The 144,179-nt window shown below is 36.4% G+C and overlaps 2 protein-coding genes across 2 annotated transcripts; one reads left to right on the plus strand and one right to left on the minus strand.

Moving 5' to 3' along the window:
• Positions 1-2,712: 2,712 nt before the first annotated feature.
• Positions 2,713-3,597, minus strand: LOC150086906 (exosome complex component RRP43-like). The gene has a single exon (XM_090372317.1). The coding sequence runs from the start codon at positions 3,550-3,552 to the stop codon at positions 2,713-2,715; it is 840 nt and encodes a 279-aa protein (XP_090228443.1). The 5' UTR covers positions 3,553-3,597.
• A 6,911-nt stretch (positions 3,598-10,508) lies between these two features.
• On the plus strand, positions 10,509-103,583 carry LOC150086907 (isocitrate dehydrogenase [NAD] subunit gamma, mitochondrial-like). Its single transcript, XM_090371675.1, has 12 exons — positions 10,509-10,799; positions 20,708-20,773; positions 27,730-27,833; positions 30,476-30,591; positions 33,686-33,743; positions 47,218-47,350; positions 58,196-58,329; positions 69,643-69,745; positions 71,094-71,240; positions 87,675-87,769; positions 91,863-91,923; positions 102,877-103,583. The coding sequence occupies exons 1-12, from the start codon at positions 10,722-10,724 to the stop codon at positions 102,964-102,966; spliced, it is 1,185 nt and encodes a 394-aa protein (XP_090227801.1). The 5' UTR covers positions 10,509-10,721; the 3' UTR covers positions 102,967-103,583.
• The last annotated feature ends 40,596 nt before the right edge of the window (positions 103,584-144,179 follow it).

Raw genomic sequence — 144,179 nt, forward strand, 5'->3', positions numbered from 1 at the left:
GCAAACTTAGGGGTGTGCTGTCGATTTGTTAATCAGGGATTTACTTAAGAAGAATTTCAGGTAAGGGCAATCACTGGATAAAATAGTTTCAAATTTTATCAAACAATTTTTTTTTTAACAAGGGGGTCAAGATAACCCCCAAAAATTTAACAAAGGGCTCATGTGAACTCCTTCTAGCATAACATTGGGTGTGACCCAAGATTAAAATTTCTATTCCAGAACTAATTGTTTGAAAAAAAGCTACAATGGTTAGATGAATAAAAAATCATTGTGTACATTATGTATCTATAAACACATATACTACTTTCAATTACTGAATATATATTTATATGGTCTTATTTGGTTATACTCCTGTCTGCTTGATGATTAAATTATCATCTAAAGAAGAATAATTTAATCAAGAATAATTTTTGTTCTGATTTTCAATTATTTAAAAATGAGAACAAAAAGGTAAGGTCACATCTCATTGCTTATCACTTCACAAGTTCTATGCAGGAAAGCAGTGCTATTTAGGAGGTATCAGGGCACTGACTTCCAATAAAACCCAAATTCACAATGACCAAAATTAAGTGGTTCAAATGTCTCAGCTTTAATTTTACTTCAGATATGGGAAAAAGTATACCACAAGTTCAACATATTTATAAAGATGAATATAAAAATTGGTCTACTGGAACCTATGTTTATCAAAAATACAAGGGTCAGTCCATGAGTAATTCCTCTTTGGCCATAAAAGTATAAAGACAACAGATACAAAGTAGAAATTTATATCATTTATTAAACAAATATTGGGAAGCATGCTCTGTATATCCACCTTGTTTATCAATGCATTTTTGCCATTATTCTTTCCAAATCACATATGCACAAAGCTATCTCTTGATATGTCCAAACACAAAAAAATCAGATGGAACCAAGTCTGGACTACATGGAGGATGAGGCAAACTCTCCTCCATATCACTCGGATGAAATTTTCATCCGATTGATATGGGCAGTGCCTGGCTTAGCATTATCATGGTGTAATGTGATTTGACTTTTTTCCTTCCCTGGAGACGATGAATGTGTATTCCACAGATTGGAGTTTAGAATATGGGTCAAAATGAAAGATCCAGGTCTCATCATCTGTTATCATGCCTTGAAAAAAAACTTGAGTTATTTATTGCACTCCTGCAACAGGTCTTGACAGACCTTTAGCTGGAGAATCTCATTTCGCTTGTTAACAGTTTGGGTACCCATTTGCAGCATATTTTCTTATAATCTAATGCATCTAAAATGGTTAATAAACACTTCTCTTTGAACACCTAATGCTTGCATCACTGCATATGTAATTATTATCCTGTCTTTTTTTTTTTTTTTTTTTGAATAATTTCATCCAAGACCTTAGTATTTTCTGCAATGCACAGAGACTTTTGTCTTCTGTTCCTTGGCTGGTCACAAATGTCAGTGACTCCTCCTCCTTTAAAACATGCAAGCTATCTATGAACATTACTTATGTCTCTTGTTGGTACACTTTTTTTTGCAATTTTTTTGGAAATCTGGATGGTCCAAGTTTCTCTTGACTTGAAAAGGAACTCCATCACTGACTGCTGGCAGAAATGGATGAGTTTGACTATTCATAACTTCAGTTATGAATAGTCAAACTAATAGTAATAGCTACTTTTATTTTAGCATGTTTGTCTTAATATTTATACTAGCAATATATTAAACTTCATTAAGCTAACTCAATTACAAAAAAATTTTGTTGCCTAAAGCAGTGGTTCTCGACCTTTTTTTACTCGTGGCCCACTTCTGAGTTTCATTCACCTCTGTGGCCCCCGTCATACTGTTTAATTATAATAAATATAATATTTATAATAAATATGTACTTATCAACTGCACTTTTTTTATAACATATTATTTGTTTATAATATAAAGAATATTAATAATAAAAATGGGGTTTATTAACTACTCTTTATTTATAATAAAATTTTTACTCATATATTTTGTTTATTCACAATATACAATTATGTTCCTAACAAAAAAATATTACAAATAATTTTATTGTCCCTTAGTTTAGTGTCTCACTAATTTCTTTTTTATATCAGTAATAATTTTATTTTAGAAGTGAGCTTTTCATGGCCCACTTAATAGTTTCCATGGCCCCCAATTTTACGACTTTTACCTATGGCCCCTCAGAAATACGGCATAGCCCACTAGGGCCCATATGTCCCCCGTTGAGAACCACCGGCCTAAAGGCTTGACAATTCAATTTAAATACAAACAGTTCATTTTAAATTATACAAATATTGCATAAATAAGTGGTAGTAAAAAATAACATATAATCCTAGATAGGAAAGGCTCTAATCCCCTTTATTTACCTAAAATAAGAGATAATGCTTATTTTAGAAACAATGAAAACAAAAAGTTGTAAAAGGAACTGCCATGTTAACACCACCACATACACAAGGCTGAGGATGTCACAAGAAATGGAAAATGAGCAATACAATCCTATGAAAATAAAGATAGGCAAATGTTTTTGATTATGTTTAGGCCAAGTTATTATACCATACCATGTATGTCATATTTTTTTGTTTTCTTTCTTTCCTCCAGCATCAGCCATTTCATTTTACACAGAAGTGTGAATACTTGTGTATGTCAATAAACAAGCTAAACAAAACTAATGGGGATGGTGGGAGGAGAAATAAAATTAAGAGTTATAGAACAATATAAAGAAAAACTTTATTTAACACTGCAACATTGCTTATCTAGAGAATTAAATGTTTGTATCAAAAAGCGCGCCACATCTTTATAACGCTGTTTGGTATGCATTATGCACCACTGTAAATCATCATCACTTAATGGACTTCCGCCAGGTTTCCAAATGTTTAATACAGTCTCTTCCTCTTGTGTTACTACAGTTATTGTACCAGTTGCGAGATCTTCCTCCTCCACGGTCGGGTCTGCCAATAGAATACGATCGTCGAATATTGCAAAGGTAGAAGAAAGAGGCTGACAATGAACTTTCAAAGGGTTTCTGCTCGTTTGTACTTTGATTGAGTCGTCTTCACCTATTAGAATATTTGGAAGTGACGTATTTTTCAATGCAGACACTAAAGAAAGTATACAAGCATCTAAAATATTTCCATCGTAATTCAAGCATGTAATGTCAATATACAAACTCCAACATAGCTTTCCTTTAATTAAGCACAATTCTTCCGAACGAACGCACCTGGAAGATTCAATTATTTCTAAAATAAACTGGGAATATACTTGCGCCTTTTCGCTTGGAGGACCAGGTTTAAATCTTGAAGAGCACAAAGGAAGTAGTTCAACATTTGGTACTATATATCCCTTCTCTGGTTCTTCAGGAATTGGATTTGCAATTTCAGCTTTAACGCCACACAAAACTGAGGTATTACCGAGTTTTACAAGAGCAGATCCGTCAGCAGTTGAAATTGAACCAATATTTATTGACGTTGGTCGAAATTTCTGCATATCTCTACCATCCGGCCTGATCCCATGGTCAATAAAATGTTTATAATATTCTAAAGGTTGAATTGTCTTAAACTCATTAGCCATATTTAACAAAACAATTAACACTCAAAGCTGCACTGAAACAGAAACACTCTCTACCTTAACAACTGAGTAAAATATTTTAATTCACATTTACGACCGCAAAGTGGCGCTATTTCCTTTACCCTAATTCAGTATCCATTCACTTTAATAATTAAATCAATTCAAAATCAATTATATTGGAAAATTTAGTAATAGAGGAGGCACATGATGCAAGAAAGCAAGATTATGTAGCATCAGCCAAAAAAGAAAAAAAAGAAAAAAAAAACATTTCACACGTCTATTTCCTCTAAAACTTTGTCCAGTTCCTCGAATTTATTTAAGCCATCAACTTCCAAAACAACAGATGGGAAGTTTGTTCCAATAATCAAATTTGCGCTTCTATTCTATAACTGTCTTTCCGCAATATGAATTTATGCCCCCTCAGGTTCGTAATTATTATTATTATTAGCCGTATACGGTACAAGAAAGCTTGAGGCTTATGCTGCATCAGCCGAAAAAAAAAAAAAAAAAATTCCCGAGTTGCCTTGAGAGAGAGAGAGAGAGAGAGAGAGAGAGAGAGCAAAGGCTGCAAGGAAGCCTGATACTGCAGGGTTGTCTCGATGATCATGCAATGCATCTTTGACCAAAGTGTCCATTATTTTCCCCTAAACAGAAGTTAAACTAACTGGCCTGTAATTACTCGTGTCACCTTTAGATACCACTATGTGAATTATGGATAAATTTGCACATCTCCGGTCCGTGGGGACTTCCCCTGAGTCCAAGGATGCTCTCATAATTATGGCTAAAGGTTCACTTACTTCCTTTGCCATTCCTTTAATATAACTGGATAGAACCCATCCACCCCGGGTACCTTTCTTATGTTTAACTTCAACAAGAACTGAGAAAGGAAAAATGAAGGTAGGTGTGTGTTATAGGCCTAATGAATCTGATGAGTATAATGAGCAATTGTGCAGAGAAATAGAGTTGGCCAGTAAATTAGAGTGTCTTATAATGGGGGATTTTAATTTCCCAGATATTATTTGTGGGTTGGTCACTCACACACTAGCAAGGCTTTTGGGGTTTTATTGGATGATTGTTTTCTACAGCAGCATGTTCGGAAGGCAACTAGAGGGAGTAATTCTTTTGATTTGATTTTCAGTAGTGATTCTTCATGCATCAAGAATCAGCAGATAAAGGAACCACTATGTGGCAGTAATCACAGTGTGCTGAAGTGGGATTTACTCAAAGATGTAACTACGATCAAGGGTAAAGGGAAGGGTTTTTGCTTTTGTAAAGGTGACCACGGTGGTCTGAGAGAGTATTTAAATTCTATACCGTGTGACCAACTGATGATTTTACCAACAGCAAATTCAAAATGGGAAACATTCCAAGAATTAATCTGGGAAGCCACTAGGCTTTTCATGCCAACAAAGAAATATTGTTCAAGATTTAGGCCTAAATGGATGTCAGATAACCTAATTAGACATGTGACACAGAAGAAAAATGCATGGGATACATATAAATGAACATGTGACAGAGAAGCCTATGAGAGATATAAGATGGTCTGTAGCCAAGTTACAAAGGAGGTTAGGCAGGCGAAGGCAATTTATGAGAAATCATTGGCAAAGGATGCAAAGAAAAACAGCAAAGAGTTCTTTACTTATGTAAACTCAAGAAGGAAAGGGAGGAATCAGATTGGTCCACTTGATATCGATGGTTCAACTGTTGATGATCCTGCTCAGGAAGCTAACAAACTGAATGAATATTTTACACCGACATTCACACATGAGGAGTTATTCAGGGAGGGGAATGGCACAGGTGTATTCAACTCTGACAGTAAGTTAGATATTCTTGTAATAACTGAGAGTAAACTGGAGGAGAAATGGTTGAAGATAAATACAAGAAAGGCACCTGGAGCGGATGGGATCTATCTAGTTATATTAAAGGAGGCGGCAAAGGAAGTAAGCAAACACTTAGCCATTATTATGAGAGCTTTCCTGGACTCAGGAGAGGTACCCAGGGACTAGAGACGTGCAAATGTGACCGCAATCCACAAAGAAGAATCAAAGGAAGACAAGGGTAGTAGTAGTAGTAGTAGTGGCATGTGATGCAAGAAAGCAAATTTGATACTAGAGAGCTATTACGTGCTCGATAATTCCTATATTCTATTATATTATGAATCAACAGGGCTTACCTTTATTTTTTGATATAGGAAGCTTCTTTTCCCACTCTCCTTGTCCAACTCGCTAATAATTCATGGGGAAGGCGATGTCAATTTTGCAAAACATTGTCATAAAGTTTGCTTTTGGAGGTCTAAACGGGCTAATAATTAAGGATCGATTTTTTTTTTTTTTGGTCCTGTGGCTGGAATTTTAAGTTAAATTTAGGGGTCTAATAATTGGATATGGGGGCGGGGATGGGGGGTAGGGGTTGGGGGTTATTCTCTACATTCCTTAAGTCGGACTAGAACTTTTCGGGGCATCATGTTCACAGGAAGAGAGTTACCCATAATTAATCCGAACGACATACATTCGGCTTTACTGAAACAAAAATTATAAATATTCAACACAACTACTACAAACTACTCATTGCAGAAACCTTAGAGATGAAACTACATGAAACTGCAATCAATATCCGTAGGCCATTCCTATTGTCCGACGATTGGTCACTTATACGCATGCGTGAAGAACAAATACTACCACATAAGGAAAGAAAAAAAGTTTCGGATTAATTATGGGTAACTCTCTTCCTGTGAACATGATGCCCCGAAAAGTTCTAGTCCGACTTAAGGAATGTAGAGAATAACCCCCAACCCCTACCCCTCATCCCCGCCCCATATCCAATTATTAAACCCCTAAATTTAACTTAAAATTCCAGCCACAGGACAAAAAAAAAAAAAATCGATCCTTAATTATTAGCCCGTTTAGACCTCCAAAATCAAATTTTATGACAATGTTTTGCAAAATTGACATCGCCTTCCCCATGAATTATTAGCGAGTTGGACAAGGAGAGTTGGAAAAGAAGCTTCCTATATCAAAAAATAAAGGTAAGCCCTGTTGATTCATAATAAGAAAGCAAATGTATGAGCTTATGCAGCATCAGCCAAAAAAAAAAAAAAAAAATCACACCATTCCCTCCAAATGCCTGTCCAGTTCCTCCTTAAATTTATTCAAGCTATCAGCTTCCACAACGACAGATGGAAGTTTGTTCCAGCAATTAACCACCCGCTGGCTAAAGGCAAATTTCCGCACATCTATTCTACATCTGTCTTTTCTTAATTTGAATTTATGTCCCCTTAGGTTCGTAATCTGAACAAGTGGAAGGATCCCATCAGAATTCAGCGTGCTCAATGCATTCAAGGCCTTATATATCTCAATCAGATCACCGCGCAGGTGCCTAGTCTCCAGCCACTGCAATTTGCAGAACTTAAGCCTCTCTTGGTAAGAGGATCCCTTCATTCCCCTCACCAATCTTGTTGCCCTTCTCTGTATCCGCTCAAGTAAATCTACATCCTTCCTAAAATGAGGTCTCCAGACCTGTACGCAGTACTCAAGGCGTGGCCTGACCATTGCCTTATACAGAGGGATAATCACCTCCTTTTCCCTGCTAGCAAAATTCCTATATATCATTGACAAAACCCCATGACCTGCCCTGGCAGCCTGTCTGCATTGCTCAGAGAACTTCATATCTGACTGCACAATTACTCCCAGGTCTTTTTCAATTTCTACCACCTTAAGTGTAGTACCACACAGTTGGTACGTTTCTCTGGGGTTATTTCTACCCATATGCAGTACTTTGCATTTGTCAAGGTTAAACTTCAGTTGCCACTTCTTAGCCCATCTGCCCAAATTATCTAGATCCTGTTGCAGTAGCAGACTGCCATTACTGTCATTAACAACCCTGCCAAACTTTGTATCATCTGCAAACTTCGACATTAAGCTTGATATACCTTCATCAATATCATTGATAAATATACAAAACAACAGTGGACCTAACACCGAACCCTGTGGGACTCCACTAATAACATTAATCCAAGAAGAGCAGCACCCATTGATTACCACCCTCTGTCTTCTCGCACTTAACCATCCTTTTATCCATTGTAGCAACTTACCCTTAATACCATTCTGCTCTAATTTGTACAATAGTATTCCATGCGCAACAGTGTCAAAAGCTTTCCTGAAATCCAAATATATGATATCAAAATTGTTTTTTGCATCCAGTTCCTTTGTAACCACATCATAATATCCTATCAAATTTGTCAGACAAGACTTTTCCTTAACAAACCCGGGCTGTGTCTGAATTATTGCTGCAGTCTTGTCTAGATGATCCTGCAATGCATCTTTAACCAGCGACTCCATTATTTTACCCGGAACAGAAGTTAAACTAACTGGTCTGTAATTACTCGTGTCACCCTTCGATCCCCCTTTGTGAATTGGGGCTGCATTTACACATCTTCAGTTTGTGGGAACCTACCCTGAGTCCAAGGATGCTCTCATAATTATGGCTAAGGGTTGGCTTAGTTGCCTTGTCGCCTCCTTTAATATAACTGGATAGATCCCATCCACCCCAGGTGCTTTTCTTACGTTTAACTTCAACAATTTCTCTTCCACTTTGCTCTCAGTTATTACAAGATCATTAAGCACCCTGCTACAATTTGATAACCTTGTGGCATTTTCAAACCTTAATAACTCCTCATGTGTGAATGTAGATGCAAAATACTCATTCAGTTTGTTTGCTATCTGAGCAGGATCATCAACAGTCGAACCATCGATGTCAAGTGGACCAATGAGATTAATCCCCTTCCTTTTAGAGTTTATATAAGTAAAGAAATCCTTGCTGTTTTTCTTAGCATCTTTTGCCAAGGATTTCTCGTAATCTGCCTTCGCCTGCCGAACCTCCTTTGTGACCTGATTACAGATTAACTTACCCTTTGTATCATCTGCAAACTTCCACATTAAGCCTGATATACCTTCATCAATATCATTGATAAATATACAAAACAACAGTGGACCTAACACCGAACCCTGTGGGACTCCACTAATAACGTTAGTCGAAGAAGAGCAGCACCCATTGATTACCAGCCTCTGTCTTCTCCCACTTAACCATCCTTTTATCCATTGTAGCAACTTACCCTTAATACCATTCTGCTCCAATTTGTACAATAGTCTTCCATGCGCAACAGTGTCAAAAGCTTTCCTGAAATCCAAATATATGATATCAAAATTATTTTTTGCATCCAGTTCCTTTGTAACCACATCATAATATCCTATCAAATTCGTCAGACAAGACTTTCCCTTAACAAACCCATGCTGTGTCTGAATTATTGCTGCAGTCTTGTCTAGATGATCCTGCAATGCATCTTTAACCAGTGACTCCATTATTTTACCCGGAACAGAAGTTAAACTAACATTGGCCCACTTTGTATTGATGGTTAAACTGTTGATGATTTTTTAGCACAGGTTGCCGAAAAACTGAATAAGTATTATACATCTACATTCACACATAAGTGATTCTTTAGGAAAGTGCATATCAGAAGTTTATCAGACCATAGCAGAGATCTAAATGATTTTGCAATAATTTGCAATTTCTGCAAGAAGAGAAACTGCTAAAGTTAAACATAATAAAGGCACCTCGGGTGGATGAGATCTATCCAGTTACATTAAGAAAGGCACCTAAGGAGGTAAGCAAAGCACAAAGGTAACCATAATTGTGAGCATCTTTGGATTCAGGGGAAGTTCCCACTGACTGGCGATGTTCAAATATATCCCTAATCCCCATTTTTATTGGATACTATGATGCAGTGACAAAGGAACTGGATGAAAAAAAAAATTGATATAATTTACTTGGATTTTAGTAAAGTTATTTTTGATACAGTTACACATGAAAGACTGCTGTACAAATTGGGACAGTGTGGCATTATTAATGGAATCACCGCGAGTTTGTGATCGGCCCATTGTTGTTTTCAGGATTTATTGATGATACTGATTGAGGCATATCACGCTTATTGTTCAAGCTTGCAGAGGATACAGAGGTTGACAGGACGGTTAACACAACAGTAATGACGGCATGCTACTGCAATAGGTTCTTGAAAATTTAGACAGATGGGCTGAGAAATGGCAATTGAAGTTTAACCTTGACAAAGATTTGAGGTTCTTTGAACAGTGCAAACAGGCTGCCGAGACAGTTCATGGGGTTTGCCAATAACATACAGAAATTCTGTATGTTATTCTGTAGAGTTCTGGAAGCCTAATTTTTGAAGGATGCAGAGCTGCTGGAATGGGTACGGAGAAAGGCAACGAGATTGGTGAAGGAACAAAAGGGTGCTGCTGTCAAGAAAGGCTTCAGTTCTGCAAATGGCAGCGTCTGCAGACTACGTGCGAGGTTATCTCTTTGAGGTGTTTTGGACCCTGAATGGATTGAGCATGCCCAATGTGGTTAACTTGCATATACTAAGTATGTTAACTTGCTTATACTAAGCACCTTAATTCCTTTGGAGACGTCCGAGTTCAAATATGTTGGAGACTGGAGGAATTCTTACTACTTATATGAAGTTCTTGTCAGCCACCTTTCCGATTACAGATTATTCTAGAAAATGGGGCATTCCAGTGCCAGATAATTTCTGGGGACAGGTAGTCAATTCCAATTCTGCGAATGTTTGGTATAATAGTCCTGTTTATCTTATATTTTGGTAAAATTGCATAAATCATTTTTCTTAATGCTACTTACAGTTTCTGTTAAAGAAACGAGGGCCTGATTGTGTTTGGCATCTGGGAGTTAATATAACAAAGTTGCTGGAAGGCCTTCATCCTGCAGTGATTGAAAATCGCTGATGACGATTTCAAAAATAAATTTTACGGATGAAAAACTGAATTTTCATGCAACCATTGTAAAAGACAGACAGTCGTCCTAACCTAGTGAGAAAACGCTCCACGAGAAAAAAAATTAAGTACTATATTGTTTACATAAGAAAAATGCCGTTATATCGCGGTCAACAACATGTTTGTGTTGACAGCGATACTAGTTCACGCGAGTGCAGTATACGGTTCAATACTTGTAAAATAACAGATGTAAATTCTTTGATCTGTGCCATCGTGTCAGAGGTTATACAGAACATATATTTGTTCGATATTGAATAACCAAAAAGTACCAGCGAGTTCTGTAAGGAGGAGCAATTATATTTCTATCAGTGAGAGATGGCAGTTTGCAAATGTTCTTCAGGAATATTTTCTCTAAAACGATGTATCAGTAATTTCTGTGACATGCACACGATGGTAAATATCAATTAAGAGCTTTTACTGTAATTGTGGTTACTTTCCATTGTTTATGGTTTCGTGCAAACAAGTGTTAAAAATACTTTTTTTTTTTTTTTTTACTCTTAGACGGCTTACATCCCGTAATGACCGCTCGAATGTGTGTTTAGTTTATTATTTTTTTTTTCTTTTCTTTTTTCGATTTTCTTTTTTTTTTTTTAATTTGCGTCTCCATATTAAAATCGAAAATGACTGTTTTTCGTATTGGATAAAACACCAGCTCACCAACAAGCATAAAAAAGTGCCAACTTTTCTATTTATTGATATTCAGGTCAAATTTTCTCAAGTTACACTTTATTTAAACATGAATACATCATTCGTGTAAATAAACGTCTTTCCTCTCAAATTTGATTGCTTATACCGAATAAGTGAGTTTACTGTACGATAATATATTATACAGGATACACGAAATACAGTAATATTAGCTGGGCAGAAGTAAAACAAGGATTTTCTGATAAACTCAAGGAGCTTGCTTGCAGGAATATTGAAATATTACAAAATGTAAACAAAACAACAAGTCTGTTATGTATTCCACCATTGTTTTGTTATTTTTTTTTTTGTTATCGGATTTTCGACCGATTTAGACTTTGTAGAGACACCACTTGATCTGAAACCTGTATATATTCTGCCTTCAGATGATCCAGAGTATATTACTTTTTTTTTTTTTTTTTTAATTTAGCATTTATTTATTTTATATTTTTCGCTTTTTAACCTGGATCAATGGTCGGCAACCTGCGATTTTCTTCTTTTCCTTGGTTGGATTACTGTTTCAAAATTTTGATGTTAACATTTGCTCAGATTGTGTCAGTGAAATTATTCTTGTAGGAATGTAATACTTTATTCCACGCTCCACCTTAAAATTTCATCCTTTATCTAAACCTTGGCTGTAGTGTCCAGTAAATATATGACAGATTCTTATTTTTTTGATGGTCCTGCCAACGAATGTTTGTACCTATCCATATTTAGGGATTGCATCAGTATTAGTAGAGGCACATGATGTAAGAAAGCAAGATATATAGCATCAGCCAAAAAAAAAAAAACCCACCTTTCCATTTACTCCAAATGTTTGTGTAGTTCTGTCTTGAATTAATTTAAGCCGTCAACTTTCACAATGATAGATAGAAGTTTGTTCCAGCAATCAACCACCTTTTGACTAAAGGCAAATTTCTGCAAATCTATTCTACTTTCTCTTTCCTCAATTTGAATTTATATCTCCTCAGGCAAGTAATATGGGCAAGAGGAAGAATCCTATCAGCATTGAGCTTGCTCAAACCATTCAAGGCCTTATACACCTCAATCATATCACCTTGCAGGTGCCTAGTCTCCAGACACTGCAATTTGCAGAACTTTAGCCATTTTTTTGTAAGAGCAACCCTTTGTTCCAATCTAGTTGCCCTTCTATGTACTCGTTCCATCAGCTCTACATCCTTCTTAAAATTAGGCCACCAGACCTGTATGCAGTTCTCAAGTTGTGGCCTGACCATTGCCTTGTACAAGGAGATAATCACCTCCTTATCCCTGCTAGCAAAATTAGTGTTTATCATTGACAAGGCACCATGAGCTACTCTTGCAGCCTGTCTGCAATGTTCAGATAACTTCATATCTGACTGCACAATTACTCCCAGATCTTTTTCATTCTCTAATACTCTGACTGTAGTACTGCATAGTTGGTACATTACTCTGGGATTACTCCTACCCATATGCAGTACTTTACATTTGTGAATGTTAAACTTCAGTTGCTATCTCTCAGCTCAACTTTCTAGATCCTGTTGCAGTAGTGTACTGTTATTACTGTCATTAACAATCCTGCCAACCTTTATATCATTGCAAACTTGGACATTAAGCCTGATATACCTTCATCAATATCATTTTAAAAATACAGAAAACAGCATTGGGCCCATACCGAACCCTGGGGGACTCCACGGAGCAGTGTCAATTGGCACTCTCTGTCTTCTTTCACTCAACCATCCCTTCATCCATAGTAGCAATTTGCCATACTTCTGCAATTTGTACAGCAGTCTTTTATGTGCAACAGTATTGAAATCTTTCCTAAAATATAAGTACAGTATATAATATCAAAATTATTTTTTGCATCCAGTTGCTTTGTGACCATGTCATATTATCCAATCAGATTGGGTTTGACAAGACTTCCCCTTAACAAACCCGTTCTGTGTTTGAACTATAACTGCAATCTTGTCTGATGATTCTGCAGTGCTTCTTTAACCAGTGCCGCTATTATTTTCCCCTGAACAGAAGTTAATCTAACAGGTCTGTAATTACTCATGTCCCCTTTGATCCCCCTTTTTGAATTGGGGACACATTTGCACATCTCCAGTCCATGGGAACATCTCCCTGAGTCAAAGGAAGCTCTCATAAGTCCAAGGAAGCTCTCATTGATTTGTTTCTGAGCCCCTTCAAAGGCTGTCTTTTAGATATTTGCAGGTTCTAACAGGATGGTACTCCTACCCACTATGCCATAAGGGTAAGGTGACTCTTATGCAATGTTTTTCAGTATAGGTGAATAGGAAAGGATCAGCACACTTGGAAGCACCAGTTGATTGGGCTCCCAGAAGCCCTGATCTCCCTTCCTGCAATAACACTCTGTGGGATTATCCAAGAAAAGATCCCAGAAAATGGAAAATTTTGAGGCTGTGATGCTCTTACATTTACAAAAATTAACAAGGCTGTGTAGTGCATAATGTTTTTGTAAGATATGTCACCAGATAATTTTTTGTCGCAAAAATAGAGTATCATTCTTGATCCTTAAACAGGTCTCATCCCTTCCTGACACATGTGTAATACATACATACATGTATGTATGGTGGAACCTTAATTTTCCACTCTAATGATAGGGAGAAGGATACTGGATAATCAAAAAAAAAAAGTTATTCCTAGGAAATTTACAATTGGCATATGGTACAGGTGTATATATAATAAAAAAAAATATATTAAAAAAAAATTAAATTAACCAGTTTGTTCACAGGAAATTCATGGCTTGTATGTATTCTTATCAGTTTTAGTGGAGTGTACTTCAATAACCTTGACAGTGATCATTATTTTCTCTTAGTCTTGGTTAGTATAAAACATTTTTCACATACAACACAACTATTATTAACTAATGCACGACTAATTACAGTTACGACATCGGTAACTATTTGCAAAGACTTCACCAAAGTCTCATTACTTTTCTCATATAATGTGATAGTATCTGGTAAGTTTGAAAAGAGAGCAACAATGAATGAAATTATTGTGAATTGGCTTCTTCTGATTCAGTTGTTTTGTGATGTGTATTGAAGATGCATCCTCTCAGTGGTATCTTATAATGAGCTTGGACTCTGGCATGATATAATTAGGTAACTTATTTTTTATGTTTCTTCTCTCCCTCATTTTCCTCTCTTCTTTTGGAGTCCTCCTGAGCTGAGGCCCCAGTGTAGTTGCACCATAGGATAATGATAAACCACTGGATCCTGTTCATCCAGACTGTTCACATTGTATTTCATCTTGTCAAAATGTTTTTTTATATATATATATAGAGAGAGAGAGAGAGAGAGAATGCACATGATCATCTTTATTGTATCTATGGGGACTACAATATCTGTATGCAAAGTGAACTTGTTAATCTCCTGCCTTATCTGTATGTAAAGTGAACTTGTTAATCTCCTGCCTTGTTGCCTTCATGGCCACAAGGCCAGGGGTTAGCATATTTTGTGGACAGCCTATAAAATGAAGGTAAACAAAGAAAAATTTATTTAGGAATAAAATTTTAAGATTAAACAATTAATTTAAAATGTAAGATATGACTATAATAACTTTTTTTTTTTTTTTTTTTTAGTTGTTGGTGCATTGGCTTCTGTGGCCATAATGCACCTCCCAAGGTTTTTGCATTATACTGTGATCCTTTGGGTTGACAGGCAGGCACTTTACCCACCTGGCTAGCCCGGTCTGCATAATTTTTAAAAAGTGTAATATTGAAGAGGAAAATGACATAAAAAATTAGATGCAATATAAAAAAAAACTGGTTATACAGAACAAATTAGGAGAGATATGCTAGTAAATTATAGCTTCTAAGAACACTGGACAAAAAGTAGTCATTGTGCTATTTAGGACATATAACAGAGCAAACATGCACATGTGTATCTTTTATGTTTGTTTGCTTACAGCATTGAAATTAGAATGCAAGGTTAATCTGTTTTCTCTATTTAGAGGTATACCAGCTGTGATTGCAGAAATGGGGGTTTCCGCCATGGAAGATGGGGCACAAAAATCGATGTTGGTGAGTGGCAAAAATGAGTGATAACATTTGGCAGGTCTGAAGGACATCCTGAAAGACATAGCTGAATTTGCTGGTGTTTCAGAAAGGACAGTAATAAGAATTTTTAAAGAATGATGCGAGTCGAAATCAACTATAAATCGGTAGCAGAATTATGGTTTGAAAGTCTGTGCCAAATGATTGCGATTGGAAACAAATATTGCATCAGTAAAAGAAAAATTAATTATTTCAAACAAGACAAGAATTTCTGTAAACAGTTAACCAAGGGCCTCATCAGCTGATTTCTGAGAGGACACTGCAAAGAGAATTGCATAACATGGATATCTGAAGTAGGATTTCCCAAAAAAGACCATGTTAACAGTTGCACATAAAAAAAAACAAAGCTCAGCCAATATGTGCTAAAAGCATAAAGACATTTCTTTTTGTGACTACTCACTGTGGGTGATGGTAGATGGCTCTCCATAAATTCCCCACTAATGCTGGTGTTCCCCAAGGTTCAGTTCTTTCTCCCAACCTTCCATTGACTGGAAATCCTATCTACGATATGGATTCCGTGGGTGTTGATCCACTGGTATTAGCATTAGTAGAGGCATATGATGCAAGAAAGCAAGCTTATGCAGCAATAGCCAAAAAAAAAAAAAAAAACACTCCCATTTCACCCCTCCGTTCATTCGAAATACCTGTCCAGCTGAGCCTTAAATTTATTTAGACTATCAACTTCCACAACAAGGGATGGAAGTCTGTTCCACCAACCAACTACCTGCTGCCTAAAGGCAAATTTCCACACATCTATCCTACATCTGTCTTTCCTCAATTTGAATTTATGCCCTCTCAGGTGATTATTCTGAGCAAGACGAAGAATCCTATCGGCATTGAGCATGCTCAAACTATTCAAGGCTTTATACACTTCTATCAGATCACCTCACCGGTGCCTAGTCTCCAGAAACTGTAATTTGCAGAACTTAAGCCTTTCTTCGTAAGAGCAACCCTTTGTTCCATTCACTAATCTTGTTGTCCTTCTCTGTACTCGGTCCAGCAGCTCTACATCCTTCTTGAAATGAGGCCTCCAGACCTGTATACAGTACTCATGGTGTGGCCTGACCATTGCCTTATACAAGGGAATAATCACCTCCTTATCCCTGCTAGAAAAATTCCTGTATATCATTGACAAGACACCATGAGCTACTCTTGCAGCTCGTCTGCACTGCTCAGAGAACTTCATATCTGCCTGCACAATTACCCCCAGATCCTTTTCATTCTCTACCACTGTCAGTGTAGTACCACAGAGTTGATACATTGCTCTGGGGTTACTGTTTCCCATATTTAGTACTTTACATTTGTCAATGTTAAACTTCATTTGCCACCTCTCAGCTCATCTGCTCAACCTTTTCAGATCCTGTTGCAGCAGCATAGCGTCAGTAGTGTCCTTAACAACCCTGCCAACCTTTGTATCGTCTGCAAACTTGGACATTAAGCTTGATATACCATCATCAATATCATTTATAAATACATAAAACAATAATGGACCTAACACTGAACCCTGAGGGACTCCACTGATAACATTAGTCCACGATGAGCAGTGTCCATTGATTACCACTCTCTGTCTTCTCCCCCTCAACCATCCCTTTATCCATAGCAGCAATTTGCCTCCAATGCCACACTGCTCCAATTTGTGCAGCAGTCTTCCATGTGCAACAGTATCAAAAGCCTTTCTAAGATCCAAATATATAATATCAAAGTTATTCCCTGTATCCAGTTCTTTTGTGTACTGCATCATAGTATCCAATCAAATTGGTCAAGCAAGACTTTCCCTAAACAAAACCATGCTGTTTCTGAGCTGTAACTGAAGTCTTGTCTAGATGATCCTGCAGTGCTTCTTTAACCAGTGCCTCCATTAATTTTCCTGGAACAGAAGTTAAACTCACAGGTCTATAATTACTTGTGTCAGCCTTTGATCCTCCTTTGTGAATTGGGTGCACATTTGCACATCTCATTTGCACATTTGGTGATGTATGCTGGCTTATGTTATCTATCTGTGGACAAATTCAGTGGAAAAGTTTGAAACTTAAACAGTTGCCCTTGACATTTCAAATGCTTTTGATCATGTTTGCCTTAAAGGTCTTATAAATAAGCTGCCAACTTATGGATTGCTAAATGTTTTTTTTTTTGTAATTGGTTATCCAGTTTTCTATCTGACTGCTCACTGTGGGTAATAGTAGATGGCTCTCTTGTCTTCTAACTTCTCCACTAATGCAGGTGTTTCCCAAGATTCAGTCCATTCTCCCACTCTTTTTCTCTTGTATATTAATGACCGTCTTCCATTGACTGGAAATCTTATCCATAGTTTTGTTTACGATAGCACATTGCATTCCACCTTCCAGTTTGAGAAACCTTTCCGTGCACAAACCTTAAACTTCTTGGATATTCACTACCAGTTCCTTAAATGCTGATCTCCAGGTAATTCTTCGACCGGGCAAAGATAACTTAGTTAATTTTAATCCTTCTAAAAACTTATACTGGCTTATGTAGTCCTGTCTTATATCTTGCAAAAGGGTTCTTTTGTTCCTAGAAATCTTAGTGTCAACAAAGATGGCACTCAGATTTCTAGATAGCATCACATATTTCTATTAGAGATTACCCTGACTTCTGATCTCTCTCTTAGCATAAACACAAATATTGCTTCCTCTGCATCTAAAAATCTGGGTTTTTTTCTTTCGCTCTTGGCATTATTTTTCTTATAAACAGCTACTCACTCTGTACAAATCTCAAATCCACCCAACCAAAGGACATTATTGCCACATTTGGGACAGTGCCCAGATAACCTTTTCAGACTTCATCTCCATTCAAAAGAGGGTAGTTGGGTTAATTAATGACCCATCTTGTGCAGTACTATAGTCTTTGTCTCATAGACATTCTGTTTTTGCTGTCTGTCACATATGTAAATACTTCTATGGGCACTGTTCTTCTGATTTGGCTTCTATGATTACCGTCCCCCTTTCCAAACCAGTCCAAACACATGCTGCAACTGGTCATTGTCCATTTACTGTCCTACTTCAAACTCACCAGAACCAACTTTTCTTCTTTCTCATTTATCCCTTCAATTCCTGTTTTCTGGAACAACCACTGTTCACATGTATTTCTTGAAAATGACAATCTACAGAAATTCAAGCCTAATGTCAACAGATATCATCTTCACCTTCTGAACATTCAACTCGTGCATGGTATTAAATACTGTTGGTTCTAATACCTGTCACGTTTGGGATTTTCATTAAAAAATAATAAAAATAAATAAATAAAAATGGCACTGTTGTTAATGGGAAAGCTGTGATCCAAATTTTGACCATACTGCAGTGGGGATAGGTGCTGAGTTTATAGGAGAAGCAATGAGCATTGCATCCAGATTGTGTTCAAGGTACTATACAAGCTGGTAGTGGGTCAGTGATGTTTTGTGGGTGTTCTATTATGGAGTGTGGTTTCCTACTTGAAATGCCAGCCAGGATGAATCAGGCTGTCTATACAAATATTCTGAATGATCAGGTTTTGCCTTCTGGACATTTGAGGGACTAATTATTTCAGAACAGGTTAAGGAAGCAAGATGAATCTAGCTTCCTTGTAGATGTAGTTTCCTTGAACATTTTAAGATGTGATAAAACTTTCACACAAATCTTCTTACCATTAGACAACCAGTAGGCTGGCATCAGGAAATAAAGTGCATACTTCCTCTGCATCTCTGTGGAGTGCATGTGCTAAACAAATTCCTTTTGTGTCCCTCCCATCGTGAGCCCAGGGTCCTGTTGAACAACTGTACTTCACGTGTAAGTAGCATACAGAATTCTGTTAACCCAAAACAAGTTGTATATTATAAATTACAATTTATGTACACATGTAAGTACATATTTCAGATATATAAATCAAGGGATGCCAGGGGATCGCATCTGGTGAGTATGGTCTTGAGCTGAATATCATTATTCTTATCTTTCTTGGTGATTCCCTTCTTGTTTTCTCTCTTTCAGGGTAACTCAGAAATTTTTTTTTTTTTTTTTGGCTAATGCAGCAAAAGCCTCAGGCTTCCTTGCACCATAATAATAATAAACAAGAAACCCGGAATGTCAGAAATATAGGCCAATCACTTGCCTCCCAACAATGTACAAGATCCTAACCAGCTGCATAACCAGGAAGATATCAGACCACTTGGAGAGCCAGAACATAATGGCCAAACAGCAGAAAGGATGTAAGGAGCAATTAACCATAGATGCCGCGGTTATGGAGCAAGCCTACAAGAAGTGCTGCAACATGAACACAGCCTACATCGATTACCGCAAGGCCTTTGACTCTGTGCCTCATAGCTGGCTAATAGAGACGCTGAACATCTACAAAGTCAATCTGATAGTGACAAACTTCCTAGGAGAAACGATGGCGAAATGGAGTACCCATTAAGGTCAAAAACATCACAACCAGGCCAATCCCCATCAAGAGTGGAATCTTTCAGCGAGATGCCCTGAGCCCATTGTGGTTCTGTCTAGCACTTAACCCGCTATCCATCATGCTCAACAGTAGCAAGTACAGATATAACCTCAAAGAAGGAAGGAAGAACCTGTACACCCTCACCCACCTGATATACATGGATGACATCAAGTTCTACGGGGGAACCGAGAAGCATCTCCAGCAACTACTCCAGATCGCTGAAGAATTCAGCAATGATATTAGGATGGAATTTGGCCTAGTCAAATGCAAGACCCACAGATTGCACCAGGGAAAATTAGTTAACTGAAACTACCAGCTGCAGACTGGTAAAGAGATTGAAGCCATGGCAGAGGGAGAGGCCTACAAATATTTGGGGATGATGCAGGCTCAGCAGTTACTGCACAAGGAAATTAAGGCCTGCCTGACCGAAAAATACCATCAGAAACTTGGAAGTCTGCTGAAAGCAAAGCTGAATGGAGGAAACACAGTTAAAGCCATAAACACTTATGACTTTAATTGTGTTTCCTCCATTCCACAAGCTGTACTGGGACCGTGCCATAATAACGGATAGGACAATCCTGCACAACAGATCGGACATAACCTTTGTGGATAAGAAGGAAAAGGCTACCTATCTGATTGACATAGCGGTACCCAACACTGGCAACCTGCAGAAAACCCATTGGGGAAATAATCAGGAAGTACACGAACCTAAGACAGGAAATCCAAGAGATGTGGCATATGCAACAAGTAACGACCATCCCAATCATCGTGTCAACCACAGGTATGGTGCTAAAGATCTTACAGAACAGCCTAGCAGCAGTAGGTCTCCCAGCGAACGCCTACAAGGAACTCCAGAAAGTTTCAATCCTAAACACCTATAGGATAGTCAGAGATTCCTCGACCAACAGTAACACCAGACATAACAACAACCACCCTGTGTACTTGGTAGCAATACCCGTCACGAGGTGGAACCCCCAATCAGGGAGAAATAATGAGCAGCACTAATAATAATAATTATAATTCAATTGATTATTACTGTTGGTTTATTATTGTTGATTATATTTATAAACAAAATATATATAAATTTATCAATTAATCATTATTAATTATCTTTTCTTTTTTGTTATATTTACAGAGGCCTTTAGCAGCACTCTCTCGTCTGCGTGTATTAGATAATAAAAAGAATATTTCAACATATCCAGTAAGTAGAGCTGTATATTTCAGTTTATCCAGTAAATAGCACTTTGTATTTCAGCATATGTAAGTCATGGAGGAAACCACACAACAAGTAATTAGGCAAAGCTGATGAGTGGTGGTTAAGCAGAATGAGAGTTGAGATTCAGTTTTAAAAAAATAAGTAGAGCTTAATCCTTACTTAGTGAGGTGTTTTGTTTTAAGTAAATAGTGATGATTTATGGATTTATAGTGATGATTTATTACACAATTTTTCTGTAAAATCTAATGTACAGAATTAAAAATTTATATACAATTTTTTTCTTATTGCACTGTTCTTAAAATAGCATAGGAACAAGACATTTTATAATTTGTTTGTATTTTTTGTTGTAAGGACATTTTGAAATTTATATAGACACATACAAAACCAAATTTTTTTTCCTTCTGAAATATAAATATTTAGGTACATTGATTACTATTTATTGGACAATAAATAGTAAGAAAGCATTATGAGTGATTAAATTTTATGCATATTTGGTTTAAAATTGGCTTCCCCCTGTGTCAGAATCCTGTTTGGACATTTGTGATTTTTTTTTTTTTTTTTTTGGGAACTAGTCTGCATCTTTATCTGTGTTATGAAAATTACTGTATTCACGTTCAGCACTGTCAGATATTTGCATAAACATTATAAAAATTCGAAACACTTATTTACAAAATGGAAAACCTGTGATAATATGAAAAGTAGGTATATTTGAGTATATTAGCAAGTTAGGTAGTGTGCATTGCATTATATTTTAGGCACATGTAAATAATTTTTTTCCTAAATTAATAATTGTTCATAATTACAGCTCTCATAGGACTTTAGACATTACAGGTTAAAAAAAAATGACTGAAATTTTTTTCTGCCAAGCGTAAACATTATAAAAATTCGAAACTATCGGCTGCAGACTGGTAAAGAGATTGAAGCCATGGGCAGAGGGAGAGGCCTACAAATATTTGGGGATGATGTAGGCTCAGCAGTTACAGCACAAGGAAATTAAGGCCTGCCTGACTGAAAAATGCCATCAGAGACTCGGAAGTCTGCTGAAAGCAAAGCTGAATGGACTACTAATGACTAATAAAATTGTATTGCATTTAACAGTATAGTACAATCAGGTCCATTCTGTCTTGATTTTTTTGTAGTTACATTAGTACTTTTGATTATGATTAGTACAGGAACTCCCGGACTTGCATAATACTCCACTTACACAAATTCAACTTTATGTAAGTTTGCTGGCCGGTGCAAACTGAAAAAAATATGGAAGTGTATTTTGCATATGTAGGGATAAATGGAGGTATTGTTATTTGGTTTTTAGGAGCATTAGCAACTAAGACCATATTGCTCCGGGACATACGGTGGTCATTCCCTGACCTTTCCGCATCCTCCGTATTTGGTGGTGACGGGCTCGAATCCCGGTCTAATCAAGAAGCGTGTGCTACGCACTGCTTCTCCTTTCCACCTGGCTACGGAGGTGCCTTTGGAGGTATTGTGAAAATATCGTAATGTGAACCCAATAACATATTGTTTTTTTTTTTTGTAATTCGTTCCAAGTCCTTGGAAGTTTATTGAAAAATTCGCTATATTACTAAGCTATTTATCTCTCTAAAAGGTCATATTTATAATGGAAATTGCACTACACTTTTACGCTTTCATCATTATCATATGTTCCGTTATAAGAATCAATTTTGAACCTTTGTGATATTTTTCTAAAGCACGTTTCTGGAGGTCATGACCAAAAAACAGTAAAAACAATTTGCACTTTCCAGTTTATTGGGCTTTGCTTTTCTGTTAGTGCAATCTATTATAAATGGGTAGTAAACTTGATCTTATTGCATTTGCGATAATCCCGATAACTGGAATTCTGTGGGTTTTCACGTTACGGTATTATGGTGAAATGAGTTCCCCTTCACTGAAATCTTCAATCATATAAAAAACAAATTTTCAGAAACTTCTCTTCATTCCTATTTACGTATTACAATGATGAAGGGAAAGGGACCGACGGAAAGTGCAAGTACTGGCAGTACTAGGAAATGAAACAAAATTGATGTAGAAATGAAGATGAAAATGATTAAGAAGTACGAAGCAGGACTAAGTTTGTCGTCTATTGCAAGGGAATTAGGAGCCGACCGGTCTAGCTGGGTGGGTAAAGTGCCTGCCTGGCAACCCAAAGGTCACGGGTTCGAATCCCGCCTCGAGCTTGGATCAAAGTACTGCAAAAACCTTGGAGGTGCATTATAGCCACAAAAGCCGATGCGCCAACAACTACCAAATCAAAAAAAAAAAAAAAAGGGAATTAGGTCTCGCTGCTTCAACAGTAAATACTATTTTAAAGGACAGTGCACGTATAAAAGAACATGTCAAAGGATCAATGCACTTAAGATCAACAGTGATCACAGAACAGCGTTCAGGTGCTATATCGAAGATGGAACAGCTGTTAATAATATGGATGGAAAATCAGATTTAGAAGTAAGTGCTTCTGAGTCCAATGACCATTCAAGTAAAAGCAAGATATTAAGGATAAGTACGGCGAACCCCAAGCCAAGTTCGTGGCAAGCAACAGGTGGTTTAATAGATTGAAGCATCATGCTGGTTTCCAAAACATTAAAGTATGCGGTGAAGTCGCCAGTGCTGATTCTGCAGCCGCAGAAAAATTTTGTGGTATGTTGGAAAAAATTATTGATGAAGGTGGCTATTCAACGCAGCAAATTTTTAACGTTGACGAGACTGCTCTGCATTGGAAAAAATTGCCAGATCGAATATACATTGCCAAAGAGGAAAAGACAATGCCATATTTCAAGGCTTCAAAAGATAGGGCCACGCTCTTGCTTGGGGCTAATGCAGCGGGATATTACAGATTAATACCACTGCTTGTGTACTAGTCTGGAAATCCTCGTGCATTTAAGGGCATCATTAGAGCCACCCTACCCGTGCATTTCTGATTGAAAAGAGAGCATGGATAACAGTATCTCTCTCTTTGAGGATTGGTTTTAATGCGGCTTCATTCCCGAGATTGAAAAATATTGTAAAAACAACGACGTTTCTTTCAAGATTTTGCTTCTATTAGATAACTCCTGGACATCCTACGCATCTCGATGATTTTAATTCAAATACGAGTCATATTTATACTGCCAAACATGACTTCACTCATCCAACCTATGGGTCAGGGTGTTATTTCGAATTTAAAAGCATACTATTTACGTACAACATTTGCTCAGGCATTGTCTGCAGTAGACGGTGAGAAAAATTTTATGTTAAGGGACTTTTGGAAATCTTACAATATTTACCACAGCATCTTAAACATTAATAAGGCCTGGGTGGAAATTACTAAAAGTTGTTTAAATGGTGTATGGAAGAAAATATGCCCGCTGCATGTAAAAGGCTTTGAAGGGTTTGAAAAAGACAAATTATGTGAAGAGGTTACAGATAAGATTTTAAAGGTTGCAGAGCTACTTCAGTTGGAGGTTGTTGCCAGATGCTGAGGAGTTAATAGAGAAAGAAGAGAAAGAATTATCTAACGAAGAACTTATTGGCTTGCAGGCAGCGATAGTGAAAGAAGAAAATCTGACGAAGCTTAAGATGAACAAAATGAGGAGCTGAGGTGCTTCATCACCAGAGAGGTGGCAATGGCGAGGTTTGAGAAGATGGATCCTGACAGTGAACGATTCTTAAAAATGAATAGAGGGGGTGAATGATATGCTTTCTTGCCACAAAGAAATCTACAATGAAAAGAAAAAAGCCACCGTCCAGTCATCCATTAATATGTTCTTTCTTAAGATTGAGCGGCTGATCTCTTCTAAATCTCCACAGCTCTCAAGCTCCGCAGTGGCGTACTTATCAGCTGAAGACATCAGTTCTGGCAACGCTGGTCAAGAGGTAAAACTTACTGACGTTATGCCTGTCTCCTCTCTTTTTTTGTAATTTTATAATTTTTAAAGTGTTTAAATTGCATGCTTTTGTAATTTTTCCTGCGCATGAGATAAAAAATTGAATAAATACAATAAATAATTCTATTCACATGTTCGTTGAACATTTCTTTTTTGATTCAATCAATTCAATGAGCACAGTTGCGAGTGCTGCACAAGCATGGGGGAAATTCCAACTTACACAGAGTTCCGCTGAACACAATCCTTACGTTAATCGGGGAGTGGCTGTAATTTATATTTATGTTAATCACTACAGTGCTGCATTTTATGTTTGTATTTCAGCTTTTACAAACATTCAAAAGCAGTATTGCAAAACTTGTGTGTGAAAATACTAGTGTTCTGCAGATTGTACTGAATTCTAATCTCTTAGATTTTGGCCATTTTTATTATTATCATTAGCGTATTCATAACATTTGTTTGTAAAGGTGCTGTCATTAAAACTCTGTCATAGGAACTTTAAAAGTAAGCAGTTTCGTTTTTCTTTTTTTTTTTTTTTTTTTATTTACTTAGGGTGAGGCTTAGAATGAACATGATGGCAATACTTTGCACAATACTTTGTTGTGCATGTATTTCACAATTAGTGTTTCTCACTTATAATTTTTGACCCACAACAGAAAGGAGATGCCCAACATCTAAGAATAAAAATTTCACATACAGAAGAAATATAAATGTCTTTAATTTTTTGCTGAAATCCTTTAATAATCCTGCATTTAGAGGACGTTTCTAAAGGCTGTTGGTCAAATTTTGGAAATGAGATACAGTAATACCCCGAAGTTACGCGATAGGTGGGTCCGACGAAAATCGCGTAAGTCGGGGTACAACTTTGCATATAAATACATATAAATTTTGTTTAATTGGAACCAACGGCTAACAAAAACACTAGTTTAGAAGAAAAATATTAATAAAATTGCAGTTCTTTATACATATTAATACAAAATATGTATTAAAAAATAAATGACTTACGTAAAAAAGTTATTTCGATGTCGATGGCTTCATAAAATCTAACAAATTCGTCTGACGACACAGAGACTTCTTTTTTTCATGCAGAATTTCTTCGTAGCAAGCTAATAATTTTTTTTATTCCTTGCTTTGTAGCTATAACGCGTTCTTTGTTGTAGTCTGTTTTCTAAAATTTTTAAGCCCTTTTCAATTGAGCTGAGACCTGTAAAGTTTGCAATTGTCATGTGCTTTTCGCCGTTGCCTCATTTAGGCCTGTAGCACGTGCAATATCACATGGTCTTTCATTTCGCTCAAAGCGTTTCACAATTTCATATTTTTTCTCTATCGACAGAGGCTGACTGGCCATAAGCCTTACCGGGGAAACCCCGGTGGGCCTGTGTGATTTTGGCCATAAACCATAGTATGAGGCCACTATAAATTTTTGACCCAGTCTGCCTCTGTTTATCGATAATTGCTTTTCTTTTTCTCTCTGAATCTGCAGTGTCTTCACCAGTATGCTTCCTTTGCACATCTTTTAAGTATTTTACTCATTTTTAGGGAATAAAGCACAATTACAAAATGAGGAGGCACGCTTGATACGCATAAACAAAGCTGCGCGCATGTAGAAACTGAATAAACAACACCATAAAGGCAGAGATACACTATTAACACCTCACATTTCTAGGGGTTACTACCATAAAACAATAAAAATCCAGTTGCGTTTCTGCTAGTGGAATCTGTTATAAACTGGTAGTAAACTCGATCTAATTGCATACCGAGAGCTGGAATTGTGTTGGTTTTTACGTTATTATGGTGAAATGTGTTTCCCCTAAAACAAATACATTTTCAGATCTTCTCTTCATTCCTATCGTGTTGCGTTCGGTTGGGGTGATTTTGCGTTCGACTGCCATTTCTTGTAAACACAAAGGCGAATCGTGCATAAGCCAATTCGGTTCGTGTTATATTATAAGATATCATTACCGTATTTATAAATAGTGTATGATCGAATTCGTGTAGTGTAAACACGTGTTATACGAGGACTGACTGTATACGGCTCGACCGATGCGATCCATTTCTCTCGTGAAAACAATGTAATTTCCGACAAACGTTGAGCACGAATTCGAATGCACACATAAATATGACAGTTGGAATACAAATTCTTGTATATGTGTGCAGCTCACGCGCAGTAAAGTTGAATTTTGTTCATCTTTCGCTCTCACTCTCCGCCGTCGCACCATATATCAATAACATATGAAAAACGACCTTGAAGATGGTGGGCGGCAGTATTGCCAAACGAAAAAATCAAGAACCGCGTAACTCCGAGTTCGCGTAAGTCGGGGTATTACTGTACCTGAAACAGTCAAGTTGCTGAAAATTAAACCTTCAGTAGAGAAACCTGAGAATGACCTATTGTGACCAATAGCCAAAAAAGATACTGCATATTGGGTACAAAAACAATGATAAAGGTGCCATGTTTTGTTAGTTTATTCCTTTGGTTGTATATGGGACAGTATAAATCAGTTACACATTCAAGATCCTCCATTAGTATTAGAATTACAATGGCCACACAGTGAGAGGAAGCAAACACATTCTGCATCAACCAGAATCAAAAATAAAAAATTTACCAATGACATAATAAAATTTTAATAAAATAAAATTTAATAAAATTTAAATAATAATATAATTTAGGACATAATAAAATTTTGTGCTTGATATGTTATTTTAAAAATTATTGCAGTATTATTTTACCAAACCTAAATCATGGTATGCTTTCTTAATGAGCATGACTATTTGTAATTTAAAGGAAAAATTAAATTCTGACAGGATCCATAAAACTTCAAGTACATCATTGACTTTTACATCAACTTTTAAAATTTCCATTTACATCACTTACATTTACATTACAACATTTACATCAACATCAAAAATAAAGAGACATATTTAAAAATTGATATTTTATTTAGAAGAATATTTAGTCCATGATAAAAATGTCCTGGAATGCCATAAAATCTTACTTTGTATAACCAAGAAATTTTTTTTTAATGATACATTATAAAATTTGTATTTTTTTAATATTTCTAGGTGAATAGAATGAAAGCAAAGTATGGTGGGCGCTCAATGGTTACATTACTTCCAGGTGATGGTATTGGGCCTGAACTTGTGGGCCACATTCAGGATATATTTAGGTGAGGAAATATGTTGGTAGTCTTTCCCTGTTTTTTTATATATGTATATTGTATTATGCAGGGTGTATCATAACATGTGGGACCCACTCCAGGGATGGATTTAGAACCTAAATACAATATAAAAAAAAAAGTAGGTCTGATTTTGCCTTGTTTTCGAGTTACAGCCATTTTTGTGTTCCAGCAATTTTTTCCATTAACTGAGTTAGCGTAGTTGGCTCCATTCAACTGTTTACAAATAATGCTTGATATCTCATAGAGGGGCCTTTGCTGATTAGTAATGTAAACATGATTCCGTAGTATTCTTTGAGTGATTTCAGTTAGTTCTCCTTACAAGGACACTACATTGGAGCTCAGCGCCTCCGTATCCAGGTGGGAAGGAGCAGCAGTGCGTAGCACACGCTTCTTGATTAGACCGGGGTTCGAGCCCGTCACCACCAAATACGGAGGATGCGGAAAGATCAGGGAATGCCCACCGCATATCCTGGAGCAACATGGCCTTAGTTGCTAATGCTCCTAAAAACCAAAAAAAAAAAAAAAAAACATTGGAGCTTGTTATTAACATTTTGATAGTGTATTTGCTATGATAATGGAAGCTTATTCAAATGGAGAGACTACAGACATGCATCTTATGTGTGGACTGATAGAATACAGCCGAGGCAAGATGTCTGTATGCAGAAAACTTCCCTAATTGTCACGTGCCAAATAAGACCTTTCAGAGAATACATGAACGCCTTGCAGAAACTAATTCATCTGGAAAATGAGTTTCAGATATTGGTAGACCCATTAGCACCATAACAGCAAATTCAACAGATACCTGGAACTTTTTAGCTGGTGAGGTGGTTTATGATGAGGTGTTTACAGGCTTGTATTCAGGCTCACAGGTAATTTTGAGAATTTCCTGTAAATGTAAGCAGATAATTGCTGGAACACAAAAATGGCTGTAATTCGGAAACAAGGTAAAATCAGACCCATGTTTACATAAACTTTTGTATTGTTTTTAGGTCCTAAATCCATTTCTGAATTGGGTCCCACATGTTATGGTACGCCCTCTATATAACCCACACACATACACTTAGTGATCACTGAATTATGACCGCCTACCTAATACCATGTTAGGCCACTGTTTGCACAAATAACAGCTGCTATATGCCTATGCATTGACTCCACAAGGCGTCCAAAGATGTCCATAGAGATCTGCAACCATGCTGCCTACAAGGCTTTCCACGGTGCTGGACTAGATGATGGTTGTGTGTCCGTACACTGCACTTCCCAATCCCAAAACATCCTACAGGTGTTCAGTTGGATTGAGGTCAGGCAAATTTGGAAGCCAGTCAAGATGGTTGATATTTTCACTGTGTTCTTCAAGCCACTTGTGCACAGTGCAGGCCCAATGACATGGCATTTATTGTCTTGGAAGATCCCATTTCTGTCTGGGGAAAAATGCAACATGGCAGGGTGCACTTGGTCTCCTAAGAGCTGCCAGTTGACCTCACCAGTGAAATGTTGATCTATATGGACCAGAGCTCCTAGTTCTAGCCAGCAAAACTTGCCCCAAGGAAGCAACCACCATTTTGTACATGGATGGTGGGGCACCATGCATGATGAGTCCCTGGACTTGTTGCATGCACCACACATGAAGGCGACCATTGGCACGTTAAGTTTAGGTTTAGTTTTAAAATTAGATTATTTTTATTTTTAAATTTATTGTGTGACCATATCAGAACAGACATAACACAGGCATCAGAAAAGACAGTTGTTGAAATAACACAGTTAGCTGTAATTCCATTATGTTTTAGCCAACTGCAGTAATCGACCATCTCAATTAATAACCCTTTAAACGTTTCATCTGCAAGAAGTGGACCAAACAGACAGACAGAGGTATGAAAACATAATTTGACACTAGCATTAGCAATAGTAGAGGCATATGATGCAAGCATCGGCCAAAAAAAATAAATAAAATAAACCCTTCCTATTTCACCCATCCATTTGCTCCAAACATTTGTCCAGTTCTTCCTTAAATTTATTTAAGATATCAACTTTCACAACGACAGATAGTAGCTTGTTCCAACAATCAACAAACAACCTGCTGACTAAAGGCAAATTTCCACACATCTGTTCTACAACTGTCTTTTCTCCATTTGAATTTATGCCACCCCCAGGTCCGTAATCTGAGCAAGAGGAGGAATCTCATTAGCATTGAGCTTGCTGAGTTAGTTGGATTCGGATGAGGATCTCAACGTTTTTTTTTTTTTTATTCAAGAAACTGGGTTTTTTGCCCTCTAAAATAGGCAAAGTGATTAGAACACACGCAGTTTATGGAGATAATACACCTGAGTGAATGAGGTTGTTCACAGATATTCCTAATATGTTTTTTTTAATTTTGTTTTCCACATATATGCAATCAAATATTTTTCTCCAAAACATGGTGTGCCATATCATCTGGAAAATATGTTATTTGCAATTTTCGTATTATTCTTCTTTGTTTATCATTTAGTTTATTTGATGAGAAAGATGGTAGAGGCAAAACAAAGTATGAATACTGTATGTAGTTGAATATAGTGTGATATTCTCTTATTTGCTTTGAGATATTTTTGTTTGTTCATATTTTGTGTGATATATATACATACATATATTTATCATAGATGTGGAGGTATTCCAGTGGATTTTGAGGAGATTCTCATATCCTCAAGTGATGAAGATATTGATAATGTACAGGAAGCTATTACTTCCATAAAGAGGAATGGGGTTGCCCTTAAAGGTATGGTATTCTTAATTATTGTTACTGGATACATTATATGCAAACAAAGTGATGCTCTTTTTAAAATATTTTGTTATAATCTTTTGTTCTAAAGAAAGTAGTGATTATGTATTATTTCTTTTTTTGACTAAAGATTATAATTTTTGAAATTTTCTTAAAAAAAACAAGATGAAAACAAATGCTTGTTAAATTAATATTTTTCATGTTGCATAGTGTTTTTTTTTTTGTAGCAAATCGAGTTATTGATACCTCAGTGTATTTTGTTTGTAAACTATGTGTGGTCAATTTGTCTGCTTTACTAAAAATGATAATACTAAATGATAAAAATGATGATTCCAGTTATTTGGGACACATCAGGACTAGTGCATTTTGGCCCAATTAAGCAGCTACCCCAATTATCCGAAGTTTCACGTAAATAGTTAAAAATACAATGGACCCCCGCTTTACAATTGGTTCACTGTACAATCAAATCACATTACGATGGACTCACCATAGTAAAGTACTGTTCACTATACAATATGTAGTAAGCGCTGGTCATTGTGATCACGTTTGTGAATTGAATTTTAATTCTATTAAACAGTGATTCTAATTAGCAAAAATAGGAGGAATATTATCCACAGGCTATAAAAGTAAAGATATATTAAGCACAAATTTACCCTTTATTACCTTACTAATTAAAAAAATTAAATGATACGTGAAATAATTGACATTTCTGTTCACTGACATTTGTGGGTGGTGGTTAAAATTTAAAACAGTAAAAAGATAAGCAATCAATAACAAAGAACACGGCACACACAAATTGCAAGTAACACGATATGTGCAAGTGAGAACAGACAGTGGTTGTGCCTCTGACATGTGTAGGCAGTTCATTTACATTTAAATTGGATTACGAGTAACAAGTTATGAAGCTTAAAAAATAGGAATGAAGAGCAGATTCTGAAAATTAATTTTTTTATATGATTAAAGATTTCATGGAAGTGTAAACACATTTCACCATAATAACCCACAGAATTCCAGCTGTCGGTATTATCGCAAATTCAATAAGATCGAGTTTACTATCCATTTATGATAGATTGCACTAACAAAAAAGCCCAATAAACAGGTGACTGCTAATTGTTTATTGGTTGTGATCTCCAGAAATCTGACCAAACCACGTGGTACGGTCGGAGACAATCATAGGGTAATCTCTAGTGCTGCTGTCTCCTGCCCTGATTAAATGGCATGTTGTCCCAATTAAGTGAAGTAAACCCTGGCTATTTTCTCAATTGCGTTCTGTTTTTTCAGATTTGCCCCACATAAATGGCTGCCCCGATTAACCGGTGGCCCAAATAACCGGAACCCACTGTATAACTTAAACATGAACTGGATTAAACATTGCTTTGCAGACGTAGTTGAATTTCTTTTGGAAGTTGTGTGTCGAACAGTTGTCTACCCAGTTGATTTTGGTTGACATTGCTGCTTCACGAATAATAATCCTCTTAGAAAAAAGAAGAAAAAATGCTATTTCATTATCATATAGAATACAGCCTGTTTTAAAAATTAAAATTATATTCAAAATCATGAAGAAAATTTGTTGTTTCTTTCTTTTAATTGGAACAAGGCATTTTGTATATTTCTGCTTATTATCATATGTATCTCTGATAAAGGGAAATTAATTCTTCAAGCAGTATCTCCTTAAATTCACAATTTACAGACATCTCTGAATATAGAATTGAAGCTTCTGAACAGTATAGTGTAACTGCCACTTGGCACTGATTTGGAGATCTGGTTTCAAATCCTGTCTGACTGGAAGAATTCAAGGCCTCTTCAGTCTCATGCAGAGGGAGCAGGATTTTTTCCCCATGAGTGATTCCTGGTGTTTCAGTCTGTTCAACGTATAGATCTTGCGAACACATTCTTATGCTGACATAATACAGATTAAAGGCATGTGAACCAGAGTGTTTTTTTTTTTTTTTTTTTAGTTATTTGGTGTTATTTAGTGGTACTGTGAAGATATTACTACAGTGGTAGCAGTGGAAAATCCTTGATATCCCCCATTCTTCTGACAAGTTCTTGTGACTGATTTGTTCCACAAGATGAAGTTACTCAGAAGTCAGTTCTTTCAGACAACATAAGATGTAATACAAGTAGTAGATAGCTCCCTTGCCACTCTTCATCAAAACCAGACTGCTGATTGTATTAGACATCTCCCACATGTTTGGAAATAAGTTCTACAAGAGGCTGCTGATTACTTTGAGAGAACATAACTCAATTAAATACTGGTAAATAAAGCCTTATTTTGTTTTCAGCAATAACTGTGTTGCCACTATTATTTGAACAACTCTCGTATCTCTGGCTAATTTATTTGCAATTTGTTGGTCGTATTTTCAACTGCTATTGCTTTTACTATGTGTCAAGAATGTCGGAGGGATTAGTTGTTGACTAATATTCATGGAGAGTGAGGATGGATTATCCCCATTTTTTATTTTTACATTATTTATATTCCTAATATGTAGTTTGATGTAGTTTGAAATATGACTCAAAGTTGATGTTTTGCATTAGATTTAATAGATTAATTTTTTTTTATTATGTAAGAAAATTGAATTGTGATGAGATAGATGGAGGAAATTTAAAATTTTTTTTGTCAAAAATGCAAAGTAAGGGTTGTATTAAGAATATTGATAGTTTTACATTTAATATATCATGTTCATTTTTTCTTTATATACATATGTAATCCTGTTATCCAGATATTGTTTGTAGTAATTTATAAATTCGTGATATATCTGTTGTATTACAAATGTGGGTTATTTGTAATAAATTATAAATTATGTGTATCAAGTTCCTACCTGAGAGCTGATAATCCTGAATTGATATTACATAAATAGAAATTATATATTAAATATAATTGAAGTCTCTAGAGATAAACTATAGTTGAGAAGCAAATCCACTTGGTCTTAATAAAACTAATTCAACCGTAAGCAAAATCTTCTGTAACCTGACCACGGTTGTGCCCCTGACATGTGTAGGCAGTTCATTTACATTTAAATTAGATTACGAATAGGTAGATTCTAAGCCAAATAAAAATTCTAATTGATTTTTGTTCTGTTTATTTCAGGTAATATTGAAACTCGTTACAATAATCCAAACTTTCAGTCACGGAATGTTGCCCTAAGGTGACCTTTTATTTTTATGTGTATTGTTTTTAATTGTATGCTCTTGAAATATATTATAATTCATAACTTTTATTATTATTAAAAGAAATGGTGAAACAGAAGCCATATAGAAAGTTTGTGAAATAATTTTGAAATAATTGTATAGTTGGGCACCCCATATCCAGGATCTTGTGATTTAGCAACTCCCATAATTTGGTCCTCTTTTGTTCCTTCCAACCTTGTATATGTATAAACCTGCTCTTTTTTTTTTATTAAGATTACAATTATAAGAATTAAAATGTTTGTGTTCATCTACATTTAAATAAATTTATATATATTCTTATTTAAAAATAACTAAATGTACAAGGCATAATATGTTAAGAGTAAGAATTTAATATCTATATAATATTGGTGTAGATACACCATAGATAACTCTTAAGAAACTGTGATGGTAGTGTGGGAGGCATCATTTGCTCTGTATCTCATATTGTGATCTTCCTTCACAACGAGTTGCCATGGTATTGCACTACCTTGAATAAGTAATGCTTCACTAATAGAGAAGACTTTGTTACTTATTCTCAGTGAGGCCAGTAGCTTTGAAACGGTGCTGTCTGGGTGGTGGTACTCACTGAGAATAAGTAACAGTAGTCTTCTCTATTAGTGAAGTATTACTTATTCGAGGTAGTGCAATACCATGGCAACTCGTTGTGAAGGAAGAGCACAATATGAGATACAGAGCAAATACCATCGTACTTTCTTAAGAGTTATCTATGGTGTATCTACACCAATATTATATAGATATATTCTTTTGTATGAGTTCCCATAACTTGGAAAATCCCATAGGTCAGCATCAGTCCAGCCTCAAGGTTGTCAGATTTGGGGTGTCCAACTGAAATAACATTCATAATTGCAATAGATTAGATTTACATCTTAGCTTTAAATTCCAGGAATGTGGCAGTTCTATAAAATTAGCGTAGCTTATTTTGAAGAATGGCATTTACTTTCGTAACTGCTTGTCTAAAGCATGAAGGTGAGAATTACATGGAAAAATTCTATTAAACTAAAATTCAGAATTGTCCGGGGAACAAAAAGTGTACTTTCTCCCAATAGTTCATTGTTTTGAACTTAAAATCATAATTAAATCGCTAAGAGGTTTTTTGGGCAAGTTTTTGTAATATCATAATCAGTCTGTTTGTTTTTGCTTGGAGAGAAAGCTGCGTTAAAAGAGTTAAAAGAGTTTCCATGATGCATATCATGTGTGAATAAGTAACAGTAGTGTGCAGTTTTGACAGTTTAATGTGATTGAGTTGCCATATTTGTGAAAAATATGGCAACTCAATCGCAAACTGCAAAATTTTCATAAATATTGACTATTAAAAAACACAAATATGAAATAATTGTTTAATGGTTTAAATATTAAACCATTAAACTGAGCACATGATATGCATCATGGCTCATATGTGCTGAGATAACTCTTTTAACACAGCTTTCTCTCCATGCAAACTTGAACTGATCGATGATCTCTTCGTTCTCTGAAAAAACGTGTTAGCGATTTTATTATGATATTAGGTTCTTAACAACTAACAATTGCAGGAAATTGCACTTTTTTCCCCAAGGAATTCTGAGTTTTAGAATTTTTATTCTGAGTTTTATTTAGAATTATTCCATGTAATTCTCGGCTTCATACTTTAACCAAGTGGTTAGGAAATAAGTTCGAATTCTTCAAAATAAACTACACTAATCATAGAATCAACAGAATTGCATATATAACTTGTACTTTATATGTTGTTATTATTTTCATTGCCTTTATGCTCGGGTTCTATAATTAATTCTTGGGAGTGTGGTGAATGGTTTGTTCATTGGTAATTTAATTATACAATTCATCATTTAGGTGTAATCTGTTTGAACAGTGCAGAGAAGAGCATTGGGATTAGTCAAGGGCACAAAGTGGTGCTCTTATCAAGAAAAGCTTCAGGTCTGCAAATTACATTGTCTGGAAACTAGACATCTGCATGGAGACCTGATTGAAGTGTTTAAGACTTTAAATGGATGGAGTAAACTAAATGCTGATAGCTTGCTTTTTCTCAGACAGTACACATAAGGGTATACAAATTTAAATTGAAAAAGCGCTGGTTACAGGATAGATGACCAAAAATTTGTTTTCAACAGAGAGTAATTGATTGTAGGAATAAACTTCCATTTGGTGCTTTTTTTTTTTTTTTTTTTTTAATTTATTGTTGTGTGTAGTCCCAACCCAAAACCAAACTATGGCAACTTTGTGTTGAGTGACTGGCCACTTAGCCTAGCCCACTGCAGCAATCTGCCACAAGCTTGTTTCAATCCCTGGCATGTGGAGTCAATGTTCTGATGATAAAAATGCTATAGTAGTGTGAAGTGAAGTATAGCAAGGACACAGAAGATGAAAGAGAAAACAAGATCAGAGAGAAGAAGGAAAAGAAGAATACAAAGTTATTCCGCACAGGTAGTCAGTATATCCAGTCATCCTAACAGAAACATTAAAAAGTCTGTCTGTTTGATCTCTTACCAACTGCCACGCCTTTTGAAACAACAGGTGTGACTTACTATGCACAGAATGTGATGAGGGATGGTTTGTAGCTGAACGGTTTGTGCAGGTAGGCGTCTTCATTTTACGTGCACACTCCTGATATGAATGTCTGCTCATGGCACAAACATGGCATGGGAACAAATAATTTCCATTAAGTAACAATACCTAGTTGTATGTCCATAACGAAGACATCTGTAGCACATTGTGGTCAAATAAAATCTCCGAAATTTATGGCTCGTGTAACCAAAGTACATATGATTGAAACGCTCAAGGATGTCCCAAATTTTTAAAACTTACTGTAAATGTCCAGTTTTTGCTATTATCATTCCTATTAGTTCTGGAAAAACAGACATTACAGTCTTCAGAGAATTCCTCTGTTCCATTTCCATATTCCAGTAAATTACATTAATATAATTCTCTCATAAAATCATGCTTCTCAAGATCTTGATCAACACTCAAAACAATTATTCGTGGTGGAGTCAAGTAGGCCTACTCGCTGATAGCTGTTATTCTTTCAAACATTCTTTGAATTAAATTGAGCATGGATTAGACAAATGGTGACAGGAAATATCCAGATGAGTTGGGTTTTTTGGTTGATGCTTTATAAGCTTCCTTCCTTGCATCGTTTTCTACTAATAATACTAAAATACGAGTTTACATTTTTTATAATTGAGACGGCTTTGTATTAGGAGGAAATTGGTGTCTGGAGAAAAGCCTTACTCCTGGGAAAAATTTCTTCAGAGATTGAAGAAATTTCTGCTGTCGCCTATGCAGTAAATAGACTTGCAATACTGGAAGGTCAGTTTTTTTTTCCAAGTCATAAAATGTTAAAAAATAACTTTGGTTCATTGTAGAAGATTACTTAGACATATTAAAGGAACTAGGATGTATTTCATTAATCTATTGTCATTGCAACTCATTGTGAATCAGGATTGCATATTGTCAGAAGCTGTGTGGAGGGAAATACATGTTATGGCTGCAATTTCTAATCATTTCATAAGGATAGTGCAAACTACAGTTTAAAACTATTTTCCTTTTTTCACTTTTACAATCAACACAGATGTGCAGTCATTATGCCAATGATAATTTCCTTATCTTCTCTTTTATTTTTCTCCGAATTTTTACTTTTCTGAGTAATAATTTTTATTAATATTTTTGGCAGAATGACAGAAGCAAAACAAAACAGAATGTTAATGCTATTCCCATAGGGTAATCATCCATTTCTGTTTTGAACTTAGCCAGACACTCACATTTATTATTATAGTATTCAATGAACCTTTGCCCATAGCTGAACTACATGAGATTCAGTCTTCTGTTATTCCCTGAGATTTTATGTGTTACTTGTTTTTGCCTTACAGGGAGAATAGACCTTTTCAATTCATTTTGTTTGGCACCTTATGTACCTTAATCAGATCTCCCCTTGATATCTATCTTGTCAAAATTTGCAGTTTCCACCTTCTAAGCTGTTCTTCATGTGTGTACCAATTTGTACTGATTGCTAATTTGGTCATCCTTCTTTGAATTCTTTCCAGAAGGTCTGTCTTTTTTTTAAGTGTGGTCTCCAGATTTGAATGCACTATTCTTAATGTGGTCTGACCACTGCCTTGCTAAGAGGGATAATCATGCCCTTCTCCCTACTACAAAAGGTCCTGTAAATCATGGACAGGATACCATGTGCAGGACACCCATCTGTTTACACTGTATGAAAAATTTCACATCAGGTTGAATCGTAACATTCAAGTGTTTTTAATATTGAACCACTTTTAGCTCCTCTCCCCCTACCTTATAAGTGACTCCAGAATTTTGTCCTTCAAATGCATAACCTTACATTTAAATAATTAAAATTTAATGCTGTTTTTTGGACCATATATGCAAATTGATCCAAGTCTTTTGGATTGTTAACCACTCCTGCCACTTTCAAATCATCAGCTTACCTACTCTTGTCTGTATCATTTATTTTAGTAAAGTCTAGATATATAGGCAGTTCCTACTTTAAGAGTTTTCGCTTTATGAGCTCCCGGGTTTAAGAGTTCATTTTTTCAAGTATCAAGTATCAACAAAATCAAAAATATGAACATTAATTTCAATAAATAAATGCTAAACATTCATAAGTACGGCATTTCAAGCCACACGCGTAGCTATACAATACTACAGTATTTTTGTATAGCTACACGTACTACTGTGCATTCATTTGTTTGTTCAGGCAGATGAGAGCGTCTCACTGACTCACATGAAGCAGTTACCACACTGACATTACAAAGAGTGGTTGTGTTCAGGGCTGTGCCGAGCCATTTTAGTACATGAGATAAGAATGAAAAATTGCACCCTCCTCTAAAATATTAAAAAAATGACTTATTTAAAGTACATTTCTGGTACATGGTTTTAATAAAAAAATTAAAATTAAAGTTATAAAAATGGCAACTAGTGGGGTGACAACCATGGTGGCTCTCCAGATAGTGCTGGCATGCAAAGCTCAGTATCTGTACAGTGGCATGACAAAGATTTTCATCTTGCAAAAGCAAGGTGATAAATGGATTGGAATAATCAAAATATAAAATCAAAAATGTTGGCAAGTTTTTAATCTTTCTTTTGGCGCCCCTTTCAGCTTTTAACCTGAGGCAAGAGCCTCATTTGCCTCACCCTTGGCACGGCTCTGGTTGTGTTGCTCTTCATTTTCGTTGTCTTGTCTTATTTCAAATTTATCCCACATATTAATCCTGTATGGTATGCCAAAACGAAGTAATACTATGGCACGTGATATTAATAAAAAGAAACAGCGAAGAGGAATAACATTGGAAACAAAATATGAGATCATAAGCAAACTTGATCTCATTATTTTCATCATCAGTCGATGATGATGAAGAATAAACATTCTTTAACGTTTGTATGACAAATAATTTCTCTATTATTGTAATTTGCTTGATTTTAAAGGCTATGTTTTCATTTTTTTAGATGAATATATCATTGCTTAAGCATAAACTATTGTTTTGTTGACCTTTATTTAACATTACTATGGTCAGATTTCATTGTTGAGAATGTAACCCCTGTTTTTTACGTTACATCTATGGGAAATGAATTCCTGCTTCACGAGTTTTTGCTTTACAAGTACATGCTAGGAACAAATTAACTCGTAAAATCGAGAACTACTGTATAATATTAAAATTAATACCTGCATCCAATTTAATGATTACGTCATAGTAATTTTCTAGATTGGTCATTCCTGATAAATTTGGTAAATTACTATGTTGAACAAACTCCTGCTGGGATCTATTCAAGATACCATTCTTGTCAAGATGGTTCTGAATTGCTTCTTTAACCATAGACTCCATGATCTACCTTACCATAGAATTCAAACTCACTAACCTATAGTTAGCCATCTCCCATTTAGCTCCGCCTTTGTGGTTAGCGGAGACATTAGCACTTTTCCAATCCAAGGGATTCTTCCTGGAGTCTAATGACTCTGTTATTAACATTCCCAATGCTTTAATATACTCATATGCAGCTTTTTAATTATAACTGAATATATACTGCCCTCTCTTGGTAGCATTTTCTAACAAATGCTTCTATGAGATCATTATATTACTTATTTTAAAATAATTACTCCTTAACATTCCTCAGAGATTTAAGCTTGCTTTTGACTTTAAATACAGGTAGCCCTCGTTTTGCGTTGGTCAGATTTGCGCTGATTTGCAATAGCACCGATCACTAACCACAACGGCATTTTTATTTATTTATTTTTGCAATTTTTTTCTAAATGGAAAGTTTAAGATCGTCAGACAAAATTTATTGGCATCATACTGTGCTATGTATCATGCACGTGATTTAGGACAATCTGAGCCAATCAGCAATTAGCGCATTCTTATTAGAGACTAGAAAGATTCCCACCCTCAAAGTAACTACTCGTGGATACGGGTAGTAAAGGACCATGTGGTGAAGCATTCAGTTGGTCGCTGTTTACGCTATTTACACGTATTGGAAATTTATTATGCTAAAAATTTTTTATTAATTATGCTATTAATAAATTAAATAATAATAATAGTGATAACCATGTGCAGTTTTTTCCAATCGTGCTATAAAATTTTTAATTTAATAGAATAAAGACACGCCATGTCTGGTAAAAGTAGTTAATTGAATCCTAGTGCAATATTTGGAGGATAGAATCTGATGAAAGCCGCCCTGATGTGTGTAGGGCTATGAATATGCCTCCATCGACTATTACTACAACTATGAAGAATGCTAATAAAATAAAACAATCGATGCAAAGTGGTAGGTAAAATTTTTGGTGCCCGGAATCTAACCCTGTGATTTCCGATTGACTCTATTATATAAAGGGTTCCATTTGCACCTGTCTCCCCAGGAACCTAACCCCAATGTAAAACGAGGGCTGCCTGTATTGTTGAGAAGTATCTGCTGAACTCTTATGCTATTTCTGTTCAACTTTCTGTGGACCCTCCACTGCAGTTAAGGGACCTGCCCTCATAAAAGCAGCTGTGGAAGCCTGGTTTGATGCCCAACTTGAAGATTTTATTTTTAGTTATTTATTTATTTTTTTGCAGGACTAAACTCTTTGCTTTGAACAAACTGGATGATGTAGCAATCGTCCAGTTTGTTCATAAACTGTTACTGTATGGCGCAGGGGTGGAGAACCTTTTTAGTACCAGGGGTGAATTGCAAGTGCATAAGAACCTGTGGGGGTGCATCTTTGCTGAGAAAAAAAAAATAATCTTAAATGTTTTAAATACCGAATAATATTATATGCTTTAAATACCGAATAATAATGAATCTTATATGCTTTAAATACCGAAACACTAAAGACACCATAGTTATGTTTTAATTTTAATGAAACTTTACACCTTGCACCTTAATGAGAAGGTTGGCCCTGCTTTGCTTTGGAAAGCTCAGAGAGAGATGTTAAATGCCACTGATGATGATGCAGCAATTCTTAGTTGGCTTGCAAGATTGTCATCCGTAAGTCTAGCATGCAAATGGTTCTTGGCTAAATTTATTGTTGAGAAAAGCTGTTCAAATCTTTAAGTGGTAAAAAACAGTGATGCAATTTTCAATGCATGATTCCTCAAAATTGGATATTTTTCAGTATCTATGTAGCATTTATAAGATTCCAAAAACACTTAAATTTGGATTTCAAAGTATTATCTGATTGTAAAAGAATTAATTCTAGTTGCAAGAAATCAGGAGCTTCATCTGGCACCTCATCAAAAGGAGTTTTGCACATTCTTAGTTTGAGTTCATCATTTCTTAAATCTTGAAACCTCTTTTGAAATTGATTCGAAAGATTGGAACACTCTGCAGCATACTCCACTATCGATTCTGGTTTCAGTTCTTTCAGTGTTGGAAAATGTACCATGCAGTGTTTTTTCAGTTGAGTTACGAACAATCGCAATATTGATTCAAAGCTCCTGATATTGGCAAGATGAGCAAGTAATAAGCTGATTTGGCCCTTGTAATTTAAAATTTTGATCATTTAAGTATCTAGTAATATTGACCAAAAACGCCAAATCCACATGACCACTTTTGGTCCTCTAAATGGGAGAGCCTTTAATATCCATGAAGAGTTTCACTTCACCTTTCAGCTCATAGAAGCTCTTCAGCATGCAACCTTTACTTAGCCAGTGAACCTCACAATGGTACAATAAATCGCCATATTCCGCTTCAAGGTCCTTAAACATTTATTTAAATTCTCTGTTGTTCAATCCCTTATATGTTTTGTTACCACTTTCGTCACATTGATCATTCTTAGAGAATGTGCACATTAATTTTGTTGTTGAATAAGACAGTGACACTATTAACACATAGATTCTAGTTGACAGCTCTCCAATTCTTTCTTAATTAAAGCAACAAATCCTTTTTGAGATCCCTACCATTGAAGCACGCTGTCCATAACTACACTGCTCAGTTTTTGGTAGGGTAAGTCGAAATCACTTATTGCTGATTTGACTTCAGAAACGAGATCTTCACCTGTGGTAGTCTTGTGCATCGATTTTAAAATAAATAAATCTTCTTGTATTGTAGAAGTTTTCAGTTATCCCATGTACAAATATAACCAAATGTACCATTTTTGCTATATCTGTTGTCTCATCTACAGCTGTGGAATAAAACACAAATTCTGATGTTGCTTGTTTCAAGGATACTTGGTTATTGTTAGCCATATCTTTTATAGTCAGAAACTGTCCTCCATGATAAACTAATATTCTCAAACAATCTCACTTTTTCTGGAGTTAAAATTCGTGCAAAGTCAAAGTCTTTGTTATTAGGAGCATTAGCAACTAAGGCCATATTGCTCCGGGAATATGCGGTGGTCATTCCCTGACCGTTCCGCATCGTCCGTATTTGGTGGTGACGGGCTTGAACCCTGGTCTAATCAAGAAGCGTGTGCTACATACTGCTGCTCCTTCCCACCTGCCTACGGAGGCGCCATAAAAATTTCGTGCAGCAGCAACTATACACTCTTTAACAAACTCTCCTTCGATGTGTGATTTTAGTTTCTTTGCAATTAGCTCACACACTTCATAATGTGCTTGCATTGCGGATGTATTTTCATGAATAATATGTCTTTTGAAAATAGATTGCTTGCATAAAGATTCTTTTAAAAATGTTAGTTTGTCTAAATGCAGAGTCTCTTTAAATTTTTTATATTCATTATGTTTGGTCAAATAGAGGGGTTCAAGATTTTACTCTTTGTAAACTGCAACTGATTCTTTACAAATGACACACACACACACACACACACACACACACACACACACACACACTCTTTCCATTTACTTCCATGAAAAAATAATTATTTGTCCATTTTTCATCAAATAAAGAACTTTTGCCTACAGCTCTTCTTTTATTATTACTAGTCATTGCAGAAAGAGGTTACTTTTATGCGCTTTACAATATTGACTTAAATAGAACTAAGCAAATGAACCATAAATGTTGCCAGCATTCAAAATTATTGTACTTAATTTGCAATGATGTGTAATGAATCAACCGGCAACTAACCAAGACAAAAAAATCAACGCTCACTATAAGATAGAGCCAATGTTTGCAAGCGTGGTTTTGGGGGAGAAACAAATGCTAAATGCAAATTGGCTGTAATAATGGCGTGACTATTATGTCATCAATTTGTACTTATTCCGACTCATGATTAATATCACAAAACAAGCATTAAGGCTAACAGAAATTTGTTTATGGAGTGCTTAAAACCACTTATATTAAATGGCTGTTTTGCCCTTAAAGCGTATGCTGTGTTTTCATATGGCATTTTAGAGGATTTTGTCAGTGGGTGATTTCAAATTTGACTTGGGGCAAGAAGTTCCTCACCCCTGGTATAGTAGTTACAGGAGACATTTCCAGTTCACACATTCCCGTCTATAAGAGGCAAGTTGAAGTCACCCAAAATGAGAATTATACTTACCAGCCCATTCACTCTCTCGAAAGCGCCTCCGTAGCCAGGTGGGAAGGAGCAGCAGTGCATAGCACACGCTTCTTGATTAGACCGGGGTTCGAGCCCGTCACCACCAAATACGGAGGATGCGGAAAGGTCAGGGAATGACCATCGCATATCCCGGAGCAATATGGCCTTAGTTGCTAATGCTCCTAAAAACCAAACAACAAACAAACAACTCTCTCGAAAGAGATTTTTGTGACACTCATCAGAGTCCTTTGGTCTATAATACACCTCCACTAGCATCTTACCTTTACTGCAAGTCGTTTGTCACTGCACTGACTCGCCATCCACATTAATTTTGATCCGACTCGGGGTTTTTTTTTTTGGTTTTGGTTTTTTTTTTTTTTAGGAGCATTAGCAACTAAGGCCATATTGCTCCGGTGCGGTGGTCATTCCCTGACCTTTCCGCATGCTTCGTATTTGGTGGTGACGGGCTCGAACCCCGGTCTAATCAAGAAGCATGTACTACGCACTGCTGCTCCTTCCCACCTGGCTACGGAGGCGCCCGCCCCCCCCTCCAACTCGGGGAACATTCTTGAAACCTTCAAGAAGTTTTTGATCAGAAGCATAATTTCCCCACTCTCCATCCCTCCTTATCTTTCTTGAACACATAATATTCATCAAAATGAAATTCTTTATATCGTATCTCTGAGTGGCACCATGTCTCAGTAAGTCCAATAGGGCTGAACTGGCAGGTTTTGATCCCAACAGCTCCCAAAAGTTTTGGGCCTATTGGAATCACTTATCACATCATGACTGGTAAGTGATGTACCCAAAAATGTTGTTAGTCCTGACAGCAACTGCTTTCCAGCCATCTGCACAGTCTATCCCTGAGCCCAAGTGCATCAGTATTAGTCGACTCGATCAAAAGCTCAAATTCATTTAGTTTGTTTATAATACTCCTGGCATTACTATATAGGCAAATTAAGTTTTGTACTTTATTGCTTTTAATAACCCTGATAAGCCCTTATAGTTAAGTGTTTTCCCTCTAGTTTTAGATTAATGGTGGATTTTGCTTCTATTACAGTTTCTCTTTAAGTGTTTAAGGTAATTAACGGTTGCACACAAGTGCTCTTGGAGTAGGTGCAAGCGTAATTTTGTCCTGTGCCACTGACTTGAGTCAGCTGTGCCAACCCACCCACCCACCATACTAATAAAAACGTTGCACCTCCTCTGTTTAAGTGAATACTATCCTTACAAAATAAGTTCAAACTATGCCAAGAAAAATTTCCTTCCCATAAGCCTTGTGGGGTGCCTCAAGCCTTAGAGTTAATCCACAAAGCTTTCATGTCTGGGCAGAATTGCAGATGCAAGAACATTTTGTCTTATCTTGTGATGTTTTTTCAACATATTTCATGACTAATTCATCACTTCATTTAAGCTTTAAATTATTAATCCAGACATGTATTATCATGCACTTGCTGGTACCATTAAGAACTGATAAATTGCTTATTACATCATCAGTGTTTGCAGTGAAAGACATACTCTGCATTCTGTGCTATCTGTCTTTCTTATGGATATGTTCCTAAGGGAGACTACATAAGACTACCTCCAGTGAAACCAAAGCATTCTACACCAGTTGATCCATTTCTCGAGTCAGATTCAGAGTTATGATGCCTGACATAGTATCAAATACATGTCTAACGAGCCTCAAACTGAATTTTCTCCAGAGCATCAGCCTGCTTCCTTAGAGATTCAAGTTTTGAATTCAGTTTGTCATACTTCCATCATCTTGCACAATGAAATGGCTCTTCATCAGCTAGCAAAAGCTCAGCAATTGACAAGTGTAAGAAAAAGGCTATAACTCACAGGAGAATCGCCTCTGGCAATTCTGCCATCAGTCACAATCATTTGGCATGTTATGACTAACTCTACTAGGCGAATCCATATTCTCATCTTAAATAAAATTTAAAATGACAATATTCAACTATAAATTCAGAAGACACCGGTTAGTTACTGTGTGTGTACATGCACAAAGGAAATTATACTGTTTAGTACAGATAACGGAGTAGAGTTCTAGAAGAGGATTCTTATGTCCTGTCAAAATTACTGATAACAAAGACCCATGAATATTAAGTTGTAGGTTTTTATACATTTAGCTGATTTGACCATTGATATGAATATGTTTGTGGTTTGAGGATAAATCAAGTTGTATCCAATTGTAAGTTTTCATTCAGGAGTTCATGCTTTGTCATATTGTAGTTTAATTCTGTAGATTTCTGAAGAAAATTCAATGTTCAAAAATAAATATTTTGAGTGCTGCTTTGATCTTGGCTTCATTGCTATCAGTTAAAAAATGTGTAGTTAACAAATGTTTTTGATGCGAAAACATCTTTTGGGGCACCTACTAAATTTTGGACTGAAGTAAAGCCAATTGGTCACGAAAATGCGATGCAGAAATGATGCAAATTACGTCACTTCCTAAATGATGCTAGTGCAGTCACTAATGTTGATTATTGATGAAAAACATCTTTGGTGGCACCTACTAAATTTTGGTCCGACAGTCAGTGTTCAGCTTGTTGGCGAAAATGTGAAACAGAAATGATGCAAATTATGTCACTTCCTAAATGATGCTAATGCAGTCACTAATGTTGATTTGGTAAAGTAAGTAGCGGGCGTGAGCATAAAACATTATATTGTTATTTCGGACTGAAGTAAAACTGATGAATGATGTAAGCTGGACAAATATTTATGTCACGTCATTTAGGAAGTAGTGGGCCACTACTTCCTAAATGACTAACTCAGTCACTGATGTTGATTTGGTAGAGTAAGTAGCAGGTATGAGCATAAAACATTACATTGTTCATAACTTCAGTCCGATTCTGATTTTCGTTAAAGATGTTTTCACATAAAACATCTTTCGTGTGTACAGGGTACACACGCAATTTTTTTTTATGAACATAAATTTTAATTATAAATAAATTGCTGTTGCTTTAAAACCCCTATGTGGTTGAAGATTAGGTGTTTCTGGATACAGTACCTGCTAGATAACAAGTTCTTGTCTCTTTAGGGAGATTTTTTATCCAATTTTTTTATTGGATAAAAAATCTCCCTAAAGATCCAATAAGAAATATTATTTTTAAAAAATATTTTTTAGTAATTTGAGATACTTTTATAGTACACTCAGAGCACATTGCAAAATTCTGCTAAGCATATACATAGCAGTGTCATAAGTCGCAGTTTCAAACTTGCTGCTTTAAGAGAATTTCCTTTGTATTTGAATTACTTACATTTTTTGTAGTTTTCCATTCCCATAATTCAGTACATTTTTGAAGAGATGAGGAATCAGAATTTTTGGTTTCAGTATTATATTAATTTTGTTCTGAATATATGAAGTGTAGTTTACTGTATATCCCATAAGTTAGTTTTTAAAGTGTATTTTAAAAGAAACACTGGCAGTTGTATATATTTTTTTCCTTATAAACCATTGTGTATTTTTTTTTTATTAAATTTTTTTTTTTAATATACTCCTGCAGGTTACAGTTAGATTTATTTGTGAATATCTTACATTGCAAAAGCCAACCTGGAATAAACACCCGTCATAATGATATCGATATTGTATTAATTCGCCAGAATACAGAAGGAGAATACAGTTGTCTTGAGCATGAGGTATGATGTATATTTTAATTTAAAAATACTAACAAACAAATGAATTTTTTACATTCATTTCCTCTCTATTAGTTGTAATTATATACACAGTGATATAAATTAGCATTAGCATTAGTAGAGGCATTTGATGCAAGAAAGCAAGCTTATGCAGCATCAGCCAAAAAAAAGAAAAAAAAAAAAAACCCACTTCCACTTCACCCCTCTGTTCGTTCAAAATACCTGTCCAGCTGAGCCTTAAACTTATTTAGGCTATCAACCTCCACCACAAGGGATGGAAGTCTGTTCCACCAACCAACCACCCGCTGGCTAAAGGCAAATTTCCGCATGTCTATCCTGCATCTGTCTTTCCTCAATTTGAATTTATGCCCTCTCAGGTGATTTTTCTGAGCTAGAGGAAGAATCCCATCAGCATTGAGCATGCTTAAACCATTCAAGGCTTTATACATCTCTATCAGATCACCTCGCTGGTGCCTAGTCTCCAGACACTGTAATTTGCAAAACTTAAGCCTTTCTTCGTAAGAGCACCCCTTTGTTCCATTCACTAATCTTGTTGCCCTTCTCTGTACTCGTTCCAGCAGCTCTACATCCTTCTTGAAATGAGGCCTCCAGACCTGTATACAGTACTCTAGGTGTGGCCTGACCATTGCCTTATACAATGGAATAATCACCTCCTTATCCCTGCTGGAAAATTCCTGTATATCATTGACAATACTCCATGAGCTACTCTTGCAGCCCGTCTGCACTGCTCAGAGAACTTCATATCTGCCTGCACAACCACCCCCAAGTCCCTTTCATTCTCTACCACTGTCAGTGTAGTACCACAGAGTTGATACGTTGCTCTGGGGTTGCTGTTTCCCATGTGTAGTACTTTACATTTGTCAATGTTAAACTTCATTTGCCACCTCTCAGCCCATCTGCTCAACCTTTCCAGATCCTGTTGCAGCAGCATAGTGTCAGTAGTGTCCTTAACAACCCTGCCAACCTTTGTATCATCTGCAAACTTGGACATTAAGCTTGATATACCATCATCAATATCATTTATAAATACAGAAAACAATAATGGACCCAACACTGAGCCCTGAGGGACTCCACTAATAACATTAGTCCACGATGAGCAGTGTCCATTGATTACCACTCTCTGTCTTCTCCCCCTCAACCACCCCTTTATCCATAGCAGCAATTTGCCTCCAATGTCACACTGCTCCAATTTGTGTAGCAGTCTTCCATGTGCAACAGTATCAAAAGCCTTTCTAAGATCCAAGTATATAATATCAAAGTTATTCCCTGCATCCAGTTCTTTTGTGACTGCATCATAGTATCCAATCAAGTTGGTCAGGCAAGACTTCCCCTTAACAAAACCATGCTGTGTCTGAGCTATAACTGAAGTCTTGTCAAAATGATCCTGCAGTGCTTCTTTAACCAGTGCCTCCATTAATTTTCCTGGAACAGAAGTTAAGCTCACAGGTCTATAATTACTTGTGTCAGCCTTTGATCCTCCTTTGTGAATTGGGGTCACATTTGACGCCTGAATAAAGATTCAGCCGTCATATCTTTACTACTACTACTACTAATAGCCAAAGTATAATGCTTGGCTCAAATTCTGGAATAATATTATTCCAGAGGATATATGTTTGATAGTTGGGCCTCCGTTATTATTATTAGGTATCTAGTTGTTATTAAGTATATGATACTAAAACAGAATATCCTTGCCTCCTAGCATTTTGATATTGTATTGTGCTGATTTGTAACCTTGAATAAATTAAATATTTATCAAACATCAACTGAAAAATGTACAAAGAAATTTGTTAAGAAATTAAAATTCTTTATCAACAAGTTTAAAAGTTACATAATCTATTATATATTATCAAAATTGATCTTGAGAATATGTTCACAACATTGGCTTCAAGTTTTGCATCTACAAAATATATCACGTATCATTTGAAAAGTTTCTACCACAAATCAAGTTTATAATATTAAACAGAATTTAATGAGTTAATTTTTAAATATGAAATGAAGTAATTGATATATTGTCCAAATGACTGACTGACATTGTAAATCAGTATATTATATGAATATCAATAATGTTGGAACCAGACCAGTAGTGTATTGGATATATGTTAGATAGTATACATTAAAAATAGACAAAATGTGCAATAAAATATACACTAAAACATTATTATATATAATAATATTTTTATGTTTACTAACAGTTTTTCAAAATTAATTGAATTACAATTTTGTTATTTAGTATTTAAAAGTGACAAAACTGTTAATGAAATTTTTAGAGTAGGGATCAATATACAACTCACGTATGGAATAACCCTTGTTACTGTAAGCATCACATTTTTATGTTATTTACTGTAAATGTTATAAATCTGTGGTGTTTATTGTCCAAATGTCCAAAATCATTAGCAGAGAATGATCTTTCCTTTGTGTTAACACAGTGGTTATAATCACTATCCTCCTACATCAGGTGAAAAAGGTCTGTCTTCGAATCCTGTCAGTGAAGCAAGGAATTTTATGGTGTTTTTTTTTCTCTCTCTCTCTCTCTCTCTCTCTCTCTCTTATTTGGTCAAGCAGTTGGTGTCAGGCAAGGGTTACATGGTTTATTTGCTTAGAAACGTGGGATTTCTGTCCATCAAATAGTAAGCCAATCAAAGAATACACACAGTTACAGACACAATAATATATTGTGTCTCATATCCTTAATTTAAAAATTAAGGCTTCATTGCTTCTAGTTGAAATTAAAGTTCCTGCTCATTACTGTTAACAGTCAGCTATTTTCCTTAAAATAGAAAATACAAAATTCTTCATTAAAGCCATTAAATTTATTTCATATTTTCTCTCATATGTCTCCAGGGATGGTTGAAATTTCTACTAAACATTTTTGTACATCATCAGCTGCACTGTTCAAAGAATGTCCACATGTTTCAAGTTCATTTAAAGCATTAGGTAACCAAGCAAAGTGCATGTTAATGAACAGTAAACATTTTCTAATCAAAGAATCAAAAAAAGAATTTGCTTAGCAGTGCCAATAGCTGCAGTATCTGTAGTATTCAAAGAAACAATAACTTTTTTATAGTCAAAGTTTTTGGCATAAAGCAGTGCATGATATGATGACATTCCTGTGGCCATCCAGTGTGACATTTTCCAAGAATATTGCTTAATAAAGTTTCATCATTTTATTTAGGGATCAGTGATACCTATCCATTGATGACTTTGGCCTACCTTGCTATTTACACACACACCTCATTCTTTATGTTTTTATCAACTATGGTTGATTTTATGAGGATCAAATGTCACTGTGTGTGGCCATCACATGCAGTGACATGCTGCATGTGATGTACACATATCACTCTCACACATTCACTAAAAAATTGAAGAGAGTGTCTGAATTCTTTTAGGGTAAAGTACATTCAGGTAGTTCTCGACTTTACGAGTTAATTCATACCTAGCGCGCGTTCGTAAAGCGGGAATTTATTTCCCATAGACATAAGGTTAAAATAGGAGTTACAGTCTCAACAATGAAATTAGTTAGCTAATTAGTTTGTTTAACAATAATTGATTTATCGAAAGAAATGAAAACATAGTCTGTAAAATCAAGCAAATTATAATAATAGAGAAATTATTTATGACTTATAAACTTATAAAAATGTTAAAGAATGTTTATTCTTCATCATCATCGGCTAAATGCACAATCGTTGATCACTCATTATTGGCTCTGCACTTGTTGGTTTGTTGCACAAGGAGTTGTCTTCTTCAGAAATGTTTCAAGAGGCGTTTGTTTCTAAGATAATCTTCTCTTTTAATTTCTATATAATATCGGTGTAGATACACCATAGATAACTCTTAAACTACGATGGTAGTGTGGGAGGCATCATTTGCTCTGCATCTCATATTGTACTCTTCCTTCACAATGAGTTGCCACGAATTTTGCACTGCCTCGAATAAATAACGCTTCACTAATAGAGAAGACTATTGTTACTTATTCTCAGTGAGTACCACCACCTAGACGGAACCGTTTCAAGGCTATTGACCTATCATCGGTGGGTGGGCAGGTTCCCTGGTATTGCCAACATCACAACCCAGTTGTGAAGATAATCACGCAGTATGAGAGATGCCAAAAGGTTTATATGATAATATTTAAAATAACTAAATGCAACAAGGCATAATATGTTAATTTGTGCAATTTGGCATCTCTCATTTTGGAATGCAGTATTTATGAATGTTTAACATTCATTTTTGGCAATTAATGTTCATATTTTTGATTTTGTTGGAGGAAAAAAAAAAAAAAAAAAAAAAAAACCGTCCCCTTTTTTTTTTTTTGTTTGGAAAAAAACTCAAACCCAGGAACTTGTAAAGTGAGAACTGCTTGTATATATCATATCATTTAACTTTATATTTTATGTCATAATATCTAGTCATAATTAATATAAACTTTGCTTCCTTCCACTATCTTGCTAATACCAATTATAATTCATTACACAGTTATTTATTGAAACTTAAAAGAATTTATAATAAAATCCTCTAAAATAAAGTTTTAGACAAGGCATTATCAAAAAGTTTTAAAATTCTTACATTATAAGAGAGAATTTCTAAGACTTATTTTCTAAAAAAAAAATTAGGGTATATACATTTTTAAAAATGATTCCCTATGATCAGAAAAAAAAAAGAAAAGTTTCTTATTATATTAGAATTACACCTGACTATATTTGCAAAAATATAATCTAAACAAGATATGACTTGTCTGCTACCAAGCTTCTGCTGTCTATTCACTCCATATATCATATGTTGAAACTAATAACTGTTTATAATTGGTACTATATAAGCTTTGTTTCCTTGCATCATCTTGCCAGTACTATAGTAATTCATTGCACAGTCATCTGTAGGGATGCTGAAAAGGTTTATATTAAGTCTTAGAACCTTTTGATCAGATTTCATCATTATCCCTAAGTAAAAAAATTTCTTCCAATTCATTTTAAAAAAGAAAATAACTGAAATTAGATAGAGATCTATAAATGACACAGCTAACACCTAAATATTTTGTCATCATTGCTTAAGTTGGATGCAACAATTTTCACAAAATTGAGTACAAAAGTTCTCTTTGGTTATTATATAATTCTAGCTAAAAAAAAATAATAAGACCACTTACCCTTCTTCAGTCCCTCAACTTCAGTACTTTCTTGAAGATTATAGTGATTTATCTCTTCACTACTTAAGTAATTTCTCTTAAAACAATACAAGAAATACATTTTTTAATTGAACAGATATGCTGAACAGAATCAAACCAATTTTTCCTTATGGATCTGATATTTAATGAGAGTATTACAAAAGATCTTCCTAAGACATTCACAATGCTAATTTTATCAATCAAATAAACAGGTGAGTTATAAATGTGAGTATTAACAAAATCCATAATTATAATTAAATTCATTAATCTTCTCAATGTCCTCAACTCAGAGTTTTCCCATTTCTAATTTATAATTTAATCCATGTGCTCTTAAAGCCCCCCCCCCCGAGGTTTAGTTTCAAAATATGGAATAAGATGTTCTTTAAATAAAAGTGGGTCTGAACAACTATTTTGAAATATGCCATGCTTCATTAATTTCATTTCCTGTGCCTTAATTTGCCATTTACTCTTCATTCTATTTGGGAGAATTTAATTATGAGTGCAGATTTGGCCATACAAGGGGTGTCCCATTAGTTGTAAGCTTAACAAAGAAGGGACATACATGAAAGATCAGTCCTGAGTTACTGGTGCCACCGTGGGCAGGAGCAGCAGTGCACAGCACACGCTTCTTGATTAGACTGGGGTTCGAGCCCGTGACCACCAAATACGGATGTGGAAAGTTCAGGAATGACCACTGCATATCCCCGGAGCAACTTGGCCTTAGTTGCTAATGCTTCTAAAAACCAAATAACAGTCTTGAGTTACTGCTCATCATAATCTCTTTGTAACTCTACACACTGGGCCGAGCACCCTTGGAATGCTTCCATTTTAGTAAAGAAGTGGAGTATGATTTCAATATACATATTTGCTCATTTAGATTTGATACTTGTATTCACTGCTTGATACATGCTGCTAATTGAGGCTACCTGTTTTCTGATGATAGAACTAGTTTTGGTTCCAAAACTGGTTGCAGTAGTGCCTTCAAGTTTTTATTGAACAACAGATTCACCTCCTTGGCAATGTTATTCTACTAGAAAAAAAGAAATTACTAACTTTAGGTCTACTCGTGGGCATAAAGTTAGTAGTTGTTTTCTAAAGCGCGTAAGCCCAAACTCTGTCACTATGGCTGGAGGGACAATAGTATTCCCAGGCAGCATAAAAATAAACATAACACAAAGTAGCATTGTTTCCTCAAACTATTGATGTGTTTTTATCCCAGCTGTGCAGAATGTTTTGTTGAGGTCATTCAAATGTTTATCCACAACAACCATAATCTCATAGTGACAAAAATGAGCATTTTTTTTTTTTTTTTTTTTTTTTTTAGGTTAGTAAACTGACGTAAGCTAGAGAATCAAATCAAGTGAATAAGGGGAAGGGGATGGATGCTGAAATAACTGGAACCCACGCTTGTAGGTTGCAGTCTTGGCAGTGGCGAAGGTATGAAATTAGCAAAAGGAGTGAAAAAGCACCCCCTTTTGCCAATTTCGCATGACACTTTTTTATTTCATCTTACATTTAAATCAGGAGGTTAGAGTAATATGTTCCAGTAATGAGTTGTGAATCACTCATCTCTCTCTCTGCTCTAATTTCTCCATTTGTCAGTTTTCATTTTAGTTGGTCACCTTTCAGGCCTCTTGTAAAGATAAAAAATGAATTAATCTGAACAAAATTTGCAATGTAAACATGAAAAGGATTAATTATTATACGATATTAATTTCATGACTATATAAATATTCCTTTCTAGTTATACCCCTTGTATTTCTTATACTAGGAATTGGAAAATAATGTTTGGTCCTTTTAGAGAAAATCAAATAGCAACACTTTCAGAATTCCAAAAGACTGATGCCATAACTTTCCCAGCTGAACAAACATGGGAGGTGTGGCACTCCACTGTTTAAGTTGCCGCTGTTTAGTCTCAGGTTTGAAGTGGTGGGCCCATGTTTCATCATCTGTTACAAACAACAAGAATTCTCTGACTCTGCCATGAATAGGTGCAGATTTTCACTTGATTTCTCTGATAAGCTCAAAAGTTTTGGGCACATGGTGGCACAGATAAACTTTTTCATCCCCATGTGCTCTTCTACAGTTTGATCAGCTATTGTTTTTGGTAAGTACACAGTCTCAGTAGTCCGCTGAATCATCAGTTTTGAATCACTCATCTCTCTCACCTCTAATTTCTCCATTTGTCAGTTTTCATTTTAGTTGGTCGCCTTTCAGGCCTCTTGTAAAGATAAAAAATGAATTAATCTGAACAAAATTTGCAAGGTAAACATGAAAAGAATTAATTATTATACGATGTTAATTTCATGACTATATAAATATTCCTTTCTAGTTATACCCCTTGTATTTCTTATACTAGGAATTGGAAAATAATGCCAATTTTTTTTTTTTTTTTTAGGGGAATATGTAAGTTTGCACTTATTTGCTGTATTATTAAATCAGAATCAATTGTACTTATCAAATCCAATCAAATCTTAATATTATTCATTAGAAAGTGTTCATTGATTTTCAAGCTTTAATCAATGTGTAATATTCTATTATATCTCTTCATAGCTGAATTAGTATTCTGCAGCTCGAAAATACTATTAGACCTGTTTGAAAAGAAGTTTAAAGATTTTCTAATGTGAAATTCATTCATTAATTGTATCAGGTTTTTAAGAACTTTTATTACAAGAATAAATTAATGTAGTTAATCTATTAAGTGAAATTTATTTAGCAAAATGCTGATTATATTATTCTTATTTAAAAAAAAAAAAAAAAATTTGTTTAGGGGGAATATGGAAATGAGTGGCACCCTTTTTGTTGCTGTGTTCAAAAGGGTCTTAGCTATCTAAATTTTAATTTTCCTTATTCCCAATTTCTCTTTCATCCTTCCTATGTTTAGGATGCCTTCATTGTAGTTTTTTAAATTTTAACATTGCCTTGTACGAGTAATTTTTTCTCTGACACTCTTGTTTTTCTCGCAAGTTCCTTCATTGAGGGAGCATCTACAATGATACTCTCCCTATACAGCCATGACAAAAAACTTAAAATATTTAGGGAAAAATTGCAATTTTTATGATGTCTTATCCATAATATAATCAAGTATGTGGTTCAAGTTTCTTAATGTTTTTAAACCATAAAAAGTAAAATTTTTGTCAAAGATAACTTAAACAACTTACATAAATTACAGGATTATTAACAGTAGAGCTAATGAGACATATTACAAATGTGTAGGTGGCAAGATTATTATTATTATTATTATTATTATTATTATTATTATCTCTTTTTGTAATGGGTTTTTTCTCATCCTGTATTGGGTATTGGTATCAAATGTTATGTCAGGTTATTATTAGCATTAGCATTAGTAGAGGCATATGATGCAAGAAAGCGAGCTTATGCAGCATCAGCCAAAAAAAAAAAAAAAAAGCCACTTCCATTTCACCCCTCCGTTCATTCGAAATACCTGTCCAGCTGAGCCTTAAATTTATTCCACAACAAGGGATGGAAGTCTGTTCCACCAACCAACTACCCACTGGCTAAAGGCAAGTTTCCGCACATCTGTCCTGCATCTGTCTTTCCTCAGTCTGAGTTTATGCCCTCTCGGGTGATTATTCTGAGCAGGAGGAAGAATCCCATCGGCGTTGGGCATGCTCGAACCATTCAAGGCTTTGTGCACCTCTGTCAGATCGCCTCGCTGGTGCCTGTCTCAAGACGCTGTGATTTGCAGAACTTAAGCCTTTCTTCCTAAGAGCAACCCTTTGTTCCATTCACTAATCTTGTTGCCCTTCTCCGTGCTCGTTCCAGCGGCTCTGCATCCTTCTTGAAGTGAGGCCTCCAGACCTGTATACATTGCTCAAGGTGTGGCCTGACCATTGCCTTATACAAGGGAGTAATCACCTCCTTATCCCTGCTAGAGAGGTTCCTGTATATCATTGGCAAGACACCATGAGCTACTCTTACAGCCCGTCTGCACTGCTCAGAGAACTTCATATCTGCCTGCACAATTACCCCCATGTCCTCTTCATTCTCTACCACTGTCAGTGTAGTACCACAGAGTTGATACGTTGCTCTGGGGTTGCTGTTTCCTTTACATTTGTCAATGTTGAACTTCATTTGCCACCTCTCAGCCCATCTGCTCAACCTTTCCAGATCCTGTTGCAGCGGCATAGCGTCAGTGGTGTCCTTAACGGCCCTGCCAACCTTTGTGTCGTCTGCAGGCTTGGACATTGGGCTTGATATACCATCATCAATATCGTTTATAGATACGGAAAGCAATAGTGGACCCAGCACTGAACCCTGAGGGACTCCACTGATAACATTGGTCCATGATGAGCGGTGTTCATTGGTTGCCACTCTCTGTCTTCTCCCACTCAACCATCCCTTTGTCCATGGCAGCAATTTGCCACCAGTGCCACACTGCTCCAATTTGTGCAGCAGTCTTCCATGTGCAGTGGTGTCAAAAGCCTTTCTGGGATCTAAGTATGTAATATCAAAGTTGTTCCCTGCATCCAGTTCTTTTTTGACTGCATCATGGTATCCAATCAAATTGGTCAGGCAAGACTTTCCCTTAACAAGACCAAGAATATGTCCGAACTGTAACTGAGGTCTTGTCTAGATGATCCTGCAGTGCTTCTTTGGCCGGTGCCTCCATTAATTTTCCTGGAACAGAGGTTGAACTCACGGGTCTGTGATTGCTTGTGTCAGCCTTTGATCCTCCTTTGTGAATTGGGGTCGCATTTGCGCATCTCCAGTCTTGACCCCTACACGATCGCAGGGGTCACATATGAATTGAAGTTAAGGTTAAGAGGATATGGATTGAAGTTTAGCATAACTGCAGCCAGTGTTTCTTCAGAAAAGAAGCACTGCTAAACAACTGTGATTTCACAGCAGCTACAGTGAAATTAAAATTTCATTCCTTCACAGCAGCTACAGTGAAATTAAAATTTCATTCCTTCACAGCAGCCGTGATGTAATTTTGAAATTTTTCAATAGTATGTGGATTATTCCTCTAATTGTCTTTCAGAATATCAGCAGAAATATATTTATTTGGTTGCAATTATATTTATTGACTATTCAATGCTTTTAGCTTTAAGTTTTGAATATATATATTTTTTGTCATAACAAAAATATAATAACATAAAATCTTAACAAAATGCTTTGAATGAGCCAGCATCACTTTAGTCACTTGGAAAAGCTTGTGAATCCAAATATATAATATTTGATAATCTTATAACAGTCTGACTTATCAGAATTTGACCTAAATTGCTATTGTGTCTTTAAATTTGTCTCAGCATATGCAGAATTTATATAAAATTATTATCTAGCCTAGCAACACAATCTCATTTTGCCTCCTGTGGAAAATAACAGTATCTTTAGTTGGTCTCACTAATATGGGTTTTATATATAGCTCTGAAGCCTATTATGGTTCTGTATAACTCTGAAAATGATTTCCATTATGAGATCACAATTTAGAAGACCTTAGTTTTTTTTTTTTTAATATATCATTTGCTCTGTTAATATAATTATTCAATTAAACTTGTATTGTCTGAATACATGGTATAACATTATAAGATAAGATCTGTATAAATTGGCTCTTCTGCACTCTTTTGTTGAAATAAGTATTAATGACTTGTTTTCTTTTTGCATCTACTTCAGTTGTATATTTGCTAATGATTTTAAATTTTATATTTCAGAGTATTCACGGAGTTGTAGAAAGTTTAAAAATCGTTACAAAACAGAGGTCTCAGCAAATTGCTCGATATGCTTTTGAATATGCTCGCAAACACAACAGGAAATTAGTAACTGCAGTTCACAAAGCTAACATCATGTAATCACAAAAATTAATTTTTTTTTAAGTTTGATAAAATTCATTTTATTTAAAATTAATATGTACAGGTGTCTATAAAGTCTTTGTGCACTTTAAAACTGCAATAACTTAGGTTCTATATGAGATAAATTCACTATGTAATGTGCATTGGAAATGTAATTTATTATACTTTTTATGTACAAAAATAATTACTTAATTTACTCTAATTTTGGTTTTTATTGTTTTCAGATAATATATCCTAAAAAAGATTTCTTCAGTAGAAGAGAAAGTGAACTGTCCTCTGACTTTCAGAGCTTAAGTCCATATTAATTAGAAGAAAATTTATAACACATTGTGCAAAAGAAGCACTGTGCAGAAATTCAATTTCAAATTGGATGAAGAATTTAGAGACTAATGATATACCACAAACTTGAAGACTCGGATTAAATGATGAGTGTGGTATCTGCTGAGGAAGGTTTTTGGCAAATTCACTAAAATCGCAAGACAGGCATTTCTGGAACTTGATGTTCCTTAAGCAACAGTGCACAAAATTCTTAAGAGTGAAACTGCACAAGCAACATTACAAGATTCAAGTGCATCAGATGTTGATGGAAGTGGATTATCATGCGAGATTAGCTTTTTCCCCAACTTTAATGAAAATTTTGCAGATGATGGTATCTTATATTTTGTTTCGCATTAGTGGTAAGGTTAGTTGCCATATTTATTGGGGGGGGGGACCGTAAGGAGTTCGGGAACATGAAAGGGCTTTCCCTAAAGTCAGTCAGGTGTGCCTTGGGAAAAACGCACAATTTATCTTTTCTATTTTGAAGAGAGTGAATGATTAATGATGATAGTTATCATGTAATGTTTCAGGATTTTTTTTATTCTTGAACAAAGACAATTATGAATTGAATCCAGTATGGTTTTTCTCAAGATGGGGCACCCTGCCACTTCACTCAGAACATTTAAACAAAGTCTTCCCAAACATTGGCAAAGGTGGGCCATTTGCTTAGCCAGCTTGCTTACCCAGTTTGTCTCCATTGGACTTTTTTCTATGGGGACATGTTAAAATAGTGGTTTAATCCTCATAACGTAACTCTTTAAACAATTTTTTTCCTCCCCAAGTTCACAAATGTAACTGAAACACAACTGGAGAACAGTTGGGTTTGAAAAATCGACTATTCTTTGAATATTTGAAAAAAATACGGATTTTTTCAAATATCCATATATTGCTTATGGTATGATTATATACCCTAAAAACTAGATTAAATTACCTTTCCTGTTGCATTTTACAGATGGCTTTATCTCGTATGAAACCCAGGTTATTGCAGTTTTAAATGCACAAGAACTTCAAGGACGTCCTGTATAAGACATGTATAAAACTAATATGTGAAATTGATAAGTTCATGACATTACTTTTGCTAATCTGTGATAGTTTATAATTGTTTAATTTCATAGAAGGATACAGCTATAAAGTAGATATAGGGAAATGCTTGAAATAAAGCTGTCTTAATGTTTAGTTAAGTTTAATATATAAAAAAATAATAATAATAATATCTATTAGGTTCATTTGTACAGGCTCTCACACATGAAAATATCCTGATCTTCATGTGATATCTGGTGTTTTGTGTGGTACCAAGCCATGCAGTAACTACATCTACATTGAATCCATCTAGCTCCAGTTTATTTTTTTTACATCTTCAAAACGTTTTTTGTACACTCATAATTTGTCTTGTTCTGAAGATTTTTGGGAAGCAAATCTTTGTTTTTATTTTATAACTGAATTTCCTAGAAAATTCCAAGCTTTCTATTTAATACAAAAATATTTTCCTCTTTCTGACCAAGAAGGTCAGGACAAGTTTATGGCAGAAATGAAAATGATTTCAAATTTAAGACCGATATCATTAACAGTGCTTTGCCGAGGACAGGTCCAGGCATATACTTAACCACTTTTCCTTATCCCCCTATTCTCAGTCCTCCTCTTCCTTGCCCTTTATCCACCATCCCCTCACAATTCATATATCTAGTTTTTTTCAGTCTTCCTTGGGTCTTCCCCTCCCCCATCTTTTCCCTCCATTGCCTCACAACACATGTACAATCCAGTTTCTCTTTTACTTATGATTATTTCAGTCAAACATCTCTTTCACCTACCATTAAAACTCCTCATTTAACACTTTATTGACCTATTATCTTTTCATCCTCCTCCAAAGCCACATCTCAAAACTTTCCAATCCATTAATATCTTCCATTCTGAGTGTCCATTGTCTTTGCTTCATAAAGTACTACACTCCATACCAGACATCATACCAGTCTTTTCCTTAAACTAATTCTAATCACTTTTTAGCTTCTCAAAAGATTTTTTTATCCATTGCTATTCTTATTTTTCTGTTGCTATTTGCTTCTTCCACCATTAGGCTTCCTAAATATCTATATTCACTCATCTGCTCTATTTTCTCTTCTCCAATTTCAATATTTAACTCTCTTTTCTCTTCCTACTCATAACCTTGATTTTCTTTGATATTTATTTTCATTGCAAATTTATCACAACTTTCCTTTAGCATATAAAACAATTTCTGTAACCTTCCTCTCCATCTCATCTTCATCCCATAAATTCTTCCTCATCCATATTTCCTCTACCAAATGTCTCCTTAACCATTTTTTCTATATATATATTAAATAAAGTTATGATAGACAACATCCTCATCTCACACCTCTTCCCATCTCTACACTTCCAGTCACCTTGTTCTGACTTACTTTTTTGTTACTAATATCTGCTAATTGTTCTTTTGTCCTTCCAGTCTACTTCTATTCTTTTCAATAGTTTAGCCCAATCTACCCAATCAAAGCCTTCTCCAATTCTATACACACACACACACACACACACACACACACACACACACACACACACACACACACACACACACACACACACACACACACACACACACACGTTTGTCTTTGTTCACTTCTTCCAGATGTTTTTCTGTCAACATTCTTATCACACCTATTTCATCCATTGTTTCAATACCTAACTTATAGTTTTGAAAACATTTACATTTTCTGCATGGCTTTTCTTTTCCATTAGTAACATCTCTGTAGTCTTAAAATATTCTGGCCATTCTCCTTGCTAATACATTAACTTAAATAATTCTGTTAATTCCCTTAAGCTCACTTCCCCTAGTAACCTTATAAACTTCACTGGATTTCTATCAATACATACTGCCTTATTTCCCTTCATTTTCTTTAGGGCTGTGATTTACTTCTTGCTCTTTTATGACTGGCCCCAAGTTGCCCTGATACATAATTTTTACATTGTCAAAATCATCCTCTTTCTGTTGCTTGTTTGATCCATATAACTTCTTTATATGTTCCACCCATCTCCTTTTCTTTTTCTTCATACCTTCCCACTGTGACATCCTGATTCTTCCCTTTTTCTCCATGCTTATATTCCTTACTCTCTCTCATACATTAAATCATATTTTTCTTACCCTTCTAATACTTCTAATTCCCCACCAAAACCCATCCTGCCTTTATCTGTTACCCAACTAAGCTTATTAATTTCTCTATACACCCTCCTGCCATCTTCAGTATTAGCATTTTTCCATTCTAGCGATAGCCTTTCTATAATATTCTTGCTGTTTTTATTCTTTCCATGTTCCATCTTTTATTTTTTCTTTCCCCTATAATCCTTTTCAACTTTCATTCCACATCTATTATAATATTATAAACAGAATATATGCATATGAGTTCTTTGCACTGTTTCTGTACCTGTTCCTACCAAAATATAGTTTATTTGATATCTGTTTACATCCCCAGGCATTTTTCATGTATATGCTTTTATGCTGTTTGAACCAATTTGTTATCATTAGATTACTCTGGTCAAAACTTTACATGCATTTTGCAACTTTTCACTATTTACTGTATATCCAGATGATAATCTATGCTGTGGACCATAAAACTTATTAACCTTTTAGAAGCCAATTTTTTTTTGGTGGTGGGGGGGGGAATATTTTATTGCATATGTTATAAACACAAATTTACAAGCGCTTACTAAATGAAATGTCAGAATGAAGCACTTTATTTTCTGTAGAATGCCAAATCGTCATTATTGTTACTGTCACACTCATCAACACATTCTGATGTTATGGCCCAAACCTTCTTTCTTTGAAGAGTGAGCAATCTTCAGTGTTATCAAAGGCATTGCTGATTCCAGATTTCTTAAAGGATTTGGCAGCTGTCTCTCGTCTTTCACTAATTCTGACAAATTATTCACCTATTTACACATCTTTGAAATTGCTGCCTGCATCTACTATCTGTGATTTGGTGTCTCCATTGTTTGGAACACTCGTGCATGAATTAAAGGGCTTAATTGTTTGAAAGAAGAATGATAAGTGATTTGTCATTATTAGATGTTAAATGGGAAAAACAGTGAAACTGACCATTTTGTCAGTTCCAGTGCTAGCGGCCCAAAACTGTTTAGAGGCCTGAAGACAGGGTTCAGCACAACTTTGGAATGTAGCCAACCTGTGTTAAGCATAGATTTATGTGATAGCACTTTGGTAAACATCTTAAAACAAATTTGCACATGATATTATTGTCTTTTATTTCTTTTAACTTTTTAAAGGGTTTGTTAATTGAGATGTCTAGTGGCTGCAGTTGGCTAAGGATTCCTGGAACAGCAAACTCTCTTTAATTCAGCAGCATCCTTTTTTTTTTTTTTTTTTTTATGTGCAACACAGTGGCTACACATTGAAAGAATTTTTTTCTGAAATCTCTTTTAGTGTGTGTGTGTGTGTGTGTGTGTGTGTGTGTGTGTGTGTGTGTGTGTGTGTGTGTGTGTGTGTGTGTGTGTAGCCTTTTCTAAAAGATTTTTTCAGGCCATCTGGAAGTTTTAATCATACTTTCTCTAGGTGTTGGTAGAAATAAAAACATCACTGAGTATACTTTAGAATCATGATATGTGGGGCTTTTACCTTCTAAATTTTAAGATCCTGGAAATAAATGTGGTATTTATTCATTGTTAAATTATAATATTTATTTATAGGGGTACAGGGGGTGTAAAAGTTTTGTTTTTCCTTGGGTACAGAAATACCCACTTATGGTTCTGTAGGGAGGGCATATTTTATTCACAACATTACAAACCACTCTAAAAAGAAAAGTACACCAGGTAAAGAGAAGTGATTTATTTTATTTGAAAGAACAACTAAAAAATGTCTTTGTACAGACATTAATAGGTTTCCATGTAGGCTCCACTTGTGGTCCAATGTCAAAACAATATTTGATTTTGTGCTCATTATTGTCCAGCATCTGTGGCATCACAGAATCAACTATATTGCTGATATGCATGTAGAGTACTCTCACACTTTGAACTTCAGTATAGTACATTTGTTATTTAATGTATTCCTATACATTAATGGAATGGACCCATTCCATTAATGGAATTAATGGATGGGTCCTCCTCATTCAGTAAATTGGCTTCAAAATGTGTTATCCATAAATTCTCTAATCCCCATCCTGCAGAGAAATAACATTTGATTGCGGATCTTTCTGCATTTCAGCAAATACACTGAGTTGTACGCACTGTTAGTTATTTGGTTTTTAGGAGCATTAGCAACTAAGGCCATATTGCTCCGGGATATGCGGTGGTCATTCCCTGACCTTTCCGCATCCTCCGTATTTGGTGGTGACGGGCTCGAACCCCGGTCTAATCAAGAAGCATGTGCTACGCACTGCTGCTCCTTCCCACCTGGCTACGGAGGTGGGTGCACACTGAGTTGTCTTTGCATTAGCAACACCTACCTAATACCTTGTGGGGCCGCCTTTTTGCCGAATAATACATCTCGTATATGTCTTGGCATTGACTCCATGAGGTTTGCAGGGTGTTATGTGGTAGTGCTACCCATGTATTGCACAATTTGTCCATTAATTGTCCACACATTGGCAGGTGGATGGCAGCATTGATTGTCCTTTTCCAGTATATCCTAAACATTCCCTGTTGGATTGAGAATGAGTGAGTTGGGTGACCATGCAAGGACAGAGAATTCATTGTCATGTTCCTGAAATCAGTCAATAGCCTGTTGGCCCTTGTGGCATGGTGCATTGTATTGTTGACAAACACCAGAGTTAACAGGATACACTCTCATGATAATGATGAAGGGGTGTACTTGGTCAGCAACAATAGAAAGGTAGATGTCCCCATTGAGCCATTAATTAACAGTGATCAGAGGACCCAGAGCATGCCACAAAATCAATCCTCAAATCATATCACCTTCACCTTCAGCCTGCTGAACACCAATGGTACATCCAGGTGCCATGGCCTTATGTTGCATTTCTTCAAATGCAGATATGCCCATCAGCATGACAGAGTTGGAAATGGGATTCATCAGACCAGGCGACAGATTTCCTAACGTTGATGGTCTAATATTGGAGCTGATATGCCCATGCAAGGTGCAGTTTCTTGAGTCTCGCAGCAAGCAGTGGTATCTGTGATGGCTATTGACTGCCATGACTTATATAAGCTAAAGTCTGGCACACAGTCCACGTGGATATTGACCTTGCTATTCCTCTGTTGTACTGGGTGGTTTGCTGAGCCACTGTGCTGCTGCTTCACTTTTGAGTTACAAGAAAATACACACGATGTTGGCAGTGTGGCAGTTACATGTGGCTATCCCATGTGTGATCTATGTCTCTTTGTTTGACTGCTGTTGAACAAGTCATGAAAGACTTGTGACACTACAGAACAGGAGCACTTAGCTATGTTGGCTGTTGTAAAGATACTGACACTTACACATCTTTTCCCCACAATAATTTCACATTCGAAGTCGGAAAGATCTTGATGCTAACCTTTGGTTAGCATCAAGACACTCAAAAACTGATTGCTGTGCATGCAAGCTACAATCTTATATTGGTCACTCCCAACTCTGAGCCTTCATGAGCATCACAATCCAGTCTCGTCCATTCCTACATTGGGGGTGTTTCTAATGTAATGCCAACTCAGTATAGAGGTGTCCCCTGCTTAGCATTCTTGATTGGGGCCATAAAAGCAGAGTGCTAAGTGAATCCATATTAAGTGGGGTTGGTTTATTTATAGACTATAAAATAAATAATTTTAACTGGTTTAATTTTAAATCAGTCCATGTTTATGGTTGATTTTAAGGCACCATTTCTGTATATAACAATATTAAATGTAGCAGAAATATTTAAACTCTAAATATAAATTTGAAATACAGTAAACCCCTGCTATTCGCGGGGGTTACGTTCCTGAGAAATGCCGTGAATACCGAAAATGCGAATACTGAGTTATGGCTCCCATAGTAATAAAGGGGTTCCGTTCCAAAGTATGAAATATATAAGAAAAACTAGTCTAAAATTTTGTCTATGTATGTATTATATGTACCTTCATAATATGACTATGTACATAGACAGTACATAGTGAAATGCAAGCATATGGCATGGAAATGAAAATAAGAAACAATTTAATATTAAATGTAATATAATTTATTAGAAATTTTCAAACAAATCTTTCAAACCAGCGCCTTTGCTAGCTATTATCCCGCCAGTGCTATCACCAGTTTCGCTAAAGTGTTGATAAAGGAGTTTTGCCTTTTCATGAATGATGAGTGAACTTAACGGAATTTTATTTTGAGTTCGGTCTTCTATCCACAGATTTAAAGTTTTTTCCATTTTTTTCTAATATAACATCACTAGTTACAGAGCAAATTTTTGAAGCAATTAGCGTGTTTTCACGGACACTACGGCGGATTTTTTCTTCCGATTTCTTGATTGATCGTACCATTGACTCATTGATTTTATAATGTTTTGCCACTGAGGAGACTTTCACCATTAGAAATTTTGTCTAATAACTCAATTTTATTCGCTAATGTCATCACCTTCTTTGATCTTTTCACAATTCCCTTGTTATTCGTAGCCAATTTTTGTACGGGTTAGAAAGAACTTGTCCACAATAAAGTCACTTTCTTCCGTTAAAACACTCGAAAAAGTCTATTTTACACTGTAAAACGGTAGATTTATCACTTTTGTAAGCATATCAATTTACAAAAAGATTAATTTTATTCAATTTATAAGCATATAAATTAAAAGCAAACGACGAAACCTTCCATGACAAGCGCATAACACATACTGAATAAGGATTAGCGAGAAACATCCACGCTTGCGATTTTGTCACCCCCCCACCCACCCACTGAGCGCTGTTTTGACCGGGAAAGATAATTTTAGCCACGCCCATGTTTTTTTATGGCAGAAAATGTTCACGGCGCTTTAAAATTCACATTTTTTTTTAGGTTTCATTTTATATTAAATCAGCGACCGCGAATACGCGAAACCGCAAATAGCGGGGGTTTACTGTACTTAAATTATGTGATAAAACGTAAAGACAGAATATGTTCAGTAAAATGCAGGGAAGCTTACTTTACAATTATGCAACTTTATATGTACACTATTTACATTTTTTACAGTAACAGCTTGTGATACTCTTGATTTTCACATCACTCAAAACCACTAAATGTAGTGTTAATCTAGCACTATCCTCAATCCATTCTTTTTTAGAATATCCAGTTTCCGCTTCCAACAAAAAATTTTTTGATAGCTTTTCACCTTCTTCACATTACTAGCACCGGCTAATTCACTTGATCCCTTTGAGGCCATTTTAAAATAGAAAGAGAAATTGAAACTACCTGCCCAGTAAGCTAAAATCAATCACTCAGACACGTAGTTGCACCTAAACAATATGTAAATCAAACTGAAAACAGCATTGCCAAGCTGTGCTACTGAGCTCTGTGCAGCTCAAAACAACTCCTTCCCAGGAAATGTTAGCTCTGAAGAGAAGTTTTATAAATAACACTTCAGTAAACTTCAACTACTTGGAACCTCTCTGAGTGGACACTCCCTTTTCAATAACACCACTGGGCTGGATGACATATAAAGCATATATTTTTTACTATGCAAGAAATGGTGAGTGACTACTTCATATTTTCCACCTATATCACTCAATGGCCATTGTGTTTTTTAGCCATGGACTCAGGAAACTTGTAGCAATGCGAACAACTACAGAAGGCTAACAGAGATATAAATTACCCATGGATACAAAGAATTACTTTTGGGGCAATAAACAGCTTTCAAAATTTCTCCTTGCCCTAAACTGGAATCACATTACAGCATTTCTAGTTTGGTCAACAATTCAACCGTTTTCTCATTCATTACAGTATTGGTTAAAAGTTAATTTAAATCAAAGGATATGTCTTAAGGCAAGTACTGTGAATTGCAGTTGATTGGAAAATAGAATTGAAGAGATTACTGCAAAATTTATTTTTCAAAAGGAGCTCTCCAGCACCCGAACATCTCTTAATGGATAACTCCTCCCAAGGCACTGGGAATAAATAGCACTATTTCTGGGCAGAGCAGGTTTTACATATAAGTTAAACAAGCTACAGCGGGCCTTACATTACAAGCAGCCTTGCTCCATCTTAAACAATCCTTTTTTAATATTGTCACAGATGAATAGTAAGAGAGAAGGGCCTCATAGATGTTATAGCTTAGGGCCACAAGTTTAACTCCGGCCCTTTTCCTTGGAACAGAATGCAATTCTGGGGTAGGGCATCAAAATAAACAGTGCTATAACAAACAACTGCAGGACAACTGTATATTGCTGAAGCACATCCAAATTGTAGTACTGTTCATTGTCTTCTTGTGAAAGAAGACAAGACTCATGAAAGGAAATTGTGCAAACATTCAGCTTACAGCTATTTCAAATTCTTAAACAACACGTGAGGTTTCAGTTTCCAAAATTCTGTAGCTGTGCCTGTTTGCTCTACACATGTGAAAAGTTGACTTGTCACTAAAAAATTACAGTCCAAGCTGCCCGATCATGTTCACAGCAGTAGACTTCGGTTGATTATGACTATGGTTGATTATCCAATTTCAATTCTTGCACAGTCTAAATTTAATTTTCATACAGCTTCAGATGAGTAGAGAAGCTTCCATGTGGTTGATCTGGCCAATTGAAATTTTCTGCTGGCATTATGAGTGGATTTGCTTGGGCTATACTGAAAGGCTTCACAAAACCTGTCAACTCTTCCAACCTCAACAGAAGGCCTCCAGGTGCTTTTTCTTCGTGTCTTATATTGACACATTTAAACTCCCAATACCACAGCACACTGTTTCTGTTGCAGCATTGCCAATTTGAGACTGAGCTTTTCAGCTCTATCACTTAGTAGTTACATTTTTTTTTTAACAATTTTGCTGCTGCTTATATTTGCAAGGGTCCTTTATTTGTGCCTTGGGGTGCTTGAATAAGTAGGCAGTGCTTTTTAGTAAATGGATTTCACATCTGTGAAGAATCATCACTCCAAGTAATGCTGGCATCTGTTGTTTGTAGCATACTAACAGATGTTAGTATTGTTCAAATTCATCAACAGATGAATTTGAACAAGATTCAGAATCCACATCACTTGAATAGAATTCTATTTCAGTATCAGATGACATATTATAACGAGCTGATTCAGTGTCATCAACTTTATCATACTGTCCATCCGTGTTCTTTTTCAGTCATGTCCCAGGCTGTGGATCCATTATAACAATCCTTTAGGGTAAAATTTTATAGGAAATTGCTTTTTCCACAAAATGATTTCAGTAGACACATACACTAAGGATGATGTTTTGTTTTTCACAAACTAAAGAATTAAATTTCAGCAGTATAATCTTCAAAAAAATTTTACCTTTTCTTCTTGTGGAAAATACTAAACTAGATAAAATAACTTCAACACAAGCAAATAAAAAATATGAAACTAGATAAAATAACTTCAACACAAGCAAAGAACATATGGATCTGTGAACCTGCTATACAGCTTTTATAGCACTCTCTGTAGATACTGCAGTTGATGCCAAGCAAAATCCCAGCTGTAATGCAATAGTCCAAGGTTCAATCAGTGTGCCAATATAACTCAGTTGTTCTTTTCATGTGCCCTTCCTTTTACAGTGCTTATTTATTGATTACAATTCAGTAGACACATATTTGAGTTGATGCACAAAAATTGCAGTTCATTTGATGCAAGTTTGCATTCTTGCAGTGAACGTGTTAATGAAGTTCCATGAAATATTTTTAGTTGTTTTTTCAAATAAAATAAATCATTTATCTTTATCGTGTACTTTTTTTAAATGATCGATTGTATGTGTTAGAGTATGCTCACCCTGTATTGAGTATATTTTATGGTAAAAGTTCTAAGACTTAATTTGAAATTAAGTGCTGAAATTATTTTATCAAATGTATTGTATATATCAACAAAATCAAATTTATTTTTCAATTGCATATAATTACAGGAAACTGGCTGATGGACTGTTCTTGAAATGTGCTACAGAAGTTGCTAAAGATTATCCAGATATCAAATTCAATAACATGATCATTGACAACTGTAGTATGCAAGTAATGAATTTTCAATATGTTTCAAATGATTTAATGCTTGTTTTTTTCTGGCTGGAATATTAGATCACTTTCCCCTTTCCACATTGAATTTCTTCCATACACCCCATTTCAAAACCATGTATTTCTAGTTGATGTGGTCTGCTAATGCATTTTTAGTGCAGTCAGTCTTAAATACTTCAGTATAGCTCACTGTTACCTTCCATTTGACATGGGACACCATGAGAGACATTACTAATTCCAGAAGGCACTTTTGTTAGTTTCATAGGCTGCATCTTTCATAATCAAAACTGTAGAAATCACTGGACTGTTCAAGATTATTACCTAAAGAAGCTACCAAGAATGATTATATGCTGTGGAAGCTGGTTTCACTGAAGGAGTGGTAGATATCCATTGCTGCAATCATTATAGGAACATTATAGGAACTGCTATTCACTCTGATAGATAACAAGAGCTGCATTATCCACTCTGATAGACAAAAAGAGCTGCATTATCCACTGTAGTAGACATCTGTTGCTCTACATCCAAGAATCTAGAGAGCTGTTAGAAGTAGTGAAAACTGAAGTGATATTAAGCTGTATAGAACCCGTGTATCACATGGCTTCTATACAGCTTCATAATGCTAACGTGCTATGTGATAAGTCCATCTTTATGCTAGCCGCACTTAGGAAACTTCAAAATGTGATGCCATCATAATGCCAAATAGATAGTAGCTATTTGGTAATTTGTGATCACATTAATTCAGATTTACATTGCTTTGTACAGGTGATAGAACCAAAGCGTGGCACCAGTCCCACAAAGTGGATTCCATGTTGTTACCTCGGTGTGCAAACTGCTAATGGTAGAATATTTACATTTGATAAGATTGGTCTTGCACATGTATGAAGGGACAACAAATATTCCTGCAGTATTTGAGTAATGTATCAAACTATCTTTACCCTGAAATTCGTTTGATCTGATTGAGATGCCTACTTTCATGATGATAATGCTACCCAAACTGCTAGCAAACACATTATGGGAACTTCACCCACCTTCCACAGCCACCTATCTCCATATCTTGAACGTTGAACAGTTATGGGATGTTTGTATGTAGAAACATGTCTAATGGCATTATCGTCATGAAGATATTGTTGCTGCAAGAATGGAATGAGATCATGATAGATATCTTTCAGGCACTTATCAAATCTATGTAATAAAACAGATTTAGACTGCTATCAAAAGTGCAATGCTCCTACTCAATGTTGATATCGAGTAGGAGTTTCTAATATTTTAGCCAGGTAATTTGTGTGTATTGTGTGAATAGACAAAATCAGTTTGTTAAAGCATGAGATTTCTGTTTTCATTTTTCCAGCTGGTATCTAATCCACATCAATTTGATGTACTCTTGCTACCCAACTTATATGGAAATATATTGAACAACATTGCCTGTGGTTTGGTAGGAGGTCCTGGCATTACATCAGGCAGAAATTATGGAAAGTCATATGCAGTATTTGAAACTGTAAGGTTTAAGTCATTTTACTATTGTATTTCATATTTATGAGGGCTCAGTTTTATATCAAATTTGTATTGAAATTGTTTTTATTGATTCTTTAGATAACATCTACAATTTGTTAAATCATGATTAAAAAAAAAGTATGGCGAAGTCTCATTTAGCACAAAAGATGCATTCCAGAGAATTTGTACTAACTAAACAGCTTATAACATGCACTCAGTAAACAGCTTATAACATGCACTCAGTAAACAGCTTATAACATGCACTCAGTAGGGTTGTGCCATATCAGTTGCCTCTCCTAGCTCCTCTAGGATTTTCTTCAATGTTTACTTTCACAAAGTCGTGCGACATTGAGCAGACACATCACACTGAACTGTATAAAACGTATTTCCTCCAACCTACAGTTACAGTCTGTGATGCAGACTGTACCTGATCTCATCTCCACAATTAAAGAACCACATTTGAGTCATTGTTAATGTTAATATGTGTGTGTATGCATTTAAAAACCTATTTATATAAAAATATATCTGTATTCATCTCTGAAGAAGTGGAACAGTCATGGAATCCATGAAACTTCAGATTTATTATATTGGTAGAAAACTGATTCTGATACAGTGAAAGCTATATACACATGCAGGCACCTAATGCTGGCAAATAAACTGAAAGTATCAAAAGTTACCTTGAAACTAATCTGACCCACACACAGCGAGAGCACCTCTTTTTTTCACTTGTTACTACCCCTGCATGATAATGTCATTCAAATTACATGGATTGCCATATTCAATAATTGCTTTCATCATTCCATCAGGAAACTTTAAAACTAGCTTGCTAATTCACCAATTATACAAAAGCCATGAATATTCTTTGCAGCATACACCTATGAGCCAAAACATTACGACCACCTATCTAATATGATGTTGGTCCTCCATGTGCAGCCAAAACAGCTCGTACCAACACGTAACCAGCAGATCCTTTAACTCCTGTAAGGTCTGTGGTTGAGATGCTGCAGATCGGAGTTGCTGTTCCAACACAAACCACAGATGCTCGATGGGATTGATGTCTGGGGAATTTTGAGGTCAGGGCAATACCTGGAAGTCTTCCTCATGTTCCACGAACCCCTCTCAAACAATCCGGGTGGTGTGGCATGTCTCATTATCCTGCTGAAAGACAGCACCGCCAGAGAGGGAGTCCGTTACCATGAAAGGGTGTACCTGGTCAACAGTGATGATTGTGTAGCTGGTAGACATCAGAGTGCCTGGCACATGGATGACTGGACCCAGGGTAACCCAGCAGAACATTGCCCAAAGCATGACACTGCCGCCACTGGCTTGTTTTTGTCCCACGGTGCATCCAGGTGCCACCACTTCCCCAGGTAAACAACACAAATGTACCTGGCCGTCCACATGGTGCAACAGGAAATGTGATTCATCGGACCAGATGACATTCTTCCTTTCACTCAAGGTTCAGTTTCGATGCTCGCTTACCTATTGTAGGCACTGTCGCTGGTGAACTATGGTTAGCATGGGCACTCGGAGTGGCCTGCAGCTACACAGCCCCATTTTCAGTAGGGTTCGATGTACTGTGTGTTGTGACACATTACTCCTCACCAGCATTCCAATTACTGGTGAGTTGTCCCACAGTTTCCCTTCTGTTGCCACATACCATCTGGGAAAGAGCCTTCACTCACCTCAAGCATTGGTGAGGTGTGGTCGTCCAACACCTTGCCGGCAGTTTGTGGTTTCCCCTCCTCGGACCACTTTCGGTAGGTACTAACCACAGCTGACCGTGAGCATCCCACCAGCCATGCCATTTCGGATATGTTCTGACCCAGTTGTTTGACCATTACAATTTGGCCTTTGTCAGACTTGCTTAAGTCCGCTACCTTTCCCATCTGAAGAACAAGAGTAACACTGATTAACGAAGCTCAGTATCAGGTGTTTTTAAAGTGTGTGTCCCGACCCGCGCACGCGCCGTAATTCACCTGCAGTTGCTTCAATTGGCATAACGACTCGCTGGTTATAATGTTTTGGCTTATTGGTGTATATATTGCTTAAATTCAAATAAAGAAAGGTACTGAATGACTGCTTGCTAAGAAGCATAAACACATCAGAATGTTTAGAATCAATACACGTAATTAGCAGTTTCTCCATTGTTTTCTGAAAAAATGCTCAAATAATGTGAACTTCGTATTGATTAAGCTGCAGTGGCTAATTTAGCCATAAGTACTTAAGTCTGACTTGATTTTTAAATCTAATATTATAGAGAAATGCTGTTAGTAAAGTGGAAAATTGTGTACTTTGAGGCCTAAGCAAAACTTTACTGGCCTTCCCAACGCAGCATGTTTGCCAGCGTCAATCAAACTGTACATTGTGTAGTGTTTAAATGAAGCATTTCCTTCACCCCACCTACTGACATTAACATAGACTGCATAGATGTGTTTCAGTGTCTGAAAACTGAAGTCACCTGTGAGGGGATCTGCTTGCAGTGTTTAAGGCGTTGAATGGATTGAATAAGTTAAATGTTGATAATTCCTTATTCTTGCTCAGACAACACATATAAGGAGGCATAAATGTAAATCAAGGAAGGATGGTTGCTGGATAGACGTAGAGAAATTTGCTTTCTTTCTTCCTTGCATATAATGCTAATGCCTGAACAGCAAATTGCAACTGACATTAAATTGTATTGTCAATGATATTCAAAGTGGATAATTTTTTTTTCGCCTTAGAAACTGTACACATATTACTTTGTTTTATGTCCTTTAATTTAATTTAATATAAACATTTGTTTTATTTTAATTTAATATAAGTATTTTTTTTTTTTTATATTGACCTGTTAAATGCTGATTACACTGGTCAACACATAAAATGTTACAAAAACAAAAATACCCAATCTGGACTAATTTCATGCTGCTGAACATGAAACTCACATTAAAATTTGTCGATTAACTGTTGTTTTCAAATTACAGTTGGGGTCTCATATTAGTGAGTTGCTGTACATTATCAACTTAGGCTTTCGGCAAAATGCATGGCAACACTGCAGTTTCAGTACCACGACACTCTTATTGCATGAACAGCAACTATTGCCTCGCTCTTATCACGTGAATGGCAACTGTTGCCTTGCTCTTATTGCGTGAGGACAAGAACTGGGCTCCACACGTATGCTGCACTGCCTGGTCATCAAAACTCAATGCATGGTGAATTGAATGGGATGTTTTATGCCTTTTGCAATGCCCATGATATGGAAGGATTCAACAAATCATGTCACAGACTGTTACTTCTGTATGGTGCCTCCTATTAGAAAAGGGATGATAATGAAGAATATGTGGACAGTGCTGTACCCAAATATACCATCTGCAATTCATTCCATGCCTCTCGTTGAAGTATTACCTATTCTTAACAACCACCTGACTGTTTTTCTGTATGCTGACAAAGATGAAGACACTGATGAACATCAACTTGATATATACAAAGAAGTACAGTAGCTGTTACATCAAGGAATCCACCATTTTGTCCAAACCTTTATCCTTCGGAACCACATAAGATCACAGAAAGTGAGCTTAATGATCGTGAACTGCCGAAGAATAAAGAAGAGCTTTTGGCCTCAAGTCTACAACAGTGGCATCTTGTAGATTATTTTGTGAAAGTGACAACATTTCATACTCGAAATAAAGACTATGATAAATTCTATCAAACAGAAGGTGATCTCACTGTTTGTAAGGATATTGATGGTCTAATGGCAGCAATGAACATGAGGCACGTTCCCAAAGAATGGCAACTATTTATAGACTCTTCTAAGGCTAGCCTTAAGGCTGTGTTATTACACAATGGAAATATGCTGCCTTCAGTACCTCTTTGATATGCTGTCCACAAAAAAAAAAAAGAAACATTCGCCAACATGGAAAATATCCTCTTAGGTGTACACTATCAGAAGTATGATTGGCAGATATGTTGTGATTTTAAGGTAATTGGCATTTTATTAGGACTACAAAAGGGTTACACTAAATATTGTTGCTTTCTCTGTGAGTGGGATAGTCGTGCCAAGGGTATGCACTACGAGAAGAGGAGTTGGCTTCAATGAAAGTCATTAACACCTGGAATGAAGAACGTAACATTTGAACCTCTGGTAAATCCAAATGAAGCTCCTCTGGGACTCATGAAAAATTTTGTGAAGGCTTTGGAAGCGAACGGTCCTGCATTCACATACTTGCAAGAGAAATTCCCAAGACAGTACAGAGAGGATTAGGGCAGGCATTTTCATTGGTCCACAAATAAGGCAACTTTTCAAAGATGAATAGTTTGAACGTGTCCTTAGTGTGATAGCAAGAAATCAGCATGGAAAGCCTTTTGAAATGTTTCGACTGGTTTTCTAGGAAATGTTAAAGCCAGCAACTACAGGCAGCTTTGGAAGATATCATTACTTTTTACAAAAAAGTGGGGTGTAGTATGTCATTGAAGATGCATTTCTTGCACTCATACCTGGATTTCTTCCTACCAAACTGTGGTACTGTCAGCAACAAACATGGTGGGTGCTTCCATCAAGACATCGCAGCAATGGAACAAAGATGCAAATGGAGTGCCGCCACGTTAGCTGATTATTATTGGTTGGTGAAAAGGTCCTGTTTGATACAGGTATGCTTGTAGTCAGGGTAGTGCAAATGGGGTGCATTGGATATGCCACACCAGGGCACCCAATCTAGGGGAGCCGTCAAAGTCTCAACATAAATAAACGAGGCTCCTTAACCCCTTTTGCATCTGGGCCCCAGCTCTGTTCATAGCTACATCTTACTGCCATATAAATAAACAATACCTTGTATAAATATTTTTTTGAAAACAAGAGCCAATTTGACATTTTATTCACTATTTGTGTGTTTACCACCCGAAAATGTATAAAGTAAACTTACTTTCGTGCCTGTAACATATGACTCAAAATTTGTTGTTCAATGTTATTATAATATTGTTTATTATTAATTTGATTGGATTGTACTGTACTTATTAATTCATTTATTGAAATTAATTATCATTTTAAAACTAAAATTAAATTAGTAGATTGTAGTTGTCAATTTCCATAGATGGTGTCAAGGTAACTATACCATTCAGTTTGAAACATGCTTGTCATTTGAATAATGGTCACTAATTGATACTTATGTACATATTCTTCCTATGGCTACATTTTATTTTTTACTAACTACTGGGCCCATTGCTTTATACCAGTAAATGATTAAATTAATTACTGCTCCTTATGTTTAATTCTGTATAATTCTTCACATATTTACTAGTAAATTATGATATTTATGTTTTCGTTACATATGTAATTAAGAATATTATTATGCTTGTGTTATGATGGAATATAACATCTGAAATAATTACTTCTGTTTGCATACTGATGGATGTTGACCCTAGATGATGTATCTGCAAATATGCAAAGCAAGTAATTGGATCTCTTTGTATCACATTTGCTATTCTTATATTCAGTGGCACTCTGATGTTTGGGGGTGCTGCTTCTTAAAGTTACATTAAATTGCCTTGGTTATAAGATATATAGACATAGATGGTAATAATAAGCAAGGTAAAATACTATAAAACATTAACTGGACACTTACCATTAACAGATTCGGGTAATTTTGAAATTTTATTTAAAAATAAAATCCATTCTTTGGTTTTTATTTGTTGAAAATAAATGAACTTTTTCATTCAAATTTGGTGCACTGTTCAAATCAGCACTGCTCGCTATGCAGTTCCTTTGACTTGTTTTATCAGCACTAAAAAATGCGTATTGGCAACCTGCCAACTGGGCATTGACTCAACCGCTGGGTCCAAAATGTGTAACTGTGTTCCACCAATGGTTAAACTTCTAAGTTGAAAACGATTTTGTTTTTATATGTGTTTATAAAAATGATTTTTGGAAATAGAAGATGAGTATACTATATGCCGGGACCTATTAATAAAAATATTCATTGTGTTGCATTGTTCTTCACAAAATTTCATATGACTCCATTGACTGTATATTTAGATTTAAAAAGTTGGTGGTGCTGCAGTTCCGCAGTGCCTGCCAACGAGCTGCCCCTGCTTATATTTATTTTTATATTTATTATGCCCCATTAATTAATTTTTCCCTTTCGCCTGAAGATTTCTTTTTCAGCTGTTATTATATTGTAATGTATGCTTTTGCTTGATGTATATTGTTGAATCATATCATACTATTGAAACATCAGCAATTTCCTTTTGCCTAAAAGTACACAGATTGTGAAAGGGTGTGCAATGTTTTGATGGAGCAGTGAAACAAGGTTGCTTCTACAATATGCTATAATTATTAAATTATAGTTTATTATAGTAAAATTCCTGAACAATGATTAAAAATATGTAAAATTTAAATAAAGAAAGCAAAATTCTATTTCACAGTAGTGGTCCAGGTTCCTGGACCTGTATGGCCACTATAGAATGCCTATATTGGCTTATCAATAGCAGTCATAAGTTTTATTAGTTTTCCAATAGCAGTCATGTGTTTGCCGATAGCTGTCATTAGTGTTTACCAACAGTGGTAGTAAAACTCACTTAGCAGTATATATATACACAGCAGCCATAGATGTCCCATATGTATTTGCTATGTATATCCAACATAAGGATCCAGGATACTGCTTTATTTACTATAAGAAAAAACTGCTGTAGTGGCAGTTGTGAATTATATTACAAGCATGGAAAACTTCCAAAAGCAGCATGTTTTTCCATATCAATAAACTTTCACTGTGATATGGTTGTGAGTAGTCCATTGAAAATCAGACTCATGATGTATATTTCCGATTGGTTGGTCCTAATCATTGCTCAACAGTAAACAAAACTTTAAAGCAATCAAGATATGGCTTAGAATAGCCTATAGCCACTGCAGGCAAGCAGGCAGGTAGGCAAAGGATGATTTCCAAAGGTAAGTGATACGCTCTCACTCAAGAAATGTATGCACAATGAAGTTAGCATTTATTGTGCATACATTGAATCACTTTCAATAGATTATCGACAGGTTCGTTGATAATCACTCCAATCCTGTCAGCATTCTTAAACACTTTTTTCCAAACAACTAATTTTCTACCGAGTAATATAAACTTTGTACCATTTTACATGAACATACAACTAAACATAATATACAACCAATGTTTGACTGCTGCTTTAGGTCCATCCACTTTATTTTATTTCATTTTACTTTATTTTATTTTATTATGTATAGTTGTTTCTGCATGTGTAATTTATGATTATATATGGAAAAGTCAAATAGCAATGATTACATACTGCTTCGGTGGGTAATTTGATAAATAATGAACATGGTCTGGTAGCATCTAATGCTTTTAGTCTTCCTTCTGTGCGTAGAACCACTATGGACTCTGAGGATATATTAAATGAAACAGAATTTATCTAGTACATTAATGACTTCAGTTATCATGTTAATTGTCAGAGTAGCATTAAGTTTAATGCATGTAAGAAGAAAATCCATAAAACCTGTCCATCTGTACATCCTGAAGAACCGAGAGAGCAAAAATTTTTTTGTCAAGTTAGTGATGCTATATGTACAATTGCATGTATGGTTTGCCAAGCAGAATATGTAGGGCAAATGTTTAATGAACCACACATTAGAATGAACTTATGTAGATCTCAAATTAAATTGTATAAAGGTAAAGCTGAAAGTGAAAATTATAAATTTAACAATGAATTAGAACTACAGCATTTCCAGGTTCATAATTTCATGAAAACATGGATTTCTATTCTGGCCATAGTAAATAACATTAGCAAAAGGGATATACAGTAGAGCGGGGATAATCCGAACTAATTGGGACTGGGGGTAGTTTGGATTTTCAAACTCATTAAAAATACTGTTCCGGAGACTAAAAAAAAAGGTTTAGTAAGTTTATAAATGAAAACTCTAAGTTGTACTTACGTATTTTTACAAAATAAATACGTAAGTATTTATTTTGTAAAAAAAATAGGTAACAAAAAAAAATAGGTAACAAAATAAATGGAACTTTCAGCCACAATAACACATTTATATGCCTTTAACGAAAATAATTACAGGTAGCCCTCATTTTGCACTAGTACGATTTGCACTGATTTGCAATAGTGCTGATCACTAACCACAAGGCCATTTTTATTTATTTTTGCAATTTTTTAATTTTTATTTTTTTGCAAATTTTTTTATAAATTGTAAGTTTAAAATTTTCAGACAAAATTTATTGGCTTTGTACCGTACTGTATCATGTACTGTTCACGTGATTTAGGACAATCTGAGCCAATCAGCAATTAGTGCATCTGTATCATAGCCAGAGGCAAGAAAGATTGTTGTTGTTGTTGTTTGGTTTTTAGGAGCATTAGCAACTAAGGCCATATTGCTCCGGAATATGCGGTGGTCATTCCCTGACCTTTCCGCATCCTCCATATTTGGTGGTGACGGGCTCGAACCCTGGTCTAATCAAGAAGCGTGTGGTACGCACTGCTGCTCCTTCCCACCTGGCTACGGAGACGCCGCAAGAAAGATTCCCGCCCTCAAAGTAGTCACTGGTGGATGTGGGTGGTAAAGGTTCATGTGGTGAAGCATTGAGTTGATCGTTGTTTACACCATTTACACGTGTTGGAAATTTATTATGCTAACAATTTTTTATTAATTGTGCTATTAATAAATTAAATAATAATTAATAATAGTGATAGCAGTGTGCAGTTTTTGCCAATCGTGTTATAAAGTTTTTGATTTAATAGAATAAAGAGACTCCATGTCTGGTAAAAGAAGTTCATTGAATCCTAGTGCAAATGAAAGCATTAAAAAGGCACGTCGATCACATTGGAAAATAAGATGGAGGTTATTCGGAGGATGGAAGCTGGTGAAAGCCGCCCTAATGTGTGTAGAGCTATGAATATGCCTGCATTAACTACTACTACAATGAAGAATGCTAATAAAATAAAACAGTCGATGTAAAGTGATAGGTAAAATTTTTGGTGCCTGAACCTAACCCTATGATTTCCGATGGACTCCATTATATAAAGGGTTCCATTTGTGCCTGTCCCCCCCCAGGAACCTAATCCAGGCATAAATTGAGGGCTACCTGTACTTATTTTTTGCTGCACCATTTTCAAACTTTGTTTCTTTGATGCCAGACTCTCACCCTTTTCAGCAAGAGTAGTTGAATTGGACAGCATTCAGTTTGTTGCTTGTACCAAGCCATCACAGTCTCTAGTGTGCCGAATGCCTCAGCATGCATAGGCCCAGTGTTCATGTTATTTTCTTCATCCATATCATTTTCAGGAGCTCCAGTTTCTTTTACATTCACAATTTCGTCTTCATCTAAAACAGGAAACCCTGTAGCATCATTGCAAGCAAACCCTTGCATCATCGCAATCTTCAGACACAGGGATTGACTGAAACAAGTTGATCATCTCATTCAGTATTTATCCCTCATCTCCTTCAGTTCAATTCTGCTCATCTCTTATGGTTTCTTCTGCAATAGATGAAGTTTTTTCCTAGCATTTTTTTAAATTCTGAGCAGTGAGTGATTCCCACGCGTCAGCTAACGTGTAGCAGCTGTCCTTGAGACTGAGCTTTTTCAAAAAAGCTGCAATGCTTTTTTTGTTGTTTTCTGCTAAAAGTAAATGACACAAGACTTTTTTTTTGGAGATTCTCTTCAACGTTTTTCGATCATTTGGTCCATCGGTTGGAGGAGTGAAGTAATGTTTGGTGGAAGAAACATGACTTCGAATCCCCCGTCTATTTTGTTTAATGTTTCCACTGAAGGATTTGATGCCGCATTGTCTAGGATAAGCAAGACCTTGCCCATTTTGCCTTCTCATTCACAATACTTTTTGACATTTGGAATAAAACCGTTGGTAAACCAATCGGTAAATACTTCATCCATGCATTTTTTTGAGCTTTATAACTCACAGGGAGGCAAGTAACATTTTTAAAACAATGGGGTTTCTTTGATTTTCCTATCAACATCAATGGCAAAGCATGAATCCCATTGGCATTAATGCAAACCATAGCTGTAACTCGCTCTTTACTCACTTTAAACCCGGGAGCAGCTGTTTCAAGGCGAGATGCAAGAGATTTTTGAGACAGTGACCTCCAGTTTATTCCAGTCTCATTAGTGCTGTATATGTCATCTTTGGAATATCCTCCACTTTCCATAAGATTGATAAACTTTATTTAAATGATTCCGCTGCTGAAGAATCACAAGATAAAATTTCCCCTTCATTGTGAAGTTTGCTAATGCCATGCAGTGATTTAAAGTTCTTTATCCAGCCTGTACTTGCTTTAAAATATGAGGGACCACCTAGTTATTAAAATCCAGAGCCTTTTCACACAACAGAGGTCCACATATGGGTTCTCCTAAACTTCATCTCTATGTGTGAACCAAATAAGCATCATCTTCAAGGGATGAGTCATTAGCTGTTCTCATAGTTTTTCTGTTTTTTGTCTCATAATCTGAATCAAGTTTCTATGCGAACTTCAAAATTTTTTCCTTGTTTTTAATATCTGTTATGGTTGACTTTCCAAATTTTTCTAATGAAGACCTGCTCTCTCCCTTTGAAAGTCTGTTTAAAATTTCAATCTTCGATTCAATTGTTAATAATTTTTGCTTGCTTTTAAAAGATGAGGAAGAAGATGCCATGACTACAGTAGCAAAATAAAACTCTGTAAATAATTGTTCAGAATCTTCTCTTCATTCCTATATCTAAACTTCGTAAACTTTTTACTCTGTATCTCACGCACATATCATCTTAGTTGCAATTTCTGCATGCCGTATTCTTTGTTATTCATTGACGCTTATCTTTTTTTACTATTTTGGATTTTACAACCCAAAAAAAAAAAAAAAAAGTCAGTGAACAGAAATATCACTTACAAAGTGTGTTGAATAACAGATTACAAAGTTTTGTTTTTTTACAAAGTATAGCTTAATATACTGTTTGTATATTAATTAAGCTATGTGTGCAATGTAGATTTATTTTTATTTTGCTAAACTGTGGATAATATTCTTCCAATTTTCACGTACCATTTTATTTTGTTAATTGGTCGATAAAAGGGTAAATTTATGCTTTATATCTTCATTTTTATAGTCTGTGAATAATATTCCTCCGATTTTTGCTTATTAGAATTGCTGTTTAATAAAACCAAAATTCAGTTCACAAACATGATAACAATAACCCTTGCTTACTGTAATTATTTTATGGCATCAGCATAAAAAAATGAATAAATAAAAATAAATGCTGGCTTGTTCGGATTATTGACGTTCAGATTTTCGATGCTCTACTGTAATAAAAGTCCTATTTATCTTGGCCAAAAAATCACTGTATCCATATGGATTAAAGAATAGGTTCAATGGTAAATGTTACACCTATAGCATGCACGAGCAATGTATATATGCAGTATTTCATATGGCCAAAAAATTTAACTTATAATAAAACCAAAAATTTCACTTATAACTGTGCAGGACATAACAACAGTAAAGTTAGTAGTGGTATAATAACAATGAATTAGAGGATTTTAAATTATTGATTTGCAAGTGGGAGTCAAGTTATACATGATTTAAGCATAATAAATTGAAGGCACTGGGCATGGTGTGGGTAGCAAATATCATTTCAAAAACATACACTTGAAGCACTTGCTCAATGACATTTTTAAATTTAAATTAGGTACTAACAAGTTCCTAATTTAAATTAAGGTAAGGGGCATTATAGAGAAGTGTGGCATAATAAATTGAAAATCTGTTGTGCACTTTTATTGGACTGTCATTTTGACAGGCATCTATACTGATATATACCTCTGTTATATACATAATCATTTATAAGCAGGGCTCCCACTCACAAATTTAAAAAAAACTTAGATTGCAACTTAAATAAACCCAAAAAAAACCTAGTTTTCATCATATAGTATAGCAACACAAATAAGATAAAACTTACCATGCAAAAATATCTTTTATTTAATTGTAATCAGAATTTTCATCCCATTCAGTTCCCTCCACATTTATTTTTTGAAGTTCTTTCATTTTTTTCAAACGTTCTTCGTATCTTTTATGACAAGTTCCGTGTATGACTTCTTTTTCCAATTCTGATTTAGGTTTCCATGTATAGCAATTTTGATTAGAACTATTTATCGCCTGTTTTGCCATTAGTCGATTTTTCACAGTTTCTGGTTTAAGGGAGTTTGTGGCTTTTGTTTTTATAGGGTTTACTTGGGAGAAGATTCTTTCTATGCTTGCCGAAGAGTGAAGTAAAATAGTTAGACTGGTCATAAAGTTAGATAAAATCTCATATTTAGAATTATTAAAGCCATCTTTTACATTACGTAACAGATACCAAAACTCAGGGATGGTTTTGTAAGAGAAATCTAAATCTTGATTTAAACGAAATGATCTCCATTCATCATCTAGAAGATCTAGTTTGTCTTCAGAAACAAGGTGAGGGAACTGCATTGCTAAATGGAAAATTGAGTGTGGCGAATTGGCACAATCATGTATCACTGCTGGGTCAAGAACATTGAGACTGGCGATAATTCCATCATTTAGAGGAAATCTTTTTCTGATTTCCATACAAAGTTCAACAAGAAATTTTAAACAATCATTTTTAAACCTGCTTTCACTGTCACCAAGCGGTGTTGAATTTAATAAGGCCATACAACGGCCTCCCAAATATATTTTATTCAGAGGCTTATGATTTATTGCATTGCTTGGATCAATTTCGACCAGCTTGCACGAAGTAATGACTTCTTTTATGAAAAATCTAAGAATATTTTTATACTCAATTGAAACCATTGAATGAAGTAAGTGCAATCTGAAATGCTCAGATTGAAATTCAATATTCAGGCAGTTTATTTTCTCCAGTACATATCCTAAAAACAACAACATATGCTTAGTTCCTTTGGTGATCATAGTATTGTAAATATTCCCTGCACCATCGATTTTATCAATTTTTGATTGAGACTGAAAATAAAGAACGAATGCATCCCACTGCTCAATAATAATTTTTATTACATTGCCACGGGATAACCAACGTGTTTGTGCTAATTTGGGGATTTTATGCTTAGTATCTACAACATCTTGAATCATTTTGAACTCGTTTAATCTTTTACTACTACGGAAAAAATAACAAGAGATATCTTTTATAAATATTTCTAGATATGATGTAGTACCTTGACTGAATGACTAGCGCATAATGCAAAAGAATGGCAAACACATCCCATTATAAATACTGATGGTACATCCTTTTTTTAGCAATGACTGGAACCTACTCTTAGTACTCATCATAGTGGCACATTTATCACTATCAAAGCCAACGAGATTACTTATTTGAATGTTTTTTCCTATGAAAAGATCTTTTACAGCTTGATAAAGCCCTTCTGAAATACCATTTTCAACACAAACAGTGTCAAGTAACACATCTACAACATCAAGTTTTTGAATATCAAAATATCTAACAACAACAGCTAGAACTTGTGATAAAGATAAATCTGTACTTTCATCTATTATCATTGAAAACTTGTTGTTTCTGCATATGTTAGAAATGTATAATTTTTCATGATAGGCTATGCCATATTGTATAAGATAAGAGACTTTAGTCGCCTTCATCTAAACTTGTTTTGCAATATTGCTATTATGAAATGCTTTCTTACATGCTTCTATAAGGTGATCACATTGCGCAAATGGAACATTATGCTCAGAAATGAGTGCAGCAATTGTTAACTCTGCCTTTGCTACTTCTTCATTCTCGTAGGTTTACGTTTTGTGAAGAACGTGTCTAACGTTGAACTTGTCTTAGCAATATTTGCACTTTTTTTTATGTTTAACTGTATTTTTATGCGCTAGTAACATCGATTTATTGGCATTCTTTAATTTCATATCACAACAAATACAGTAAGATGCACCTTTTCATTACTGTCTTCTTTCAACCAATCCTTTAATTCCAGATCTCCTAACCATTCATTTCTAAAATTTTGAGTATACCACCGTTTACGCAAAACATAAGCCTTTCTTCTTACGAAGAAAGGCTTAAGTTTTGCAAATTACAGTGTCTGGAGACTAGGCACCAGTGAGGTGATCTGATAGAGGTGTATAAAGCCTTGAATGGTTTAAGCATGCTCAATGCTGATGGGATTCTTCCTCTAGATCAGAGGAATCACCTGAGAGGGCATAAATTCAAATTGAGGAAAGACAGATGTAGGATAGACGTGCGGAAATTTGCCTTTAGCCAGAGGGTGGTTGGTTGGTGGAACAGACTTCCATCCCTTGTGGTGGAGGTTGATAGCCTAAATAAGTTTAAGGCTCAGCTGGACAGGTATTTTGAACGAACAGAGGGGTGAAGTGGAAGTGGGTTTTTTTTTTTTTTTGGCTGATGCTGTATAAGCTTGCTTTCTTGCATCAAATGCCTCTACTAATGCTAATGTTTACTCATCTTTCTCTGTGGGGAACAAGTTTCAGACATTGTGGGCAATTTGTGGGTATGGCTAATTAGCAATTATCTTATTTAAAATGTTCTATAAAATAAAAAATAAATCACTAATCCATTAACATAAAATAGAAATAGTCACTACAATTTAAATGTATTATATCACTGTATGTAGTATACGCATAAATGTAAAAATCACCCCAAATAATGCAATAATACCACGAACGATCACAAAAGACTGTGCAGTAAAGACCGCCTTCCGCCTGCTCAATAGGCTGCGCATACATGTTAGTAGCACGATCATGTATGCTTATATGTATGAACATGTAAGCGTAATTTCATAGTGTAGAACCCTGGGAAAAGTTTGAAATCCTTTTACATTTGTAGTATTTTGTACAAGCACTTGAGATATTACAAATTATGATTAGAATATAAAATTAAGAAAATTGTAAACTGTTATTAAATGTATTAAATTTTATTGTATTTACAAGAAATAAAAATAAATTTTGACTTAAAATTAAAAATTACCGAAAAAACCCAGATAATGAGATATTTTTGTGAAAAAAACCTATCAACCCAGATGACAATCAAAAAACCCAGATCTGGGTGGAAAAACCCAGGAGTGGGAGCCCTGTTTATAAGTATGTTCTCTTATATTAATTAGTTTTTTTCTCCAGTTAAAAGTCCTCTTTTATTACCCTTTTATTAAAAGTTCTTTATCTTATCTGAACAAGAAGTAATAATCCTTCTTGTTCAGATAAGATAAAGAACTTTTGCAAGACACGAGCTTGTAATATTCTTATTTTTAATTTATTGTTATTCTTTTGATTAGGATAACATCTAATTTTGGAAATGTTATATTTCCCAAGACATTGTGCATACTTAGGAGGTAGAATTCAGATAGTTAAATAAGATTTTAATATATATCCACAGGAACAGTGTAGCACTTGTCTCATTTCATTAGAATTACCTTTGTATTCTATTGTTACTGGAGTACAAATGACAGAAGGATTCTTAGGAGGTAGAATTCACATACAGTTAGTCCCCGACTTATGTAAGCCCAAGTTACGTAACTTTGGACTTAGTAAATTTTTTTGGTAAAATCATAAAGATACTTTCTGCCTAATTTTTAAGAGTGAAGTCAAATGAAGGAACAATAAGAATAAGTTTCATTTTCATTCCCATACAAATTCCGTTGGATAATAACCTGCATAGTAACTAAAATCTAGGTAAATAGCTAGAGTTAACATTTCATTTTCTGCTTTAAAAATTAAGAAATATTTGACTTGTGTTTGAGACAGGTGAACTATGTCGAAGCACTTCAGAGAAACCCCCTCAATGTTCAAGCGACTGGACTATATCTTCAGAGAATTGCACTAGCCTTTCATCTCCACATCCTTTCCTTCCTTTCTGGATTGTAGAGTTAGTTCAGTTTTGTTTGAGAGCGAAGTGGGGGCTTTTGTTTGCATTTTGTGTGTAATATTTGTTGCATGTTGGGTTATTGTGGTGAAGTTCAAATTCATGTTGTCCTACCATTTTGCGCATGCTTCATTCACATGTCAAGGTGTGACAGCATCTCTTGTAACTTAACTCTGTGAGGTTCTTTACAGAAAATTTCATTTTGACCATTATCATGGTGCCACCTAAGAGAATAAGTAACAGTGGTACTACTTCACCACTGTCCTCAGATAAAGTTTTTAATTGCTATGGTATTTAACTACTTTTCTTCATTCTTCTGAGGATATTATGTGGTTTTTGTAATTTTGGCATATCAGGGATACAGTAGTAATATTTTATTCCCTAGTTACTTAAAACTCGACACGTAAAAAGTCCTGGAATGTATCTCTTACGTATGTTGGGAACAGACTGTAATTGCAATAAGAACTGCTCACAGTTTATATTACTGACTATCTTTTTAATTATTAGTAAAATTCTGATAAATTTTAAAGAGATTTTGACATTAAAACAAACTATACTTGTGTATATATTATTTATATATATATTTTTTTTATTATTTTTTTTTTTCCTGCAGGGTTCAAGAAACACTGGCAAGAGCATAGCTGGGAAAAATGTTGCAAATCCTATTGCTATGATAAATGCTAGTGCTGATATGTTAGAGCATTTGGAGTAAGATATTTATTTGTTTCTTTTGAATGTTGTTTTCAATTAAAATGAAAGTGTGTTTTAAATTTATAATAACTTAGAATCCTTGAGTAAATATTTACGCAACCTATTAAGATTAGAATTTCTTGTGGGTGTGTGTACCACAGTTTATTACAAAAAGATGTATTCTTAAATACCTCTTGAATTATTTGAAATTGTTCAAATAATTCAAGAGGTATTTAAGAATTTCCTCTCTTCATATTAGCTGTAATTAGCTAATATGAAGAGAGGAGTTGGATCTTTCAGCCTGCAAAGATGCAGATCAATCCAGACACATGGTTGTACAGACATAATTCATAACAAAATACAGGTGGCACTCCAGTTTATACAAAGTACCACAGGAACTGGCACACTAAGTTCTAAGTATTAATAAATCGAAGAAATTATTAATGAACTGAACTGATTCACCAAAAATTCTCGAGAACAAGGAACATTCTGATGTGTTATCCTCCAGATAATTCACTAATGAAACTAATATATATCCAAAGAATACAGTGTAGTACTTGTTTCGTTTCATTTCATTAGATTTACCTTTGTCTTCTGTTGTTACTGGAGTACAAATGACAGAAGGGATTCTAAGAACTTATTTATGCCGATAGTAATTCTTGTTGAGTAGTAATTGTCTGTATTTTTTATTGAATGTCAGAATTAAATGTTGGACCAAATTATGAAGCATTGTTATTTGTATTATGTTTCACTTTTCTTTAACTCTTTGCAGTCCACTATTATTTTTGCTACCTACCACATGCAGTTTAGGTCTAAAATCCAAAAAAATTGACTACTTGAAATGTGATGTTCAACTTTGAGTTTGCATGAGCTAATTATATAAAACTGCATAGTAAAACATTTTAAAAACACTTTTGACATTTTAAATGTTAATTATTTTTATTATTTTTGTCTGTAGCATTTCTTGAAACTTTTAAAAGTCGTGGTTGTTCAAACTTTCAAAATCCTGCAATCCTGGTTTTCTGGAGTATGCCTCACAATACCAAACTGTTTCTTTTCTCCCACTTCTAATACTTCTATCACTACATACTGCACAGTCTTCTTATTTGGATTCTCATTTTTCATTGCAAAATGAGGATGCATTCAGTAGGATGCATCATTCATGAGGATGCATCTGAACTTGATAGCTTTCTTCCAGAAAGAACGTTATTTCAGACATCTCCTACTAGCTGAACAAGCAGCTTCTTTTGAAACTGCTTGTGAAAAAGGTTGTTTTGAGATGGATGCAACCCTCACCAACCTTTGAATGAACTGAAGGCTTTTGGGGTTAACATTGAACAAGATGAAACTGTTCACAGTTGGGTCTTCTAACAACCAGAAAAACAACTACATCTACTATTTCATTGATTTTTGATTGAATGAATTCATTCAATGAATTGAACTATCACAGTAATGGTCAGCTCTGTCTGCATCAACCATAGTTCTTGTGTACTCATAAATATTAACTGGCTTTTCCTCTCTTTACTTTCCTTATCATTACTTCAGTTTTGGTATTATAGAGATCTAGAAACACAGAGCACAAGTATGGTTCTTTGTCTTTCTGTGCTTTTTCTCTTTTTGAAAACCAACAGTTTTCTGTGCTTTTCAATTTTCTTTGCAGTTGTCATATCTGATGGTAATACCTTCACATTTCCCATAACAGCACCTCTTAGGTATATATTTTGGGCATGAAGTTATTCTTCTGCTAGTTGGATACTAGGTGTAAAATCAGTCAGTGATTAAATTGAAATCCACTACCCTCAGTACTGTGGAACAATTTTTGGATGTGATGGAGCATGCTCCTTGATTTGAACGTCAAGCCTGGTCTTATAAAAGCTATCAGCAGTAGAGTTCCCATGTATGACATAATAGCTGATGCATAACCTGTTTCTCAGTCAGCTAAAATGAATACATGAAGGTCCACTTTGTTGGCTTTTGGGGGTTATAATATTTGAATGAAATCCTACCCTTGAAACCAACAATAGTTTTGTCTAATGTAATATTCCTTCTCAGAACAAGATATTCATGAAACTTTTCATTCAGATAACTGAAAATAATTTTTTACTTTAGATTCCTTACTTGGAATTCCTTTTATTTTCTGTTTTGTTGGTGGGCAAATCTGCAACATAATTTATATCTAGAATATCCAGAATTTATATCCAAGATAATTTTAATATAGATAAACAAAATTCATCTATCCATTCTTCAGACCAATATGCCTTTATATTGTTTTTTTTTTTTTTTCATTTAGTCCCCTATGTTAACCCCAAAAAACCTTCAGTTCATTCAAATTCTGAATCAGAATTAGGTCAAGGCCACTGCAGAACATTGCAGTGGCCTTGGCCTAATTCTGGCTTCTAGCAAATTTGTCCTAATTCTTGGCCCTTATTGGAAGGTATAAGGGTTACTTTATAACTTTGCTACAATGTAAAACAACAAATTGTCTGGAACGTCACTGTAGGGTGCAGCATTTGTGGTTCTGTGCAATGCAACCAGCTGACCTAGTTTATATCACGAGAAACACTCCAGACTGTGATATGTCCTCTTCTCATCAGCTTCAGAGTTGGGACATGTTCAGGTAGCAAGTGTTCTCCAGACATATCTATCAAAGCGAAAGAGCAAGTAGTTCTCATTGCTCTATAGAACCAATTTCCCCTTGATCCACATTCCAAATTCAAATCCAAATTTTCTATGTGAAAATTCATGCATGCAGCTCTGAGTGTTGCAGAAACCCTTACAAGTTTGCTTGTGGATGCACACAGCTCCAGACTCAGAGCGTCTATGATCTGATGGTGAGAGGAAATAACCAGCCATCTAGTGGTGCATCACTTCCTGTCAGTCAGTATTTTATGGTCAATTTTTGGGTTGATTTCCACCTCTCCATTTCTTGAAAGTTGTCAACTTGGGAACTTCCTGATCAGTAGCATACACAAAACATTTTTCCCACATGATATCTATCATTTCTCCTCTGAAACTGTCATAACCTTTCATGTGTTGATTTATTTGGTACACATTTGAATTGAATTCCAGGTAGATGGACAATCTCTCTACAGCCTAAAATATTTGCATATTTCATAATCAGTTTCCTATAATCTGAGGAGTGTCCCGTGACTTTTGGTAGAATAGTGTTTCCGTGGTGAATATATGGAAATTTGAAATTAGCGTGAAATTCTCAGAAACAAATTACCTTTTAAAACTAATTATAACCCAAATCTGTAAACAGTAAGAAATTCTGAACATTTAAACCTTTTAGATAATTTGGAAACAAACTGTAAATACAATTCAAACCTTAAAGACTTCAAAAATATAAGAATCTAGTGAGTCCCAAAAATTACTCGACCATAGATTGATTATAATTTCTGTGAATTGAGAAATAAAAATAACAATCAATCCTATTTCTGAAGTCACAAGCTTGTACTTTCTGTGAAAATGCTTTGTGTTTTTTATTCCTCACTTCATTTTAATTTCTCATACCTTTGGGGCATTCTGATTCTTGGATTTCTAAAGTGTTTTACATTTGAATGAGTTGCCCGCTGCTTTGCAAGTTTGTTTAAAAGAGTTAAAGTTCAATATTTCTTATTATTTATAGACTTAGGTATTCATAATTGGTTCCTGGTGTTTTTATGTTAATTTGTAATTTTCTAATTTTCATCATTGAATGTGTCTTATGATGTCATGCATTTGAGATTTATGTTATGATAAAATGCTACTATAGTACAAATTTTAAATTAGTTCTTTGAATTGGTGTTCTATGGATCTCTAATAGAGTATGTAGTCTTGTATATTTTATTTAATTACTAAATTTTGAGGTGCTCTCTAAAGAATGATAACTTTTATCTTTATAATCTAAAGTTTATTTATGGAGAGCAAATATGACAAATAATTTTCTTTAAATGGTTTAAACTTTAAAGGAATAAGTTTTAGACAAACTATTTTCATATGCCAAGAAAGCAGCAGACAAAATAACTTAATATAATTTTTTTTGTTTTTATACTTTTATATAATTATAATGTTATATTAAATTTTTATTATATTTTTATAATTTAATAAAATGTTTTTTTTACCATTTCAGATTACACAAATATTCTAAAATAATTAGAGATGCTGTCCATAAGACATTAAACATTGATATGGTAAGAACTTAAAAATAGTGTTAAGGGTATTGTGTTGTGTTCAATGTATTAAATATCATTGCATTAAAAATTGTTATAAAACAATATACATTTAAAATAAAATAGTACTAATATGCATTTACATAGCATCATCAATATTTTGATGATTAGATTGTTAATAAGTAAGCTCTGTTATCACTGTAGGTTGACACAAATATGGGAAGGGAATTTAAGAGTGGGTTGGAGTACTTCATTTGTCACAGTTTGCTCCAAATAGCAGATTTTTATCAGGCAGAGCAATCATAGGTTGGAGTGGTGACAAGAACATCAATTTTGTTTTCTCTAAGTGAAGTTTTATTAAAGATTATAAGTGGAACAGTGAGAACTGTGATCAGAAAACCTAATTGAACTGAACCATTTTTTTTTTTTTTTTCCAATTTTTTTTTATATATATGTCCTATAGTTTTGTCAAGTTAGAGCATTCTGAATTACAATGAGAAATGGTCAGAGAAGTGTCAGCTGTTTTAATGCTGCTAAATGTAAGATCTTACATTTGGGGAATACCAACTCACAAATAAATTATACACTTGGTGGGTTGAATTTAAAACAGTGGAGGAGGAAAAGGATTTGGGAGTTACAATATGGGTAGATACGAAGTTTTCTGAACAGTGTGAACAGGCAGCCAGAAAAGCCCATGGTGTACTATCGATGATTTATCAAATGTTATCCTGTAGAGTTGGTGAGGTCATACTCCCACTGTGTAAGACAATTGTAAGATCACATTTGGAATACTGTATTCAAGTATGGAAACCTTATCCAAAAAAAGACATTGAGTTTTTGAAAGGGTCCAAAAATGGTTAACTCAAATGGTGAAATCAGCAGAAGGACAACTGTATGAGGAAAGACTCCAATTATGTGGCTACAGAGCTTGGCAATGCCAGCAAGTCATTGATTGCTGGAACAGGTTGCCCTCACAGGTAGTTGAGGCTGACAGTTTGGATAAATTTAAAGGTCAATTGGATAGTTACCTGTGTGAGGAGGGAAGCATATAATTTTTATTTTCTCATTTACTTGTTTTTTTCTTTATTTGCCAAGGAGCAAGGAAGCCACAGGTTTTTACCTGTGGCTTCCTTGCTGCCCTGGCAAAAAAAACTGTTACTATTACAACTGCCATTCCTTCAATTGTGCTATTCACTGGATGATACCTCTATATCTGTGATCAAAATTAGAGCATGCAATGGCTGAAAAATTCAAGATTCTGTTTCCTAGATCTCAAAATTTTCAGCCACTGCATGCTCTAATGTTTATCACAGATGTTAGAAAATTCTGAATTTTTTTTACTTAATAAATAAACTAAGTTGTTTAATAAATAGTTGTATTTAGCTAAGCATTTATAAATTCAGTAGAGCCATTTAGAAATGTAATAGTGTAATATATACTGTGTTGCATGATGTTGGAAATCGTAACATTATTATACCCTTAGTGCGTGTGGTAATTTTAAATTAAATTGAGACAAGAATCGTACCTCAAAAAAGAGCAGTAAAATAAAAGCCCAAAATGGTGGAAATGCTTTGACTTGGAAGAGAACAATTGATAGTGGTTCTTTTGCAAATCAAAACTACATTGAATGTGCTGTTTATTGCCATTTTGTGGAGTTATCTGTAGTGCAACATAATACAGCTAAGGGGATGTCTCTGTGTGCTTTTGTCGAAGGAATTAAAGAGTGACCCATCAAGCATTCAGGCACACAGCACAATGCTGGAGACTATATTCATGCATCCCAAGAGACAACAAAAAATCCTGTATGGCAAAAAGTGCTGATCCCCAGGAAGTAGCTATTGTCGATAACTTTATTATCAGGGAAATGGAGAAATATGTTTTGTAAAGAGGATATTTGGAATAGGCTTGGTATATGCCTGCCATGGACAAAAGCTGATGATGATGTCAAGCAGTTATCTTTTAAGAGATGATATTATTGTACATATTGGTATTAATGATATTAAGAGTTGGAGAAAATCTGAGGATTTACTTAGCAAGTACAGGGCAGTGTTGAGAAAAGTTTTTGAATTAGGATTTTAAAGTTTTTGTAATTCTGCCCAGACATGATAGGGAGTATATTATGAGAGCCTGATCAGTTGAGTTGGTCCTGGAGAGACTATGCAACGCTCATGGGGTAGAATTTTTCGCAGCATGGTCTGTGCTTGTTAATAGGAAAGACTGTTTTTACAGTGATGGGATTCACTTAAATAGAAGGAGTGCAAGAATAGTAGTTGATGCTATTGAATTTAGGGAAATACAGACACTAATAGGTCTGTATTTCCCTAACAGCACCTACGGGCAGAAGTGAAAGTGATTCTTGCACTTTTTCTATTGGGAACATGCAGCAGCCTAAGTAAGAGATCTGAGGACTTACTTAACGAGAACAGGACAATGTTGGCAAAAAGTCACAAGTTAGGATTTAATTTAAAAGTATCTGCAATTCTGTCCAGGCACGATAGGAGGGAGCATATGTTAAAGAGTCTTTTCAATCAGTTAGGCCATGGAGAGAATGTGCAAGGCTCATGGGGTAGAATTTTTCTCAGTGTAGTCTGTGCTTGTTAACAGGAGAGACTGTTTTTACAGGGATAGGATACACTTGAATAGAAGGGGTGCAAGAATATTTGCTGACACTATTGAGGCGGTGATAGGTAGGTCGGAAAACTACTATCTTGGGGGCACACACACACACACACACACACACACACACACTAATAGTTTAACTAAAGCTACAGGGAGAGGTGAAAGTGATTCTTGTATTGCTACTATTGGTACATGTAGCAGTCTAGAAAGCAAGATGTCTGGGATTTCAGGCCCTGCTGTGAGTTATCATGGAACAAATGAATACATGGGCTGTGTTAGGCTAATTAAGAGTAAGAACACGTGCATGTATACTTGCATGTACACTAATGCTAGGAGCATTCTAAATAAATTTGATGAATTTGGACTACTGGCCAAGTTATCAAAGGGGATATCAGAGACCTAGAGTCACTCAGATATAAGGGATGCAGAATTTGAATATGGTGAGTACAATATGTACAGAAAGGACAGACAGGAAAGGAGGGTGGGAGAAAGTGTACTCTTGGTTAAGAAACACCCAGAATTTAAGGCAGAGCAACCAGTCGATGTTGAGTTATTTGGTGTAACATAAGCACTGGAAAAACAAAAATTGAGGGTTGGAGTGCATTAGAGAATTTGTATTTGTTGCTGCAACAGCCAATGTTGGCAATATGTTCTGAGGGTGGCAGCGCTTCAAATTAGCAGGAAGATAAACCTTGGGAAACAGCCCAAATAATTTTGAGGATGTGTCAGGATAGTAAACTATAAAAGAATACTTGGTCTTTACTGTGTCAACGCTCCTATACAGTTAGGACAATGAATGCTGACATAATCAGGGCTAACAGAAATGTGATGCCACTCAGAAAATTGAGGATGATGAATTCCACTATGGTATGATGTATAATGTATTTAGGTTTGGTATGATGTCTTGTGTAATGTATTTAGGGAAGGTAGAATGTCTGATGGGATCATGCTTCTTATCAAAAGCAGCCTAAACAAGAAAACAGCTTGTGCTGAGTCAAAGCTGTTTGCCAGTATAGAATCTGTGTAATGTGAGTTAGTTGGAGGCAAAGATGTAATGAGAGTGGGAATAATCTACAGACCAGAAGATTGTGAAGTGTATGACGAGCGTCTCTACATGCAGACGGAATGGGCAAGCAAGTGTGAATGTCTTATTATGGGTGACTTCAATCTGCCCCTAATTGATTGGAACAAGTGGGAGAGAAACTCACTGTGGGGAACAAAATTTTAAAATAAACTAGATGATTATTATTTGTACCAGCACGTTAGAGAAAATACTAGGGGTAAGAATATTCTTAACCTCATCATAACAGATGATGTCATCTGTTTTGTGAGTAATGATGCACAGGATCCATTGGCAGGCAGTGATCATTCAATTGGTAGTTGGAAGATAAAGCAAGATGTTATAGTAGTTAAAGGTAAAAGCATGGGTTTTAATTTCAGAAAAGGGGATTATGACAGCTTAAGGTGCTACATGGCATCAATTAATTGGGCAGATTGCAGAGGAAGTACAAATACATCAGAATTATGGAATACCTTTAAAGAAATGAATGTATATATGTCATTAAGAAAATATAGCATGAGGAGGATGCTGAGATGGATGAATATGGAGCTAGTTGGTCTAACAGACCAGAAAAAGATCAATGAGAAAGTTACAGAGCAATGAAAAGTATTGAAGCTTACAGCAGCTACACATTGATTTGGAATAGTACCACAGATAAGGTTAGGGAGGCAAAGGCTGAGTATGAGAAAATACTGGCTAAGAAGGCAAATGGGGACAAGGAGTTTTTCATGTATATGAATACAAATAAGAAGAAAATGACTCAGATCAGACCCTTGTGTGTTGGGTTTGGGAAAGTCTTAGATAACCCAGCTGATGTTACTGATGAATTGAATAGGTACTTCACATTAGTCTTTACTGATGAAAGCTTCATGCTGAGGAGAAGCAGTGCAAGTGAGGCTGAGCCATGTGAAATTAGTGATTTTGAAATTACACGACTGTTTATTAGAAAATTTTCAAGCCTAAAGGCGAGTAAGGCTTCCCGAGTTAATGATATATACCCAATAATTTTGAGGGAGGCAGCCAGAGAGTGCATTGTACCATTGAGGTTAATTATGAGGACATCATTGAACTCAGAAGAGATATCTTTGGGTTGGAGAAGTGCCAAAGAATTGCTAATGCATAAAGGCATTCTAACAGTGAAGTGGGTAACTACAGACCGTTTAGTCTGACTTCAGTGGTAGGGAAAATCTTAGAGGCAATGATTAAGAGTGTAATTCAGAGACATTTAGATAGAAGTGGCATTCTGAAAGACATTTCAACAAAATCTGATAGATTTTGTTGAAAGGAAAATCATGTTTAACTAACCTAGTAAGCTATTTTGACATAGTTACTCATGAGCTGGATGTAGGGAACAATTTTGACATATTTTCTTTGCATTTAACAAGGCATTTGACTCAGTCCTACATGAGCTGTTACTGTCTAAGATGGATTGCAGGGTGGTTGCAGGATAGAAGGCAAAGGGTTATGATTAATGGATATGCTTCAGCTTGGTGTAATGTCAAAAGTAGGATCCTCCAGGGATCTGCTCTTGGACCACTGTTGTTTCTAATTTTCATGAACAACTTTGACAAAGGGTATGATGTCAAAATTCGTAAAGATTAGGAGAGTCATTAATGATGAGTGCCAAACAGCGCTCCTTCATAGCGACTTTAACAAGCTTCAGGAATAGTGAGAAAAGTGGCGGCTATGATTTAATGTAAAAAAATGCAAGGGCTGACACTTAGGGAATAGCAGTCCCAAATAAATTATACTTTCTTCTTCTACCCCACTTGGTGGGGTAGAAGAAGAAAGACGGGCAACTCACATGGAGATCCACGAAAGGACAACCATATGACGAAAGACTTTGATTATGTGGGCTACATTGCTTGGACCAGGCACTTTAAGGGGACCTAATTGAGATTTAAAAGGCTCTGAGTGGGGTTAGTAAAATGAATGAAGGCAGAATTTTCATTGTTATAAAGAATTCCAGAACTAGGGCCATAAATTCAAAATACAGGGGAAGAGGTTTAGACTGGATTGTAGGAAGTTTTATTTTAGCCAGAAATTTTGATGATTACTGTAATAAGTTGCCTCCCAAGATAGTTGAGGCTGATAGTTTCAAGAAATTCAAAGGTCAAACTGGATGGTTACCTACCTGAGGAGGGCAGTGCATCATTTTTCAGATGAACTAACGAGACTAGTAGTAGTAGCATCAGCCAAAAAAAAAAAAAAAAAAAAAGTGGACTAGTGAAAGAGAAGTAAAGAGGGTGGAAGTGCATAATTTTTAAGATGAGATAATGAGACTAGTAGTAGGTAATAGCAAATGATGCAAGAAAGCAAGCATCAGCCAAAAAAAAAAAAGAAAAAAGTGGACTATGGAAGAGAAGAAAAATACATGGGATGCATATAAAAATCAGGGGATACAGAAACCTATGGTAGATATAAACTGGCCTGTAATCAGGTCATGAAGGGAGTTAAGCAAGCTACGCCAGGTTTCAAATATTTTTCACCAAAGAATACAAAGAAAAGGAGCAATGACTTTTGATTTATGTAAACACTAGAAGGAAAGGGATGAATGACATTTGTCCACTAGATATGAATGATATAACTGTTGATGCTCCTGCTTGGAATACTGGCAAACTAAATAGATATTTTGCATATGCATTCACATATGAGCAGTTTTTTAGGGATGGGGATGACAGATATATATTAAATTATAACAGGTAGTTAAATTCTTTTGTGATCCTTGTGAAGAAATTGGAATAGAAATTTTTGAAGCCAAAAGTAAATGAGACACCTAGAGCTGATAGGATCTATCCAGTTATATTAAGAAAGGCAGCAAAAGAGGTAAGAAAACCTTTAGCCAAAATTTTGAGGACATCCTTGGATTCAGGAGAGGTTCCCGTGGACTGCAGGTGTGCAAATGTATTCTCAATTCACAATGGGGAATCAGAGAATGAAGTGAGTAATTGCAGACCTGTAAGCTTGACTTTTTTGGAGGAAATAATACAATCCCTATTGGTTGCTAGAGAGTATGCAGGACCATATACAGGAAAGTAGTTATACAGCAGTCACAGTATGTGTTTTTTGAGAGGCAATCTTGTCTATCCAAGCTGATTGGATAGTATAGCACAGTAACAAAGGAACTGGATTCAACAATTAATTTTGACATCATATTGGTTAGATTTCAGAAAAACTTTGTGTTCCACATGAAAGAATGCTGTGTAAATTTGGATCAGTGTGGCATTGTGGGCAAGTTACTGCTATGGATGCAGTGATGGCTTAGTGGGAGAAGACAGAGTGTTTAGCAGTGGGCACTGCTCTTGGACTAATGTTATTAATCCACTATCGATAGGGCCTATTGATAGTGGAGTTTCCCCTAAAGGTTCAGTGCTGAGCCCATTGTTTTCAACAATTTATTAATGATATTGATGTTGGCATCTTAGGTTAAATGCCTAAGTTTAGGACAGTTCGTGGGATTTTGTCAATAGTATACAAAAATTTAGCCAGCAGGAATAAAGAAGGCGATTATCTTGTTGTTGTGTGAGGCAGTAGTTAGACCACGTCTTGAGTGCTGCATACATACAGATCTGAAGGCCTGTTTCAGGAAGGATGTGGCTTGGTTGGAATGGGTGCAGAGAAGAGTCACAAGATTAGTGAGGGTAATAAAAAGGTACTCTTATAAAGAAAGACTTCAGTTCTACAATTTACAGCATCTGAATAAAAAATTGGCATCTGCAAGGAGATCTGATTGAGGGATTTAAGGCTTTGAATGGATCCAGTATGCTAAACGTTGATGGCAACCCTACTCTTGCTCAGACAACACACATAAGGGAGTGTAAATTTAAAACGAGGAAGGTTGGTTGCTAGAAATTTGCTTTCAGGCTGTGGGTAAATGGAAGTTTGTTGGAACAAACTTCCATCTGGTGTTGTGGAAGTTTGTAGCTTGAACAAATTTAGAATTATTTGGGGGGGGGTGCTGTATATGCTTGCTTCCTTGCACCATTTGCCACTGCAACTAATAAGTTATTGTGCCAAAGAATTTAGTTGCTAAAAGTTGCAGACTGAATTAAATTATACTTAACTAGAGTATTACATGCTAAAAATAGCCATTAACATCTGAATACATTGCAATCTCGATATAAGTGCCTCTTCATACTGTTTTCAGATATACGGTGGATATGATCATGTTCCCCCTCCCCTGCTCCATACAAATTGTGAAAAGTAATATGTTCAAAGAACTAGCAATTTCATATTGGAAACCTGAAAAATTTAATACTGTATATACTTGTATCTACTGTGCATCCTACTACCGTAGGTGGTAGATGACTTTCATCAACCGGTGAAATATCACCACTTTGCTTATTGGAGGCTTGAAGTGGTGAAACCCATGGATGGATGAAATTGGATGATTGGATGGATGAAAGAGGAAAAATAATTGCATTCATTTGTAGACTCTGTAGAAGATGAAATAGGCATCCAGTGAAAGAAAACTAGACTTTCTGAAAACAGTGATGCAGACCAATGCTTATACAAGTGGTTTCTACAGAAGCCAGAAGCATAGTGGAGTACCAATAAATGAGGCAATTTTGAAAGCATAAGCACTTAAATTTCATAAGCTATTTGGTGAAGATAATGACATTTAAATATTCTGAAGGGTGGCTTTGGAGATGGAAGGCTTGTCATGGGATGTTACAGGTTAGTCTTATAGGCAAATCTGCTTTTGGTAACATTATTACAGCAGCAGAAGCATTTTCTGCATAATGTGATTCAAGATGGTGAATTCACAGATGAACAGTTATACAACTATGATGAAACAGTGCTATACTATAAACTACTCCCTGACAAGTCACTGGATATTAAAAAGGCATTCAACAAAGCAGGCAGGAAAACTAAAAAGAGAATTACTGTGTGCAAACAAGACTGGAAATTACAAGCTAAAGCCACTGTGCATTAATGAAGTCCCTGGTGTTTTAAGCACATCAACATGAAATCTCTACCTGTGGTTTATAAACACTTGGATGACGAGTGATATTTTTGCGTCGTGGTTTGAAAGTGATGCCACTTGCTTTCCAAAAAAAACCGAAGAAAAGGCTCTGTTACTGTTGGATCACTGTCCAGCTCATCTTTTGGTTGATGACCTGAAATCAAAAAAATGGCAAGATCATAGCTGCATTTCTGCCAAACAACACAACTGCACTAATTCAGCTCATGGAATGCGGTATTATTTGAGCCTTCAAAGCCTGCCATCATGGTAAGCTACTTGCTTGTGATGTGAACTCAGAAATTCAAGTTCTAGAATTTCTGAAAACATTAATAACACTAAAAGATGCTGCATGCAATATTGGATTAGTGTGGGAAAAAGTAAGCTCAACAGCAATTGAAAACTTCTGGAAAAAATGTATTGGAAAGATCGAGATCACTAATAATAACCTTGGGTTCGCAGCATTTTCAAAACAAGAAGCAAAGGCTGCTTGTAACATACTTGGTGGCAGTTCTTGGAGCAGATGATTTGGCTGCTTTCATTGAGTTGGATGCAAAAGCTGTAAGTCCATAACAGCGTTGTGTTTTAGTAGAATGTGAAGGGAATGATATAATCTTTAATACTTTGTCTTTTAGTCTGAGACAACTCAGACTAAATATCCACACCTGATATCCACATTATATTGACGTTGCATCGTATTTGTTGATCGTTTCACAGAATTATTGCCATGTGGCATGCAGCACAAGTGTTGGAAGTCATCAGCACAAGCCTATTTAAAATTTTCTTTTTTCCAGTGGCATCCCTGCCTGAAAAATTATCACTATCAGAGTACATATAAATTTTTGAATGGAGGAGATGTATTCTGTTTTCTGGTGAGAAAACTGTTGGATTTTTTTTTTTTTTTTTGCGATATTGTCTCTACTGATATATTTCACTGTATTTGTTCTGTCTCATCTAGTGGTTGTGTAATGAAATTTACAAAAATAAGCCACCAGTACATCATGGTTTAATTTACCTTACCTCTAAATGAAATATTACAACTTAGTGTGTACAGTCAGTCCTCGTATAACATGTGTTTACACTTCACGAATTTGATCATACACGATTTATAAATAGGGGAACGATATCGTATATAACACAAACCGAATTCGCTTATGCATGGATTCACCTTTGTGTTTACAACAAATGGCAGACGAAATGTTGGAAATGTATTTGTTTTTTATATCAATGAATGAGAAACACAATTTCACCATAATAACGTAAAAACCCACACAATTCCAGCTATCGGTATTATTGCAAATGCAATTAGATCGAGTTTACTATCCATTTGTAACAGATTCCACTAGCAGAAATGCAACTGGAAATTGTTTTTTTTGTTTTATGGTAGTGACTTCCAGAAATGTGCTTTAGTAAACTATGGGCTAGTGAGGTGTTAATAGTGTGTCTCTGCCTTTATGGTGTTGTTTATTCAGTTGCTACATGCGTGCAGCTTTATGTGTATCAAGCGTGCCTCTTCATTTTGTAATTGTGCTTTATTCCCTAAAAATGCGTAAAATACTTAAAAGGTGTGAAAAGGAAGCGTCCTCGTGAAAGACACTACAGATTCAGAGAGAAACAGAAAAGCAATATCGATAGACAGAAGTGGACTGGGTCAAAAATTCTTACCCGGGAAAATTTGTAGCAGCCTCATACTAGTGTTTATGGCTAAAATCACACTGGCCTCCGGCCCACCGGGGTTTCCCTGGTAAGGCTTGTGGCCAGTCTGCCTCTGTCGACAGAGAAAAAATATGAAATTGTGAAACACTTTGAGCAAAATGAAAGACCATGTGATATTGCACGTGCTACAGGCCTAAATGAGGCAACACCGAGAATTAGAAAGAATGCAGAGAAAATAAAAACTTTCATAGCTTGAACAACTCAAAGTGTAACAAAATCTATTAGATCAAGACAAAGAATTGGAAGAGATGGAACGGCTGTCATCTGTTTGGATAGAAGATCAAACAAAGAACAAGTTTGTTTATGATAGAAGCAAAAGCATTAGCAGTGTTTTATTACGTAATAGTCGTAATAGAATACGTATTTTATTACAATTATTTATTGTGTTTGGTAATCTTTTGGTTACAAATGTATGTTCAATCTTGGGTGGTCGCCACCTAACCCTATTTTTCCCATAGGGCCTGTTATTTATATTGCACGATTTTGCATTGCATGAGGATTTCTAGAAACAACTATCGTGCTATACGAGGACTGACTGTACTTGTGTACTATTTGCCAGCAACTCAGATATACACTGGTTGTAGATATTATATCAAAATCTATTTTATATTTTCAGATTCATACTCCAGACCTTGGAGGCGAGGCTTCAACGCAAGATGTTGTTCAGAACATAATGATCGAAGTGAGAGCCAAAACTGCAGTATGATTATGTTGTGGCTCTTCAGTGGTATATCTATATATATGATAATCTTTGATTTAATACAGAAAAAAAAACATTTGTTATTTATGCAGTAGATATCTCAACTACTTAAAAGCTCTAAGCTTTCTTTACAGCCATATTATAGAAAGGGTAGATGTGGAAATGTTTTGAAGTGGAGTATTTAGTCACAAGTCTTGTTTAATGGGTGTATTTAGGGTATGAAGCAATATGCAACTAAGCGATTTAACTAGAGTTATTCCCTAGTTAATGTTTGTATTGATAAATTTTAAAAATGTTTTATCTATGAAGAAAACATTGTTTTCATATTGTTACAAATTTTATTTATTTACTATCCCTATTTATAAAGTTAACATAATTACACTTTTGAATCAGGATTGATTGCAGTCTGTAACTAATGTGGTCATTCAAATTTTGAAGTGACAGTGATCTTAAATAAAAGAAAGAAATTCATATTTTTTATATACTATTCTCAGATAGGATCAGAATATGATCAATCACTTACTTGAATATTTAAGCATCCCTGCAGAGCAGAATGTGCTTAGCATCATGACTGGAGAAAAGTCATCTACAGAGCTGAATTGTGTTTAATATAAGATTGAAATGATAAATGATAAAATAGGAAATATGAATTATAATATATTTTAGGAACTACATTATAATAAATTTGGTAAATAAATATTTATTTTATTTTTCATTATACTATGCTTGCCATGCTGCATCCTAAATTGTGATATATATATATATATATATATATATATATATATATATATATATATATATATATATATATATATATAAATTATAATAATAATATTTATTTATCTCTTGTTATCACATTACACACTAATCATATTTATAATTCTCAGTTGTGGTCATATTACTTACCAGCATTGTGATGTTTTTGATACAAAACTCAGAACTGTTTCTGTTTAGCAGTCTTTTTTTCAAGAATAAAGAAAAATAAAGCGGCTATTTTTTTTTCAATTATGTTACCTGAGTGAGGAATACCTCACTCAGGTAACATAATTGAAAGGTACTACCTAAGGGTTATGTTAATTCATTTAACTTACCTAATTTTATTAAATAATTGTCAAATATCCCCTAAGATTTTTGAATTTCCAAGCCCTTGTTAAATCCCTTTGTACTTTAGGGATTTAACAAGGGCTTTAACAAGAAAGTGATGTAGCTGATGCTAGCTTTAATTTCATATTTGGAAATGATGTCACAGGGAGAAAGGTCCTTAGAGCAAGGCAAGTAGGAGTATCAAGTAGCTGGTAATTATGTACTGATGCATAAAATATACTTGCCTGAAAACTGTTGTATAGACAAGGAAGAATGGGAAAGGTGGTTTGAAAATCTGGATGTTTGTGCTTTTGATAAAGCATCTTCTCCAAAAAAACTTTTCATACTGTGTGTTTGAGCTGTTTTACTAAGCTTAAATCAAAACTTAACTCAGACTAAGGCTGACAAGCTTGGGGAAATTCAAAGATAGTTACTGCTGGATACTTATCTGCATTAGGAGGGAAATGCATAATTAGTTTTTTATTTTTTAATTAATTTATTTATTTTTAGAAAATGCATGGTTTCCTTACACCAGATGGCCAATTCTAATATAAATTCTGCTTTTTTATTTACTATTTCAAAAGAGCACGTACATACATACCTTCACCAAAAAGCTGCACATATGCAGCTAACACAACATGGAATGGATAAAAGAAAAATTGGAAGTATTCTATAACCTCCTAATTGGAAAAAATTCATACCATTATTGATATCATTTGCTATATGACAATTCTCATAAATTTTGGATAACACCTTATAAGTCTCATCTCATTTGCCTGGAAAATGGATGTTGTTAATTATCACAGACAGTAGCATAACTTATTATTTAATTAAATAATTTTATAGTTTTTAATTTTCTGATAAGTTTAGAATTAACTGGATAAAACACTAATTGAAAAAATGCTTTCTTAAGAAATAAAAAACAGGGCATCTCCAATTGTGAGAATTTTTGTTCACTGTTTTTTGTTCCTTACATAGTAATATATTAGCATGTATCTGAAATTATAATATAAAAAAATTGTTTTAGAACAGCATTTGCCAAACTTTGTTAGTCACAAACTCTTTTTATCTTACAGTATATTTATGGAACACTTATATTCTTTTGTGGCTATATGTTTTTTGAAATTAAATATACATAATGCTCTAATAAATTTATTTTTCAAAACAAAATAAGATTGAAATGATAAATTAAATAAAATAAAAATATAAAAACATTAAATAAAAACATAAAATATGGCAAAATTTCTATCAAGAAGAAAACATGTATAAAGTATTATAAAAATCCATTCAAAATTAACAACTGTGTTCTACTTAAAAAAAAAGTTATATGCATACAAACATATTGAGTGAATATGCCATATCCAAAAAAAAAATAATGTTAAATTATACTTGTACCAAAAGCACTGTAAAAAAAAAATGAGAGATTTTTATTTATTACAATTTTTTCATGGAACACATGTTCACATCACATGAAACAGTGTTCCACAGAACACAATTTGGGAAATGCTGTTTAAGAACGTAATTTAAATTTTTTAACTTCTATGTGCAAAATATTTTTCAGTTAGTAATGTGATTAAGAAATTAAAACGTACTTAATTTATTGTATAGTATTAGATTAATTCAGTAGTGTACAGAAGAAAATGATTTTCTTGTTAATTAAATAATTTGCAGCAATAAAAAATTATGATTTATTAATTGTGCTGTCTTCTTTGCTCATATCATCAGTCCGTATAAACAAAAAATATAGAAAAGCAAAAAAGACAATACGTGGATTTGTGTAATTTCAGTTGTGGTGGCCTGTGATGTATCTGGTTGAATGTAGTGGGTAAGGTAACCTAAGCTTTTGTAGCATATATTTTCATGAGCTCTTCAAATGAGTTAATTTTAAAAAAAAAAAATTTCTTGGGGAAACTTGGAAATTATGTGGGTGAGTAGTTACTGCATGTTTCTGTAATTATAAATTGTTGCATTATAATTATGAACCAGAGTTATAATGCTCAATAAGCATTGTCAGCTTCGGGAAGGAAAATTGTTTTGCAATTTTTTTTTGTTAAATTAATTTTTTGCTTAATTTTAATTGCATTAAATTGATTTCTGATTGTGTTCATTTGATTTTTAATTATTGTTAATTATTTCTTACTGTAATGTAAGATTTTTGATTTTAATTGTTTTCGTTTTAATTTCTGGAGAGTATCATACGGAAGCGTTCTACATATCATATTGAGGTAAACTTCTCTTATTCTTTTACAAGTATAATTAGTAGTGTATCGAATACATTGATTTTTATTTTATAATTTTTTACTTCAATAATGATTAATAAAATAGTGAGTCAGAATGCAACAGTGCAGGATTTCATGATTTATGGAATGGTTGCAGGCAGTTTCCCTATGACTTCATTGCTTGCCTGTGGCATATATTCTAAAGTCATTCTTTTTAGATAATCCTAGTTTAAATTATAATTCTCTTTCTATATCCAATAAGTACCCAGTGGATTGAGGCTGAATAACCAGGGAAATGTGTTAGTGTCCCAGAGCAAAAGTAAACAGAGGTGGCCTGCTGTGGGGATTCGCATATTTAGCAAACTATCAGGTGAGGCCTTGCTGATTTTAAGCCTCAGGAGAAATTATCAAGTGTGGACTGCTCTGATTCAGAAAAAAAAGTTGCTTTAGTGGTCAAATGTGAGTATACAAAAATATACAATAGGTTTGAGTGACCACGATTCAAGCTCGCGTAACTACTATATACAGTAATGTTCTTGTTTCTCTATTTTTGAACTTCGACTTTGTGGTTGTACTGGAATATAAATGGAAAGTTTATTTATAATTTTATTGAGGGATGGGTAAAATTTTTTACAATAAAGACAGATTGACAGAATCAGGGTATGTGTGACTGGAATGAAAATTGATTATGTAAGAAACAGCTTGCCAGTTTTTAAGGGCTCTAAAGAATGTATTATTATTATTTGTGTGAAAATTCATGATATTAATTACATAAAAACTGATGATTTGGTATATAAATAAAGGAGCATGCTAAAAAATTGCTATAACATAGATCAAAACATACTGGAAGATTTTTTTTTTTTGAGGACTGTACTCAAATCTAGAGTTTAAATCCTTTTACCTCTATGGAGAACTCTGCCATTGATCTCGTGTGGTGGAGAAAGTGGTGTAGCTGATGCTAGCTCTCATTGGCATTCACTAACTATAATTAGTTGCAGGACTCCTGTTTGCTCTTATTGGCTTTCGCTAATTGTGATTGACAACTGGACGTCTGTTCTAGTTGCATGTTTTTGTACCCTTTATGTTTGCACAATCTATAACACATCTTTACTCTCATTCTCATTTTTTATGCATTTTCTCTCACTGTCATCTTCCATGCACTAGACTGGTTCAGCATTGTCCTATTAGTTCTTGACATTGCATAATCATTTTTGAGCCCAAGTGATTCTTTGCCACACATCAGATCTGTCCTCTGAACTCTGCATCCCTCATCTCTCAATTTTTCCTTATTTCTGAAATTTCTTACTACTATCAGAATTTAAATGTAATTTTAAATTACCAATTTTTGTTAATTATACTTCTAATGCTACATGTGATACCATATTGTCCTGTTAATATAAAGTATCTCTGTTACACACAATTACTACCTCGTACTCTAGGTATACTTTTCCTATGGTCATACAACAACCAGCACTCATTGTATTGTGTCCACAGGAGACTGATTATATGGTTGTTTTCATATTTGTGCTGGGGCTGAGGTTATTAATTGTCAGTATAATGTGTATGTATAAATTGCTTGTAATCTGTGGGTGGCTAGGTTAGTCTGTTTTTCAGGATAAATAAATCAGCAGTCCAGTCAGTAACAAAAATGTAAATTGTGGCTTCAACTGCGACATTCTCAAATGGGTCCTCTGTGCACTCTTTAACAACCATACCAAGCCAATCATCAGATTCCTCTCCCCCCTCCCCGACTCTTTTGGCCAGCTATAGTGATGAACCTGGCCCTATGATAGCATTGCCATTTTCTCCAGATAGAAAAACCTTGTTCAAGTTGCTAACAAAACATGAAAAAACCTATAAAATATCTGCCCACTCTTTTTTTTAATGTGGTTCATATCCATTCCATTTCCACATGATGTGTGAAAACAGCAATCTGGAAAGAGCATTCCCAAGGATTTACTGGGACCACTGTTGGTTTTATTTTTCTTAAATTACATCAACAAAGGGATAAATGGCATGATATCAAAATTTGTAATGTCAAGATATCAAAATTTGTAATGTCAAGATTGGTGGAGTAGTTAATGATCAGTGCTAAGAAGTGCTTTTATGCAGTAAATGCAAGGTCTTGCACTTGGGGATTAGCAACCCCAAAATAACTTATATATTTAGTGTGGTTGAATTAAAAATAATAGAAAAAGAAAGGAATTTGAGAATTATGATGGTTTGAACATGAATTTCTCCAAGAAGCATAGAGGAAACAAGGAAGGCCCATGGTCTCCTATCAATGATTTATCAAACATTTGTGGAGATTAGGAGGTCATAATCCCACTGCCTAAGACAATTTAAGTCCACACCATGCTGTGTTAAAGTATGGAGACTACATCTAAAAAAGGCAGCATGTGTACGCTGTACGCATGAAAGATGTTTTATTTTATGTGAAAACAGCTAGGACCGTACTACAGTAAAGCCGTTTAAATTTTTGACGGTTTGATCGAAACTTACTTAGAAGCTTGATGTTGATTAAAATCTCAGAAGTGGATTTTATTAAAGTGTGCATTTTATTCTTGCATAATATTACTACCTGCTGCTTACTTTATCAAATTAATGTTAGTGACAGTTGGCGTCATTTAGTTAGTAACTGAGTTACTTATGCCACTTAGGTTGATGTTGATCAAAATCTTACAAAGCAGATTTTATTAGTCTGCATTTTATTCTTGTATAACATTACAACCTGCTGCTTACTCTACTGAAATCAACATTAGTGACTGAGTTGGCGTCATTTCCACATCTTAGTATGAACTTACTCTACTGAATCTACTTAGAAAATTTTCTTGTAATGAAAATTTCATTAACAATCAATTGTGTCATTTCCATTACAAGAAAATTTCGTTACCAATCGATTTTATTCTAGTGCCCCCGTAGATGTTTTCACATCAAAAAGACATCAAGCTTCTTGAAAGGGTCTGAAAATGGGCAATGTGCCTTGATGAGACTGGAAGCAGAGCATCCATATGAGAGACTGAATGTGTGTGCTACAGAGGTTAGTTATTTAAAGGAGATCTAAGTGAGGTGTATAAGGCTCTGAGAAGAGAAAGTAAAATGACTGAAAGTGAAATTTCACTTCACTGCTATAAATGATTCCAAAACTAGGAACCATAAATTCAAATTAAGAGAAACTTTAGACTGGATTTCAGGAAGTTTTCTTCTAGCCAGTGAGTTAATGCTGGAATTAGCTCTCTGCATGGTTGTGGCTGACAACTTGGAGAAATTCAAAAGTCAGCTGAATAAGGAAGGAATCACAGATGGGGGGGTCCACACCCCCTATAATAATGGAAATACCTGATATGCTAATGATCTATTTATGAACGTGGATTGATGATTTTTTTTTTTTTTTTCCGTTGTTGCAGTAGTACTTTGAAGGAAAAATGATAAAAGCTGATGTTTATTTTGAGTTGATATAAAAAAAGGTATATGAAGAAAATTACCAACCTGTGAATTCCAAAGAGGTCAAATTGTTAGTACATATTTAGCAGGGGCATTGGTGACTAAAACTGTTCATTTACTTAATGTATCCAGAGCAGCTGTATTGAAAGAGTGATACCTGCATTCACAAAGTATGGAAAAACAAAATCTGATAGAATGAATTGTGGCTGAAAATCAAGGATAACTAAAAGACTGCTGGACACTGAAAATGATTGTAGCCTGAAAACATAAAATAACAGAACTTAATGTGAGTCTTGGCAATCCAGTTTCTAGCAGAACAGCAAGAACTTTATAAAACTGAAATTTATGGCAGAGTTGTTGTCAAACCACTCATTACTGATGGGAATGCTAGGATGCTCTGGTGTAAGTAGCACAAAAACTGGATACTTCATGATTGGGAACATGCCATATTTTCAGATAAATCATTCAGATTCTTTCCAACATCAGGGAGAATTTGCTGAATGGCAAAGAAAGAGCAAGATTCTGTCTTCTGCCAACAATCAAATATGGAGGATCAACCATGGTTTGGGGAACAATATCTTTGTATTCTTTAGGTCCTGTCATTACACTACATAGACGAATTACTGCCATTAGTTAGTGGCAGTAATTCGTCTGCAGTGTGATTACTGACCAGGTTCATCCTGTGGTGTAAACATTGTTTCCCACAAACAGGTTTTAAAGATGTTTCAAGATGATAGTGGTTCAATATGCACAGCCAGATGTGTCCAATCTTGGTTTGAGGAGCATGAAACAGGCTAAGCATCTTCCATGGCCTGCACAGTCACAGATTTAAATGCTATTGAGCCACTGGGCATATTTGGAGAGGAGAGCGAGAAACAGGTTTCCTCCACTTTCATTACTCAAGGAGCCTGTGAAACATTCCTCTGTGAAGAATGGTCCAATATTCATCTTAACACATCGATTTACTTGAATCTATTCCACTTAGAATACAATCTGTTTTAGAAGCATAAGGTGGCCTAATACCATATTAGTGCATACCAGTAACCTATCACAGACGTTTATATTATTAGTTTCTGACATGAAATGAGATTGAACTGTCTTCACATTAATTATTTATTTATTTTAATTTTTCAGCATTCTTATGAATAGGCGCAATATAGCCACAGCAGCTTGTGCGCCATTAAACACCCATACCACACACACACACACACACACACACACACACACACACACACACACACACACACACACACACACACTATTTTGTCCACCCCTGTAGGTAGGTTATTGTATTTTACTATTAATTTATTATTTTTTGGTTGGTGCAGTGAAATCCCTCAGGCTGCTTCCTTAAGTTTTATAGCTAATACTAACTATCCCAATAATGTGCAGTCAAGGGCAATCCTTTGGTCAGAAACAGCTTGATGTGTGAGAGGCCAACAGAAGCTGACAAAGTTTGTGAAGGGTAACAGAAAGGGCTACAATCAGTCATATAACACATTCCAACAATAGTAACCAAAGAGGTATTGCAGCCGAAGTCCAAACTGGGCTTAGATTGTAATACTTCTTTCTACTTCCACTCTTCTCAGCAAAAAGAAGGTAGGGCTACAGAAGGCCCGGGACCAAAGCTGCTCAATGGAGGATTGAGAAAATTTCTAGCCTTGTGTTTTCTTGTTCTTACTAATAGAAGAAGCAGAGTACGACAAAAACAGCCTGGGTCAATGGACCCATTCTGCATGGTGTACAACAATGCAGGCTAATGGTGCATGGAGTATTTTGATAGTGCAACTTTTAAGCCTTGCAGGTAGCATAGGTGGTATAATCACTGTCCCCATACAATGTGGAAAAGACTTGAATTTGAATCTCATCAACAACTGGAGGAATTTCTATATGCCTTTTTCACAATGTAGGCAAGCTTTTTTGGTCAGAGGCAAGAGTAGAAAGTGCTCCAAGAAACTCTGGATTTGTCTGGCAATCAGGCAAATTGACAAAAGAACCCATGTAGTTTACAGGCAATATATATGGTGCAATATGATCTAAGTTGATGTGCCTAAAATCCTAAAGTGGAATTTATTATATTTTATTTTACCAGTGGAGCAATATTTGGGTACCATAAGTTATCTGGAAATTTTTTTAAACCAGGTGCATCACTCATAGCTGCAGTGTATCCATCTGCAAATAGGTTTCTAGGTGGTAGATGATTCTCATCAACTGGTGCAATACCACCACTTTGCTTATTGGAGGCTTGAAGTGGTGGAACCCATGTTTAGTCTCCAGACCAAGTTCCAGTCAACCCTCCCCATCTCTTCCATCATGCAGTATGACTGTGTCTTTTGAGGTTACGATGAACATTGTGGCGAGATCAAAACTTCCTTACATTTCGAGGGTGCAGCTCTAAAACGGTGTTCGCAGGCCAGCCGCTAGTTAGTCCACCGGACCAAACCTATTGGTAACTCTCTAGGAGGCTTCCGGATCAGCTAGTGTATAATCTTGCTACTTCTACTCTGCCAGATAGTGACTGGAGGGAGTCCGAGTAGTGTGTATGCGGGGATCATTGTCGAGGACACGTTATGTCAAGGATCTGGGTATATTCTTACCACATGTACGCCATATCCAAAAATTTCATTACTTCATACAGCATGTCCCACCCACTTTTTCTTACTATTGAATACACCATGAATTGTCAAACTAATAGAGCAAGCTTATCTGCGAAAAGATCTAAACCTCCCAAATACTTCCTAATTCATTTCACAAATATACGTGGTCTCAATTCTAATCTCAACGATGTCCATTTCCACTTGCAGTCTGCCAAACCCCATGTACTTTTTCTGACAGAATCTCAGTTATCGGTTGATTCAACCACTACTCATCTCAGTTGCCAAAATTATTTGCTGTGTGATTCCTTTTGCCTCAGAGATAGTCCTTGTGCATATGTCCGTTCTGATATTCCCTGTCAGAGGTTTGGTAATTTGGAATTTCCTCTTCAATCTTCTCTGGCTTAAAATCTCTCTACCTCATTCTGTCAAATTCCTCTGTTGTCTCTACCAAATCCACTAATCACTTGGAACTCTTTGACTTCCTCTCTTTGCAAATTGACTTCTCCAGTCCAACTTTCCTAACAGTGAGGTAATTTTCCTTGGTGATTTTAATGTTCACAACTCCAGTTGGCTTCTGTTTTCTAGAGACAGACCCAGCTGGTCGAGATGCTGAGGCCTTTGCATTTACCAATGACCTCCCACAGATTGTTCATTTACCTGCCAGAATACTGGACAGTACTAACCATACAGCCAACAAGCTTGATCTTTTTCTCACAAACAACCCTTCTAAGTACTTGGTCAAAGTGAGTGGTCTTTTAGGCACCTCAGATCACAACTTGGTGATTGGCTCTTCTCCAGTGGAGCCTTTATCTCATGGCCATTCCCAACCTCTTGTTGTTTGGCATTACAAGAATGCAAAATGGGATGACCTGCGCGATTTATTTTCTTTTCCTCGGTCAGATTACTGTTTTAAACTTCTGATAACATTTGCTCACATCGTGTCAGTGAAATTATTCTTGTAGGAATGGAATCCTTTCTTCCACACTCCAACTTAAAATCTTGTCCTTTATCTAAACCTTGGTTTTCCAATAAATGTGCTAAAGCTGTTCAAGCAAAGAATGTTGCGTATTGTAATTGGCTTGTTTTCAATTCTTCAGTTTCATTTTCTGCCTACACCAGATATTGCAACAATTGTAAAGCAGTTATTAATCAGTCCAAACTAGATTTTGAACAGGCTGAGAGTAGAAACTTGCTTCTTGCCATAATGGTAGCCAAGCATTCTGGTCTGTTGCCAAAGCTATTGGCCACAACTTTTGCCGATCTCTGCTGTCACTTCTGTCAAAACCAGATGGTTCTATTGTCATTTCAGCCAAGGATAAAGCTGATCTGCTACATCACATTTTCCTTCTAATTCATGTACTAATGATCTTGGTAAAAGACCTCCCACCATCCTCAACATGCTCTATTCAATGCCTCGGTAGCCAGGTGGGCAGGAGCAGCAGTGTGTAGCACACGCTTCGTGATTAGACCGGGGATCGAGCCCGTGACCAAATACGGAGGATGCGGAAAGGTTAGGGAATGACCACCCCATATCCCCAGAGCAATATAACCTTAGTCGCTAATGCGCCTAAAAACCATATAACAAACAAACAATCCTCTGGTCTTCCGTCAAAAGGATGATAGAAGGATTTTGATGAATGTTGATGCTAAGAAAGCTCCTGTTCCTGATGGTATTTCTCCACTTGTTCTGTTCTTTGCCGCCTTTTTTTCATTTTCTTATTCCAAAGGTGGTTTTCCTTCTACCTTGAAATTTGCTCATATCCAGCCAGTTCCTAAAAAAGGGTGACATCCCTCATCAAATTATCGTTCCGTTGCAATTACTTCTACTCTTTCTAAAGTAATGGGAAAATCAATTAACCACCAACTCTTAAATTACCTAGAAACCTTTCGTCTGATTAACGATCGCCAGTATGGATTCCGTCAGTGTCGATCCACTGGTGATATTGTGGCTTATGTTACCCATTTAGGGACAAATTTAATAGAAAAGTTCGGTGAAATACAAGCATTTGTTCTTGACATCTCAAAGGCTTTCGATCTTGTTTGGCATAAAGGTCTAAACAAACTTCCATTTTATGGTTTTCCGACTGCTTTTTATAATTGGTTATCCAGTTTTCTCTCTGATCGCTCACTGAGGTGATGGTAGATCCCTCTGTCTTCTAACTTCTCCACTAATGCTGTTGTCCCCCCAAGGTCCAGTTCTTCCCACCACTGCTTTCCTCTTGTATATTGATCTTCTATCGACTGGAAATCCTATCCATAGTTCTGCTGATGATAGCACATTGCATTCCACTTTTTAGTTTGAGAAATCTTGCCCTGCTCAATCAGCTTCAACATCTCGAATATCCGCTACCAATTCCTTAAATGTTGATCTCCAGTGGGGCAAAGACAACTTAGTTGATTTCAATCCTAAAACTGAGTCCTGTCTTATACCTCGCAAAAAGGATTCTTCTGCTCCTATGGTGCTGTCTTTATAGACAGCTCTACATCTGAGCAGATTCCCTCTGAATGCAGTATATTTACTGCAGATCTGCATGCTATAGAGTTAGCCTTGGATCACATTAGTGAATGCCAATACCAACGGTTCATTTTATATTCCGATTCTCTCAGTGTGTTACAGGCTTTAATATCTGTAAGGTATAATCCTCATCCAGTTCTGTCTAGTATTCAGCAGAAGATTCACTTCCTCCTTGGACATGAATACGATATCCGCTTCTGCTGGATTCCCAGCCACATTGGGATTAGGGGAAATGATTTGGCTGAAGCCGCAGCCAAATCAGCAATTCCCAATAATAACCGCTGCCTGTCAGTCCCCTATACAGACTACAGGCAAATAATACACCAAAACATACACTCCCAATGGCAGGACTCGTGGAATAGACAGACTGGGAATAAACTATATTGTATAAAGCCTGTAATTGAACCGTGGCAGTCTAGTCTGCGCAGGAATCGTATGGAGGAAGTTGTTCTTGCCCGGACCCGCATAGGACACAGTCATTTAACTCATTCGTTTTTGCTGAGGGCTGATGACCCTCCTATGTGTGTGTCTCCTGTGGCACAATTTTAACTATCAGACACATTTTAATTGATTGTCCAGATTTTAGTAATATCCGTTTTACTGCTTTTAATCATCTGACTGAGCCGTATACACTCAGTCAGATTTTATCCGACAATGACAATGTCTGCTATTTTTAGATTTTTAAAATCAATAAATATTTTTGCTCGTTTATAAAATTTACATTTTTCTTATACCTCTTGACATAGTGACCTAACTAATTAGGTCACTGAAAGTTTAAATTTTTTTATAAATGACATGGTCTTGGCGCATTATAGCCTTAGTAGCTAATGCGCCAATAAAATCAAAACAAACAAACAAACATCTGCTCCTATGCTTATCTTTGGTGACACTCCGATTTCTAGGCGAGATGATATCTCTTTTGCCGATTACCCTGACTTCTAATCTATCTTGGCACAAGCACATTACAAATATTGCTACCTCTGCATTGAAAAAACTTTTTCTCTTTCCCTCTCGGCGTTACTTTTCTTCCATACAGCTGTTCACTCTGTAGAAATCGCAAATTCGCCCTACCATGGAATATTGTTCTCAAATCCGGGGCGGTGCCCCCAAAACCTCTCTGAGGCTTCTAGATTCCATTCAGAAGAGGGCAGTTAGATTAATTAATGACTCATCTATAACAGTCTATCTCATAGAAGTACTGTTTCTGCTGTATGTCTTTACTACAGATACTTCCATTGGCACTGTTGTTCTGAATTGACTTCTATAATTCCCGCTCTCTCTTTCAAAACAGTCAGAACCCCTGCAGCACAACCAACATCTTTTTACTGTCCAACTTGAAACTCACAGAACCAACTTTTCATCTTCCTCGTTTATTCATTCAGCTGCCGTTTTCTGGAACAAACTTTATTCATGCCTATTTCTTGAAAATTAGTTTACAGAAGTTCAAATCTAATGTCAACAAATATCTTTCGTCTTAACCTCCAACCCATGCATGGTACATGAAAACCCCAAACACGAGAGGTTCTAATACCTGATGTGTTTGGGGTTTTCATAAAAAAAAAGGTTCTTCCACCAGGGAGGAACTCATTCCACAACAAAGTTGTGGGAGGTGGAATAAGTTCTTTGGCATAGAGATCTGCAGTCATCCAGTTTAACAACTGGAAAACAAGGGTGAATATAAACCAGCATCTCTGTGACATGCCGTTCACCTTAAGTCCACGTCAAAAAGTATAGGTTTTTCTGAGGGCTAAGGGGAGATTTACCCTTTATGAGGGGGTACAGCAACTAATAAAGTGGCCACCCTATTGCCATAAGTATCCTGATACCACTGGGATTTGGGGAAAAAAAAGCCACACGAACAATCCACGTGCTAGTAACACATAAAAGTGGAAGTAAGTATTAATGAAATTCTGTAGTCTGAGGCAGTGAGCTTTCCTCTTCTGGGGAGTCATCATAGAATATCATATTAGTAATTAAATTTGCTGCTACACTGTTGATCTAAGGTGCTGCAGCAAAACTGCAACACTTTGGATCAACAGTGGAAACGTCAGTGCTATCGCAGTCAGAATATTTTCGGATAAATGGTAGAAATTGACAGATAGATTCCAGCAACTCTTATAGATCATTCAACCAAGAGTTCAGGGAGGCCACAAAAACATAAGTACAATATGCAGGGACACAGAGCATCAAATTTTCCGTGTTACCACACGCCATCCAACTATCATACATGCAACCACATCGTCTGCTTCTCTCGAACACAAGTCAACATAATTGGTTCCTGGATTCTTGGAAAGCTGTTGTGATGAATTTGATCTCATGGTTATGTTCGGGTGTGGTGGATGTCCAGAAAACCTTATTTAACGGAGCGTGTATCCAAACTATGAAGTTTGGCAGCGGTACAGTCAGTCAGTTTTTGTGGTTTGAGTTTGAATCATTGGTTTTCGACCCTGGAACAATGAATGCCATGTGGTACACTGGCATTTTGGACAATTCCACTTTTCTTACGCAGTGGGAGAAATAAGTAGAGTGCCATTTCAGACAACTGAACCATGTCATGTTCTATGGCCTCTAGCGACTTGATTAAGACATGAGCGTGGAAAAGCTTCTTTGGCCTGCTCAGAATTTCGACCTTAGTCTCGGTAAGTAAAGTTATCTTTGGGATAAACTGGGACATCAAATTTCAGCTGGTCCGACTCAGTCAACAATGATTTCGAACAACACGCAAGACAATGTAACATGTTCTATCTTTCTCTGCACAGTCAATTAGCATGCAGTGAGAGTTACTCATCTGCCATCCTAAATCCGTGTGTCTTTCAAAGTACTCAACTGTGACCAGAATTTTCATATTTCGATCCGGATTAACTGTAATCAGATTAGCGAGGGTTTATTTGTGTGTGATAAGTTCAAGAGAAGCAGGATTCCGTAAAAAATAAATGCATTGGGAATACTGGGCTTGCCCTTGCTTTAACAGATTAAAGAACTAGGGGCCGTAAATTCAAATTACAGAGGCAGAGATTTAGACTAGATTGTAGAAAGTTTCCTTTAGCCAGCTAGCTGTTGATTACTGGAACAAGTTGCCTCCTTAGGTAGTTGAGGCTGACTGTTTGAAAAAATTCAAAGGTCAACTGGATAGTTATCTAGGTGAAGGGAATTGCATAATTTGTATTTTTCTTATCTACTTTTTACTTTGGCCAGTGTAGAAAATGCCTTCCCAGAGGAGGGCTTTTGAAATTTAAATAAAGTCAGACTGGTTGACCATGTACCGTGACTTGTTACTCCAAAGTACAGCTTTCCATTAGTGAAAGGTCCAAGAATGGTGGGCCTTACACTAAGCTAGGTAGTGTCTGGCCTTGGTCAGATTGATTAGTGGCTTGTGGACGTCTGCAAAACTGTGGTCACTCACGACATGCAGCGTCCTGTGCATGACATGGGTTACCATGATCTGACAGGTGTCTCAATCATTTGACTGAGGGGCCTGTGTTTATTGCGACAACGTCGACCTGCATTGAGGCCGGATGATTTTTTTGCTGAACACCTGTCACACTCCTTAGCTTCGGCGGTTTCCGTTTTTTTTTTTTTTTTTTTCCGTGACGGTTTCTGCATCAGTGCTCTTCCATTCACAGCACCAGTCGTCGACCTAGGGATCTTCATTGCGTTTAAATGTCACGTATAGACCTATTGCTTATGTAGAATTTATCATTCCAGGTTGAAAATCTATCAACTCCTTCGATTATGATTTCTTGGAATGACAATCCTATTACTATGTCCTTGAGGGCGGTGTATGTATATCGAGATTCATCCTAGAAAATCCTTTTCCAGCCGTTCCTCCTTACCATATGTTATGCCCATTTCCAAGGCCCGTCTTAGCAAATGTGGGACTCAATTGGAGCATGTAGGCCCCTTGAAAATTTCAATATTAAAACCCTCAATATTTTGAAATAATGAAAAGACGAAAAACTAAAACTATTAATAATTCTATTACAATTTGTTAACAATTGACCAGGCATTGTGATAATATAAATAAAACTAATCAGAAGGATATTGTTCTTGCCTTTTTATCGGCAAAATCTTCCAAGCCTTTCAAAATTCAAATTCCTTGCTTCTTCGCTTTCGATGAATAAAATTGGAAGGTTGTTGAGTCTCTCTTGAAGCGTCGTCGACCTCAAATATGTTTTAATTAACTTTAATCGAGAAAAGCTTCTTTCCTCTAACACTACAGTCACTGGAATCGTGAAAAATATTCTTAGCTATATGAATTATTTGGAAATCCATTGACTCTTTCATTAGTTGCGAGAAATTTTAAAATATTTTAAGGATTTTCTAAGCACCATTCTGGACGAATTGATTTCAGTTGTTCCATATCCCCCACTAGCATATGGTCATCAATAACTGCTATGACAGCGTGTTTTCTTATCTTGTCTTTTGGATTTCTTAGAAATTTATCCAAGAAACCAAAAATATTATTTTGTTTTGCTAACTGCTCGAAACGTGGCTCTAGAGACTGCAATGCCTTGTCTACGATTTGATTAAAGCAGTTTACCCCGTAAGCTCCCTTCGGATTTGATATAGGTTCATCAGCAGGCTCGTAATTGAAAGGCCTCTTTCTTTTTTGTAATCTTTTTGCGCGAAATTCTGGAGATACTTCCAATTCTGTCGCAAAGAACTTGCGAACTGTTCTGTGGCACCAACTAAGACTTGTTTAAAGCCAGTCTCTATACTTTAACATCCAGCGCAGAAGCTTTTTAAACGAAGAAAGAGCTGTAGCAAGATCTGTAGAATCACTTTGCAGTTGTTTACTTTGTACTAACAAAATTTACTTGAAACAAAAAATCATGCCAAAATACTAATGAAACAAGAAATTTGTATTCCTTGATCTGGTTAGCGGTTCAGCTTCACTTCTTGCTTGGACATCTTCTGATGTTTCTGCTATTTCCAAAAGGGCATCATAGAAATCACCAACTTGATACCTTAAAGACTTCACATTTTGCATTCGACACTCCCACCTTGTTTCACAGGGAGTCTTTGCAGAAAGACTCTTCACATATTTTTGGAAAACTGACCATCTCTTTGTTCTTGTGCTGAAAAGAGCATGTACAGACATTGAAGTGTCCCAAAAAAAGGTCATTGAATCCGGACAGGTTAGCATTAGTAGAGGCTTACGATGGAAGAAAGAAAACTTACGCAACATCAGCCAAAAAAAAAAAAAAAAAAAAACCTCCCATCGTCCTTGAACACCTGAAACTTTTCCTCTCATATTAGCTCCATTGTCATAACCATGACCTCAGATATCAGTTATGTCTAATCCTAATATTTCGAATTCCTGTTTCAGCACATTGTACAAATTTTCTCTGGTACTGCTCTTTACGTTCATAAATTTTATGAACTATTCATACACACCGACTGGCATATTGGGCAATGTGTCTAATTATCAGGGACATTTGTTCCTGATGGCTGATATTGTGTGTACAATCAAGAATACCAGAAAACTACTTGGCCGATTTTATTTGCCTAACAATATTGTTTTATACTTCATCTCCCATGATACCGAATAGCTCATTTTGAATTCGTTCTCCGCGGTAGTGGTCCTGAATATCTTTATTAGAAACTCGTCAAAGATGCTCTTGAATAATGGAGTTGAATTTTCCTAATAATTTTACGATACCAAGAAAGTTTCCATTGTTGGAATTACCCATTTGTTCAACAAAGCCACGAAAAGCAAAATTACTTTCTGACAAAAATTGAGCAACAGCATCTAATCGTTCAAAAATTTGACGACGTCGCTTTTTTCTTGATCGATCTGTTTCTGTTCAATTTTGTCGATAGTTTCTTCAGCAGAGAATCTTCTCTGCAGTTCACAACAATTTACCATAACTCCAAAAGGGCCTTTTGATTTTTCATGCTCTGATAATCTTCTATGAATACTGGGCCAATCGTCAAACCCGTTAGTAGCCAAGGCACTTTTCATATCATCTCCAAAAAGGCGACAGAAAAAGCAAAATACCCTGTCAACTGATTCGGAGTATGTTATCCACGGGCGAAGAAAGATTTCCCCGTTCAGAGGCTTCCTTTGGCACTAGATTTTTGTGAAATGTGTTCCTTTTCGTTCCGTGGAAAGTCTTCCAAAAGAATTTTTGGTGGACCTTTCTTCACTAAATAGTCTCTCACACGTTAGGCAGTTCCTTTTTTGGACAAGTGATTGGATCATCTGTTATGTTTAGCTGACCTTCAAGGCTTTAATTGTTTTGATCTTCTTTTTCTTGATTCCTGTTTGACTCTTTGCTCTGATTAGTTGTGTCATCAGCCTGAAATGTTTCTAAGTCAACATCTGTTTCCTCAAAATCTCGATTGCTTATATCTTCACTTTGACTGGTTATTGCGTCGTTATATTCTTGATCTTTTCTCTTACTGATGATCTCATCTCTTTGCTCTTGTTGCTTCAGAGTGAGACATTTCCACGTTAAAGACTGATTCTTGAGTTGTGTTGCTTTCTTCCAATTCCAGTTCCATAAATTCTGCAGAACTTCAACCTGCTTCATCGGAATTCTTTGCCAAATACCTATCTAGAGTACCATGTTGCTTTGCGTTAGTGGCTTGCTTTAATTTATTTAATGTTCTTTTTAAATTTCCACTAGGGTATTTCCTCCCAATGTCTCTGGCTCTCTTTGGCCCTGGCATTGCACCGAAATTATTAAAAAATAAAAATAAATAAATCTACGAATATGGAATATAAGAAACCCTCTTAACAAAACCAAAGTGTGACACGCAAAGTTCCACAGATAAAATTGAATTTGACAGAAGCAAGTAGTGTGGGCGCTGTAAAAAGAAAAATAATCAGCTGATCAACTTTTTGGTTTATTTTCACAACCATAAGCATCATTTAAAAAAGATTTTAATGGTACAATTCCCCATATGGAATTCACATATTATTTTGATAAACAATTAAATTTAATTTATTACACAGATTTTATGATTAAAAAATAAATAACCTCACAATACAAAAAAAAGTAAATGCAAGTTCTTTTATTGAATATGTCTTATTTTCTTGTAACTTCGTTTCAAATTGACTGTCGTCAAAATCGAATCCAATGAGTTTAACGACACATAGGCTGCTGGGGCCATATTGTGTCTTCTGTATATTGTACAGACCAAACTATTATATTTAGGCCACACGAATAATTAAATTCATCTGCTGTGTCTTATGTCTGTTAATTGCGTGTGTTCTACGGTCAATTTGTCTGTTTGCTGGGCAAAAAACCTTGCTATCTACGCCTGAGACCGACTAACTCAGCCACGGAGACTTTATATTGTACATCAGAATTTTTTCACTCGGTTCTAGAAATTTGCATATTTTCATTTGAAGGTTAGCTACTAAAGTTTTCAAAACGGTTTGTGTCGCGTTCAGCTCAAAATCGATAAATAAGATGAAGAATAAAATAAATTTTACTTACCTATGCAAGGAGCACAATTATTCAAATAAAACACACCGATATTACAAAGTAACGTTATAGCGTTGCGTACTGCGATCGGTGGGGCGAGCAGGGTTGCTCGGTCATACAGCGGGTGCCGTACGAAAGCAATTAATTTTCATACATTTATACCCCACCTTATGTCTGGCCCATATCTAAAGTGGGGTGTACATGTATGAAAATCAATTACTTTTGATATTTCAAGGAATGTGTAGAAACTGGCCAGTGGTGTAGCCAGAGTATGGCCAGCAGGTACATTGTACCCGCCCCCCGACGCCGAAATCTGGTATTGTGGCGCCTTTTTTTAAAAGTCAATGGCGCCTTTTTTTTTTGTGAATGTACCTGCTGACAAAAAATCCTCGCTACGCCGCTGAAACTGGCCTTAAGATAATAACCTCTAGATAATAGCCAAAATTTCCAAACATTTATAAATTATACAGATTTCGCTTTTCACATATTATAAATTGAAAAAAAAAAAAAGTAATAATAAAACATAAAAACACAATTTTTCTCTGCGTTCTTTGTACTCATTGATAAAATGCTAATCATATTTTCTAAACATGTAACAAAAAAAAAGTCATTGCTTCCGGTATCACAGGAGCCCAACGTGCTTTAAATACGTTTTAAAATCAATTCTTTAATTAAATTTTTAAAAAAACTTTAGTTTCATTTATCTATTTTTTTATTTCTTTTCTTATTTTCTTTTTTCGTTTACTTTTAATTTTTCTGCCACGCACGAGGCCACAAGGGCTCCGGGCCTGATTGAGTCCAATCGGCCTAAGGCCAGCCCTGCCCATTGTCGTGCATTACTTTCGTGATGAAAGGTTTCTAGATTGTTGCAGGTCAGTGAAACCTCTGAGACCGGCTCACATTGTATTCAATGTCCATATAATGAGAACTACTTCTGTAGACCTAACGTAATCGAGTGGTTAACTCGGGAGTTCAGAAACATCCATCTCAGTTGACAGTTGTTCGAGTTCACATGACTGCTAAATACGGTTAATGATTACATTCATTGTAAAAATTTTAAGGTGTAAATTCCTGCTGTATAAACAACGTTTTACATAATTACCTTTCTTTATGCACTTTGGGAGTAACTTTTCTAGGTAACACGACGACAAACTGTCTTCCACCAACTTCCATTTGTGTACGATTTTTCAGATGATATTTTTTGGATGTTAAGAAGCTCTGAAATTCATTGAATAGTAGTAGGTCCGGCCCTATAATATCCCATCACCTGTCCAATTCAAATTCATTGAGCTTATTGCAGGCACACACATGTTAATTGTAAATGGCACATCTACGTTTTTCAGCTTCATTACTTGTAGTGCCTTCCATAAAATATGCTAATTACAGTAAATATTTTTGATTGTTAGTATAGACGTAAGCTGAAAATGATTTCTTTTAGTAAATTGTTTAAGTCTGATATCAAGTAATTCAACAAGCACATCTAAAAGATCGGATTTACCGAGATGTAATGGTTTTTCTAGGGCCCCAGGGTTGTGAGGTGCCTGGGACAGTTGTTGAAAGGGGATCGCGACCTTATTTTAGGGCTTCTAAAAAATGTGCGCCAGAGTTCCATACTACCTAAATCAGACATTGCACTTGATTAACAAAAGGTAAGCGATTATGGATAAGAAGATGCCGATTTTTTGACCACTTTCAAACTTTCTGCTATTCTCACAATAACTGCTCGTAAATCTCGAGGTTCAAGGCAGTACTAATTATTTATTTATCCTTTAAACAATAAAAATAAGTGGTAGTAATAAGCAATTTACAGAAAGCATCTAAACTCTATTAAAAATACAATTACTTTTTATTTGTTTCACAAGATGGCGCTAACATAGATTAATGGCAGATTCTTTAATGGATGAAGTGGTGAAATATTTATTGATACCAATGAAGTATTTATGTGTTTTTCGTGTAGTCTAGAGAAGCAGTTCGACAAAAGGTTATGCTTTATCCATTTATTTGAATTCGTAAACGGGTCTAGAGAGAGAGAGAGAGAGAGAGAGAGAGAGAGAGAGAGATAAATAAATAAATATGCATGGAGTGTGGGCAATTTTTGCTTCGTAATTTCGCTTAAAAGCATTCCTCTTTTTTTTTTTTCGTTTTTTCATGTCATCGCAAGTACATTTGCTGCTTACACTTGAAGAATATAGTTTAAAAGCTCTAATGTCCTGATAACCACATTAATGCCTTAGTAAAATGCCAAATTGATCTCATCCTTGCTTTACTTGGTGATGTGAACAGCAAATGGGTGGGGAGGGGGAGACGAACAAACGCCGCGTTGGGATTTAATGTGATTTGTGTGACAGGCACTTTGTATGCATGCCGGCAAACGATTGGATTTTCATTTAATATTTAAAGCTTTTTTTGAGAGACGCAAGTTGAAATTTGAAAATTTGCTATTGCTATTATTTGAATTAACTTTTCAATTCAGCCTAATGACAGAATTTTGCGGAAGCTCTAAGACTTTATCTATGTTTTATTGTGTGTCTTATTTCAGAGGACCAATAAGAAAGATTGTCTATCATTGATCCATACTATCTTAATTTCCTATAAAATCCAGCCCAACATGTCAATTTCCGTCCAGGGCTGCTGGCAATCTCTTCCTGAATGATGTACCTATTTTGATCTATTAAGGCCAATCAATCAACATAATGAGCAAATCATTTGATTAGACCTGACTTTGGGTATATCTTATATAATATAAAGCAGAAAAATATATTTGTTTACTTGTTTGTTGTGTTATGTACTCGGATTTCAAAAAAGCCAGTGCAGCCGAACTTCATTGCCTCCTCCAGGGGCGGGCCGTCCCGAGGGTGAAAGGAGTGTAGAGTGTGTTTAGTGTTAAATGGCACCAGAGGTTAAATGGCATCTCCGTGTAATATACTTTGTGGGTGTGAAACAGAACACTGTCAATGCCAGAGGTTTAAAGGTGTATGGATTTTGTATATGTGTAGTGTCGTGTACCGTTGTTCCGCTGGTCATTTAGCCGCTGGGCCCTAATGGGACCCAACGTTGCCCCACTCCGCCCCATGGAGACAGACCAGGTACACCATTATTATAATTATTTACTCTGGCAGGTCCTGCCACCCAATTTCCTGAGATTTCAGTGGCAGGGAACTTTAAAAAAAAAAAAAAAAAAGTAGGGGAAGGCTGAAGTTTAGTAAAGCCAAAAACTGGAGATAGCGGTTAATTTGACATGTTTAAATTTAGACGTTGGGGTATTCGCTTGCATATAGATAGTGGGGGCAGACTGAAGACTGAGGAAAAAGACAGAAGTATTGGGACGTTAGGGAAGGCGACCCAAATCAGTCAGTGAGGCAGGCCCATGCCTCACCAGAAGAAGTGAGGGGGGAAGAGGGGACAGAACTCCTCTCCCTCTGCCACGGGTGAGGGGGTTACAGGTACCACGCAAGGGAGCGTAATACAAATCGCCAGATGGCACTGGCAGCAGAGATGTAGGTTGTCAAGGTCTGTGCAGAGTCCAGATCACGTAAGTGTCGCATCTGGTGAAGACATCGTTCCTGGCACACAGGTTGCGTCCCGGTTGTACTATCAGTTTTGTTGCCAGGCTTGGTTTGGTCGTGGGTGGATGTATACCTCGGTTGCTACCGGAGGAACATTTGACGTCAGAATTATGTCTTAGTTGAACGGGAAGGTTTTTCGTCTCTCTAAGAAATCGTGGACAAATACCTTGAAGGCATTGTAGTGCCTTTCATCACTCAGGATGTGATGTTCCTGGTCTAGAAGTAGGTAATATATTTTTGTTATTAGTTTTGTTATCATCTGAGATCTTCATATAGTTCGCATTTGTACATTAGGTGCTCCCAACTTTCAGGGAGTCCACAGTGACGTAGTGGACTGTTAGTGATGCCTAGGATGGAGAGTTTCTCCCTAATAGGTCAAAGGCTTTTGATACTGTTGCGCATGGAAGACTGCTGCACAAATTGGAGAAGTGTGGCATTGGAGGCAAATTGCTGCTATGGATAAGGGGATGGTTGAGTGGCAGAAGACAGAGAGTGGTAATCAATGGACACTGCTCAACGTGGACTAATGTTATTAGTGGAGTTCCTCAGGGTTCAGTGTTGGGTCCATTGTTGTTTTCTGTATTTATAAATGATATTGATGATGGTGTATCAGGCTTAATGTCCAAGTTTGCAGACGATACCAAGGTTGGCAGGGTTGTTAAGGACACTACTGATACTATGCTGCTGCAACAGGATCTGGAAAGGTTGAGCAGATGGGCTGAGAGGTGGCAAATGAAGTTTAACATTGACAAATGTAAAGTACTACATATGGGAAACAGTAACCCCAGATCAACGTATCAACTCTGTGGTACTACGCTGACAGTGGTAGAGAATGAAAAGGACCTGGGGGTAATTGTGCAGGCAGATATGAAGTTCTCTGAGCAGTGCAGACGAGCTGCAAGAGTAGCTCATGGTGTCTTGTCAATGATATACAGGAATTTTTCTAGCAGGGATAAGGATGTGATTATTCCCTTGTATAAGGCATTGGTCAGGCCACACCTTGAGTACTGTATACAGGTCTGGAGGCCTCATTTCAAGAAGGATGTAGAGCTGCTCGAACGAGTACAGAGAAGGGCAACAAGATTAGTGAATGGAACAAAGGGTTGCTCTTACGAAGAAAGGCTTAAGTTTTGCAAATTACAGAGCCTGGAGACTAGGCATCGGCGAGGTGATCTGATAGAGGTGTATAAGGCTTTGAATGGCTTGAGCATGCTCAATGCCGATGGGATTCTTCCTCTTGCTCAGAATAATCACCTGAGAGGGCATAAATTCAAATTGAGGAAGGACGGATGTCGGATAGATGTGCGGAAATTTGCCTTTAGCCAGCGGGCAGTTGGTTTGTGGAATAGACTCCCATCGCTTGTTGTTGAAGTTGATAGCCTAAATAAATTTAAGGCTCAGCTGGACAGGTATTTCGAACGAACGGAGGGGTGAAATGGGAGTAGTGGTTGTTGTCTTTCTTTTTTTTTTTTTTTTTTGGCTGATGCTGAATAAGCTTGCTTTCTTGCATCATATGCCTCTACTAATGCTAATGCTAATGTGTCCTGTTAGCAGGAAGGTAGCATGTAGACCTAGGAAAAACCAATGTGACGACTTTGGGTAGGTCCTTTCGACATGGATATGAATTTCCTGGTGATGTTTCCCTTGGTGGAATTGGTCCTGCCATATCTGCATTAGGTGAGTATCAAGTCGTCTTTTCTCCATCGTGAGAGTGTTTTTGGGTTCGTGGTATAGGCAAGGCAGGTTACTGTTCTGCATTTTGTGAGGTTATACATTAGGCCTATCCAGATAATCTCTAGGTCAAGGGGGAGGGCCCGACCAGTACTTGTAGGGTGTGGTGCTGACCGTGCAGTACCCTCTAGATATAGTCAGCAGTATGGGGCGCTGTATCGTGTCAAGTTTCTTTCTATTCGTCGCCGTTATTGCTTTGTGGTACCATATACTGGAGGCATAGCTGATGATTGGCATAAAGGCCTTATAGAGCAAGGACAGTGTGCGGCGTTTAAGGCCCCAGTCTCTTCGGGTGATTCTATTGACCATAGCCATATAATTTCGGATCTTCGTTTGGATGTATTTTAATTGGGGAGTGAATGTCAGGTTCCTGTCCAGGACAATCCCCAGGTGCTTCATTTGCTCTGTTAGGCGGATTTTTGTTCCCTGTATTTTTATTTGTGGGGGCCTCCTAATATTTAGGTTCCCTTTGAACAGTAAGGAGCTAGTTTTTGTTGTGAGATGTGAAGGAAGTTATGGTTTGCCCGTTCCTACAGTGTAGTGACAGCTCTGTTGGCCATTGCTTCTAGTTTTTGTCGAGAGTCCGCTGCGAGGGTGAGTACCAAATCATCCGCATATGCCTGTGAATGTACGTTTTGAAGATCGTAGTTTAGGAATTATCTAGGACAATATTCCATAGGAGGGACCCCAGGACAGAGCCCTGCGGACAACCTCTGTGGACCTGTGGCGAGATCTGTAGGGAGTTCTTACTATGATTTTCCTCTGAGAAAGGTAGCTTCAGATGCAGTCATAAACGTTCTTTGGAAGGTTGGCGGGGCGGAGTCTGCCGAGGACGCTTGACCACCAAAGTGAGTCAAACGCCCCGGCAAAGTCAGTGGAGATGACTAAAAAGTATCCGTGTTTTGTGCGGCTGTGATGATCGTTTGCAGAGCGTCCACTGTGGACAAGCCTTTGCGGAATCCATATTGGTTTAGAGATTGAAGTTCGGCTGAGTTATAATGGTTTTCAATACGTTGATGGATGAGGTGTTCCAATAGCTTGCTAAGCACAGTAAGGAGGGCAATAGGCCTGTAGGAGTTTGGCTGGTCTTGTGGTTTGGTCGAGTTTTTGAGGATCAATCTGATGTTTGCTGTTTTCCAGTCCAGGGTGAAAGGGGTGCACTGCACCCGGGCACCAACATTCAAGGGGCGCCTGAAAGTCTGAAACTTATATACACGTAAGAAGAAAATTTTAATCAACACCCGGGCGCCACATACCCTAGGAACGCCCCTGGCTTCCTCCATCTATAAAAACGAGAAGGCTATACCTAAGCATAGCTGTCTATGTTTAGGTACATATATTTGACCACTCCACCTAGGTACTGGATCAACAGCATCCGGGTAGGCGAAAGTTCGATGCCCTCTACCTGAGGAATACTTTTCTCCTAGAAAACTAGAGGGTTAGAATCCAGCAATTTTTGATCACGTGTTCGTGGAATTAGTCTCAACATGATAAAGTCATTTTTCCTACATATTTTTAACTCAAAATAATTTGCATTTGTGAGTAGCAGTAGGATCGTTGTTTTCCACACACTGTGTAAAAGGCATGATTCCAACTGCCGACCGAAGCTGAACATTACTTCCCGTCTTGACGGAAGAAGAATTAATGGCTTTTACTTTTGCGTATCGAATCGGAGTTATTCAGTTTTTAGCGGTTGCATGTTCCCCCTTTCGGAAACTGTGATTTTTCATCCAGCAAAATGTACACGTCAACCAAAGCCAATGCATTTTACAGACGCTAATCAAGCCAATTCACTTTACAGAAGGGATATACCGTTGTCTTCCAGACTTAGCTACTTCTATGAAAAATTCTAAGCAACGTAATAATCTACATTATGTTTAAATTATTGAAAGTATCCACCAAAGAGCGATTCACAGAGTGATATATCTCTAGGTAACTGATATGTTACAGAAGTATTGGGGTACTGAAGAACAATCACATTTAATACAATAATTATTATTGATTAGGTAAATAACTTACATGACTTTATTCGAAGGAAGGAGGGATGTGACCATGAAACCCTCTTCTGAGACCGACTAACTCGACAACGGGTATGAGAATGCTGAAAACCATGAGAATGCTTCCAGTCGATTTAGGGGGATTTACGGCAGCACAGACATATGAACCTGCCGGTACAGAGGGCGTAATTTGCAATTTACATGGTAGGTGAGAACGACCTCAGTGAATTTGAACTGGACAGGTGGTGGAATACTATGGAGCAAGACAGCGTTCAGTGGAATTTAAAGCTACTCAGCAAAAGAAAAAAATATATCTGGAGGCAGAAAGCAATTGCACATGCCCGAACATCGACCAGGGTGATTGTGCATTTTGACAAAACCTCCAAAGAGGGTATGTCATGTCCAGAAAAACCGCACCTAAAGTTGCAACTAATATCGAAGAGATCCAAAACACATTGAAATAACTGTCAGTGGGCTTTGCATAGCACATGTAGAGAATTACATCACTATGAGCTCTCGAACGAGATGCTCCCTGTAAACCGTTCTTCCAGAGTCGGCTGTCAGTGTTCGTAGGCCCTAAGTAAGCTTCATTCTGAGGCCTCACGACATTTTATCACACATCTTAAAATGGCACTGCGTTAAATCTATATTTTTTTGTTGTTATTTTTCGAAATTTTGCGTTTCTATAAATTTGCTTTAGGAGTTATTTCTACAACACTCATTCCAGCGATAACTTACTTGCAATACGAACTTTGACGACGTTGTTAATGATTTCCCTAACAGAAAAAAACCGAAGAAAGAAAATTTATCTTAGAAATCTATATTCCAAAATCAGTTTGTAAAATTTCATTGTTGGAAAAAAGAGTGGGATTATATTTTTTCTGGTTTTTACGTAGGCCTTGGGCAAACTAAACTATTATTATTATATTTAGGCCACCCGAATAATTAAATTCATCTGTCGTGCTGTGTCATATGTCTGTTAATTGCGTGTTCTATGGTCGATTTGTTTGTTTGCTGGACGAAAAACCCCAATTTTCGAGAGAAAAAAATCATGCTGCCCTCGTCTGAGACCGACTAACTCGGCCACGTTGTGAAAAGGGCCCATAAAAATTCCTCACGTCATCGAAAAGATTCGAACTAAGATGTTTTCCACCCGGCGTAGGAAGGACGGTGATTCTACCAACTTTGCTACCCACGAAGGCACGTTCGTGGTGGTATTTGCACCTGCATGTGTGGCGCAAACTATCAAAAAAACTATCAATTTGTCCAGTTCCTCCCGCTGGCTGAAGGCGAATCTCCGCACTTCTGTCTTCCAACCATCCTTCTTCGATTTAAATTATTATTATTATTATTATTTATTCGCCGTTTGCAACGAATATTTTAAAGTCCCTATAAGAAAGTTGGAGAATGTGAAATAATGACATACTGTAAAGTGGGCGTACTGGTCTGACTTTGACTAATTTACGAAGCGAATTATTGCAGCCAATTTTCTGTTTAATGAAAGAAGCAATTAAGTTTGTACTCCCGTAAGCTTCCTGCCGGTTTGTATTAAACATCGGGGAGCTTATTAACTATTTTGCTATCAGGATCCAGCGCAGTCGTGCAAATATTGTTAATCCCCAAAATTTCGGCACACGTACTTCCATTATAACGAAAGAGTGGTGGAATAACAAAAGTAGCCGGCCCGTTCTTATTGGTAATACTTTCTATGCTGATAGTTATTACGTGGTATCCGGAAGAAAGTAATTAAAATCTGTCATAACGTACAGTATTTCCTTCTTGTTCTTAACCACTGGTCTGATATGCTTGTCAGCCTACAGTTAAAGGCAGCCTCCCCTGAATGAGTTGAGCAGCTGCAGGCAGGCAGCTCGCCAGTAAATGACGTATGCGTGTGTGTGTGTGTGTGTGTGTCTAGTCTCCATGACGATGTCGTAACTGCTGTAATACATGCGACAGGATCGTGGGTTTGCAAAAGCGAGAAGCTAAATATCCTTAAAGGATATATGCCAGCAGAACGTTCTTTTTAAAGAAAACCATGGAATCGTCAACTGTTGGAGTAATTTGATGAATAGGGGGTGCCCCACGTGCAGACAGCGATAAACCCGAATACTCAGTTGCGAGGTCGTTTAGCAACACACTGTTGCTATGGGGACCTGAAAAGAAAACAATTATTATTGACAATTTTGGCCTGTAAACAGCTCACTCGCTCAATTTGGAATTGTTGAGATTTTCTACAGAAATCTCCTAATCCAGGTCACAGTTGGAGAGTGAACTTTTGTTCCTTGTTCGCTTGCCAACGTCGCACTTGCCGCTCTATAAGTTATATTTAGGTAACAGTAACTACATGAAGTAATCTCTCTCTATCTCTCTCTCTTCTGCAGACGCTTCTTTTTACTCACCTCTTCGGTGTCGGCTAGTCTGGGAGAATTATCCACAGGTCGTAAGAGCGAGGAGTTAAAACGACCAGGCGTAGGGAAGGCGGATGTGGTTGGATACTTCAGAAAGTGTTTAAGTAATGACATCCGTATTATTGCGTAGTTTGAGACAACGAGAATTTTCGTTAAGACCAGTAGCTACGTTTAAACTATAAATCAATATCGAATATTGTCCTTTTTAAGCTGCAAAGTTGATCCAAAGAGCATTCAGTCATCAAAATAATTTGTTTAAAACAGGACATAAAAAAAAAAAAAAAACTCTGATTGGAATTTAATCTTGAACAATTCAGGAGTGAATATTTCGTTCATGTTTCGGTTTGTTTAAAAATGGTACTGTAGGTTTTCATAAAAGCTAACAAGAAAAAAAAAAGTAGTAATATACATCATCTATGGTTGAATTACGTTACATTACCTTTATGTTACGCTTGACCAAAGAGAGAGAGAGAGAGAGAGAGAGAGAGAGTCAAAATGTCTTTAGAACAAGTCCGCTGCTTTGAATTATTTAGCCACTGCAATATTAATACTAAAGTAGTTCAAGATTTTTAAGTAGTTGGGGGTCCCCAACTTTTATCGACAGTTAGCTATATTAAAATTCAAAGGCGAGCAGTTATAGCCTTTGAATTTTAATATCAAACTACCTCGTTAATTTTCTTGACCTCTACTCCTTTCCCCAGAAAGCTACCACAGATCGCCCCTTCCCCACCATTTACAAGAAAATTAATACCTAAATTTACTGAAGCTCTAAGCAGTGATGAAATGCTTGAGATGACTCTGCGAGCCAGTCGGAGTAGTTCCGTGAACCACATGTAGCTCGCGAGCTATGCGTTTGGGACCCCCGTCAGAGAGAGGAGTGAGCAGCCCAGTCTTCAATCAAAAGACTAATGATTATGCTACCTTGGCACGGTCAAAATACCGCGGCTCTTAAACTCATCTTTTCTTGCTTGACGACTTCCAGAGTAGGCTTACTGCGCTTATTTTTTAAATTCTGTTATTGCATTTTAACTTAGACACATCTAAGTTAGTTGGTTTCAAACGTGGTAAAAAATTTCCCTTACGGATTTCTCGTCCGAGTAATATAACGATCAATTGTCTTGACGTACAAAAATAAACTAAATGTTGGATCTGGGTCTTTTTTTCCAGTTGTGGAAGCTCCTTCCCCCACCCACGGAAAAATGTTCAGTCATAAACCACAACTTCAACCATAATCGGTGGTTAGTCAGTGAGATTGAGAAACCGGCTGCTAGAAAGAAAAAGGAGGGAGAGCCCTATGAACAAAACGTATGGTTTTCTACTCCGTTCGTCTCTCCAAATGAATTTGGGCTCCATCGGCTTTGCCTGAAATACTTCAGAGAAAAAATGCCTGAATTTTTCTTTTTATGTTTGGAATCGAATCGTTTTTAATAAGTTACAATTAATATGACAGAATTTGAAAATTAAAAGAGCTAAACACGCTTAATGAAACATTCTTATTAACTACAATAAAATTAAATACATTTGTGACATCCAGTATTGAGTAAAAATCATAAACAAATATTTTATGCTCTGGTGTTCACTCCCCAACAGCGGAAGCATCATTTATGAAATAAAAACGAACACTGACTGAAACATTACTTATTTCTGCTTAAACCCGAAAAAAAATCTCACGATGGTATTTTATTTATGAGAGAGAACTATCTTTAGTTTCTGTGTCTCCTATTTGACATCCAATCATACACACATTTGTCTAAATGTTTTCAAATTTCCTTCATCTCACATTACAATCAACGCTGTAGAAATTTGCCCTGGGTTCGAATGACCTTTTGTTGGATCTCCTGCACCACATACTCCAAGTTCTTCGACGCAGTATAGTTCATGAACAAGTTCTGTTCCTCCTGAACTTTCTGACTACTACCCTGAACCACACAATGCACGTTCTCTAACGATATCAACGCTATCTCGAATGATGAGGTAAGAATCCTTTTCTAAAGGAAAGGAAAAAAGGAATAAAATTTACTGCTATCTTATGTGCAGTTTGACCTCCGTCTAATTCAGCATACAAAATAATAGCGAACATCGTTTAACGATCATGGTTAAATAAACAACACACAGGCAAAAACAAACAAGCATCGGTATAGTTTAAAAAGTTTTCTTAACCGTGTCTACAAACGAAACGCTGTTTTTGGAGTTATGATAGTCAAGGCTACCCTTAACGTGACACCTGACCTCCGAGCTCACAAAATAAACAAGCAACGCACTCTTTCACTTTGTATTTCTTTACTTATTGAGACCTTGGCATCTTACACCCACTCAAACTTTACGCGGCAACAGTAATAGTGAATGTCTTCCAACTTTTAGAGAAGTTTAATTGCGTTGAAGTTTGATTCAGGGACAGTTTATTCAATTACGAAAGACAGTAGCCAGTTTACTTCCTGGTGGTGACGTAATGTATCAAATTTCTCCATAAAAAATAGTCTACGTAACCGATAACCGATCACGGATTGCCAAACGCTAAGAAATAAGCTTTGGTAGTGGCAAAACATCAATAAATGTGGAGGGTCACTGGTTCATTCTCCCCATAAATAATATACAGCATCCAGCCAGAATAAAATGACAATTTCGGCAGGTGGAGTGACGTAGTTTATTATTATCTCTCTATACATTAAAAAAAATTTCCTCCTAGTGATATTTATTCGAGCCAATGGGAGAAGAGGGCGAGGCAATTACGTCACTGAATGCAATTAATTATTGGCAATTGCTTCCATAACGTTCACCAACCTCGTGCACATGATTCACTGTCTAACATTTGATGTTCCATTGTAACGTTTTTTGTATATTAATGAATATTACATATTTGTAAATACAGTAATTTAGTATTTTGTAAATATTTTAAATATTTTTATAGTTTGTAAATATTTCAGTGAAATATTTTAGTCCTGCTCTTTGGGATGTAACACCCTCATGCATTATGAAACCCAAAGCAAAAGGCCTTTTCCTGAATGACGTATTTAAACGCAGGTAAATAATTACTTAGTGATATTTATTTGACCTTGAGAATGCCGCTCGCTACAAATGCACAGGTAAATAATTACATAGGTCATTATCACTATGATCGATATCCTGATTAGATATCGATCATAGTGACATAGTGTTTTTTGTCTGGGGGCACCGGGGTTTCCCCAACTCCGCATAGAATACAATACTGTGCATAAGGCCAGGGTTAGTGTGTGTTTTGTGAAGTATTAGTGTGGGTTATGTTGTTCTTCTGGCCACTTAACGTGGGGGGGGGGGTGCATGTGGAGAGCCACTAACACTCCCAGTTTCTATCACTGCCCTGGAGAGGTGGGCCAAGACACACTAGGAGAGAAGAGAGCCCTGACAGGGTGAACCCTGGTGTAGCCTAGCCTAGACATCCAAGGGGAGGACAAAAAACATTATTGTAAAGGAGATAATGAGGAGATAGGAAGAGGGTGTGATAAAAGGAGCAGAAAACAGAGGGGGGAAAATAGTTGAGGCACTCACCTGATTTGAAAGGGGAGACAATAAGCGGACCCTAGTACAGAACACCCATCCTGATCCAGAGGGTGGGAGTTGAAATGAGTGTTAGGGTGAGCCACCATACAAAAGGGGGTAGGGCCACCCAGGGTTGGGGAAGGGGACTGGGAGAAGGAGACTGAACTACCAGATGTCAGAAATAAAAGAACATAGAAAAAGAGATTCCTATGGTAGAGCGTGCTGTTTTGTAGCTCTGTCCCACACTGGCCTGGGGGTTATCCTAATGGCCAGTTTCAGCATCCCACACCATGCCAGCTAGGAAAAGCTACAGCATGGTGTCACCTTGGTTAACCATGAGGCCCTGAGGGCCTGCATAGCCATCAGTCTGTCCAGTGAAGAGGCTAAGATAGAACATGCAATTAATAATAACTTTCATTCACTCAACATTCACACAATTTTACTTTCTGTAGTTTTTTCTTGCACTTTCTATTTTCTTTTATATATTAGATTAGATATCGATCAAGTGTAACGTGTATTTTGTGTCAAACGGCACCAGGGGTTTCCCTCGTCTCCGCGTTGCTTTCATTGTAGGCGTACCAGTTCGCTGCGAAGGCCAGAGATTTAAAAGTGTATGGACATTGTCTATGTGTAGTGTTATGTACCGTTGTTCTTCTGGCTGTTTAGCCGCTGGACCCCTACTGAGGCCCAACGTTGCCCGCACTTAGTCCCGTGGAGGAAGACCAGCTACCTGGTCTTCCTCCACGTTTGTTTGATATTTATACTCTGGCAGGTCCTGCCACATAGTTTCCTGAGATTTCGGTGGCTAGGACCTAAAAAAAAAATGGAAGGCGCGCGCGATTAATGGGGTAAGACGCTAAAAGATTGAACACAAAGAAGGGGTGAAACGCAAATTTGAACATTTAGATTTTGTTGTGTGGGGTATTCGCTGTGAGGTTCAGTCAGAGTCGGGGGGGGGGGAAGGATGAAGGCTGGGGAGGAAATCAGAAATATGGGGCCAATATGGGCAGGTGGCCCCAGGAGATCAGTGGGACATGCCCATGCCCCACTAGGAGAAGAAAAGAAGAGGGGTGGCGGGGGAACCCTGGTGTACACCTTTTTGGGATCTGGGCCGGGAAAGGGCGCCCCGCCCAGATTCCAAAAAGGCAATAGCAGTGATTTCTGCTAAGTCCAATCCGGTGTTCACTCATATGTGAGCCTTGTCCTGACTATGGTAATCAGAGTCGTATTCAGTGAGAATTCTACCTGGGAAGGGGTAGTTCCCATTTGATGTTGGGTTCCACGTTCATTTTCTGTCGGAGTCATTTCGATGTTTCTGTTCCGGTGTTACTCCAAGTCCTTGCCACGTTATGTCCGTTTGGTGTCTATTCTTTATGCATTGTCTCCTTGGTATTGCTTTCCATCATTTCCTCTGTGCTGTCGCTTTATTTCTGTTTTATTTATTTGCTGCACCTATTCAGGCATTGTGGATTGCAATTTCTGTTCGTCTTCTGTTGAATGCGTCTAGTGCGAAGCAGCTGAGGGCTTTGTATTCATCTTCTGAATCCAGGTGATGGTGCTCTTGGTTTTTTGGCTGGTATTTGATCTCGGTTATAAGTGTGCATCTGTGTTTTTTATAGTTTTCGTAGTCATACATGATATGCTGCTAAGTTTCCAGTTCCCAACAGGTGCAAGTGGCCTCTTCTGTTATCCCAAGTGCTTTGAGTTTTTCCTTAAATGGGCCATGGCCCGTCTGTAAGAAGATTGTATTTAACCCTGGAGTAGAACCCTGATGGTGCTTTTGGGTACATCTTTGCAACTATCGGTATGAATTGTCGTGTCACTTGTCCTTTGTTGGATGTCTCCCATCTGTGTTGTCACATTTGCAACAGATGAGCCACGATTCCTTGCTTCTCTGTGTTTCAGTTGCTGATTAGGTCCAGGGTAAGCCCACAGCGAGTCACCTCAAGGTACAGTGATAGCACTCCTGCCAGGACCTGAAGGGCGTGGGTGCTCACCGTTTTGCATGCTCTAGTGCAACAGAGTTTTTCTGTTGAATCCCCAGTCCCTGCGAGATACTCTTCTACGAGTGCGGCGTTTCTTTCTGAGGTGGGGTGCAAAGAATAAGTTTCCAACCAGGCTAATACCTAGATATTTTATTTCCTTTGTTAATTTAATGATGGTTCCTGCTATTTTTATTTGCGGCGGTCGTCTGATGTCCAAGGAGCCTCTTAGTAGGACTGAGCTTGTCTTGGTTGGTGAGAATTTAAGCATACGTGTTTTCGCCCAGTTTTGCACGGTTTGTAGTACTTAATTAGCCTGTGTTTCAAGTCCCGTTCTGGAGTCCGCTTCCACTGTTAGGATCAGATCATTCGCAAAATCCTGACTGGTCACGTTGCCTAGGTCCAGGGCCAAGAATTCATCGAACACCACGTTCCACAGCAGCGTCCTCAGGACAGATCCCTGCGGAAGCTTCTAACCACTCTTCGGAAGGTTGTGACAACTTTAATTTTCCTATCCGTCAGATATGCCCGAACTCTGTTGTACAGGTTTTCTGGGAGTACTGCTTTCCGTAGCCTGCCAAGGATACTCGGCCACCAGACGGTGGCCGAATGTCGATCAGTGCGTTTCGGCAGGTGTGTCTTTTACGTAGAAAAGATTTGGCTTACTCCGTCATGTCTCTTCATATTATGTTGAAAAGCGTGCGCGGGGTTGGAGAGCAAAGCGAGCAGGGGACATTATTTTTATTATTTTTTTTTTTAGCCGTAGTTATTATTATTATTAGCCATATGGTGCAAGGGAGCCTGAGGTTTATGCTGCAACTGTCAAAAAAAAAAAAAAAAAAAAATTCCCGAGTTATGAGAGAGAGAGAAATAGAAAGGAATTACCAAGAAAGAGAAGAATGATGATATCCAGCTCAGAACCCTGGGTGTGCCAAGCCGCTGTTGTTTTTTAGGAGCATTAGCAACTAAGGCCATATTGCTCTGGGATATGCGGTGGTCATTCCCTGACCTTTCGCATCCTCCGTATTTGGTGGTGACGGGCTCGAACCCCGGTCTAATCAAGAAGCGTATGCTGCGCACTGCTGCTCCTTCCCACCTGTCTACGGAGGCGCCTAAATGGGCCAAGCCTATGCTGCTCACCAGATGTGAGCCCCTGGGGTTTATATGATTATGTTGGAAGGGTAGTGGATAATTGGACAAGGAATGTTACAAAAGCTTAAGTTCGTCAACTATAACATGAAGCATGTCTGGAATTTGCAGCTAGAGGTTTCTTTCTGTTTAGTAATTTGGTGTTTGGCCAAATGAAAGTGATCGCAGTAGATGGAAAATCGCGGATGATTTTAGAATGTCTGTTGAGTCGGTACAAACTATTATCGAGATTTCCAAACTGCGTGCGTTAAAACTGATAAATGGTAAACCATCGATGTCGACGAGTAGTAAACGTCAAGAACCCATACAAGAGCTTGAAGCCATCACTAGATCTGCTGAAATGAAAGGAAAAAAAAAAGCACTCTTCATCGATTGGTCTACAGAGGACGAGTTTCGCGTTGAAAGGGTTATTAACTACAGAAATATTAAACGTCGTAGAGCACGGACTGGACAGATTACAGTATTTAACATCCCGAAGACTTATTACGGTCGATAATTTTTACTGAGAAGGCGTACTTCCAGCAATTTACAGCCACTTTGCGCACGGGGGTTTGGAGAAAGTCAGAACAACATCGGAAGCTGCCTACTTGCACCCAATAGATAGACACGAGGGTTGAAAGGCAAAGACAACACGAGACACTGTCAGGTTTGTGTAAAGTGGGTTGATTTTCATCTGGAGTTAGCCAAACTCAGACAAATACATTTGAATCTTTCAATAGGCTCTCCTATCATTACTCAATTGGGCTGTCTCAAATTTAACAGACCCAGAACCCAAGAAGATGGTGCACAATGCCGTACATCAAGCAAAGGTGCAAGTGGAAATTAAAAAACCCGTTATAACAGTGGAGCCTGTATTCGTAAACAGCTTGTTGATGCGAGAGGCCAATTGGGGACTGATAAGAGAAAGGCTACAGTCAGTAAAATAACAACTCAATCACAACGGTAACCAATGAGGCATGTCAGAAACTAAGAACTGGTCGGATGAGGTCTCGTAGCCGATGACAACCAGATTTCACTCCTCTCAGCAAGAAACAATAGGATTCTGTTATAATGGGCTCAGAAACACCAACACTGGACAGCGGAGGATTTGAAAAAATGTTGCATGGTATGACAAATCCCGGTCCTTGCTGTTTTATACTGGCAGGGGATCAGAACGTTGCGAAAACATCATTATTCCACGGATCCATCCTGCCGAGTATCAACAATAGAAGCTGTGATGGTGGTTTAATGATGTGGGGAGTGTTTCATATGGTTCATATTGTTCCCCCCCCCCCATTTGATACCTGGAGAGCAACACTTGGATGCCACAGCTTCTCTAGGAACTCTTTTCAACCACGCGTACCTCTTCATGACCGCAGTGTATCCATCTGCGAATGGATTCTTTCAACAGGATGATGCGCCATGTCACAAAACCAGAACGGTAGAAATTGGTTCCATGAATATGAGAATGAATTCAGTTCATTGCATGTCCCCAGTCACCAGATTTCGATCCGGTTCAGCATCTGTGGGATGAGGTGGAATGAACTGTTTGGAATAGGGGTCCACACTCTTCCAATTTCAAAAACTGTGGGAGGCAGTTGAATCAACATGGGCCAGCCTCCTTGTGGCACGCTTTCGATACTTTACTGAATCCATGCCACGAAGAGCTTAGGCTATTTTGAGCCTACTCGCTATTAGGTAGATGCAACCAATAAAGTGACTACTCAGCTTGTAGAGTTTTTTGTGGAGGTGGGACAGCTGAAAGCATGATCACTCATGCTTACGTCCGAACAGTAATTAGAGATAATTTTCTTCATTTATTGAAATACTTTCGTCCTTAAGAACCTACTTTATATGTATTTCTTTAACAAAAATTTCAGAGCGCCCTCTGGGAAGCGATATGTTAACCAGCGTATTACAATAACTGTGTGTGTATATATATATATATATATATATATATATATATATATATATATATATAAACGTAAATCTGGAATGTAAACAGCTTCTTATTAGAATCGGCTTTGTATTATTTCTTACCCACCTTCGAACTGTTTTATTTTTACAATCTGTAGAGCATACCTCGCATTGCTGGGAATCCTGAATAGTTTCATAAATATCATCGAAAATAAGGCACTTAAAACTGTCAAGCAATTGTATTTAAATTACTGACGTCAACACAATAATTGTAACAATATTCACCCTATTGTTATTTCTAAAATCGGGAAATTCTCTTTTAGAAATTAATTTATTGAATTAATGTTTAGCAATTTTGGAGTGTTATACTTTTATTTCAAGGCACGTTCTTTTCAGAAAAAGGAAAAGAAAAAAAGAAACACTCACACGCTACTCAAAATAAACACCAGAAACCTTGTACAATTTTCAAAATAATTTTTGAACTGTCGCATTTATTTATTTAAAATAAAGCAAGGTATTTTCGGATCTTTGCTGGGAACTAGAAAAATGCTTCGAGAATATTAGAACCAGCAGCGGATTTAGAAGTCGAGGGGAGGACAGGGACTGTCCTTCGAACGTTGTACTGCAATAATTGCATTTACATAATAGTAAATCTAGAATGTAAACAGCTTCACTTTATAATCGGCTTTATTTCGCCACCCCCCCCCCCATTCCTCAAAGTGACACCAGATTCACCATTGATGGAAAAGTTTTCATTTTTCAGGAAAACTAATGACTTTAATTTAATGGTCGAAAAGAGAGAAACATCTGACACGATAAAAAAAATATATATATATATAAATAAATAAGAAATAAAAATAAAAATTTGTAGAATACGAAAGTAGCAACACGAAGAATAGTACGTGTACTCTTTAAAGAGTACATGTGGCAACCCTACCCTAGGTATTATTATCCGATGTGTTTCCATTAAGTAGGAATATTACAGCAAGATGTCGCAGTACCATTTGGTGAGTGTAGTTTATTTTTTGAATGAAATTGTATTAGCGTTAACTGCGAATGTAAATATTTTAAAGTATACATGGCTATATAATAACACTCCAATTCAAGTACTGTAGTTTATAGGCAGTTAAAATGATTTTAAATTTCATCTAGGTTAAGTAAAAAAAAAGCAGTTGAACTGTTGAAAAAAATTTTTTTCGCTAAAATGCTTCAAGAGCAGCTCATTGCGTCTTGTCAATGATATACAGGAATTTTGCTAGCAGGGATAAGGGGTTGATTGTCCTCTTGTATAAGGCAATAGTCAGGCCACACCTTGAGTACTGTATACAGGTCTGGAGCTCTCATTTTAGGAAGGATGTAGAGCTGCTGGAACGAGTACAGAGAAGGGCATCGAGATTGGTGGGTGGAACAAAGGGTTGCCCTTACGAAGAAAGGCTTAAGTTTTGCAAATTGCAGTTTCTGGAGACTAGGCACCTGCGCGGTGATCTGATTGAGATGTATAAGGCCTTGAATGGGTTGAGTAAGCTAATGGGATTCTTCCTCTTGCTCAGATTACTCACCTGAGGGGGATAAATTCAAATTGAGGAAAGACAATTGTAGAATAAATGTGCGGAAATTCGCTTTTAGCCGGCTGGTGGTTGATAGTTGGAACAAACTTTCATTTGTGGTAGTGGAGGTCAGCAACTTAAATAAGTTCAAGGCAGAACTAGACAAACACTTGGAGTGAATGGTTCAATGGGAAGGGTGTTTTTTTGGCTGATGCTATATAAGCTTGCTTTCTTGCATCGTATGCCCTACTAATGCTAATGCTCCATACTGAAAAAGAAAGCGGGTCAGAACTGTGTATAAATTAATTGGCCATTGTGTACACAGTGTGTAAGAAGTGCACAACCAGCCACCAAAGAGGTCAATAAGACTGTTCTCGAAATAGGCAATTGAGTGTTAAGAGAATCTTAAAGACAAAGTTTAAGGCTTCCATACTTCGTCTATTTTATTCGATTCAGGAAGAAGATCCTGATAAACGTCCTGAAGGTCCTGAGCACAATTTTGTAAGTGCTGCTGTCGGACGAACAGTGAAGCTGGTAATTTCCAGGATTTTATCATATTGTCAGACTAAGCGGTGTCTAAATTAAGTGGTCATTTGAACTGTCACACCTGCGTTAACAGAGCTAGCGACAATCCTCGCCTCACTCTACAGAAAGACTACAGACCTCCCAGAGGTTTGGCTAGGACTCTCCTCTGGTGGGATAATCGGACCTTACAGATTCAATGATACCGTTACAGGAAAGAGTTATCTTGAATTGTTAATGAATGATGCAATAAGAAACGTGTTTCCATATACTTTGGTGCTCTTCCACATTTTCACTTTAATATCCATGCTTATCTGGGCAGTAAATATCCCGAACGATGGATGGGTTGCCGAGGCAATGCTGTTCAAAGTCTCTTCTGTATGAAATCCATCTTATTAATTTAATTCATCTGAGCAATTAGTGTGCACAGTAAAGAGTGGACGCTGTTTAGTCTACGATCAACGTCAGATGGTAAAACCAGCACTGTTTCAATGTACTCGTATTTTATTCGTTGGGAAACAGTTTTTATAATTTACCAAAAAGAACCTCTCAAATTATTATCTTTTCCTTGGTTTCAATGCGATTCTTGAGCATTATCAAAAATTTGGCTACCCACCCAGATCCTTCTGTGACCCACTGGTGAGTCGCGACTTACAAGAAAAGAAACAGAGTTAGAGTGTGTACATTATGAACATACATTAACAGAATTGTTATTTACATACAGTATATGATACATTATCAAAACTGTTCGTGAATATGCGTTTGTTGACGATATTGGCCTCCAGTTTTGAATCTGCAAAGTAAATCATTTATCATTCGAAAAGTCTCAAAAAGGAATCGAGTTTATGATATTAACCATAATTTAATGAGTTAAGTTTTAAATACGAAATTAAATAATCGATGCTTTTACGCAAATTGCTAATGGAATTGAAAACCGGGATATTATAAGCACTACAATAACAGTTGCGTAATGGATAAGTGTGTCTTGCGTGTTTTTATTACTTCGAGTATACTTGATCAAATTCAGACGTGGACATTTTCTCTCTCTCCTTCCTTTCCTATTCTTTGATTCTTTTGACAGAAAAATTGAAGGAAGTGATATGAATCATAAGATATAATTTAAAAAAAGAAAAGGAAATTTGGTAGTGAATAAACTGACCAATGAACGCTAAAGTGAAATTATTGTTTTTAATCTTTGTAACCAATCCCCAGTAAATTAGTGATTCACTTGGGTCACAAGTATCACAGAACCCAGCATATCTTCCGGGTATAAAATAAAATGACAACATTACATGTGTGTTGTAGATTTATGCCGAATGTGCAATCATAATACTGACTCTTAATACGCACTTTCAAGTATCTTTGAGTACAGTCGACTTTTCAAAAGTATTTATTACCAAATCATCTGGAAACAGACTCAGACTTCGTCAAGGAAATTTAAAATTGTAGTTTTATTATATCTTAAAATGAGAGTGAAAGAAACCCTGCTTTACGAAAAGCTTTAGGCAGCGTTAGCACGCGCACTTGCAGTCAAGCTAAGTCGTAAATATTTTCAAATTTCTTTGTCTCCCTCTCCCAATATAGAGGGTGATTCTAAATTGTGCTGCTGAC

Source organism: Mastigoproctus giganteus, chromosome 4, assembly GCF_048544385.1.
Source record: "Mastigoproctus giganteus isolate SK-2022 chromosome 4, ASM4854438v1, whole genome shotgun sequence".
Taxonomy (NCBI): domain Eukaryota; kingdom Metazoa; phylum Arthropoda; class Arachnida; order Uropygi; family Thelyphonidae; genus Mastigoproctus; species Mastigoproctus giganteus.

What these genes read in the sequence shown, in the direction of transcription:
- LOC150086907 (XM_090371675.1), top strand. Translation starts at nt 10,722, where the DNA reads ATGGCAGTTTGCAAATGTTCTTCAGGAATATTTTCTCTAAAACGATGT. An exon ending in TCTGTGACATGCACACGATG is followed by an intron (nt 10,800 to 20,707) that starts GTAAATATCAAT and finishes TTATATTTACAG; the next exon opens with AGGCCTTTAGCAGCACTCTC. An exon ending in ACAGTTGTCTTGAGCATGAG is followed by an intron (nt 47,351 to 58,195) that starts GTATGATGTATA and finishes TTTATATTTCAG; the next exon opens with AGTATTCACGGAGTTGTAGA.
- LOC150086906 (XM_090372317.1), bottom strand. Translation starts at nt 3,552, where the DNA reads ATGGCTAATGAGTTTAAGACAATTCAACCTTTAGAATATTATAAACAT.